Here is a 144,179-nt window from a genome sequence, read left to right as displayed (position 1 = left end):
TATACATTGTCATTACAGGCATGCATGCATGTGAATTTCTACCTTCCTAACCATTTTGTAGCAATCTCATTCACTACAAAAAAATGCCATAAACACCATATTGCAAAAAGACATATTATACACACCTCTAGTTCACTGATTAGGACACTGAGACACAGAGGGGATAAATCACTTCCCAATGTCACACAGCTAGTCCCTGCCCAAGCAGAAAATATAATTTAGATTTGCTGAGAATCTAATCTTCTATGGTTCACTGAAGTGATATCCAAAAAGAGGATGAAGTGTTCCATAAAGAATTTGAAAGGAAGATTATGAAGAGCAAGAAATGATGTTAGATAAGCCCTGAATACAGAGCAAGAGTCCAGCACAGGGACCATCAGAGCCTTAATGACAAAATAGAATATCTAGTGTGCTATCTGTGGCTGAGATGGCCAGGCTCGGTCTGGCCCTGGGAGAGGTGAACCAGTGGATGCTTCCAGACTGGAAAAGTGGAGGCTGACTTCTGAAGCCCATTCCTGGAACAGGCACTCTCTGATGTTGCTGAGAACCTTCCTGGAAAGCACCTTGGCAATCAAAAGTTTGTACACTTCATGTTTTAAGTAAAATTGAAATGTGGGCAAAAACTTATCTTCAAAAGTTAACTATAGACTTATATGGTGAAAAATTAACATTAAGGAATAACTTAAATGTCCAACAAATGGAGAACAGTTAGGTAAATGATGGTATAGTTATGAGACAAAATATTATATGTCATGAGCAAGTGCGTTCTCTATAATGTGTATTGAGTCAAAACAAAATACATAAACTTATCTGATAAAATGATTCCCAATAAAAGGACATTAAAATGTTAGTGATTTTATCTCTGATTGGAAGGGCTTTGACATTTTTGATGGTTTCCAAATTCTCCTAAAAGATGATGCTGTTAAAGTTTTACACTCAATATGCCAGCAAATTTGGAAAACTCAGCAGTGGCCACAGGACTGGAAAGGGTCAGTATTCATTTCAATACCAAAGAAGGGCAATGCCAAAGAATGTTCAAACTACCACACAATTGCACTCATTTCACATGTTAGTAAGGTCATGCTCAAAATCCTTCAAGCTAGGTTTCAACAGTATGTGAACTGAGAACTTCCAGATGTACAAGCTGGATTTAGAAGAGGCAGAGGAACCAGAGATCAAATTGCCAACATCCATTGGATCATAGAAAAAACAAGAGAATTCCAGAAAAACATCTACTTCTGCTTCATTGACTACTCTAAAGCCTTTGACTGTGTGGATCACAACAAACTGTGGAAAATTCTTAAGAGATGGGAATACCAGACCACATTACCTGTCTCCTGAGAAATCTGTATGTAGGTCAAGAAGCAACAGTTAGAACCAGACATGAAACAATGGACTGATTCAAAATTGGGAAAGGAGTGCATCAAAATTGGGAAAGTTCTAAATTGGGAAAATTGGGAAAGGCTGTATATTGTCATCCTGATTATTTAACTTATATGCCAAAAACATCATGCGAAATGCCAGGATGGATGAAATACAAGCTGGAATCAAGATTGCTGGGAGAAATATCAATAACCTCAGATACCCAGATGACACTACCCTTACGGTAGAAAGCGAAGAGGAACTGAAGAGCCTATTGATGAATGTGAAAGAGGAGAGTGAAAAAGCTGGCTTAAAACTCAACATTCAAAAAACTGAGATCATGGCATCCCTTCCCATCACTTCCTGGCATATAGATATGGAAACAAGGGAAACAGTGAGAGACTTGATTTTCTTGGGCTCCAAAATCATTGCAGATGGTGACTGCAACCATGAAATTACAAGACGCTTGCACCTTGGAAGAAAAGTTATGACAAACCTATACAGCATGTTGAAAAGCAGAGACATTACTTTGCTTACAAAGGTCTGTCTAGTCAAAGCTATGGCTTTTTCAGTAGACATGTATATATATGAGAGTTGGACCATAAAGAGGGCTGAGCACCAAAGAATTGATGCTTTTGAACTGTGGTATTGGAGAAGACTCTTGAGAATCCCTTGAACTGCAAGGGGATTAAACCGGTCAATCCTAAAGGAAATCAGTCCTGAATATTTGTTGGAAGGACTGGTACTGAAGCTGAAGCTCCAATACTTTGGCCACCTGATGCAAAGAGCCGAGTCATTGGAAAAGACCCTGATGCTGGGAAAGATAAGTGGCAGGAGGCAAAGGAGATGACAAAGGATGAGATAGTTGGATGGCATCACCAAGTCAATGGACATGAGTTTGAACAAGCTCTGGGAGACCGTGAAGGACAGGGAAGCCTGGCAAGCAGCAGTCCATGAGGTCACAGAGTTGAACAGGACTGAATGACTGAACAACAACAAAAAAAAGTCTCTTCAAGGAGCATGTGTTACCTTTATAATCAGAAATAAAACAAACATTTAAAAATTGCCATACTGGATTCTTATCTTCTATTGATGAAAAGAATTAGCAGTGTTTAGTGTGCAGGGATATATGTAAGGATGTTCATTTAGAAATTATTTGCAAGAGTAAAAAAATCAGAAGAAACAAAAGTATTTCAGCAGAAAATGGGCAAATAAATTAATAATAGTATTAAATCTATTTTTATTATTTTTTTATTATTAAAAAGGTAACATGTATTTATCCCTATCATGTGCTAGACACAGTTCAAAGTACTTCAAATGTCTTAACATTTTTAATCCCCACCACAGCTCTTTGAAAGACATACTACTCTTATCCTTATTACAGTTGGAATTTTATATTCATATAATATTCATTATATGCAGCTTTTAAAGAATGTGATAGTCCGATGTTCTGGCACATAAAGTTATCCATGATACAGTGTTATGCAAATAAAGACATCATAGAAGAATATTTAAGGTGATTGGGGCTTCCCTGGTGGCTCAGATGGTACAGAATCTGCATGCAATGCAGGAGACCTAGGTTTGATCGCTGGGTAGGGAAGATCCCCTGGAGGAGGGAATGGCAACCCACTCCCGTATTCTTGCCTGGAGAATTCCATGGACAAAGGAACCTGGTGGACTACAGTCCATAGGGTCGCAAAGAGTCGGACACAACTGAGTGACTAATACACACACATACCTTCTTTGCTTTTATAAAAGTGAAAGTGAACTTGCTCAGTCGTGTCCGACTCTTTGCGACCCCATGGACTGTAGCCTACCAGGATCCTCTGTCCATGGGATTTTCCAGGCAAGAATACTGGAGTGGGTTGCCACTTCCTTCTCCAGGGGATCTTCCCTACCCAGGGATCGAATCCAGGTCTCTCACATTTTAGGCAGACGCTTTACCGTCTGAGCCGCCAGGGAAGTCCACTTTTAAAAAATGTATACACAAAAATGCATGTAAGCATTTGTACGTGAAGCAGTCTGCAACAACAAACTGAACTACTGATAGGGCTTTCTCCTGGGGAATGAGAGTGGAATGGTGAAGAGAGTGACATTTCTCTTCACATACTCCTAAATTTGTATTTAAAACATAAATACTTTTGAAATAGAAATATGATTACAGTCTTAAAAGAACAAAAAATAAAATAAAATTACCCTACTTTCATACAACAAATACTTAGGAAGACAAAATATAATAAAGCTGGAAAAAATCCACAAGTCACCTAACAGAAGCTGATGGATATAAGCCAAAAGATAGTTACTATTATCTTAGCCAAGAGGGAATGCTTATGAGCAAATTACTTAAAGAATGATAACTACAAGTTTAGTGTGAGTCAGGAGAGAAAAGGGTTAAGCAAAGGGTATTTATCAGTAAACAGAGAAAATTAACTGATGAGGTGAGATAGTTTTATTATTTAGCATTGAATCCAGCAGGCATCAGGGTTTCCCTGGTGGCTCAGATAGCATCCGGTAACTACTGTAACTTCTACAGTAAGAAATGACATGGTAGGTCACAGAATTTAAGAAAAATTCATCTTATAGATGATTCAGATGACTTGACAGAAGAAAAATGCATAGGTGGCTAGAGCTATTTCAGTATCAGTATACAAGACAACTCGAAGCAGTACTAAGAAATGGAGAGGAAGAGACATATCAGGACAGTTCCATCCTTACAGCCAGGCAAGAGAGTTGGGATCCCAAGCTTTAGAGGGCTCTATCAATAACCTCAGATATGCAGGTGACACCACCCTTATGGCAGAAAGTGAAGAGGAACTAAAAAGCCTCTTGATGAAGGTGAAAGTTGAGAGTGAAAAAGTTGGCTTAAAGCTCAACATTCAGAAAACAAAGATCATGGCATCCGGTCCCATCACTTCATGGGAAATAGATGGGGAAACATTGGAAACAGTGTCAGACTTTATTTTTCTGGGCTCCAAAATCACTGCAGATGGTGACTGCAGCCATGAAATTAAAAGACACTTACTCCTTGGAAGGAAAGTTATGACCAACCTAGATAGCATATTCAAAAGCAGAGACATTACTTTGCCAACAAAGTTTCGTCTAGTCAAGGCTATGGTTTTTCCTGTGGTCATGTATGGATGTGAGAGTTGGACTGTGAAGAAGGCTGAGCGCTGAAGAATTGATGCTTTTGAACTGTGGTGTTGAAGAAGACTCTTGAGAGTCCCTTGGACTGCAAGGAGATCCAACCAGTCCATTCTGAAGGAGATCAGCCCTGGGATTTCTTTGGAAGGAATGATGCTAAAGCTGAAACTCCAGTGCTTTGGCCACCTCATGCGAAGAGTTGACTCATTGGAAAAGACTCTGGTGCTGGGAGAGATTGGGGGCAAGAGGAGAAGGGGATGACAGAGGATGAGATGGCTGGATGGCATCACTGACTCGATGGACATGAGTCTGAGTGAACTCTGGGAGATGGTGATGGACAGGGAGGCCTGGTGTGCTGCGATTCATGGGGTCACAAAGAGTCGGACACGAATGAGCGACTGATCTGATCTGATCTGATGTACCACAAAATTTAAAAAAATTAGTTAGTAAAAAGCACATGAAGGGTTTCCCTGGTGGTCCAGTGGTTAAGAGTCTGCCCTGTAATGCAGGGGACACAGGTTCGATCACTGGTCCAAGAAGATCCCACATGCTTAAGGGCAACTAAGCCTGAGTGTCACAGCTACTGAGCCCATTGGCCCACATCTACTGAAGCCCAAAGGTCATAAAGCCCATGCTTCACAAAAAGATAAGCCACAGCAATGAGAAGCCCACATACCACAACAAAGAGTAGCCTCCACTTCTCTCAACTAGAGGAAGCCCTTGCAACAGAGACCTCGCACATCAAAAACAACTAGATAAATAAATAAAACATTTTTAAAGCACATGGACAAGTCTTTCTGGACCCAATGTTTTGCACCAGCATGGCACGACCTATATCTCTAAACATTCACTCTCCCAGCTAACACCTCTCAGGCCTGAGGGAAATGCTTTTCCACCTTCTTCGCCCTATACCCTTAAAACAGAATGCAGTGGGGTTCAGGCACCTGTGTCCAGTACCATGAAGTGTGGGCTGTGCTGCTGCTTGCATTGGAGGCAGACACTGCCTGGAGTACAGGAGGGCTTCAGCAGCAGGAGTGCTTAGATTCAAGAAAAGATAATAATTTATAAAGCCTTCCTCCCAGCATGAATGCAATAGATTCTTGCATAAAAAATATCATTTCCTAGTAGAGTTGAGCATCCATTTTCTTGCTTCTCTTTGTGTCCCAGTTTGTGGTTTCAGAGTCCTCATAAATAAAGGAATATTTAAAACAATTGCACATGGAAGCTGAAGAACATTTTGCTATGTTAAACAATTCATTTACTGTTAAATTTGAGTATCTAGATACCACATGTACATAAAAAAAATCTTTCACTGTTGCTAATAGTTCCATTTTTTATAACAATAGTTAATGAAATTGAATTCATTTTTAAATTAAAAAGATTAGCTTTATCTAAATATGCTTTAAAACATTGAAATTCATTATTATTTGTATTTACCTTTTAAACTTTCATATGTAAATTTTAATATTTTAGAAGAAAATAACTTTTTGGAAAGCTTATTAAAATAATTTTAATTTTTCATATTAATGTTTCAACACTTATTTTTACTTTATATTTTTGGTGAAAATATATTCAAAATTTGTACACTTGAATTGTTTTGTTTTTCAAGCCTTTACATCATCCCAATTAATAGAAGACAAATTATGTGAAAATTTTCATTATAAAAACATAATTGGTGATTTTGCTGAAAAGAAGACAAAAATTTTAATAACACATACGCAGTAACTTATGAAATATGTATATCTTTTTTATCACTCATTTAAACATTGTCAGACCATCAGCAATACACCCAGACATGTGCAATTATATTTAAATTCAGTTGTTTTTGACATTTTGCCAAATTTCAGTCACTTATAAACCATAGCTTCACTCACACTTTTCTATTGTGTCATTATGAAGGTATTATTTGTCCAGACAAAAGAGAACATTTTGGTTGTTAGTTGTGAGCTTGATTTTTTTATAACTTTCAAGTATCTAGGCACAGGGCATATGGGCCACTGTTATTTTACTCTTGCTCTGGGCCCCTCAAATAGCAGAGGCAGTCCTGGATTCCAGAGACATCAGAAAGAAAGACACAGGGAACTTGTAGGATGTAGGTTATGGGGAGCAAAGGAAATAAGGACATTAAAGATGAAAAAGATTATGAATCTGGTGGTCCCACTGATAAGAAAAGGGAAGCTGAAGGGGTAATTTGTATCTATCTGTCCTTTCATGAAGCCTGGCGAGAATGAGTAATTGCAATCAGTCATAAATGTGCAGTTGTAAACTGAGGCACTACAAATTCAGAATGAGCAGCATTAGTCAGGATAACAGGAGCATACCCTCATGGCATCAGCTTCATCAGGACACCTCTTGTACAGCAGCCCCTGATGGGCAATGACTAAATGAACAGAATCTGTTGGGTGAAATTAGATTTAGGTATTTCTATTGTGGATAATTTCAGAGTAGCTCTTTAATTAGAATTCCAGAAACATAGGCATTATGTCAGAATTTCTGAATCTACCATGGGGTTTTTAGAAGCAAATTTTAGTAAATAAAACATATAGAACTTTCTTGTTACTGTACTCTGAGTACAGTATAGTACTTTTTCTCTTAAGTAGCCTAAGCATCTAAGCATTGACTGATATTATGTGGGCGCCACTGCTCTTATCTTCATGTTTCTCTATCTTACACCAATCTCTTAGATTGTTTAACACTTTAGAAAAAGGGACTAACCACCCTCTACTTGGCCTCAGGTCTAGGACTTGACTGGTCACTTTTTTTTTTTCTCATAACACTCACCACCCAGGTGGTCACAGCCAATGGCTGTTCCACTCAGATTTCAGTGGAGGAAAAAAAGAGGATCTCTGCAAAGAACCTTGAGGAAGACTATCCCCACCCAAACACAGAACTTAGCCTTTTCCCTCCTTTCTCCCCATCCCACCCCTAACTATCATCTTCCAGGTCTTCAGGAATCTCCCAGGATCAAAGAAGTGCTTTTGGCAGCTCTGACTTACAGGAGGCAATCTTTCAACACTTTTAACGCTTTAATAGACTGTCCTACTCATTTTTTGAGGTTAAAATGTAGCATACCTAACCTCTGCCCACATTCAATTTATGTTTTTTTTTTTTAATCAGTTCAAGTCAATTAATTATTTCCAGGATAAGCCTTATTAATGTGAATATTCTCAGTTTGTACCCTACTCTCCCACCCACTCACACACATACATTCCCCCCTTACCAGCTAAGAGAATGTTATCCACACTGCCCACTCCCTCATACTCTAAGCATATTAGGCATTTGCCAAACCAATCTGGGCTCTTCTCGAGACAGAATTTGAGGAAAGAGTAGACAGAAAAAGGACCCGAAAGAAAGGAAAATGGGGGAAGAATCTTGCTAGTAGGGCCACTTTAATTGCTCTCCTTTGTTGTAAAAAATCTGCTGCTGCTGCTAAGTCGCTTCAGTCGTGTCCGACTCTGTGCGACCCCATAGACGGCAGCCCACCAGGCTCCACCGTCCCTAGGATTCTCCAGGCATGAACACTGGAATAGGTTGCCATTTCCTTCTCCAATGCATGAAAGTGAAAAGTGAAAGTGAAGTCGCTCAGTAGGGGATGGGAAAAACAGAAAGGATTTCAAAAAAAGAATATAAACAGTTTAATTGGGCTACACAATTAAGAACAGAGGGAAAAAAAGAGGTACAGAGAAAAAAAATATTACAGGATGGGGTGTCTAGAAAATACTACAGGATGGGGTGTTGTTTCTGGGGTAGGGTTTATAAGAAACTGCCACAGGATATGGGAGAAGGGGAGAGTGGATTTTTTGTCACCATGAGATATGAAATATGCCTCCTAAAATGTTTTTAAGTGATTTAGGTAAGAATTAGACTTTTTTTAGTTTCTTGTGGTTGCTGGGCTTCTCAGAATATAATGCCTCACAGAGACTAGGTTACGTGTGCCTAAGTTAACATTTAAGTTACATAATTATAAGCTTCTGGTTAGAAAGGTATTATCGACTCCTTTTTACAATCCATGGGGTGAAGGCTCTCCACACACAAGGAAGAGAAGGGGCAAAGGCACAGAAATATGAGAAATGTTCAAGCAACAGGAAAGTTCTAGCTGGCATGGAGATGAACTCAGCATTTCCCATTGACATACTTTCCTTTGTTTCCCCCCTTAGGAATCTTTCAAAAATCAGCTTCAAATGTTATTTTCCTAGGAAGAAGAAAGAGTTTAAAAATGATGGCCTTTTTCTACCTAAGAAAATTTGCTATAGGTGGGCTTGCCACACTCTATTCCTTGGCCTGGTGGTGGATCCACAAACATTAATTGTGATAGGTCACTGGGCTACACATTATTTACTTTTGCAACTTTCTTATGTGTGTGTGTTTAACAACAAAAAGGCTAAAAATTAAAAGCATTTCTTGCTACTGTGTTGGTCACTAATAATTGAGATAACTCAAAATGCTGGGAGAAAAATGAAAGAGCACTTTGATCATCTGAGAGTTGAGGGAATTACTCCTAAATTGGAAAACAGATTTTCACTTTCACTGTTCTTCTCTCACCCAGCTGAAAACATCAGAAAAAGATGGATTCATGTTAAACCCTTCACAGGCTTCCCTGGTGGCTCAGTGGTGAAGAAGCTGCCTGCCAATGCCCGGGATGTGGGTTTGATCCCCGATCCAGGAAGATACCACACGCAGGGGAGCAACTAAGCCTATGCACCACAACTGTTTGAGCCCTTACGCTAGAAACCCACACATCGCAACCAGAGAGTAGCCACCATCTGCTGCAACCAAAGAAAAGCCTGCAGCAGCGAAGACGCCAAAAATAAATAAATCAATAAAATCACCAAAAAAAAAAAATCCTACTTTTTACATATTTAAAATAGAAGAAAATCCTGGAAATCCTTTACCAAAATACCACACAGTCCCGTTATTGTCACTTCACTACTGAAATGCATAGTTTTTTTTTTAACTTAACAAGGTGATCTAGATTTTTGCTTATAACTCTGCCATGTGTATTATTTCAAGAAGCATGGATTTTCACCTGTCCGAGTTTGAAATCGGATTTCAAAACAGGCCCAATTCCTGAACAAGAATCTGTAGAAATTAAGACCCATTTCCATGAGGACATAATCCAGCTCTAGAAGCAGCCACAGTCTAAGTATGCCAGATTTGAGAATAAAATCCCTTTTGGTCTGTGAAGAGGGTTGAAATTTTAATCAATTATTTTCTAGCTCACAGGATCCCATATGGTGTTGGGTCATTTTGAACACGGGGAACACTTTGACACTGCATGGCACTTTGGTTTCTCCCCCTACAGGAAAGCTGCAGCACCGACCTCTATGTGAGCAGCTGCACTGCTCCTCCCAAGCGCCGGTCGCTATCTGCTGGCAAAGTCACTAGAGCAAGTCACGCATCAGTGGTTTCCTTGTTGATGTTTTGGTTTGCCATGCTTATGCACTGCTAAGTCTTTGTCAGGAATGGACCTGTTGCCCATGTTTGTTGTTCATCCCTATTGTTATTAACTTTCTTTCTTGCCCTCCCCTACAGCAATCACACTCCGTTGTAAATGGGAAGAACCAATAAGGAAGCTGAAGGTTGCTGTCCTTCCATTGGCTTGCAAGAGCAAAAGGAGAAGAGATGTATTGCAAGAGAGAGGAAAGAGGAGTGTATCAAACAACCTCAAGAAAGGAAGTTCACTGGTATGAATTCCTAGGTCTAAAGCAGTTGTACTCTACTTTGGCTGCATATTATAATCACTGAGGGAGACCTGAAAAGACATCTGTACCCCTTCCCCATGATTTAATGTGTCTGGGGATAGACATAAGTACTAGCAGTTTATTTATTTTTTTTTAAGTTCATGAGATGATGCTGATGTGAAGTCAAGATTGAGATCCACTCTTCTAGACTCAGTGAGTCATCACAATGATGATTATTCTTGAATCCCTTCTATCTTTTACTCAGACTCATTGACTTGTACCCTCTCCATCATCATGGGACCATTATGTTAGTCATCCAGGACCTGCAAGATCAGCTAGGCATGCCCTCTTTTGAGGCAGTTACGATGTAACAGGAAGAGCACTGGATCTAGGTTCAGGTGTTAGACTCTTCTGTTCATAGTTTAACTACAGAAATCTTGAAGAACAAGTCATGGCATCTCTCTGAGTTTCCCTTTTCTAAGCTACTGGACTCTGGGAAATCCAGTGACCATTATGAATATGCCTGACTCAGTTTCAGGCATATGGTAATGTACAGAAGGAAATGGAAACCCACTCTAATACTGCTGCCTGGGAAATCACATGGAAGAGAAGCCTGGCAGGCTGCAGTCTGTGGAGTCACAGAGCAGTTGGACATGACTTAGCGACAGAACAACAACAACAATGCACAACTGCCCAGTAAATATTTTGTCTTTGTTTCTGTTTTTATAGAGGAGGGCAAACTGAAGCCCAAATAGATGAAGTAACTGCTCAGAGATCTTTCTATTATATCTAAGGCCATCAACAGTTTTCTTGTTTGAGTGTATTTTTTTTTTTAATAATCAAACCAATTGAAAACATGCCATTTAACTCAATGCACGGGTCACCCCTCACCCACTTCCTCTATCAACATACAAACACATATACTCACAAATATGGTTCAAGAGGATCTACAGTCCAGGAGCAAAAAGATATTTAAAGCTACCTCAGGATTTCTAGGGCTTGGACTGCTAACCAAATCCCAGCTCTGAAAACATTCCACTTTGAAGTCCCAGACAATCTATCTATATCTCCTCTGCTATCTCCTCCATCTACAAAATGGAAAAATTCCACCAGAGATTAATTCTTGCCTGCATAGCACTTTAAAGATTAAAATGCACTTCATAAAAAAAGCAAAGCATTAACCATAGGGCGGAATAGGAAAATCACCAAGGGAAGAGGTAATGGCAAGTGAATCAACCAGAAGGAAAGCTACTGCTGATAGTGAGCTATGCAATTGATTTGAACTTAAATTTCAAGTATCTGAAATTTGGAGTACCTGAGGTATTCCTGATTGAGACGTAACTAAAATCACATTTCCAGGCAAAGCTTCTGTGTTTATACAAAGTGCAAGCCCATTTTTTAAATTAGAAAAAATTCAGGGTAAGTTAATTCTTAGATGAGCATTTGGACACTTTTCCTCTTTTCCTCCATCTCTCTTTCTCCCATGTGTTATCTTTACATTCAAACCTGTCACAGATGATGGTGTTTAAAGCAATGCATTGGCACAGCTAAATATCTATCTGTAAAAAAGTCCTTTACTCTAGTGCCAAAAGTGCTTAGAGGTCATCAAATATTTTGAAAACAGCAAGCACCATCAGGTACCGATACAGACTCTTGTCCCTTACTATTACCTCAAAAGATCCCAAAGTTCCCTCAATATATCTCACTTGGTCAAATACATACTAAATCAGGTACATGTTTCCCAGAAAACTGCAAAATAAGCTTAGGAGAATATTCTCTACTTGATATTGTAAAGCTTGTCTTTTCTGACATACTATATTTTACATTTCAAGAGATCTTTGTTGCTACAATATACATTGGAATAACTACTCTCCAGGTTTGTTAAATAAAAGAATAACAAAAGATGTTTAAAAGACAGTAAAAGGTAAATTTGAATATGACAAAATTAATGATTGGCTGCCATTGCCTTCTAGCCCTGTTCTCAAAGATGCTGGTGGATGGGAAGACAAGCAACTTGGAAGGGAAAGAGGAACCTTTGCAGGTAACCCCATCAGGAAGCAGGGAAGCCAAGGGTGGGCTCCATGTCCCCAGTTTCCCTGGATTGAGCTAATGAAATGGGTGCCAACTTTCTGGGAGATTCCTGGAATCGCTGCCTCTTTGCTGGAAGTCCTGTCAACCACAGGGCCCAGAATCTTTCCAGGTACATTTAAGCTGGAGTGGACTACTGCCACCAGGTGGGACCAAACTGAGGCCAGGACCAGGGCAAATTTAGATGGCAAAGACCCCTGAACTCCCAGATGGCTTGTTGGACAACCTCACTCTGCTCATTTCATTAATCTTGCAATTTGATGCCAGGTTTTAAGCAAATGAATTTGTTGGAGCATGCTTCTCTTGTCATGAAGAGAGTTCTACTCAACTTATTATTGTACTCAATTTTATTATCCAGTTATCTTTGACTTTGTGTATTTGAACCCCCAGGCAAGTCCAAGCTCACTGAGAAAAAGAATCATGTTTTCTATCACTCTTAAATATACCACAACATCTAGCATGGTATGGATGAGGGGGAGACACTCAACAACTGATAATTTTTACATTGCTGAAGCTTTAGTACAGCATGAACAGTCTCCATATAGACTTCTTTCACTGCCATAGATACTCTTCCTGAAAATACATCTCCCCCTACACAAAAGGCCCTGGCACTTGACTCTATCATTAGCCAGACTTTCAGGATACAAGCAGTTTATTCCTTTGTCAGGGAAGTTAACAAGGAATGAAACATCTTTATTCAAAATATCTTTGGATTCCATTGCTCATTTATAAGCACAACTTTCTACTTTTTCTGGTTTTGCACAGAGCTGCTTATCAGATGGCTATTTATTTTTTCCTATCTATGCTTAGTGATCAAGGAAAATAGAAAACACACGCACACAGACACACACAGTGTCCTTCTCAGAAGGAGTCACCAGCACAAAAGTTTGGAATGTGCTTGGCTTTGCACCCATCACAGCAAGGCATTAGAAAGATTGGATTTAGTGTTGTGTGTCCACAGATATAAAATTAGGCCGACAGAAGTCTGGATCTGGGCCTCACTCCACACCACTAACTTGTAGAGCACTGGTCGCCAAAAGGGTTTGGAACGGTTGTCTCTCTACAGATGCTGCCACTCATTTCTGTGGGAACAGACCACTTACATCTAATTACAGTTTCTGCTTAAATTAACAGGACAGATATGACAGCGAAAACTTCTTCAGACTAACTGGTGGGGAGACCTTTAGCTGACACAGCTTATGAAGTAGTTGGCTTGCAGCAAAGTAATGTCAATTTTAAAAAGTAATTTAGAATTCATATGATTCCATCCAGCAATTTGCGGCAGCCCGAGAAAAATATGTGGGGTGGGGTGGGGGAGAGGACAGGGCAGCAGAGAAGGCAGGCAGAAGCTCACATCATTTCAGAAAGAAAAATAGATTATCTTACAGAGTCAACAATTTTAGACAGATTAGGTTATTTTACACAGCACCATTACCAACTAATAAGTGGTGAAGCTGACGTTTGAAACCTGACAGTTGAACTTCAGAGCCCTCGTTTTTAACCTTGACTGCCTCTGATGATATCTAAAGCTCTAACTCATGTTGAAAACGCCACTAACAATGAAAGGGGATTCTGTGCCTAACGCTATTTGATGACAGTTTCACTGGTCTTCTTTCTGACTGGCCAACTTTATGCTGTGGGAGTCAAGGTGAACTGACCCTTCAGGACTCTACAAATCCCTTAGAATGGGTCACCAAGTAGCCTACAGAGTCCATTCGCTGTTAAAATTGGCCTCCAGCCAGCAAAAGCTACCAGGCTGCCCTTGAGAAGGGACATCTCTGTCCCAGGGTTCAGAGAATTTGCCTCCAAACTGCTTTCTTGCTTATTTGACACCATCTCTTTCAATGCTCTAAATCTATCCTATCTACCTAATCTGCCAATTCCTGCCTTTGAGACCTGGGATATGATTACCATCCTTCTTTACCTTAATCAAAGCTGACCAACAGTGGCTTTGGCACAGGGCAGCCAGAGAGCCACAGATTCCCACGTGCTGCCCCTGGGGCAGCTCTCACCTAGAATAGAACAACCCTGGAACTACTGACAAACATATGATGGATCAGGATGCTTGTTTCCCTTGGAGTCTAGCCAGAAGGAACCCAATCTTGTTCTTTGTGAAAGCAACTACTAAAAAAAAGTTTGAAAAAGATGTTGCAGAGTTTCACAGCATGCTAGATATAGTATAGATATATTAGATATGTAGTACAATATATGAATACATATGCAAACACACACATTTAGATTTTCTCTTTTTATATTTATTTTTATGTATTTATTTATTTGCCTGAACCAGTAGTGGCACATGGGATCTTTAGTTGTGGCATGTGAGATTTAGTTTTCTGACCAGGGATTGAACCCAGGCCCCCTGAATTGGGAGTGTGAATTCTTAGCCACTGGACCACATGGGAAGTCCTGCACATATATATTTTCATGGGGAATATGCCTTATTTAAAAGTTGTATTTTAAAAGGAAGCACTTAAATTATCTTAATTGCTCACCCTAATTCCTGATGTGAGGACTGGAAATCCCTCACTTAAAGGTACAGTTCTGGAGTCTAAATCATAGGAGTCAGAATCATAAAGATTCTTGCTTACTACTAACTGATCCTTTTATTTTTTATCTGGTTTAATTGTCTACAGTTTAAAATAGCAAATTTATTCCAAGAAGCCCCCAGATCAGAGGTTAGCAAACCACAGTCCATGGGCCAAATTCTGGCCCACTACCTATTTTTGTAAATAAAGTTTTATTGGAATACAGCCACACCCATTTGCTTACATACTGTCTACATCTACTCCCACTCTACAATGACTGAGTTAAGTACTTGTGACAGAAATCATATGACCCACTAAAGGAAAAACTGTTTCCCTTTTCTATTCATAACAATCTAACACTAAACGATGTTTGGGTATTCCCCTCAACACCAACCAATTCTCCAACTCTGCAAACACCAACGGGGTGTCCCACAATTCAGTTCTATCACTCACTACCCAGAGTTAGTACAGACCCCCAGATTAAGGTCACAGTCTCATGAGACTTCCCTCACTTCAGATGCCAATTGCAAGTCTCAGGTTGCTACCTATGCTTCTGACCAACAGGTTATAAATTGGGGGTTCCTGCAAACCCTCCCTCAAGCTCAATAACTTGCTATAATGGCTCATATGAATTCAGAGAAACACTTAGATCTACTAGTTTATATGTAATAAAAATACAGATAGCAGCCAGATGAAGAGGTACACAGGGTGACGTCTGAAGGGTCTAATGCACAGGAGCTTCTGTCCTCATGAAGTTGAAGTATACCGTCCTCCCAGCATGTGCGTGTGCTTACCAACACAGAAACTCTCCAAACACTGTAATTTAGAGATCTTTATGGAGTTTTCATCATGTAGGCATGACTAACTCCATTTCCAGCCCCAGAAGATGGAAGGTGTAGCTGAAGTTCCAAGCTTCGAATCATGGCTTGATCTTTCTGGTGATAGCTCCCATCCTGAAGCTATCAAGAGGCCCCCAGTCACTGGCCGTCTCATTAGCATACAAAAAGACACTCACTCCCAGGAATCCAAGGTTCTTGGAAGTGCTGGTATCAGGAACTTGAACCAAAAACCAAATATTAGAACAAAGGATGCTCCTAGCACCCCTATCATTCAGGAAATTACAAAGATTTTAGGAGCTCTCTTGCAGAGAGCTGGTACAAAGATCAAATATATTTCTTATTATACAGCACGGCAAGATCTGAGATAATTACTATCTGATCCTTTACAGAAAGGTTGATGACCCCCTGACCTAGATGAATAACTCAGGACAGCTTTTATGAAGAGCTTTTGCAACAACTAAAATGAAGCCTCTGGATAGCTCTAAGACTAACAATAATATCATATCTGATGTCTGAATTCAGAACAGACTGCTCCAAAGAGCTGATTTTTTAACTCATATGCTTCACACTCAAATCGCTAAAAACCCAACCTTGAACTTAAATACCAAGACATTTTGGCCAGCTACTTTCTCCAGGGGGTACTCAAGTTATAAAATCAAATCATCGTTCTTTATTCACATCATCTCAGATTACTAAGAGTACATATTTGCCTGGTCGATTTAAATAATGAAGAATAACTGAAACAACAAAAAAAGCAGTTTACGGGGTTAATACAAGATCTCCATTTATTTGGAGGTAAAGAAAAAAGAGTTGGGGCAACAATGATAAACCTTTATTTCTTGTTAGAGGTGGGAAAAATACTGCTTCCAAGTAATTTAAATAATTATTTAAGCAGCATTTGACTGCATAATGGGCTTCCCTGATAGCTCAGTTGGTAAAGAATCCTCCTGCAATGCAGGAGACCCCAGTTGGATTCCCGGGTCGGGAAGATTCCCTGCAGAAGGTATAGTCTACCCACTCCAGTATTCTGACCTGGAGAATTCCATGGACTGCATAGTCTATGGGGTCACAGAGTCGGACGCAACTTTCACTTTCACTTTGACTGCATAATAATGAGATCGATCTATAAGTTTGTGGTTTCTGACCTTCTAAAATCTCTCCTAAACACAGAAAATAATTCTAAAACATGCACAATGAGCCAAATAAACACACTTTTACCTGTGAACTTCAGAAGTATGTGAATGGAGCTTCCCAAGTTCACATTGCACCAGAGTCAAAGGAACAGAGCATGGGAAGTTAGGAAAGCACGCGCTGGGTTCAGGACTATGAATGAAACCATCTCTGAAACCTTGGGCATGTGTATTAAAACTGTCCTCTTTTGAGGAAAAAAAAAAGGCATTCTATTTTGAGTCTGATTCTCATTTTGTTCATTTTAGTCTCTTTTCAAAAGATGTTTCTGTTTAATTGATGCTAAACTATTGTGCAGATTACTCTTTTGGTTGAGGGGAAGGAGAACAAAGTTTGCAGTATCTTCGGTATATAATTGCCACACTAACACTTATTGTTCAAGGGAGGTAGAAAAGGGTTTGGGCTGAATATCCAATCATAGATTTGGGTCTCAGCCCATTTCTGTTCAGCTGTGTGATTTTAGATCATTTTCCTTGCAATGGATTCCTATCTTCTCCTAGCTGTCATTCTCAATTGGGGCTGGTCAAAATTCTAACCTTTTGAGGGGAGAGGGTGAGGCTTCAGGGAAAAACACTGGGAAGCTGGGAAGCAGAGACCTCACAATGCTATATCCTCCCACCCCATGTCCCACTACTGGGTGGATGCAAAGAAAGGCAATTATCTGGGAGATTTTGGGAACTGTCATTATAGTCTGTCAGTTTCAGAGAGCTCTAAGACCTGGAATGATCTCCATTGATATGTAAGCCAGAGTGAAATATCGCCACACATGGTGCCAAAAAAAGTTGAGAAAGGGATGGATTTGGATCGTTCATTTTCACCCAGAACCCAGCAGCTAGTTGAGCAGGCTTGTCCTGGCCACTGGACAATTGGTAATAATCTGGTCATATTCTGATTCACATTTAAGCCAGGTGATTTTTTCAGTCCTCACTTGTCACCTTAGGATGAGTAAGGATAACAAAAATTAGCTTACTCAAATGGGAGTGAAAGTCAAAGATCACTAGCTCTCCTGTGAAGTATTTGGTGGTCAGAATATGAGATAATCTAGCATACTGGCTTTAATGGTAAAGTTTTGGTGAACTGTTCATTGCCACACCGTAGAATCTTGAATTTGTGGTCAACTGAAGAGGCGAGTAAGAGTGTTAATTGCTCAGTCGTGTCCAACTCTTTGCAATCATATGGAATGTAGCCCACAAGGCTCTTCTGTCCATGAAATTCTCCAGGCAAGAATATTGGAGTGGATTGCCATTCCCTTCTCCATGGGACCTTCCCGACCCAGGGATTGAACCTGCATCTCCCACATTGAGATTCTTTACCATCTGAATCACAAGGAAAGCCAACTGAAGAGGGGATCTTATTTAATATGGAACCTATTTCAGTGAATCCTAGAGTTGAATAACAGTCAGAAACTACCATTAAATTTGTAGGTCCTGAATAGGCCTTTTCAATTAGAACCTTCTGAGAAACAAACTTTTAGGGCTCAAAACCCCAAAGAAGGCAAGGAAAATATTTTTTCTTTATATTTACCTAATATTACTATTCAGATATTAATATCATAGAGGTGATCATATGCAAAACAAGAAAACATATGATACTAGCTATTGGTTAAAAATTTACTCAGATCTCCAGCACATTTTGAAAGTGAAAATTGACACAGAACCCTACTTAGAGAGTGAGTATGACCAACAGTCCCTCAGATAGCCACTCCAGTGGGTAAAGAAAAAGTGATAGAAATGGAAATTTTAGCCTTTAGCACACTGGTACTATCCTCCTTCAGGCCACCAATATGTGTTATGATCAAAGGAAAGGCAATTTAAATTTGTTGGGCAGAATTTTTTTCCCCCAGCCTATGGGCAAGCCTGTTTTATTTGCTTGACCCTCTCTAGTCCTAAAACTATTTATGGTCAGATATTACCAAACGTGTGAAGAGCCACAGAACAAAATTACATTTCTTTTAACCAAGGGTAGGGGAAATAAGTTAATTTCATGCTATTTCTTGAGGTCAGATAACAAAATGCACATTTACCCAGGAAGAGAAATCATATGCTTTTCTTCCCAAAATTGTTAAGCCTAAAAGTAAAGGCAGCTGAATTCAGGAAGTTGATGAAGCAAAGCTCTGAGAGAGCAGTTAGCTGGATGGAGAATCCAATGCCACCCAGCCAGGCTGCTTTCAGAGCACAGGGCCACTGATAATGGCTTCTTCATTGGGTGACTACAATAGGGTACCTAAGAGAAGCATCCAAGGATTGTCATTTCTACTTTCAATGAACCCGGCAGAGAACACAGGTGGTCACAGTTTCCTACATCAGTAGTTCTCACACTTTAATGAATCAAAATCATCTGGAGGGCTTTTAATAACAGATTGTGGGGCCCCACTCCCAGAGTTTCTAATTCAGAAGCTCTGGGGGGTAGAGCTGATGCATTATTTGCATTTTTAACAAGTTCCCTTTGTGATGCTGCTTCTGGGAATCACACTTTGAGAACCACTGTCCTAAATCAAGACAAAAATAGCCTAATACAGAAACGGACAAACAAGCCCCAGTATTTTCTATTGAATCATAGCAGATTCTACCATACAACACTGATGAAGAACCACAAGTCCTATCAATAAAGCTCTTACTCAGAGAGTGTCTTGGGTTGATGTCATGGGAAACTCTCACATCCCCGAGGAATTGCAGACCACAAAGGGGCCCTTTAAGGGCTTAGAGATTGGTGGACCCAAAGCTAAGATGGTGATCTTGAGAGGAAACTGTTTCTGTATCTTCACATGGCTCACTCTGAGTATCACAAACTGAAGAGCCCTGTCTAAGGTCGGATCTGCCAACCCTCACAGTCCATAAAAATCTCTCTCCCGTCAGATTTTGGGGCAGAGCACCCAATGAGTAATGTGCTCAGAGTCTGGTGATTGTGACTCTTGAACTGTGGCTACAGGAAGGCCAGAGAATGATCAGCAGATTTGTTCTGAAATGAGCCATAGACCAAGAGAAAATATCTTAAAAATATTCCCAAATAATCCAGTCCCTTTCATCCTATCCTGGTGGGCCTCCCTGTTGGCTCAGATGGTGAAGAATCTGCCTGCAATGCAGGAGACCCAGGTTTGATCCCCAGGTTGGGAAGATCACTTGGAGAAGGGAATGGCTACCCACTCCAGTATTCTTGCCTGGAGAATGCCATGGACAGAGGAGCCTGGTGGGCTACAGTCCATGTGGTCGCAAAAAGTTGGACACGACGGAGTGACTGAACGACTAATGCTTTCACTTTCAACACTTTCACTTTCATTGTATCCTGAAGAGCTTTAGCAGGCTTTCCCTGTGGGAAAGCCATAGAAGGGGGAAAAAATCCTTTGCACAGCATGGTACATAGTTTATAAAGCAATTTTCACATATATTGTCATTCAATTCTCATAATTTGGCAGTGTATTAACATCATTCCCATTTTGCAGATGAGGAAACAGAAATCAATCAGGTTTGTCCAAGGACAAAGACTTGAGATTCAAATCCAGGAAGCACAAACTCAGTGCATGATGCCACACTGCCTCTCAGAGGCTGTGGATCAGATGTACCACAGAAGCCCCGGAAAGTGTTCTAAACAAAAGTTAGGGCAACCAACAAAACCAATTAATATTCTTCATGTCAAGTAAAGTGACAAGTGAACAGGGCGAGGGGCAAGCTGTTTAGCTAGCAAATGATGAAGAAGCTAACTAAAGCAAGATAAAATTGGATTGGTGGTTTTTTTTTTTAAGATATTTACACAGTGAATTCACAATAAAAAAATACGACTTATTTGTCTAAGGGCACACTTTAAGGTTGTTACAGAAACTGTCCTAAGGGATCTTTAAGCAAACACCTCACTCACCACTACTCCTATAGACATTTTAATACTAAATTTTGCACTAATTTTTATTTTATGATTTTCCAGGAAGAATCAGTACTACAGGAATTAAAAGTGCTTTGTTAGAGGTGGTCAATTTCCAAAGCCCAGTGGCATTGAGAATGCTTGGTGAGACAGTTTTTAAATATGTATTCATGAAGATGCACTTCTCTCATAAGCTCATTCTCCTCCTCGCCTCTTATCTCTCTTATGTCCTGGGTCAGAGCCAGCCCTAGGCAAAACTGACAAATAGAAGTTTATTTTCAGCACTACCTCCTTATTCCTAATCTCCACTCTCCCCATCTTCCTTTAAAAACCCCAGGTACTTCTTCCTACCTCCCTCTGCCCAAGGATTCAGTTTTCTTTCCTTTCCAATCAAAATCTGCCCTCCAGAAAGGATATGATCAAATTTTTCACACTCTAGACCAGTGAGTCCCAACTTTGGCTGCACGTTAAAATCACCTTTCATTTTTTAAAATATATACTAATGCCAAGGCCCTACCCTTGACCAACTGAATCAGAATCTCTGACATGAAACCCTGGCTTCAGTATTTTAAAAACAAAACAAAAATCCCTCCAAGTGATTCTAACATGTAGCCAGGGTTGAGAATCACTGTAAAGACATTAATGGGAAGGCTTGTTACCCTCTATGGAAATAGTAGTTGTATTTTATATCAAATAACAAAGCCTAAATTATGAGATTTGCAGGCAGACCACAAGATTGATGCAGAGTAGAGGGAGAATCGGAAAGAGATCTCTGTGTTGAAATTGCCCCCCAGTATCCTATAGTTCCCATCTCCATTAGTGAACCTCATGGAACTGGACATTGGAGGCTTCTTTAAACACGTGCATTTGGCCTAGGATTGTTCTATCTCATGCTCTACTTCTCAGAGACACTGCCCTTTGAGTGGTGTTCATGCCTGCACTGAGACCCTCCAGTTATCTTTATTTTGTCAGATATTTTCCTTCTTAGGTCTAAGTCAAATACCTGCCCATGATTTCCAGCCCTCAGCTAAGGGAGCAAGAAGCTCCAATTTATTTAACATGGTAAATCCTGTCAGATGGTCCCTGGGTCTTCCTATAAAGAGATGGATTTAAAATGAAAGAGATGTTTCTTTCTGCACAAGTCTCATGGGGTGGCAGTTTGTTACGATCATCAAGAAAGCTGGGTCTGGGTCTCAGCTTGGTGGGCTCTGCACCAATTCTATCATTGCACCTGAGAGTGATCAGGCCTTCATGAGGTGGCTCATACACAAGTCATAATACCAACATATTCATTTTTAGTGGGATCTTTGGTTGCCAAATGGACTATTCCTGTTAGCTAGTGTACACCTTAACTTAGGAAGTTTAATTAAAGTCAAGAGCTTCCTCAGAGAGAATAAAGGTAGAGCAAAATACATTACAAAAAATTGCTTCTACAAAATGCTTCCTGAGATTCTGAAATTCTAGAAAACTACAGATTCCTATGTTTTAGCCCTACTCACTGCCCCTCCTTCTCCTTGCCTTTGAAACAGAGACCTGCTTTCTGAGATTTAGGCTTTGGGAGTGGCAGAAGTATCAATCCATGAGAATATCTTATTTTAGAGATATTATAAAGAGTCAATTATCCAATATCCAATGTAGTGTCCTCAACTAGACCAGTAGTTCCCAAGCTCTTCTGCGTACTAGAATTACCTGCTAACTTTAAAAAATCCTGATACCTACATCAACCCCCAGACCAATTAGATCAGGGACCCTATGGGGAGGGGGGGAAGTCCATGGCATCAGTATATTAGGAGTTCAAAAACTACAAAACAAATGTGTTGCCAGTGAACTCAGGTTATTTTTTGAAACAACCCTGGGGTGAATCCAAAGAAAAGTCAACTTTGTGAACCAATGAACTATAACTGTTAATCCAATTAGCATATCCACAGTCAGAGTCGCTTCTCCTCGGACAGGGCTGAAAATAAATCCTTACTCCCTTTTTGTCTGCCATTCTGCTTAGGAGGGTTCAGGGTAAGGAAAGTTTATATTTTTATGACAAAGTCTTTATGTACTTTGTTCCATCAGTTCTGGACATGGGTTGCACATCCCAATCCACAGTGCTGAGCTTCCTAAAATCACATATGTCAACCACAACTCTCCCTGGGTCCTCTTAAACAGAAACTCTGAGACTGGGTGCTAGGAAACTGAAGATTTTTAAAACTCCTAAAATGAATTGATTCAAAAGTAGGGTTGAGAGTTGTTGAGCCATGGAGACCACCTGGGACTTGTGATATCTGTTGGCACTTTTCATAATGATATCCCTCTTTATGCAGAGCCAGATTATACAGTGGACCCAACCAGACCAATTGGTAGTACCAATACATTCAGTTCAGTTCAGTCGCTCAGTCGTGTCCGACTCTTTGTGACCCCATGAATCACAGCACACCAGGCCTCCCTGTCCATCACCAACTCCTGGAGTTCATTCAGACTCACGTCCATCGAGTCCGTGATGCCATCCAGCCATCTCATCCTCTGTCTGTCCCCTTCTCCTCCTGCCCCCAATCCCTCCCAGCATCAGAGTCTTTTCCAATGAGTCAACTCTTCGCATCAGGTGGCCAAAGTACTGGAGTTTCAGCTTTATCATCATTCCTTCCAAAGAAATCCCAGGGCTGATCTCCTTCAGAATGAACTGGTTGGATCTCCTTGCAGTCCAAGGGACTCTCAAGAGTCTTCTCCAACACCACAGTTCAAAAGCATCAATTCTTCGGTACTCAGCTTTCTTCACAGTCCAACTCTCACATCCATGCATGACCACTGGAAAAACCATAGCCTTGACTAGACGGACCTTTGTTGGCAAAGTAATGTCTCTGCTTTTCAATATGCTATCTAGGTTGGTCATAACTTTTCTTCCAAGGAGTAAGCATCTTTTAAAACCAATATGTTAGAAGTGCTAAAAATACCAAAGTGTGTTGCCTCCTAACATAAAGGGCAAAATGGAACATGGTCCCATTTCTATTAAAGTACATACCCTTTTGGAGAAAGAAATGGCAACCCACTCCAGTGTTCTCGCCTGGAGAATCCCAGGGACGGGGGAGCCTGGTGGGCTGCAGTCTATGGGGTCGCACAGAGTCGGACATGGCTGAAGCAACTTAGGAGCAGCAGCAGCAGCAGCACATACACTTTTAGAAGAAACTTAAAGGGAGAAAAAAAAGCATTCTTGCCTTCCCACTAAACAAATGTTGAACAAGTATATTTGACATACATGGTGTTCACACATATCAGTCTAGCCCTAATTTCAAGTCAGGCTTTCATTGATGCTATTTGTGTTGTTCACTTCATAGAACAGATGATTAAATAAAGCCAGTGGCCATTTCTTATGCCTTACTATATGACTGATGATGCTAAGTCTTACTTCAGCTTCTTACTTGCTTCTTACCAAAAGTTCTCACATATAGGGAGAGTACACATTCACTTATTGATTTATTCAACAAGTATTGACTGCCTTCTGCAGGAAAAGGTAGTGTTTGATATTTGTAAGTACACAGGCTTTGGAAAGAGACAGCATGAATTTGAGTCCCTTCCCTGTGAGCTATTTGTTGTATGACTTTTGATAAGCGATTTATTCCTGCTAAGACTCAAGGGTTTCCTTCTGTGTATGTGTGTTAGTCACTCAGTTGTATCTGACTCTTTGTGACTCCATGGACTGTAGCCCGCCAGACTCTCTGTCCATGGAATTCTCTAGGCAAGAATACTGGAGTGGGTTGCCATTCCCTTCTCCAGGGGATCTTCCCAACCCAGGGATCGAACGCAGGTCTCCTGTACTACAACGCGGATTCTTTACCATCTGTACCACCAGGGAAGCCCTTCAGTCTCTGTAGGATAGGGTTAATAATATTACCATAAAAGAGTAATGCATTAAAGCACTGGACACAGTATCTAGTAACTATTCAGTAAGAGTCACAGCATCCGAAACCATTATCACCACGATGCATGCTAACTAACTGTGCTGCTAGGCTGGGTGCTAGACACCTTTATCATAAGAGTAAATTCACTCATCTGTTTGTTTATTCATCTATTTAGTAAGTCAATCAGTCAACAAATCATTTTTTAATGCTGTGCTAGGCTGTGGAAGCTCACAAGTAAGGAAGAGACAGATAGTAAATAAATGGTGGAAACCGGAGTTGGTGAGAGCCGCAGAGGAGGTGTGTATGTGTGTGTGTGTGTGTGCGAAGAACCCTGGCATTGTGGAGGGAGGTGTCAGAAACCTTGCCGGGGCAAGAGGCAAAGGTTTCATGGCACAGGAGACAAATGAGCAGCATCTCCAAGGAAGAGTACAGCCAGTGACATGAGGGTGTGAGGGAGAGGCAAAGAGCACTCCAGGGAGAGGGAAAACCATGTGACAGGAATAGGTTTCTGGGATGATGGCCATCGCTGACTGGAAAGGAAGGTCCTTGACTTTTCCCCGGATTTGGCATTCTGAGGGCCTGGGATTTAATTTTTGAGCCTGTAGACTTAGGTCTACCTTCTCATAAAATTCTCATAAAGATTTGATGAGTTAACCTATGCAATTCTTATGAATAAATTGAGCAAAGCTGTAGGCAAGTAGTGTTTTCATTTTTGCAATCACTCAATTACTTACTGGCAAGAAACTGAAGGTCCAAAGGCAAAAAGGAAATTTGGGTTTAATAACTGTTTGCAATGGATATTCTAATATGATTTTCATACTATTTTTCTATCACTTGGATTTATTTTATTAGCCTTTAAATATCAAATACATGATTCTGCTGCAAAAATGTGCTTTTGAAATGTTAACAGAAAGTATTATCAACATTCACTTATTAGGTTAGAATATATTCTAAACACAAAGGTTCCCATCACTGGGGCTTCTATGGGAAGAAAGCTCTGCTTACTGCAGTACAAAACACACCCAAACCTATAGCACTTCGTGTTACTTACCCTGGCTCCTGGCTGCCCGGGACCCTTTCTGAACACTTCTGCACACTCCCAGCAGCCAGAATGTCTCCTGGGAGGTATATTTTAGCCCTTAAATCTGGATTAAAGCAAGATAAGGGGAAAAAAATTGGGATTGAGGGTAACATTTATTTTCTGTTTACACTTTTCTGTATTTTCCAAATTTTTCTATAATGAATGTGTTTTACTTCTTACAAATTTCCCCCAAATTACATAATTAAAAACATAATAATGGGAACACAAGTTAAACACTAAATCATTTGGGTTTCACATAATAGCTTCCTTTCCCTTCTCATAAGCCCGTCTTGCTTTGTTTAATGCATTGTGACAGAGACATTAACAGTAGTGATTAAACCTCAATGAAAACCACATTTGTTGTTACTATTGTCAAATTCATCTGTTAAATTTCATGTCTGTGAATTTCCTTTCCTTAGCTATATCACGTTTTAGAATTTATAACTTAATTCTATTTTAATACTGTGTTTTTAAATCAATTTATTGTCACAAATGATAAAACAATAGGAATACAATGGCTGAACATTGATCTTTTTCTTACAAAAACTTCCCTAGAAACCTTGTAATAGGAGCAGGAGAATTGGAGGTAATTCTCTAAATTTTTCCCAAGGACTTAATAACAAACCACACGAAGCCAGTAATGAAAACATTTTAATCATCTGGAAATACCAATGGCTAATATTATATTTTAAGAATCAAATCAGGATTATAATATAACCTTATAGACTGCTTCTTTTCTCAAGAAATTAAATCATAGGGGAAAAACGTCATCTCCTGGTCATAGTCTAACACAGCAAGACACATTTTAATTGTAAATGTGTCTTTTAGAGCCTTTAAATTTCAAAAAGATGATGAGGAGGATGGATCCTGTGTACTTACTAATCTGTAAATAGAGTACCAGGCCAGGAATCAATTCTGAAATGCGGCATCAATTGCACAGGCTTCCACTTAGTTTTAGTTGAATAAAAGCCCTACTAGATACGCAAATAACATCAAACTTGCCAGATTAAAGAGAGGCCCCTCATACTCTAAATCATGATTGTCAATCATCACCCAGGATTAAGGGATATATTTTAAAAACCTAAAAGCAAGCGCTTCCTTTTAACTTCTGCCTACTGCGCATTTTGGATTATCGCCCAGAAATAGTATTACTTGAAACAAGACTGCCTCCCTCCTACCATCTATGAGAAGTGCATTGTTACCATCTGCTGTTGTCTATTTGGAATAAAACTCAGCAAGGCATGCAGCTTAATGTTCAGAGCCCTTCAGCAGACTCTGCTTGTGTTTAGAACGCAGCTTCACATTTAAATGGAGCTGATTTTTGGTTTAGTCAGTGTTTTCTCAACATTGCTATCCTCCCCACCAGAAAGAAGCAAATTAGTCTAAAGACTAAGACAACCACAACATATTCATGTTGTAAAGTGGAAACTTCCTTTAAACCCTGCAGTGGCCAGTGAAGCCTTACTTGTAAACTCTCCAGGTTTTTTCAAGTGAATAATTTTTCCCATTTTGTATTTTCTCATTAGCATTACCCTCTCCAGACATCCATATTACTTTCACTATTACAAAATATTTTCTTATAAAAAGGCATGTGTTCTTAATAAATAATACCCCAAAGATGTGATTATCAAAGGGCCTTGAATATAAATAGGGAACTTATAAAAAGAGTTATAATCTATCTAACAGAGAACAGATTTTGTGAATTTGTATGAAAGAGATGTGCAAATAATATCTCTAAAGTATATACAGGAAACTAATGACAGATTTCTTTAGGGGTGGAGGGATACAGAATCTAAAGTGGGAAAGATTTACTTGTCTGTATTATTTTATGCTTTTTATTTTAAACATGTAAATATATTAAGTATTTTTATAAATAACCAATAATTTTAAATTGTGAAAAATACATACTGATTCTTTACATTTAAAACAAAGTCATATTTTAGAAACTTATCAAGAAACAGCCTTTTAATAAGGTTATTAAAACAAAGTGTTAATTTATGAAAAGTTCAGCATTCTATTAAATTGCTAACAAAACACTGAATTACAACCCAACAGGTTGCTTCATTGAATTCATTCATCCACTCCTGGCAAAGACATTCCAAATTTGAAGTTAATTAATATTCCTTCTTCTGGTTTCCATAGTTTCTTTTTAAACATGAGTACCAGTAGAAACTGGCAGTAACTTCACCCATATTCTCAATAATAACCCCCTCTGGCTGTCAATATGTATGAAAAGGACATTTTTTTTCCATACTCAGAAGAGCTGGCATTTTCATGTCTATTGTTTAAAAATATGCTGGTAACATTTCTTTCTCCCTCTTTTTTCACTTTGTGTATGTAGTCTGACATACTTAACTCTTTCCCTGCCTGTGGTTCTCACAATGCTCAGTTGAAAAGGGAATGCTCCAGAGTAGTGTTGCCATTCTGGATCGAAATAATCAGTCTTCCATTCTACTTTCCCAGAACCTCAAAACAGTAGTGGTTGATGAACTGGGGTCTGACAAGTGTTCTGATAGAAACCAGTATCATGGCTTAAAATTTACATGGGTGCAAGATTCTTTTGTTTCTCTTCTAACACCTGAATGAAGATCTCTCTTGTCTACTGTAAATTACAAGTTGGCTCCTTACCAATTCCTTTTTTTTTTTTTTTTTTGGCAGCAACTCAAAGCAGGCGGAACTTTCCCAACGTGGGATGGGACCTGCGCAACCACTGAACCACCAGGGAAGTCCCTGTCCCTGCTTCCTTATTGGTAAGAAAATACATCCATATGAGTAAATGACACGGGGGTCCACTAAAATGCTTCATTTGGGTACAACTAATTTGTTACATTCCACACATTTATCCTTAGGCTAGGCATTTTCCCATGGCCCACAGCAGAAAGAAGCTGTCTCAGAGTGGTGGTACCTCTTCTCTCTGCCTCATTTCCTCTCGGATCTGTGTTTGTCTTGCAGGGCTGATGCCCTCTGGGAGTCAGTGTCTCCAGCAGTATGCTCCTGGGTTGTAGCTGCCTACCAAAACATCTCTGTGTCCACTCAATTTTAGTCTAGAATGTTCACCTCTTTCTGCCATAACGCTGTTGCTACTTTTCAGATTTTGCTTTTCTTTTTCAACCGTTTCCATCTCTGTGCATTTGCACATCCAACACTGCTAGTGAAAATATTTCTGCTGACTAAATGTGTCCATTGACATTTATAACATTTACAGACTTCTTGATCTGGAATGAGATTCATTTTCCTAGGTTTGCACAAATCAGGCCTGGGCCACACATCCCATCAGCCCCTGTGGTCTCTGCTTGTGCTGCTCTTCACATTCGGTCCTCAGTGGCCACTGGTGTCAAAGGTACATATGTGGACCCCACCCAAAGGCGTGCGGTCAGTCACCTCTCCGGCTACTTCCCTTTGACCTTGCTGACAGCCACGGTTATCCCAACAAGTAACCACACAGAGCAGTTTGCTCTCACGGCTTTGTCTTATCCATGTCTCTGAGATTCACTGATCCCTGTGTTTTTCCCCTGAAAGGGATTATTTATCCAATTCCAATGGGTCTGACGGAGAAGGCAATGGCACCCCACTCCAGTACTCTTGCCTGGAGGATCCCATGGACGGAGGAGCCTGGTGGGCTGCAGTCCATGGGGTCGCTAAGAGTCGGACACGACTGAGCGACTTCCCTTTCACTTTTCACTTTCATGCATTGGAGAAGGCAATGGCACCCCACTCCAGTGTTCTTGCCTGGAGGATCCCATGGACGGAGGAGCCTGGTGGGCTGCTGTCTCTGGGGTCGAAGAGTCGGACACGACTGAAGCGACTTAGCAGCAGCAGCAGCAGCAATGGGTCTAAATGAGAATAATAAACTTGTAAACAAAGGATGGCCAGAAATACAACATGCCAGGGAACAAAAGACTATTTTGTTCCTAGTTGTGTGTTTTTCCAGAACTTTCTCCCTTCTCCCATGATTTTAAGTCAAAAGACAAAATGCTATTTTTTAATATGAAAAAGATGTCCCTTGCATTGAAACTGCTGTTTCCCCAGAAAAGTCCTAGGAATAAATTAAAATAGAATTTAAATTTAAATAAATTAGAAATGTGCTGACCCTATATAGAAAACATCTATATAATATCACCAGAGCACATTAAAACAGATAGAAAAGCACACCATTTGCTTTAATTGGAAGAACTTAATAATCTAAAAATGCCAATTTCCCCCAAATATACCAATGTAATGCAGTCTCAATTGGAATCTCAACAGACATGGCAGGCATGCACAATGTACATACAGTATCTCCTCTGCTTATACACATATTCCATTGTCCCATCAAACTTCACTTAAAAAAAGTCAAGAGCAAAGATAAAATTATTAAGAATTTCAAGATGATGTGAATAGAACCTCAAACCTTCTGAGCCTGGGCCTTGCATAACTGCACAGATGGCACACATATAAACCTGACCCTGCCATATTTAAAAGAGAAACTCTTCCCTACCAACTCTTCTTTCTCTTTGTACTCTATTTTTCCCCCAAAGCACTTATTACCTTCTAATGTACAGTAGAATTTACTTATTAATTGTATTGATTGGTTTCTGCTGCTAGAAGCTCACATCTGGGACTTTGTTCACTGATAAATCCCATGTACCTAGACCAATGCCTAGCACATAGGTGTTCAGTAAATATTGAATTGAGTGAATGAAAAATAAACCGTTGAGTGAAGATAGAGTCTTTATCCTAGGCTAGTAAGACTCTATGAAGTAGAGCTGTGTGGTGATTCATTACTGGAAATATGTCACGTTGACTTCTGAACATTGGGCATCCTTCCATGAAGACCAAAGGAGACACTAAGACCTCTCCATTCACATCTCATATTGCTGCTCTTTTGCAGGTTTGTCAATTGGGTTAGAACCTTAAAATTAGTTCAAGTCATCTTTATTGACCATCTTTAAACCTGCAGCAGGCTTTGGGTCTGGCCTAGCCAAACACTGGACATGAACTTGGGCAAACTCTGGGAGATAGGGAGGGATGGGGAGGCCTTGCATGCTGCAGTCCATGGGATCACAAACAGTCAGACATGACTTAGTGACTGAACAACAATTACCAACTGGCCTATGAATTCTTACTCACTGGCTCTAAATAACAAAGGAAAGGCTCACTCCTTAAACTCTTCAGGGTGGTTCAGGTATTTTCATCCTCTGCCCATGCTCTGTTCAGGGTCACATCAATGCTTAACTTGCATATTTAAGGTGAAAAGTATAGATTTCTTTAAGAAAGAACAATAAGCTCTCGAACTACCTCCTCAGATACTACCTATCTAGTGTGAGAAGCTACCCCAGTCAAAACTCATGACATGACTACTAACAGAGTTGAGTGCTGAGCAGGATTCTTAGAATTTTTCACTTTTTCAATGTACTAGTTTTGTGACATGATATGGGCTTTGGGGGTTGCTGGATAGTTTGGGTTTCTGATAGTAGATAAATCCATTATATTCTGAGATGTACTCTATGTTTGGGGGAAATTATCCAGGGTAGTCTGTTACAAGAAAGTAACAGTTTTTCAGGTGATCTTGGAGATACACATGAAGCCCTCAGAAGTCCAAATCCAGATGATATTATCTGAGCAGCTTATTTTCCAAGAAACGAAACACAGTGGTTAGGAATACATATACCAATGGCTGATTACCCATGTTCAATCCTGGTTCTACCTTCCCCTACCTGAGTGAATTTGCTTTGGGTTTCTCCACATCTCTTTTATCCATAAGATAATAATGACAATATTAGTATCTACCTCATGGAGCTTTTATGTAGACTTAATTTAAATTCACTAAAACAACATCTGGCATAAAGTAAATGTTCCATGAGCAGTAGCTATTATGAGGAGTTCTGTCTGGCAACCAGATACAGTGTTGCTGGTGCTGAGCACTTGAAGCACTGGAGAGATGCTTTCCTATATGTATATTTAGATAAGACTCTCAGTGTTCCTCTGTAGTGTTATTAAAATGAACCTACTTGGGCTTTGAGAAATCCACTCTACTGTGACTGACCATCTAGTCCCTCTGTCAATCATTTTAAAGCAGAAAAATGAACGGGCCTCGGACCAGGAGTGTGGGGGTGGGGCAGAGAGAGATTCTTTGAATCTGGATTTGGAGCCTGAAAGCTCTTGGGTTTTGTTGATGGGCGTTAAATTAGCCTCAACATCTGGGAGCCAGAGAGAAACTCCACAGGGTCCCTGATACTGAATTATGGGCACATGAACCTGAGAAAAATCACTGCCAATGGCAGAGTAAAATCACTTTTGGGGCTGTTCTTTGGTTACCCCCCAAGCATGCAGTGAAGCTTTATTAACCACTACAACCTTAGGTTTGAGGGAATTCAAGGTGTTGGATTTACATCTTCAAATTTTAGCACTTTTAAAAAATTGACCTTTTGCAATCCAAGTCAATAAAGCAAGGGTACACCGCCTGTATATTTCTGGTTATATTACACTGTGTATTTCTGTAATGTCTGGGGTATTTGTAATGTGTATATATTACTTTATTAAAGAGGAAAGAGAAAAAATATTGTATATATATGCATGTGTTTTAATCCACTTACACAGGTGGATTGAATCCATCTACTGGTATTAGTAGATTAATCTACTACTAGATGTAGCAGATTAATCCATCTACTACTCTAGTAAGTCTTATCCTCTGAGGTCATATAAATTATTCAACAAACAGCACAAGCAAGGAGCTGTATAATATCCAGGAAGTTCTAGAAAATGTGCCTCTAGATTTTATATTATTTTTAATAGCACTATTAATGGCTATTAATATAAAACCAGAGTAGTTCTGTTTCAATTATTTAAGCAACCTCTTAAATAGAATGTAACTTAAATTCAGAAAAGTGTACGCTCTGTAAATGTACTTCTCTGTGAATTATTTAAAAAGTGAACACACTCATGTAACTGTGCCCTGGATCAAGAAATAAAACACTCTAGAACCTAAGCTCTTGAACTACCTCCTCAGATACTACCTATCTTTCCCCTCAAAGGAAACAGTGGAGTTGCTGGGTATGTACATTCAGTAGAACATAGCAAATAGCCACCCAAAGAGCAATACATCTGTTCCTACCAGAAACAAATACTAATCCCTCTTGCTTCGTATTTGCCAATACTTGGAATTCTCAAGTCCTCTTAATTCGTACCATTCTGGGGAATGCATTAATAGTACTTCAATGTGGTTTTAATTTACAATTTCCTGATAACCAATGAGGCTGAGTATCTTTTTATCTATCTGTTGGGCACTGAATATCCGACTTTGTAGACTGTGGTTCAAAATCTTTTGCCAGTTTTTCTACTGAAATATCCTTAATGATTTATAGAAGTTTATTCCTGTTTTGGATACTAGTCTTTTTTCAATTATGTATACTTCAAATATTTTCCTTACTCTTAAGAGTTCCTAATTTAAATGTAATTTAAAGATAACATAGAGCTAATTCTTTTTGTTACCTGCAAAGATTTTTTTTCCTATACCATCACACAGATACTTGCCTGGTATCTTCTAGAAGATTTATTGTTTTATCTTTCATACTTGGGTACATAAATCACCAAGAATTCCTTTTTGTGTATGGTATTAAGCAGGGAAGAGGGATCAAAATTCATAAATATACTACTCCTCAGCACCAACTTCATCGTAAATGGAAGTATCCATGTATGTATCAGTCCAATCTATTTCTGTGCCCTTTATTCTGCTCTGCTGCTCTATTTTTCATCAATATCACACTGTCTTAACTACTGTAACTTTTAGTGCTGAAAGTTCTCCAAGTTTTTCTTCTCTAAGAAATTTTGGCTATTGTTGGACCTTTGTACTTTCATATGAATTTTGTTGTTCAGTCACTAGGTTGTGTCCAACTCTTTGTGAGTCCATGAACTGCAGCACACCAGGCTTCCCTGTCCTTCACTATCTCCCAGAATTTGCTCAAACCTAAGTCAATTGAATGGGTGATGTCATCCAACCATTTTATCCTCTGTCGCCCCTTCTCCTCATGCCATCAATCTTTCCCAGCATCAGGGTCTTTTCCAATGAGTTAGGAGTTTGCATCAGATGGCCAAAATATTGGAGCTTCAGCTTCAGTTCTTCCAATGAATGTTCAGGGTTGATTTCCTTTAGGATTGATTGGTTTGATCTTCATGCTGTCCAAGGAACTCTCAAGAGTCTTTTCCAGCACCACAATTCGAAAGCATCAGTTCTTCAGTGCTTAGCCTTCTTTATAGTCTAACTCTCACATCCAAACATGACTACTGCAAAAACCATAGTTTTGACTATATTGACCTTTAGCAGCAAAGGTCTCTGCTTTTCTTTAAGGTGGTCCCATCTCTTCAAGAATGTTCCATAGTTTGCTGTGATTAGAGTCAGTCAATTTTTACAACAGATGAGCTGAAATTTGGATTAAGTCTACAGATCACTTTGTGGAGGACTGATTTATAATGCTGAGTCTCCTGAGCTATAAATATGGCTTTCCACCTCCTTTAAATTGTTTTATAATGCTATGCATAGAGGTCTTACATATCTTTCACTAGTTTCATTCTAAGATATTTGACGTTTTTGTAATTTATTTTAAAATTGTTTTAAAATTTTTATCTTAAAATTGTTTATTGGTATAAAGAATAATTTCTGATCTGTAGTATACAGAGTTTGTAACCTTGCTAATTTCACTTATAACTTATTTGTAGACCTTCTATGTACATAATCACAATATTTGCAAATAATAAGTTTTATTTCTTCCTGCTTTTTTTTTTTTTTTGCATTATTGTGTTGGCTAGGATCTCCATTACAATATTAAATGTAAGCGGTGGTAGCAAGAATTTACTGATCTCAGGAAGACAGTTTCCATTCCTACCATTACTAACCAAGGAAGTCATCCGAGCCTGTTTCCTTCACAGCAAAGTCTTTAACGAAGTAACTATTTTTAATAGATATAGAATTAGTATTTGCTAATTTATATCAGCATAAAGTTTTTAAAAAGTTTTTGAAGCATAACCTTTATCTATTTTTTAAAGTTTATTGGCAAAGAGTTGGTAATATTAATCTTTGGTTTACTTTATATTATCTGCAGAATATGTACAGAACTAGAACTTCATTCTTCTTTCCTCAGATAAATTTGTGCTTTTTCACTTGTTCAATCTTGCAGAGGTTTATCAGTTTCATTAATCTTTACAAAACACCAGATTTTGTTTTTACTGATCCTCTCTTCTATATGTTTTAATATTTTGTTATTTTCTTTCCTTCTTTCCTATGTGTTTAATCTGATGCTTTATTCTAACTTTTTGAAATAGATTTAAATGTTCTCTTCTTCTCTAATATATTCACATTAAAGGCTTCAAATGTTTCTCTATGCACTGCTTTAGCTGCATCCCCCAAGTTTTGGTGAGTTGCATTTTTACCACTCAGTTCAAATATTTTTTAATTTCCAGTGTAATTTTTCTGACTCCTGAGTTATTCAGAAATTTTATTTTTTTCCAAATCAATTCATTTCTAACTTTATCCCACCAAAGTCACAGAACATACTCTGAATGTAACATTTTTGAAATTGTTAGGACATTATAGCCCTCAGTTCAGTTCAGTCACTCAGTTGTGTCCGACTCTTTGCGACCCCATGAACTGCAGCACACCAGGCCTCCCTGTCCATCACCAACTCCCGGAGTTCACTCAAACTCACGTCCATCGAGTCGGTGATGCCATCTCATCATGTCGTCCTCTTCTCCTCCTGCCCCCAATCCCTCCCAGCATCAGAGTCTTTTCCAATGAGTCAACTCTTTGCATGAGGTGGCCAAAGTATTGGAGTTTCAGCTTTAGCATCATTCCTTCCAAAGAAATCCCAGAACTGATCTCCTTTAGAATGGACTGGCTGGATCTCCTTGCAGTCCAAGGGACTCTCAAGAGTCTTCTCCAACACCACAGTTCAAAAGCATCAATTCTTTGGCGCTCAGCTTTCTTTACAGTCCAACTCTCACATCCATACATGACCACTGGAAAAACAATAGCCTTGACTAGATGGACCTCTGTTGGCAAACTAATGTTTTTACTTTTGAATATGCTACCTAGGTTGGTCATAACTTTCCTTCTAAGGAGTGTCTTTTAATTTCATGGCTGCAATCACCATCTGCAGTGATTTTGAAGCCCCCAAAAATAAAGTCTGACACTGTTTCCCATCTATTTCCCATGAAGTGATGGGACCAGATGCCATGATCTTAAGTTTTCTGAATATTGAGCTTTAAGCCAACATTTTCACTCTCCTCTTTCACTTTCATCAAGAGGCTTTTTAGTTCCTCTTCACTTTCTGCCATAAGGGTGGTGTCATCTGCTTATCTGAGGTTATTGATATTTCTCCCAGCAATCTTGATTCCAGCTTGTGCTTCTTCCAGCCCAGCATTTCTCATGATTTACTCTGCATATAAGTTAAATAAGCAGGGTGACAATATGCAGCCTTGATGTACTCCTTTTCCTATTTGGAACCAGTCTGTTGTTCCATGTCCAGTTCTAACTGTTACTTCCTGACCTGCATATAGATAGGTTTCTCAAGAGGCAGGTCAGGTGGTCTGGTATTCCCATCTCTTTCAAAACTTTCCACAGTTTATTGTGATCCACAAGGCTTTGGCATAGTCAATAAAGCAGAAATAGATATTTTTCTGGAACTCTCTTGATTTTTCCATGATCCAGCTGATGTTGGCAATTTGATCTCTGGTTCCTCTGCCTTTTCTAAAACCAGCTTGAACATCTGGAAGTTCACGGTTCATGTACTGCTGAAGCTTGGCTAGGAGAATTTTGAGCATTACTTTACTAGCGTGTGAAGTGAGTGCAATTGTGCGGTAGTTTGAGCATTCTTTGGCATTGCCTTTCTTTGGGATTGGAATGAAAACTGACCTTTTCCAGTCCTGTGGCCACTGCTGAGTTTTCCAAATTTGCTGGCATACTGAGTGCAGCATTTTCACAGCATCATCTTTCAGGATTTGGAATAGCTCAACTGGAATTCCATCACCTCCACTAGCACTGTTCGTAGTGATGCTTTCTAAGGCCCACTTGACTTTACATTCCAGGATGTTTGGCTCTAGGTGAGTGATCACCCTAGCACAGTCAATTCTGTAAATTTCCATGTGCACTTAAAATGAATATGTATTCTGTAGTTATATGTGATTATCATTTACTTTATAATCAATCTCCTTTACAGAAAAATCAAAATATTAAAATCTACTTTAAAAACGCCTTTCTCTTTACTAATGAAAGTTAAATATGTATATTAAAATATTTACAAAATTACAAAATTTTAAAGTGTATCCATAATTTTCTTAGGTAGTAAAAGTAATCAATATTCTGTATATCTCTTCTGATCAAATCCATTAGTAATCACAATGAAAATAATTTTATTTCATTGTGTTAATAAAATTGCTAAAGCAGACATAAAGGCATCTGAAGGGACTTTCTAAGCAGTCCAGTGGTTAAGACTTCACCTTGCAATGCTGAGGGGTGTGGGTTTGGTCCCTGGACAGGGAGCTAAGATCTTACATGTCTCATGGGCAAAAATCCAAAACATTAAACAGAAACAATATTGTAAAAAATTTAGTCAGGACTTTAAAAATGATCATCAAAAAAATAAATAAATAAATAAACTTTTAAAAAGAAAGGCATCTGTAGTATAAGAATGACAATGTGTGTTTTTTCTAATCAAATTCAGAAATAAATTACTTCTACAAGATTTTGCTAATCCTTTGGTTAACTAGTAGCCTGCTTCAGACAACTCAGTTATGTAAAATTTCCAAAAGATCCAAAATTATACCTTCAAAATGTGTCTAAAATCCATCAAATACAATTAATTTGTAATATATCCATAATTTGTATTCATGCTTTGCACACTGTTTCTAAGGAGTATTGTTAACCTTATTGAGATAAACATGCATCTTTGGGATTACAGTTAAATATGATGGCTGAGAACTGTTACAGATCTGCAGTGTCTTCCCAGAAGACACTTGATATCCCCCAGGTTAAAGATAAAAATTCTGGTTCAGAATTAGGAAGTCGGTCCTGAATATTCATTGGAAGGACTGATGCTAAAGCTGAAACTTCAATATTTTGGCCACCTGATGCAAAGAACTGACTCATTGGAAAAGAACCTGATGCTGGTAAAGATTGAAGGCAGGAGGAGAAGGGGACGACAGAGGATGAGATGGTTGGACGGCATCACCGACTCGACAGACGTGAGTTTGAGTAGGCTCCAGGGGTTGGTGATGGACATGGAAGCCTGGCATGCTGCAGTCCATGGGGTCACAAAGAGTCGGACATGACTGAGCAACTGAACCGAACTTACAGTTCAACTATAGGAAGTCATACTTCCCAACTTAAATTTTCTAGGACTGGTGTCATTTGAGTCTACCCATTATATCCATATACTGAAATGCTATAAAGCTTTTTTTAAAAAAACAAAAATACAACAACTATACATTTATCAAATATTATTCAATTTTCAAAATCATTCGTGTTTCAAAGCCATAAAAAAATAGATGTTTTTCTTTTGCCACAATAATTTCTAGTATTTTTGAAAAAATGATTAAAAAAGTGTACTTTTGCTAATGTATATAATGTAAGTCAGTAATGTTAATCTTCAAGAAGTTATTTAAGAATCTTGGAATCATTTTGATTCCTTCTTCCTTGCCCTCCATATTCAATAATCAATAATATATGTCCCCCTGGTTTAATCTTCCAACTGTTTCCTGAATCCACCACTTCCTCTGCATTCCTGTTCTACTCCCCTAGTTCAGGCCTTCACCATCCAGATTAAGGCAGTAGCCTAGCTTCAGCTCTCTTTTGCCCCTTCAATCATGTTACATATTCCTATCAGCCATCTTTTCACAGTGTTCATGTTCTTCACCTACTTAATCATTAATGGTTGGTTCTTTATTATTTTTATGTAAAGCCTACACAATTTGCATAGCACTTAAGATTCTTAAGAAACTAACCTTGATCCAAATATTCCAGCTTTACTTGCTTTTTTGATAGACCACGTACCCTAAGATCTGCTCACAGTGAATACACCAGGGACTCATGCACCACACTTTTGCAAGTATGAGTCACCTCTACATGGAATGCCCTCTACCTGTTCCATTTTCTGAAATACTGTCTTTTAAAAGCCTAGCTGAAATCTAACCTTCTTTTGTGAAATCTTTTTGGAGGTAGAGGTAATAGAACAAAGTGGTTAAAGCACTGGCTCTGGCAACCCATGGTTATAGTTTGAATTTTGACTCTGTTACTTTTAAGAAATGTAACTTCAGTCAAGTTAGCTATCTTCACTATGCCTCATTTACTTCATTTGTAAAATGGGGGTAACAACAGTACTTAGCCCCCATTGTATTTAAGTGCAGTAACAAATGTATTATTAGTAAGGTGTCTCACATATAATAGTGACTCACTCAGTTGAGTCTGACTCTTTGTGACCCCAAGGACTGTAGACCGCCAGATCCTCTGTCCATGGAATTCTCCAGACCAGAATATTGGAATGGGTAGCCATTTTCTTCTGCAGGGGATCTTTCCAACCCAGGGATCCAACTCAGGTCTCCTGGATTACAGGCAGATTCTCTACCGTCTGAGCCACCAGGGAAGTCAGCCTGACACATAATAGGTGTTTAATAAAAGGCATTCTGTTAAGCACTTATAGTGATGTCAGAAATAAATTAGCTTAAGACGTCATGTCTTAACCCAAATAAGGATATCTGAGAGTATCTTACAGTACTACCAGCTTGCAGTGACCATATACCACTTTGATTAAGAGCTAAGGCTTTTAAATCAGCCCAACGACAGATGTGCATCGTGACTTCGTCACTATGTGACCTTGTGCAAGTGTTACAAAGTGCAGAGAAAAGACACTTGTGATTGTTTTTCATCATCTCTTCTGTCAGCTTTTTAAAGGTATTTCTAGTCCTATGTGGGATCATCTCATTCACTTATTTTTCATCTAACAAACATTTATTGAAATGCTGTCTTTTGTTCAGTACAGTATTAGAAGTTAGGGATATTAAGTAAAAAGATACTGCCCTCAAAAGTTTAGCCTACTGAGAAAGTTAAAGTATGCAGCTAATAATAAGCCAGTAATAAGTGTTATAATGGGAGCATGAAACTAAGTGCTGTAGAAGCCCACAGCAAGCTGTTATTACATTTGTTAGCTGGTGGGGATGGTACGTAATTAAAACTATTAAAGTTGCCTTTTATTAAACACCTTTTACCTAAAAGGTAAAAGTAAAAAGGTAAAAGTGTCTTTTCTCCACACTTTATAACACTTGCACAAGGTCACACAATTAGTGACAAGGTCACAATGCACATCTGCCATTGGGCTGATTTAAAAGCCTTAGCTCTTAATCAAAGTGGTATATGGTCACTGCAAGTGGTAGTATTGTAGGAGGATCTAGTTCTCAGATATCATCTGGGTTCAGACATGACTTCTTAAGCTAATCTATTTCTGATATCACTATAGGTTCTTAACAGTATGTCTACATTTGGAATTACAGAATTTTAGCTTGCTATAGCAGTGATCACAGAGCACTAACAAGGAAACTGAGGGCTGAACAATTTGCCCCGATATAGACTATTTCAAATGAAATTTAACATGTATTAAATCCAGTCTAGATACAGACTTTCTCATATAAAATTGATCTTACTTAAATGTATTTTTATCAGCCTACACAATAATTTTATGATTATTTTCTTTTGAATTTTATTAGTAAAAATATCCTATTGGTATTTAGTCCTTAATGGTCAGATTTCCATTCTCAGAATTGGTTTCACTGATGTACTTTATCATTAATTAACAACTACTCACAATAGCAAGGACATGTATTATAGAAAAACATATGACATGATTTCAGTTCAATTCCTTCGAAATAAATACAAGTCTCATGTTTTTGGCATAAACACTTTACCCTTCTCAATTCAGTGTTACTAATTTGATCACTACAATAAAAGACAACACACCAAAAATTTGTTGTTTCTGAATAAAGCGATTATGAGTAATTTTTATTTAGAATTTTTAAATCTTTACATGTTTTCTGTAATAACTGTTTTCATCCCCCCTACCTGGTTCTACGGCTAAAGCCTCAGAGGCTGAGTGAAGTGAGGAAGCCCCCCTCTTGCATGGGGGAGGAAACACAACATGGGTACCGGAGCTCAAATGAGGTAAAAAGGGTATCACATAGGAGAGTGTATGTGTATGTAAATTTAAAACATACATGTATATACACACACAAAGCCCCACAGCACCATCCACTGAAGAGTGGTGGCACAGACATCTCAATTATAAGCATATCTCATGTACAAACTGTAGTTTCTAAATACCAATTTCCACTAAAAAGATGAAGAAACAGCTGATTCAAACTATAGGGCAGGCAAATACAAGATGAGTTTGGAGAAAGCTGTGTGCCCAATGTAAGAAAGCACTTAAAAAATGATGACAACATGCCTAAAGGACATAGGAGCCAACTTGAAGGGGATCCCATTAACCAAATGTGAGACAATTTGAGATTCAAAATAAGCAACAGGTTATAATCCTTTGACCAGAAAACCATTAATTCAAACTGAAATTTTGATTAGGAGCAGGCTATATACATAGTTTCAAACTACCTTCTCACAAAATTATTACAAAGGGAAAAAGTAACTTTATAGTAGAGAACCCTGATAGGTAGCAACGTAAGCAAGTGATTAAAATGAGTATTATCAGAAATGGTGCACTGAGATTGTGTACTACCTTATAGGCTGCAATGAGAACACAGACTTGCTTTTGTAATATCCCTGCCAAAAAAGCACAACTGGAATCGATTCACGAGGAAATAAATTCAAATTTAGGAACATTTTACATAACTGGCTTATAATCTACAAAAGTGTCAAGGGTAGCAAAAGTCAAGGAAAGACTAAGAAACCATTCCAGAGTGGAAGAAAGTAGAGATACTACAACCTAAAACACCACATGATTTTAAAGTGGATCCTTATAAATCATTATTGGGACATTCAGTGAAACTCGAAAGGGGTCTCAGGATTAGATGGGAGTAATATATCAGTGTTAATTTCCTGATTTTGATAATTGTATTATGACTATATAGGAGAATTTCTTCTTGTTGGAAATACAAAAGTATTACAGGGTAATGGGGCATCATGACAGTAACTTACTCTCAAAGTGGAAAATTTTTATTTGTACAATATTTAAAACCTTTCTGTAAGTCAGAGATTGTTTCAAAAATTTTTTTTACTTAAAAACCAAAAAATTAATCAATAGATTCCTATTAAAGAGTTGATAAAGGAATTCTATGAGATATGTAGCCCTAAAAAACAATTTTAATTATGATGAACTCTTCTGTCCAGCTCCTGGGTCCACTGTGAACATACATGTTCTTCAAAACTGTTTTAGTTTTATGTCATTAATTCACTCAGATAATTCTTTTCACACGGGATTTTCAGAATCTTAAAGACACACACATACTCACACCCTCTTCCTGTTAGGATAGTGACATGTTCATAGGTGCTGTGAGAGAGAGAAGCTAGGTGAGCTCTATTTTTTAATGGAACAAAATGTTTGTATTACTATAAAAATAACTCCTCCCCCTTGTGGCAAAAACTGAAAATACATTCTACTGAAGAATCCTAATATAGAGGCACTTAGTATTATTCCTTATAAAGTATTTTCACATATTTTTATGTGAATCCTCTAAATAGCACACAGCATTTGCAAACAATATACTTAAGAGGTAGTGTCACAGTTTTCTTTAGTTCAGCACTGCCCAGATTCTACCTGGATAATTATAGCAAAAAGCTGAAGGTTTGATAGATTGCCACACAAAATGCCAGAGTTCAAACAAACCAAATTTTTATCCACAGTATAAAGATTAAAATAACATGTAGGTAAAAAGGGGTGGCCCCATTCCAAGGCACCTGTCTATTTAAGATTACAAGGGAATCAAGAAGGCTTCCCACCTCTCAAAATTTAAAAAATCTGAAAGTCCACCACTGAAGATTAATTCCTTGGAGTTGGTTCCATCCAATCTTCAGAGTTAGTTTATTAACGTGAGGATGCTCTGGGAAAAAGACATTTTCCTTCATTTAATATTGCCAATGGTGAAAACAAAAGGAGGTAACTCATCTGAGCTATAAATGAAATTTAACTTATTCCAGATTCTTATCCCTATTCTTAACTTGCTATACTTCTTCCTATTAAGTGACCAGTCATTGATAATTCTATGTTTTATTGACCTTCCAGTGACTATAAAGTAATTTAAGTGGTTTTTGAAAGTAAACTTAATTACAGTTTTAGACTTTTAAATTAAAAGTAGCTCAGGTGGATACTGTCTCTTCAACACAGTAATATAAATATTAGTATCTCAGCTAAAATGAATTATTGACAATTTTAATACATGTTGCACAGTACATATTAATATAGAAAAATACATGTTATCAGCAGCATAATGTTGACCATGTTCTAATCCATTCCACCTGCTCAAATATTAGTGAAAATAATTATATATTTGTAATGCATCACTGCTGTCTAGCACAAATCTATGCCTTCTGAATAAATGACTTTCCTCTGAGCTTGTTTGCTGTTTGGAGTATGACTGTGATATATTCATATTTCAATTGGCTTCGTATGTACGGTGAGGCAGATAGCAACCTTCTAAACCACTTAGGAAATGAGCAAGTATGGTTAATTACTTGTCTCTCCCCCACAAAAGTGTTATTAATTATAAGAACTGAAGTTTAGCATTACCTCCCAGATAACAATGTTCAAGTATACAGAGAAAAAAGTGTTCGTCGCTTAGTCATGTCTGACTCTTTGAGACCCCATCGACTGCTACCTGTCAGGGCCCTCTGTCCTTGGGATTCTCTAGGCAAGAATACTGGAGTAAGTTGCCATTTCCTTCTCCAGGGGATCTTTCTAAACCAGGGATCAAACCCAGGTCTTCTACATTACAGGCAGTTTCTTCACTGTCTGAGCCACCAGGGTAAGCCCAAAAATATAGAGTGAAAGTGCCAATCACTCAATCAAGTCTGACTCTTTGCAACCCCATGGACTACACAGTCCATGTAATTCTCCAGGCCAGAATACTGGAGTGGGTAACTTTTCCCTTCTCCAGGGGATATTCTCAACCCAGGGATCGAACCCAGGTCTCCTGCATTTCAGGCAGATTCTTTACCAGATGAGCCACAAGGGAAGCCCCGAAAGTGTACAGGGCCTCGTTTAAAAATATCAGTCTTTTTAAGCCCAGGGTTACCAACCTAGCTGCTTCAAATCACCAATTAAAATTCTTATTTTCTAATGTGTCAGATTTCTCTTCTACATACACTTGAGGGTTGTTTCTCCCATTAAATTAGAAAAGAGAAAGACGGATCAGTAGTGAGAATAAAAGTTAAGAGTTAAGGCAATTTTAAAAAGATTAAATATGCAATATTTGATTACATGAAAATGATAGCCTATTGCTAATACACTGCTAGTACATTTTTCTCTTATGTTTTCACTCTAGCATTAGCTATTTTAAGACTACCAGTGCACTAAATGATCAACAGAACTGGCAAACTTACGACATTAAAATAGTTTGTTTCTGAAGGCAGAAATACTGATTTCTTCATATCTTTAAAGGTGGAATTGTCGTTCACCCCTGTTACAAAATATGGCACAAAATATCTGAATTCTATTGCAAAAATTATAACTCAAGTAGCACTATGATTACACAAAATAATACTAAAGAACTTTTTGAAGAAAAGATTTCTAGTAGGCACAAACTTAATATTCAATTAAATTGCATGACCACTTATAAAATTTTAAAACCAAATTTTAAAAGTATGACCACACAATGGACACATTAAAAACAAGTCTAACAGTAAATTAGTTATTACCTCTGTATCTCAATTTCATAATCTAAACACTATAATGAGAACCAAATATTGGATGAAAGGAAAGATTAAGCAAAACTAATGAGCCCATCAAACTAAAGGACCCAGGGTCGCATAGAGTCGGACACGACTGAAGTGACTCAGCAGTAGCAAGGAGAAAAGTGTACAGAACACAAAGAGCGAGAATGATTCGGGTTTCAATCTGAGCCTTTTACTTAGCTACAGACCTTGAGCAGATCTACTTAAAACTTTCTGGGGAATGGGTAACTTCAAATGGAGATAACAGTACTCTGCTCTTAGGGCTGCTTTGAAACCAAATGAAATAACGTATGCAAAGGACTTAGCACAATGCACAGGACTTGAGTCAATAAATATAGCTATAATTACCTTTATTATGCATCAAAATTTTTTAAAGGCTGTTTTTAGTTTATGTAGAATTACTTAAAGTAACAATATGGACTGGTTCTTTTCCTCCAAAGTACACAATGTATTTCAGGACAGACTTTCTCAAGCAAAGAGAAGTACCAGAGAACTGAATACAGCTAAACTAACTGGATGAAAACACACAATGCTTTGTATGTCAAATTCTCCACTAGAAATTATGCTTCTAGAAAACATCTCACACTTCTGAGTCAAAGGGCAAATAAGAGTAATACACAGAATATCTCTGCATTAAAAAAAAAAAAGCATTTCAAACTCCAAGATGTGAGTTTTTGAAGTCACTAACAAATCACACACCCAGGAAACCTGACTCTCACATGCAGTTCAAGCATGCCTTAGGAAATATATAAACATGACCACCTTAACAGGTTTTCTGGCATTTCAGGAACAAAAATCTCTTTATCTTGCTAGATGTAAATACTCATCATCATAGATGAGCAAAAGGCATTTTAAGGAAGCAGCAAATTCTCCACTTTGAATCTATCTACTGGGTGATAATTAAATTATTTTATGATGTGAAATATTTCAAGTGAAAGAGAAAAGAGATAGTCTAAACTATACCATAAATTAACTTACTTAGAAGCTCTCTTTAAAAGAAGAAAGGTGCTAGGGATTTGCAACAATGGTGGTACTCAAAATGAGGCTACTAATAATTGTCTTAGAATAGCCAGATAGCCAACTGTCTAAGGATGCATCCAGCCATTATGTAATAATTCCTCATAAGAAGTATTCATCTACTTTGGTTAGCTGTCATTTTCAATATCACCTGCATTCTGTATTTCACTTTCTGTATCATTTTATGAAAACATAATACACGCAAGCTTTTTCTTGAGTGTTTCTGCATATTCTAAAAATGCAGTGTTTAAGAGCATATTTTTAACTTCAAAATATTATATAAACATTGCATGTTAGCTCATGTGAAACTGGAAAATTATGAAGATTCTCCTTATTCAAATGCTGGCTAAAGTTACTAATGTACAAAGCTCCTTTATCACTACCTAAAATTTTACCATATGCATATGAAGACATTTTACTTATCTATCATCTCTTTTGAGTCATATATATTTGGGGCAAAATTTCATACTGTCCACTAATATGAAAACTACTTTAAAAATCAAATATAACAAATCCAAAGAATGCACACTGTTTTATACAATCAATTTTTTTCTTAGAGAAATTTTTTGTTCCTAATTTTGATTATATAGTCAAGTATTTTTCCGCTTAAAAAGGAAATGAGAAAACCAATGCATGAAAAATAAGGAACATCTTAAAAATTCAATAAAAAATAATTTATAAAATTCAGTATGATGTCTTCAAAATGTAAAAATGGAGTGAAATAAAAAAACAACTACAGGGAATTTGTTTATTGAGCAATAATGTTAACACTTCTAAATTAAGTATTCACTTATGAGTTTTCTTTGTTAGTGTCCTGTCAATGGTCATAATGGAAAATACTGCACAGAACTCAAATATAAAAATAAAAATTAACAAAAGAGCTAAGCAACAAATATATGCTTTACATTTAAAAAATTAATCCAAACAAAATAATTTGAAACACTTCTCTGATGTGGAAGTCTTATAATGTTCTCTCATGTTTTATTTGATATTTTTTCCCTTTTTTTTTAAAAACAAATTGACACTGTACAAAGAGTTCAAATGGCCAGTAAAACTACTGCTTTAAAACTGTTGGCTTTAAGTAACAGAGGTATAATCTGAATTCACATCAGAGCTCTCTAAAATGGCAACAGTACAGCACATGACTTTCTCTAACATCCAAACCTGTTCTGGCTTTCCTTTGGCTAAGGAATAGAAAACTAGACAGCCTTCCAAAGCTGCCACAATTTCCTAAAATGCTTTGATAAATGTTGGCATACTTTATTTCTCTTGCTTACCTTGATAACACTGGGCTAAACAGAAAATGAGGAAAATTCAGTTAAAAGTAACTTAAACAGTAGCTAGCTCACTCTGGACCTGGAAGTTTCAGTAAAGTTGAACATTCAGAAACATATTCTTAAATGTAGTTTTCCAAAATTAGGCCAAAAAGCCTATATTAGAGGAAAAAGAAAAGCCAAAAATGAGTCAAACATTGAAGTTTATCTGTTCCTGGAAGACTATGAATAATACAATGGAAGCTGAAACACTACATACAGCTAAGAACGCATTCTTGCAGAGAAAGTTTATAGTTAACAATTTTTTAAAATTTCCACTTGATATTTAAAATTTTATAAGTGATGTATTATGTCACCATATTAAGCCAATTCAATTAACTACACTCAGTAGGAATCACTTCAGAAATGCCTTGAAAAAGATAATGACAGACACTATATATTTAAAAACTACTAGTCCTTACAAAGTTCATCTCTGGACTAGAATATAATGCTGACTATCAATTTCCAATTCCTCTTAGAATAGAAGACTACCTGCATGTTTAGCCATTCCATCTTATTTCAGTTTAGCATAAGGATAAAAATCTTAAAGGATTGCATTGCTGCTAAACACTGCCAATAATTCTCATATGCACCATTTAGTCTATACCTCACTTTTTTACTTCCCTTATAATATTAAAATAATGAATAAATATGGTCCTTTAGTTAACTCCCTCTACTTTATCTTAAGTGAAATATAAAATAAGGTAGCTTTATTAATTTCTTGCTAGCATTGGCTTAAATTCTGTTTACCAAATAAGAAACTGTAAACTTTTATTTTTCCTTTTACCCAGAAAGCAGATGTATTTCGATCCACCACTAATACCTACATAAAATGTATTTCATTTTAGTTTTATTTATAACATTTTTTTTGGAATAGTATTACTGTTGTACCTCAGAAAAAATTCAATGAACCAACTACAGAAATTATGCCCAATTTTCAACCTTTGAAATAGGTAAAAAGTTCTCCAGGAAAACTTAAAAATAATCTGATTAACAATTACCAGTGCTGAAAAGGTCATTGAAAATTGATAAATAATAAATGAGTCTTGCTGTATTTTACCCAACATTAGTGCAAAACAGGAAGCTGAAATTTCCCAATGGACTATGTTAAAGAACATGAACTGGAATACTGGTAACAATCTCATTTACCTTCTGACATCAACATTTTCCAGGATGAAAACAATGACATACAGCTTTACAGAGTTTGAAATTTATATAAGTTCAGAAATGGAAGTAAAACTTAAGGAAAAAGCAAAATATTCTTAGTATTGTCCAAATTTCAAATAAAACCTCAAGGGTAAGTATGGCTGCTGTTTTTCCAAACAGTCATTTTTCAATAAAATGTTGGCTGTGTCATAAGAAACCTTCTGTGCTTTCTATCAACCAAGGCTTGCTGGAGTACAACACATTTCCCTTGTAAATTCAACCTCAGCTGAAATGTCGAGCAAGGCGGGCAGATCTATAGTCAGCACGAAGTTGTACGAAGGAGTGAAGAATGTTCTTGTCCAGATTAGCAAGTTGTTCTCCTGAGCAGACTTGCTTTAAATTATCTGGGTTTACTACCAGAAGATTGCAAAGTGCATGCAGAGTATCAAAAAGCTGTAATACCAGAGGAATCTGAATTGAGGTAAGAGAAGGAAAAAAATATTTCTAGTTTTATAATCAGTTTGTAAATTCTTCTCACTTATGTACTATCAGGACTTAACTAATGTTAAAGAGTTCAATGTTAGAATTTTTAAAAGCTACCAAAGTGTTAAAAAATTCAAATATTTCAGACATTATATAAACTCAACATAATCTTTTTGAAAAGATTCATACTGTGCCTATTTACTCAAACAGTAATAATCATTTATACTTTTGTAAAGCAGAACTAATTATCATTAATTTACAGCTTTTTTAAATAATTTAAACATTGGGTGGAAACTAATTTCAGAGAGATATACACGAAGAAAGAACATATTTTCTTGATATATGATATACAGCATTAGTTATGGGCATTAATAAGGTCATCTGGACTATGGAACTAAAATACAGCATTTTCTAAAAGCTCAAAGCAAAAATGTGTTAATACTGACTGGAATAATACTTTTTCACTTAGGAAATATCAGATCTGTCTCGTTACAGTATCGACAAAAGTTATAAACTTTCCGCTAATGATTATGTCAGTATACATTTTTATGATCTGACTTATGTTCTTGAACTTATTTACAAGTTTGATATTTGTGAATACATACCTTGAAGTCTTTGGCACACTTCCTATACTCAGCTACATCACAAATTGCTAACATGCCACCCATACAGCTATAGGAATATTGTTGAAGATGCTCATAAATAAGTCGATGAAAACGTACTCCAAGTTCCATCAAAACTGTATCCACATTCTTCCCATCCATGGAATTTTTAATCTTCTCCACTTGTTTTCTTACGTAAGCACAGACTTTAACACAGGCCTGTAAAATTTTTTCTACACTTATTACACAGAAATATGTATCAGCTTAGCTAAGGAGAAAATACATATAATTTCTCATTAATCTCTAAGAATTAAAAAAAAAACACTTGGAGCATAATAAGATACATCAATGAAATGTTAATAAGAGTACAAATAAGGCAGATATTCTTACTAGCATATTAAATCATTTTACTCACATTAGTATACTGAATCAAAACATTGTTTTCATCTTCTGGCTTAAAATCTGTTTTCTTTTGTTCTGCAGCCAAGATATGCTTCATTTGTCCAATCATACAATTTAATGTCCTAGAGAATTGAGAATACCATGTATTTGATCCATTTAATTTACTTTAATTTATATTATTTATTCTAAATTAAATTTAAATTATTTAATTTCATGTCACCATAAAACTATTTTACTATTGGTATACTTCAGATTTTAAAACAAGTAAATTCTAGATCTTGATAGCAAAGAAATCTTAGTTTTATTAGCTTCCTGCTCAAAACACAGGGCAAAGATTCATTTGTCCATTACTTTATTTAAAGAAATCTTAAAGATCTTAGAAGACTGTCACTAATTCATTTCCTTCACAAGTATATTTGGAGAATGCTTAGGAAGGGAGTAAGATAGAACAACTTATAAGGAATGGCCAAAGTTTGGAAGAACAGGTGAGAAGAACCCAAGTTTCACAGTCTAAGGATAAGCAGGAGGCTGAATAAGTGGTACTGAAGGCCCAGTTGAGAAATGAAGTATGAGTCTGTAATGCAACGAACAATGTCTGAGTTTTGTGACATTTTCCAACAGCAATAAGCCATCCAGTTATCAGAATAACAGAATCTGCATTAATCCAGAGTTTAGGATCTGTAAGATAGTTATGATCAAAGGAAATAAATTTTAGGGTAATTATGAGGGAGTAATTAAAGATACAGAACAAGCAATCTAAGCATTAACAGTGAATAAAACAAAGCTGGGAAAGGACAGATTGGCAAGAATAAACAAAGCTGTAAAGGATAGATTGGCAAAAGGCAAAGATATTTAGAGCTAGAGTTCCTATAAGTAACTTATATTCGTTTATGTCTTCTTGAATGGAAGAGAAAAGACAATTACAGGAAGTAAAAATATGCCCAAACCTGGTAGCATGGGCTTTAGAATTTGAGTTCCAGTTCTACCAGCATTAACTGTATGATCTCTAGCAAACTACTTCATTTCTTTAAGCCTTCACTTCCTCATCTGTAAAATGCAAATGGTATTTCTTACTTAAATGAAATTATACAAGTAAAGATCCTTGTACTGTGCCAGTGAAAGAAAGTGAAAGTAATAATCACCCAGTCGTGTCCAACTCTTTGCAAACCATGGACTGCAGCTCTCCAGGCTCCTAGTCCATAGGATTTCTCAGGCAAGTATACTGGAGTGGTTTGCCATTTCCTTCTCCAGGGGATCTTCCTAAACCAGGGACCAAACCTGGGTTTCCTGCATTGCAGGCTAATGAAATTATACAGGTAAAGATCCTTGTATTGTGCCAAGCATATAGCAAATGCCTGATAAATGCTTGATAAATAGATGACTATCATCAGCAACATATGTCCACTATCATCTCAAAAGACAGAATCCACCACTCCATATTATGAACAGGTAATTAAAATAAACATCAAAAAAATTTTCAAATGTAGAGTTTTCACTCAATGGAAGTTACTTTTAAAAACTGGTATATTAATTCAATGCATTTCAGATATAAGCCTGAAATCTTCTGGGTTACATACTATTTTTAAGGAGTCTGGAGAGAGGAAGAGGAAGAGGGAAAGGGAAGGGAGGGAGGCAGGGAGAGATGGGGAGAGAGAGGGAGGATGGGGACAGAGAGAGACAGTGTCTACAGCAGCATTTACAAAAAAAAAAAAAAGATTTTCAAATTGAATTGGTCTAAAGTTAATCTAAACCTGCTGACTTCCATAAATAATAAATCTGGAATCCAATAAAATGACATTATTAGGATGAAATAAATATGTAAAAATAAAATCAAACATTATAGCAGGATAGTGGAATTCAAATAGACTTTTTTCTTGTCTGAAAATATTTTTCATGTTGTTATAATGGTGTTTTTACAAATAAAAGCAAGAGAAATAGTAAAACTAAAAACTTGCCTATCAATGCCAGTATCCAATTTCATCTCCATCTGTTCAATTATTTCTTTTTTTTTCTGAAGGCATTCAGATAATTTAGGAGAAGAGCTATTGAATGTTTAAAGGGGGAATAAAAATCATATTAGTAACCTTAGAATTCTAAAAGTTTTCACAATTCCTGCTTATTGTTACATACCTAGACACACATACACACACTTAATTTTAATTTGCTTCCAAATCCAAGCAGCATATGAACAGTAATTATTTAGTATTCACTACACTCAATTCATTACAATAGTCATGATAGGAAAAATTTATCATTTAAAACAGGAGGATTTAGATTTATTATTTTCATCTCTGAGGAGCTATCCCTTTAGAATATAAACATGATTTTGGAATTATTTGGTTTCCTTTTTAATTACATTTCTGGTGTACTAGTAAGAAAAATAACAGGCTCTTGAAACTATAGTAAATTACATTAATTAAAATTTGTAGACTAACACTCAATCCAGTTGTATTTAGCTTTCCTATATTAAAAACCAACCCCATGAATCGCAGCACACCAGACCTCCCTGTCCATCACCAACTCCCGGAGTTCACTCAAACTCACGTCCATTGAGTCAGTGATGCCATCCAGCCATTTCATCCTCTGTCATCCCCTTCTCCTCTTGCCCCCAATCCCTCCCAGCATCAGAGTCTTTTCCAATGAGTCACCTCTTCGCATGAGGTAGCCAAAGTATTGGAGTTTCAGCTTTAGCATCATTCCTTTCAAAGAACACCCAGGACTGATGTCCTTTAGAATGGACTGGTTGGGTCTCCTTGCAGTCCAAGGGACTCTCAAGAGTCTTCTTCAACACCACAGTTCAAAAGCACCAATTCTGTGGCGCTCAGCTTTCTTCACAGTCCAACTCTCACATCCAAACATGACCACTGGAAAAACCATAGTCTAGTGACTAGATGGATCTCTGTTGGCAAAGTAATGTCTCTGCTTTTGAATATGCTATCTAGGTTGGTCATAACTTTCCTTCCAAGGAGTAAGCGTCTTTTAATTTCATGGTTGCAATCACCATCTGCAGTGATTTTGGAGCCCAAAAAAATAATGTCTGACACTGCTTCCACTGTTTCCCCATCTATTTCCCATGAAGTGATGGGACCGGATGCCATAATCTTCGTTTTCTGAATGTTGAGCTTTAAGCCAGCTTTTTCACTCTCCACTTACACTTTCATCAAGAGGCTCTTTAGCTCCTCTTCACTTTCTGCCATAAGGGTGGTGTCATCTGCTTATCTGAGGTTATTGATATTTCTCCTGGCAATCTTGATTCCAGCTTGTGCTTCATCCAGTCCAGTGTTTCTCATGATGTACTCTGCATATAAGTTAAATAAGCAGGGTGACAATATACAGCCTTGATGTACTCCTTTTCCTATTTGGAACCAGTCTGTTGTTCCATGTCCAGTTCTAACTGTTGCTTCCTGACCTGCATACAGATTTCTCAAGAGGCAGGTCAGGTGGTCTGGTATTCCCATCTCTTTCAGAATTTTCCACAGTTTATTGTGATCCACACAGTCAAAGGCTTTGGCATAGTCAATAAAGCAGAAATAGAGTTTTTCTGGAACTCTCTTGCTTTTTTGATGATCCAGCAGATGTTGGCATTAGACCTCGTTAAAAAGTAAATTTCCTTTCAAAATGTGATTCAGAGATCACAAGTAATCTTTATCTTTGAGATCAATTCTAGACTAATAATTACTTGGTATATCAATGTTTATAAAAAATGTCTAGAATTTTATCTTTTATATGAATATTTTTCCTCTTATGACAGTACTACACATACAATTTTATAAAGCATGCTCACATACACACTACTTCACATAATTCTCATATGCTTCAAAAGTTCACATAATTGACAGGAAGATATAAACCAAATCTTATTTAATATCTCATCAAAACTTGTCCTACTGATGGCATAAAATTGTTACTGCACGTCTTCATTATAACAAGTGGGAACAAGCTAGAAGTCACCTTTCATACAGATTTAGGTTTATGACACAGTGTTTTCAAATAAAACAAAATTAATACCACAGAAGGAAGAGAATACAGAAGGCAAGGAAGAGTTTATGTTACTTTTTAAAATTTTTCTTTAAACTTCACATCTTTGAGATAGATATTATTATTTCCATACAAATTACCACACTACATTATTTGCAAATGGTAAATGTTAAATACTTGATGTCAAATTTCTGCTGTCAGAGATGAAGGGGAGGAAAGAAGCAGGTTACAAATGCTTACATACACCCTGAGGGCAACTAGGTTGCTTATTTCACACCCTCCTGCCCTGTTTGATGTTTCAGTGAACAGATATTACCTTTAAAATTTAACATAAAGTAGAATATTATAGTATTCTTTGAAATACCAATGAAAATCAGACAATTTGACTAACCTTATTAGTGGCATAAGGTGATCATTAAACTGCTTGTCAAAAAGATGAAAAATAGTATTGGCCTGGTGCACAACATCCAAAAAATAGAGATTTGCATTCTTAGAATCTGAAGAAGGAATTCCTAAAGTTGGAAGGCATGTATATGTTAGAATCATATTAAAGAAATTCATCTAGGCAACAGAAAAAAGAATGTGGATAACATGCATAAAAAAGAACTGCTGTTTCAATAAGTCAGCAATAATTTTTGTGGACAAAAAATAAAATTAAGCTCGTTAATACCAAAGTTTTAATGCCAAATTTTCACCATATACTCAAGTCTTCATTGTTTGCTGAGATAAATCAAAGACTAAACTTGTAAGTGAATCATCTTGGACTATACCTTCTCCTTCCCCACCTTCTTGTGCCTAAAGATTCACATGAACCATGAACACACTTCTATTAATACCATTTTTCTTATAACCAGGCCTCATTGTTGGAGAAGGAAATGGCAACCTACTCCAGTATTCTTGCCTGGAGAATCCCAGGGATGGGGGAGCCTGGTGGGCTACCGTCTATGGGGTCGCACAGAGTCGGACACGACTGAAGTGACTTAGCAGCAGGCCTCATTACCTCTGATAACAGGTAAAATAATTTTCTTATTAGTTCAAATTTCCTAATCTTTTATGCTGTATCTTGTGGCCAGAGTAAGGTACTTAACATATTTCACTATGTTCTCTATCTATCATTTCCTCAAAAATATTCAAAGACTCCTCACTGTCAACAAAATAAATTCCTGATTTTCACCATTGTATTCAAGCCACTTCACATTCTGACCGCAAAACAAACAGCTGACCTCTTCAGATTTCAGTTTCCTCTTTTGCAAAAGAGTAATAGTTAAATTCCAAGGTGCCTACTAACCATAGACATTTATGTTCCTAGCTAAAATTAAAAGGCATAAAGGACCAGGAGAAATATTGAGAGAAAATGAGAATTAAAAGTTTAATACCTAGAGTTCTTTACAGAAGGATGATTTTTTTCCCCAAAGTTTTAAAACAATGTTTTTATTTTCCCACAAATGACAAAATCACAACTGGCAAGAAAACTAAAGTCTCCAACACAAACTTACAAGAGAAAAAAGTAGTCAATACACCCGTATGTATTAAATACTAATCCCAGCTATTAATGAAAGACATGATAAGGCAATAGTTATGTATGTCTTTAAATTACTAAATTATTAAAGTTCTTATAGAAAATTCAGTGAGGGTAGAAAAATGGGTATAAGCATATACACCAGTAACAGTATAGATTAGTGGGGGAAAAAATCCTTAGGAAAACAGTTTGTTTATATGCACCGAAATTTTTAAAATTTGCAACACACTTTGATCCGGTAATTTTAGTTCCAGAATTTTATCCAGAGAAAATAATTCAAAAGAAAGAAAACACGGTAAGTTCTACAGAGTTCACTACAGCCGCGTAGAAAATGCATAGGAACAGAAGGCATATTCTCATCCTACCAGAAAATTTCCTAATCCCTTCCAAATTATGAATACTGCTATTAAAATGAAGATGCTAGGCTTCCATACTAAAGAACAAATCCTTCATACCATATGGAATCAAATTTGTTACTTTTTTATTATCTTCATTAATCTTCATATCTTTGAGGGAGATATTATCTCAATATAAATGACCACATTAGGTTATTTGCAAACTGCAAATGTTAAATACTTGATGTCAAGTTTCTGCTATAAGGGGGAAGGGGAGGCAAGCCGGCTACAAACGTTTATGCACATCCTGAGAGCAACTAGGTTAAAATAATAATAATAATAAAGCGGGGGAGGGGGAATATAAACCACAAGGTTATTGGATTATAGGTAATTTTGCTTCAACCTTAGAAACTTTAAAGAAAGATGTTACACACAAACATTTTTGAGCATGTGCTATGTGCTTTCTAGTAGCTTCAGTTCAATTTAATTCAGTTGCCCAGTCATGTCCAACTCTTTGTGACTCCATGGACTGCAGCACACCAGGATTCCCTGTCCATCACGAACTCCCGGAGCTTGCTCAAACTCATGTCCATCAAGTCGGTGTTGCCATCCAACCATCTCATCCTGTCATCCCCTTCTCCTCCTGGCTTCAATCCTTCCCACCATCAAGGACATTTTCGATGAGTCAGTTCTTTGCATCTGGTGGTCAAGTATTGGAGCTTCAGCTACAGCATCGTCCTTCCAATGAATACTCAGAACTGATTTTCTTTAGGATTGACTGGTTGGATCTCCTTGCAGTCCAAGGGACCCTCAAGAGTCTTCTCCAACACCACGGTTCAAAAGCATCAATTCTTCGGCGCTCAGCTTTCTTTATAGTCCAACTCTCACCTTCATACATGACTACTGAAAAAACCATAGTTTTGACTAGATGGCTCTTTGTCGGTAAAGCAATGTCTCTGCTTTTTAATATGCTGTCTAGGTTGGTCATAGCTTTTCTTCCAAGGAACAAGTGTCCTTTAATTTCATAGCTGCAGTCACCATCTGCAGTGATTTTGGAGCCCAAGAAAATAAAGTCTGTCACTGTTTTCATTGTTTCCCTATCTATGACCCATGAAGTGATGGGACCGGATGCCATGATCTTGGTTTTTTGAATGTTGAGTTTTAAGCCAGCTTTTTCACTCTTTCACTTTCATCATGAGGCTCTTTAGTTTCTCTTCGTTTTCTGCCATAAGGGTGGTGTCATCTGTATATCTGAGGTTATTGATATTTCTCTTTGCAATCTTGATTTCAGCTTCTGTTTCATCCAGCCCGTCATTTCGCATAATGTACTCTGTATGTAAGTTAAATAAGCAAGGTGACAACATACAGCCTTGACACACTCCTTTCCCAATTTTGAACCAGTCCACTGTTCCATGTTCAGTTCTAACTGTTGCTTCTTGACCTGCATACAGATTCCTCAGGAGGCAGGTAAGGTGGTCCTGTATTCCGACTTAAGAATTTTCCAGTTTGTTGTGGAACAAACACAGTCAAAGGCTTTAATATAGTCAATGAAGCAGAAGTAGATGTTTTTCTGGAATTCTCTTGCTTTTTCTATGATCCAACAGATGTTGGCAATTTGATCTCTGGTTCCTCTGCCTTTTCTAAATCCAGCTTGTACATCTGGAATTTCTTGGTTCACGTACTGCTTATGCCTCCCTTGGAGAATTTTTTAGCATTACTTTGCTAGCGTGTGAGATGAGTGCAATTGTGTAGTAGTTTACATTCTTTGGCATTGCCTTTCTTTGGGATTGGGATGAAAACTGACCTGAATTTTCAAAAATTGCTGAATTTTCCAAATTTGCTGCCATATTGAGTACAGCACTTTATCAGCATCATCTTTTAGGATCTGAACTAGCTCAGCTGGAATTCCATCACCTCCACTAGCTTTCTAGGTGCTAGACTATAATGCAATTAAGACAAATAAGATTCCTAACCACGAGAACTTACATGCTATTCTCTCTGCTTAACATACTCTTTCTCCAAATATTCAATTTATTCCTTCACTTCATTCAGCTGATTCATGTCTCCTCAGAGGCCTTCTTTGACCATCCTTTTTAAAAAAGCCCTCTTCCCCCTGAATTCCCCATTCTACCTCCCATTACTATTCTCTATTTCTTACTCAATTTTATTTTTATTCACTGTACTTACTAGTCATTTGTCAATCTTTTCCATAAGAATGTAAGTTCATAAGAATAAGCACTTAAGTATATGTTCAATGAATGAGGCGAATACCAATGCATGAAAATTTTATTGTAACAAGTGCTATGAAAAAAGTTAATTCAATGATGAAATAATGAGTAACTAGGCTGGGAGAAGTGGGTCACTTTAGCTAGGTCCATCACCAAAAGACTCTCTAAAAATGTGGTACCTTAGTTAAGATCAGAAGCCTGAAAAGCCAGACATGAAAAGAGCTGAAGAAAAAGAAATGGGGGTTGGGAGGGGGGGACACCAAGTGCAAAGAACCTGAGTGAGGAAAAAGAATAAAGGCCAGAGTGGCTGGGGTAGTGAAGGGAAATGCAGATGAGATGAGGATGAATATATAAGAGGAGGCCAGATCAAAACTATGCTTTTGTAAAGAGTTTGTTGCTGTTTTCCCCCTAAGTGTAATAGGAAACCACTAAAATGTCTTAAACAAAAAAAATTTAAGACCCTTAAATTTATACCATGACTGTTACATGGAGTCAGTTATTTGGAAAGGTAAGAACATACAGAGAGATCAGTTAGGAGCAGATGGAGATCATGATGTTTAAATCAGTTGGTATCAATGGAGATGGAGAAAAGTAGGAGAATTTGAGTTATGTTTGACAGTATATAGACAGGATTTGCTGACAGACTGGTTTTCAGGTTTGATGAAAAGAACAATTATGGCAACTCCTGGGTTTGGGGCTTCAGTAAATAGTAAATAGCAATGCCTTTTAAAGACATGAGAAATAATGGGAAAGGAAGAAGTTTAGATGGAAGATAAAGAGTTTCATTTTGAATACATTAAATTTGAGATGTACACAGAACAGATGAGAGAAGTCAAGGAGGCAACTGAACTAATGGGACTAGAATTTAGGGAAGAGGTCATTATTATCTTATTAATATCAGTAAACTCAAAAGGCCAAAAACAAAAGAAAAAATTTCATATGAATCTATTCCTTTCCAGGCTTATTGATAAGGCTTATTTTCCTTTCCAAACTTTACATTACTCAACTGTCTCAAGCAGAATTGCTATCATTTCCATTTCTGCCCCCTTGGCATTTAATAACTTACAGCATTGTATTACAGTCTGCCACACACTGCTGTGACTTATATAGTTTATCCTGCCCTGCTCAATGTAAGCAACATGAGAACTGTGTCTTTGTATAGCTTTTAGCATCTGACAAATCCTTGCACTACAGGAAGTTCAAAAAGCATTTTGCTGCATTGACTGAGATGAATATATATAAAATAACAGTATGCATACAGTTTAACCAAACAGGATCAAAGGAATTTAAGATGAAGTATAATATAAATAAATTTTCTTACCAGCAAGTCCTGTTTCCAAGGCATAATCAATATGTTCAATACATAAAAATTCCACAAGAATGGTAAAAATTCTAAAGGCATTCCTTGGTAAATCAGAAGGATCAGAGAGCTTTAAAAAGAAAAACCAAATACATCAATCCTCAGGTTTACCCTTAAAAAAAAAAAAAAAAAAAAAAACTTTTTTTTTAAAAGCAATCTACTTTGTATAAGATATAGTGCTCTGGTGTCAAATGGTAACTTAAATCTCTTCCACCCACCCAAAACGCCTTTCTTATATACATATAGTTACAGTGCTCCATATTTGTCTACAATTCTCCCAGCTTAAATAAGATTACTGTTTTCTGACCTGGATTGCAATCCATGTTAACCGTGACAGGAAAGAAAGAAAAGGAGAGAGAACCAATAGAAAAGAAAATCTAAGGTGCACATTAAAGCCAAGTATGTTTTAAAGAAATACACACAAACATAACATACACATAAGTACATATAATAAAGTACACCCAACTGCCATGTAAAATGCCTTTCTTAATGTCATAGTAAAAGAAGTCTGAGAGTCACCTATTGAATAAAAGCTATTCTGGTAAAACTCAGAACCAGAAAGGATTCTTCATTTTATTGGAGGGTGGGGACAGGAAAATCAATAACAGACACTATAAAATAGGTCAGGTTCAATCCCACCTTCCTCACTTCCCATTGAGTGAACCCTTGAGATGTTATTTAACCCCACCAAATCTCAATTTCTTCATCTGTAAGGTAGGAATAGTACTAATGGTACTTATATCCTAGCCTTGAGATGAAAATAAAGTATGAAAATACATATAAGATATTTTGAGCTTAGTGTCTGGCACATAAGTTCACAACAATAAATGTTCATTTTGATGTTGATGTTGCTGCTGATTAACTACTTAGTAAAAGAATCATTAGTAGTTATGCTGAGAAAATTAAATCCCTCTTAAAATGTTGGAAAATAACCTCTCAACTTCTTGTAACTGCTGCCTACATTATTAATCAATTGACTGTTGCCTATTTGTTGTCTCTATTCACGCTCCCTCTGAGAGTAATGCTTGTTATCTGATATATACAGCTGGGTGTTTAAAAGTGCATAACCCACTTTAAATTCTCTAAATCTCTACTGCTTATAGTTATGACTTTGGTATTACTTGATTCCCTTGTTGGTCTTAATACTACCCCAACTTTTACCCTTCTCTACCACAACTCTCACCTCCCTTCTTTGTTCAATGCTTTACAAATGTCTTTAGCAAGCCATTTTCCACATTCCTCCTCTCTACATCCATATATTCACGCATAATTGAAAGAAGAAGTAGACTGAAAAAGTTGTAAGGATATACAAGACAAAAATAACTGTTAACCAATTGGACCTAAATGACATTCATAGAACATGCTATCCAACATTAGGATATACATTTTCTTTAGGTATTCAGAAAACATTTACCAAGATGGATCATATTCTGGGCTAAAAAACAAGTCTCAATAAATTTAAAATGGATTCACATCACACAAAATACATCCTCTATCCACAACAGAATCAAACTGAAATCATTAACAGAAGATATCTAAAAAATCCTCTAATATCTGGAAATGATATAACATACTTCTAAGCTACTCTTCAGTCAACAGAAATCAAAAAGGAAATTTAAAAGTATTTTGAACTGAATGAAAATAAACACAACAAATAAAAATTTATTGTATGAAGCTAAAGCAGTATCTTAAAGAGAGAGTTAGAAGATTAAATCCTTATATCAGAAAATAAGAAGGGTCTCTAATCACTGATCTCACCTTCCACCTTAAAAACTAGATAAAGAAGATCAAATGAAGCCCAGGTAAGCAGAAGGAAAAGAAATAATAAAGAGTGGACATCCATGAAATACAAAACAGGAAAATCAATGATACCAAAGCTGATTCTCCAGGGAAACTAATAAACTGATAAACCTATATCACACACACAAGACACAAATCATCAAAAATGAATAGGTGACATCACTATAGATTCAACAGGTTTTAAAAAGATAATAAGCTACTATATATGTAATAAACAAGAAAGTCATAGTGTAAAGTACAGCAAACTATATTCAATACCTTATAATGACCTATAATGAAAAGAATATACATATTATATATAATATATATAATATATACATAATTGGATCACTTTGCTATACACCAGAAATTAACACAAAACTTTAAACAATTTTTTTCAATTAAAAAACACATACACACACACAAAAATCAACTGAACATTAAAAAAAAGGATAAGACAATAACATGAACAACTTAATCCCCCAAAATTCAACAATCTGTGTGAAATATACAAATCTTAAAGGACACAAACTACCAAAGCTCACTTTAAAAGAAATAGGTAACTAAAATAGTTCCATATCTACTAAAGAAGTTGAATTTGTAGCTAAAAATACTCACAAATTTAAAAACTACAGGCACAAAAGACTTCACTAAGTTCTACCAAATATTTAAGGAAGATATAACACTGATTTTACACAAACTCTTCTAGAAAATTAAAGAGGAAGGAATATTTCCAACTCATTCTATGAGGCCAACATTACCTTGATACCAAAGCTACAAAGACATTATGAGAAAAAAATATGTATAAATCAATATCCTTTGTGAACACAAACACAAAAACAGAAACAAAAGTTTAGTAAACCTAATCCAACAATACATAAATAGGACAATACATGATGACCAAGGGGAGTTTATTAAAAGAATGCAAGGTTAACATTTGGAAATGTATCAACGTAATTCACATTAACAGAATAACAACAACAAAAAAGCATTTGACAAAGCCTAATATCCATCCCTATAAAAACACCTAGAAAATTATGAATAAAAGAATTTCCTTAATCTGATAAAGAGCATCTATGAAAAACAAATGGGTCCTAATCAAACAGGGTTTCTCTGGTGGCTAAGTGGTAAAGACTCCGCCTGCAATGCAAGAGACTCAGGTTCCATCTCTGGTCAGGAAGATCCCCTGGAGTAGGAAATGGCAACCCACTCCAGTATTCTTGCGGAGGAGCCTGGTAGGCTACAGTTCGTGGGACTGCAAAGAATCGGACCCAACTAAGCACACGCACACACATATATGTATACGAGTGTATGTATATGTATGTGTGTGTGTATGGAACTAGAGGTTATCATACTAAGTGAAGTAAGTCAGATAAAGACAAACATCACACAATATAGCTTATTTGCAGAATCTAAAAGAAAAAGAAGACACAAATGAACTTATTTTCAAAACAGAAAGAGACTCACAGACACAGAAAACAAACATATGGTTACCAAAGGGAAAAAGGGGATGGGGAGGGATAAATTGTGAGGCTGGGATTAACATATACACACAACTATGTATAAAACAGACAACCAACAATGACCTACTATATAGCACAGGGAACTATACTCAATATTGTATAACAATCTATAAAGGAAAATATATATACACACACATATATATACACACATAAATATACGTATAGCTGAACTGCTATGCTGTACACCTAAAACTTAGGCTTCTCTGGTGGCTCAGACAGTCAAGTCTGCCTGCAGTGCAGGGGACCTGGGTTCAATTCCTAGGTTGGGAAGATACCCGAGAAGGTAATGGCTAGCCACTCCAGTATTTGTGCCTGGAAAATCCCATGGACAGAGGAGTCTGGTGGACGACAGTCCATGGGGTTACAAAGAGTCAGATGTGACAGAGCTACTAACACACACACACACACGCGCACACACATTCTTAAACTTACATGATATTATAAATCAACTATATTTCAATAAAAAATTATTTAAAAAAGGAAAACCTACAGTTGGAATCATATTAATGATAAAAGACAATACTTTGAGAATAATGCAAGGTGTATGCTCTTGCCATTTATATTCAGCATTATAGTAGAAGCTCTGACCAGTGCAACAAAGCAAGAGAACAAAGCAGGCATCTATATTGAAAAGAATAAGTTAAAACTGACTTTATTGGCAGAAAACATAATACTCTATACAGAAAATCCTATTGAATCTACAAGAAACATTATTAGAATAAGTGAGTTAGGTCAGGTTGAAGGTATAAAATCAACATATAAAAATCAACTGTATCTGAAAACTCAGTTTTGCTAAAATGTCACTTCTCCATAAATAGAACTATAGATTCAAAGTAACTTCAGTCAAAATACCAAACTTCTTTCCCCCCAGAAACTGACAAATTGATCATGTGAATTATATGAAAATGCCTCCTATGGAAATGTTAGAGGATTTTCACTACTTGATGCAAGATTTATAGTTATAGTGATCAAAAATGTGTAGTATTAAATTCTCAGAAGAAAACACAGGCAGCATGCTCTTTGACATAAGTCTTAGTGATATTTTTCCAATCTGTCTCCTAAAGCAAGAGAAGAGAAACAAAAGCAAAAATAAAATGGCACACAATCAAACTTAAAAGCTTAGCACAGCAAAGGAAACCATCAGCAAAACAAAAAGGCAACACACTGAATGGGAAAAGATATTTGCAAATGATATGCAAGGTAAGAGGTTATTAATATCCAGAAATATTAAAAAGTCATATAATTCAATATTTTTTTTAAAAACTGATTAAAACTTGGGCAGAGAATCTGAATAGACATTTTTCCAAAGGTGACACACAGATGGCCAGCAGGCAGAAGAAAAGATCCTCAACATCATTAATCATCAGAGAAATGCAAATCAAACACACACCTCATACAGAATGGCTATCAAGTCTACAAACAACAAGTGTTGGCAAGGATGTGGAGAAAAGGGAACCCTAGTAAAATGTTAGTAGGAACGTAAATTGGTATAGCCACTATGAAAAACAGTATGGAGGTTCCTCAAACAACTGACAGTAGAATTATCATAAGATCCAACAATTCCACACCTGGGTACACAGCAAAAAACAAAAACACTAACCCAAAAAGATACATTCATCCCAGTGTTCACAGCAGCATTATTTACAATTGCCAAGATAGGGAAGCAACCTAAGTGCCATTACCAGATGAATGGATAAGAATATGTGGTAATATATACAGAATGGAGTACTACTCAGCCATAAAAAATTGAAATTTTGCCATTTACAGCAACATGGAAGGACCTGCACAGCACTATGCTAAGTGAAATAAATCAGAGGAATAGTGTATGATATCACATATGTGGAATCTAAAAAATACAACAAACTAGTGAATTTAACAAAGAAGAAGCAGACTCATAGAGACAGAGAACAAACTAGTGGTTACCACTGTAGGGGGATATATGGATATGGTGTAGGAGACACAAACTATTGGGCATAAGACAGGCTCAAGGTATTGTACGACGTGGAGAATATAGCCAATATTTTGTAGTAACTATAAATAGAGAGTAACCTTTCAAAATCATATAAAAATTAAAAAAAAAAATTTTTAAAGAAAGAAAACTTAAAGGAAACAAATACAATAAAAGAAAATATAAAAGGAAATCTTTGTGACCTTAGGTTAGGCAAGGATTCCTTATATATGATATCAAAAATACCTCCCATAACAGAAAAGTGTCAAAGTTAATAACTTCTATTCTTTGAAATACTGTTTAGATATGAAAAAGACAAACCACAGACTGAAAAAAAAAATCTGCACATTAGGTATTTGATAAATGAGTTTTTCCCTGGTGGCTCAGACAGTAAAGCGTCTGCCTGCAGTGCAGGAGACCCAGGTTCGATTCCTGGATTGGGAAGATCCCCTGAAGAAGGCAATGGCAACCCACTCCAGTACTCTTGCCTGGAAAATTCCATGGATGGAGGAGCCTGGTAGGCTACAGTCCATAGGGTTGCAAAGAGCTGGACACGACTGAGCAACTTCACTTTAAATTAAAAAAAAAAAAAATGAGTCTTAACTACATATACAACTGTCAAGAAATAAGAACCCAATTTTTAAAAATGTTACTAAGGAGAAATGAAAGCATATGTCTGCATAAAGATACATAATGAATGTTCAAAGCAGCTTCATTTTTAACCAAACACTGGAGCCAATCTAAACTGCCATCAATAGGTAAGTGGATAAGCAAAACAGTGAAGAATCTGCCTTTAATGCAGGAGACCACGGTTCAATCCCTGGGTCGAGAAGATCCCCGAGTGAAGAAAACAGCTACCCACTCTAGTATTCTTGCCTGGAGAATGCCATGGATGGAGAAGCCCATGGGTCACAAAGAGTCAGACATGACTGAGCAACTAACACTTTCACTTCTTTTCCATGCAATAAAATACTATTCAGCAATAAAAGAACGTACTAATACACACAACATGAATGAATTTCAAAACATTTATGCTGGGTTAAAGAATCCAGAAACACATGTATATACTACATTATAATCCCATTTATTAAAAATTCTAGAAAATTAATCAACTTCTTGAAAAATCCTATTTAGTTTTCAAGACTCAGTCCTGAATCTTGACAACTTCTTTTTGACAACTAATCTACAGTGAAGGAGGTCACGGTTGCCTGAGGACAGAAACAAGGGAGGAGAAAAGGAGAATTTACAAGTAGAAAAGGAAACTTTGGGGGTGATGATCTGTTCATTACTTTGATTGCACTATAGCTTCATAAATGTACACATAATTTACCAAAGTTACCAAACTGTATAGTTCAAATACATGCAGTCTACTGAATGTCAATTATATCTCGACATTACTAAGCTTTTTAAAAAAGAAAAATACACCCAATCTTCTCATTACACTGCCCTGTTTTATATCCTTTAATATTTCCATCAACATCTAACAGGGTCAAGGCCAAATTTCTAAGTATGGTATAGAAAGAATTTTTGTCTACATTTTCAAATTCCCGTCTCATTATTCTCCCCATATCCTTTTACAGTTCAAGCATTTCATGCTGCATGATTGTTCTCTGTATATGTCTTTGTGCATGTAATATTCTCTTTTCCTGAAACCGCCTGCCAGAATCTTGAAGATACCCTATTTATCTTTCAAGACCCAGACCTCAAATGTCCTCTCCTTTTTGAAATCTTCCCTGAAAAATACTCGTCCTTAATTCCTTAACCAGTCAGAGCCAGCTGCTTCCTCTTTAAGTCTCAACAGTGTGTATCTGTTGTTGTGCTGTTCAGTCACCCAGTCCTGTTCAACTCTGCAACCCCATGGACTGCAGCACGCCAGGCCTCCCTGTCCCTCACCATCTCCAGTTTGCCCAAGTTCATGTCCATCACATCGGTGATGCCATCCAGCCATTTCGTCCTCTGATGCTCTCTTTTCCTTCTGCCCTCAATCTTTTCCAGTAACAGGGACTTTTCCAATGAGTCAGCTGTTCACATCAGATGACCAAAATACTGGAGCTTTAGCTTTAGCATCAGTCTTTCCAAAGAGTATTCGGGGTTGATTTCCTTTAAGATTGACTGGTTTGATCTCTTTGCTGTCCAAGGTATTCTCAGGAGTCTTCTCCAGCACCACAGTTCGAAGGCATAAATTCTTAGTGCTCTGCCTTCTTTACAGTCCAGCTCTCCCAACGGTACATGACCAATGGGAAGACCACAGCCTTGACTATACGGACCTTTGTCAGCAGAGTATATACTGTCTAGGTCTGTTCACAGCTTTCCTGCCAAGAAGCAATTGTCTTCTGATTTCATGGCTACAGTCACCATCCGCAGTGATTTTAGAGCCCAAGAAGAGGAAATCTGTCACTATATACATAGTGTATATCTACTTGCACTAATTCTTTATATATCTACCTCTTTTCTCACTATTCAAAAGTAATGTGTATGTTTTGTACTTATAACCTTAATGCCTAACATGTCAGGTGGTACAAAGTAAACAGAAAATAATGTTTTGTTAGATCAGACTGCAATGAATTAAACTGATTTTCAATTTTGTCTTTATCCAGACAGAAGGTTGTGATTTAGATCTAGTTACTGAGTGTGACTCAAGAGCTTCCCAGGTGGTGCTAGTGGTAAAGAACTTGCCTGCCAATGCTGGAGATACAAGAGACCTAGCTTCAATCCCTGGGTTGGAAAGATCCCCTGGAGAAGGGCATGGCAACCCACTCCAGTATTCTTGCCTAGAGAATCCCTTGGACAGAGGAGACTGGTGGGCTACACCCAGGGTTGCAAAGAGTTGGACACGACTACAGTGACTAAGCACACACTGTGACTCAAAACAATAAATATGTTGACAGCTTCAGGTTTGATGATCTGATGGTATAGAAATATTTTAACATATTTCCAGTATTCAGAAGAGTAGAGCTATTACTGTATCAAATACAGCCATCACATACCCTGAGGTGTCATATCTTAACATTTTCCAAATGTACTTCAGATTTTTTTCTTCTGTGGTGGCAGGGGCAGTCCAACATTATAAAGTGCCTTACGTATTCCTCCCAAGACAACCACTACTCTCAAACTGTTTATCACACCCATGTTGTGCATGCTCCTGAACAAACTATTTTTACTTTTTAGAACTTTATATTGTGGTATAATACATATATCTTTCCCCATCTTGCTCTTTCCACTAAACATTATATTTTTGAGATTTACTCATGCTGACACATGTAACTCTAGTTTAGTCATTTAAATTGGTATATTAGCTTTCCAGTATATGAACAATGTCACTTTATCAATTCTTTCTACAGCACACTTAGTTTGGTTCTAATTTTTCACCATGACAAACAATGTAGCTTATGATGTTAGACATGTCCTGTGAACTTACAAATTCTTTAAGAAATTAACAAATTACTCTCCAAAGTATACCGATTATTACTTCCACTGGCAGTGTATAAGAACTTCTATTGCTCCATATCCTTACCAAGAGTATCAACAAAATTTTTGCCAACCTATTGATAATTAGTATTTTCCCTGTCTTAAGTTTCATTTCCCACCACTGAGACTAAATATCTTATTGATAACTCACATTTTCTGTATTTATGTATAGCCTTTGACTTGTTTTCTATCGATTTATATTTATATTTAGTCTATATTGATCCATCAATATATACAGACCACATACATCATACAAATAAAAAATTATGACTACCTCAACTCTCAATTTCATACTTAAGAAATATGTAGTTCAGCTTCTTCCTCTGTAAAACAGAGATAACAACCTCACAGAAATGTTACAATGACTAAATGAGTTAATGCATACTTAAAGTGCTTGGAATAGTGCCTGGAACATAGTATGTGCTATACAATTACTAACAAGTATTATTTGTTTTATAAATCTTCTGCTAGTAAAACTGGTTAAAGCCTTCTTTTCACACCCTGGCTTAATTGTTTACTTTGTTGAAGTGTGTTTGTTGAAGGCAATCTAAATTTTTAATGGAGTCAGTTTTTCCTTTCCTTTGATATCTGTTCTTAAAACATCTTTCTCTCCCTAATGCTGTATTTCTTTATGATATGGTTCTAACCCTCACTTTCATATTTTAATATCTCACTGAAGAAAATTTGGAATCTTCATTTAAAATCACATTAAAATATACTTCTAAACAATTTAAAAATAATTCTGTTCCCTAAACAAAAATCCTACTTTTTTATTACGATAAACAGGTGTTCATAACCATCTTAGTATAGACAAGCAAAACTTAAAATACATAGCTATATATAAATTAAATACATGTACAATTCTTACCCTATGACATCTTTCAAAGGCTTGTTTGGTTTCTTGCAAAAGATTAACCACCACTTCCTGGGACAGGAAAGTCTCTCCATGAGTATCAATACTCGGCCCCAGTGGTAAGTTAGTGCGTTGTCTAATTCTCTCTTTCAGATCTTGAATACTAGTGCACAATAGAAACAAATGAAAAAAGAAAACTAATATACATAGATTTCAATGTCAAGTACTCTCAAACTTAGTATACATGAACTAATAAAAAGAAAAATGGACCAATAGCAGGAGACCTAAAACTTCTAATTTCAATAAGTAATTCTGTAAAGTGAAGCAAGCATTAATCTCTAAATAGAAGACTATCATATGAAAAGTGAGTAGATTTGCAGTTATTATCTCTAAAGTCTCTTTTAGGTCTACAATTCTGACTCAATATTTAGCTCTATAATTCTGACTCATTAGCCAAAAACTTCTTGTTTGGTTTCCTAAGGAAGTAGGCTTTTCGAAGTAAGCTAATATTTCAGAAAATTAAATGGCCCTGCTTAAAACAAACTTTAAAATTTTAAAGCTTTTTAAATATACTACTTAAGCATATTGTACACTTCTTTATTACTATTAAACATAATTTAGCTTTTCTAAATGACTAAGGGTTATTAAGAACATTTATTATAGTTATAGAAGGCTAGATTACTTTTGTTCCTATTTATAGAATATATAGCTCCAGATTGTGAACTTTAAAAAAAAATTCTTATGGTTGTTTTTTAGCTTTTCTCTTTTACTTGCTGCCTTTCAGATGTCACTTCTTATTCCTAGTTATAATCTCTCCATGATCATTATTTAATATATAACAAGCTGGGAAATAAGAAGCTGATTTAGCTATGAATATTATATGAACCATCAACTCTGATGGTTCACAAAAGTCATTTTGATTCATCCTAGAATCAACTAAATTCCAGATAGGTAAGATCTAGATTACTGAGCTGCCAATGAATTCTTATAGCAAATCATTTTATTTTCTCCTAGGATATGAGTAAATTCAAGTTTTAATGTATTAAACAAGTTCATGCCCAAGTCATTTAAAAAGCTCAGGGTATCAATTTGCAGGGGTTTTTATTCTTTTTAACCACACCTGCAACAGCAGCAATGAAACAATTTACTTCCTAATAGCCTGGAATAATTAACTCAGTCTGAAAAAAGGAAAGGGGGGAGGATGGGAGGAACTCTTTATGGCACTGGTATTCTGTTTTATATTTTAATAATGTTAAAATATTTCAACATGTGGCTAAAAAGACAGGATTTGATGAATGGTATAAAAAAACTGATAATTCTTCAAAGAAAATTCTAATGACTATCAATATTTCACAAGTTGCCCAAATATAAAAATGTTTTTAATATCTTTAGTTTTAACTATAACATTTAACAAAAACACTTACCCTCCTGTGCCAATGGATCTCTTTTGATGGTTTTTTGAATCATAATAGCGCTGTAGGATCATAGCACTTCTGCTTTTCAAATAGCCAGTCTCTATTTCAATGTAGCTCTCCAAATAGGAAATGAAAATGGACTTGATAAGCTTAGACAAGAAAGTCTGTTTATCAGTACCTAAGTTAAACTCCATCAACTTGCTGGAAAGATTTGTGGTTCTTTTCATGGAAAAGAGGGGGAAAAGATAAATGTATATTTTAGGTATGGTAATAATATTAAAAAATACATATTTTTCCAATGTGACTTTTGAAAAACTTACATTAAACCACCATTTCTTAAACCCTGGGAAATTACTTAGGATGGAGAGAGCAATTGCATAAGGTTATATAAATACATTAAGTAGAATGTATATTACAAATATCATGGTTTTGAAAACTGCCATAAACTCCTAGAGATAACTCAACAAGAGGAAACTGAGGCAACCAACCAGTCTAGAAATGGCAACAATGCCAGAATGGCTTCAAGTATGCCATTCATGACATGGTACCAAGTCAAAATACTTCCTCTGTTCATTCTCTTCTCTGGACTTGCCTCTAATTTTCTGTTTCTCACTGCTGAAGATAGACTCACAACAGTGCTGCTGTTGAAACAGACTTCCTGATTATAGCTACTTTTGAAAACCCTCTTCTCAAAATGACAATGAAGAAAAGCAACAGGACTGGAAAAAAACTCCACATGAAGCTTCTACACAGTGTAACATTGCCATTTACAAAATACAAGACAAATTTTCACATCAGAGTTAAGTCTGAAACCATCATTGGTTAAGAATTTGTCACTCCTTTTCTCAACTTCTAAAGCGTTAATGAAAATAAATGTAATTATTACTCATTCTTAAAAAAATTAAACAATAATGAACTAGTTTACAATTAAGATCAAAAACATAATTCTCAGGTCTTAGTTTAAACAAGACTTAGTCATAGTCAGGTCTTAGTTTATACTTCATTAAAGTATATTAACATAAAGCATAATATCTAATAGTTAACATGCTAAGAAAGATACTCATACAATACTAGTCTATACAGCCAAGTATTTAATGCTAAAAGCTACATTGCTATCTGACAAACTGTTATTCAAAAACACCTGAATATTTCCCAATTTTCTATTTGAAGAAAAGTAAAGGTGAGATATTACTATTTTCTAATAATTAAAAATATACCTTGTGTATAAATCATAGAGACTTTTGAGATACTGCTCTGCATCAGACTTCCAACATTCTTGTAACTGGTCTTTCACAAAGCTCTAAAAAGAAAAGTCAACATTCTGTTAATTAAATAAATATTAAATTATATAGTCAACATTTTTTTCCTCTAGAATTACTCCATTTTCTTGATCTGTTCTGACTTAAAATCCAGCGGCAAAGGCAATGCATAGGAAATAGACCAATATAAAAAAAATTAAAAAACAGGTTTTTAGTTTACTGCTTCTCATATTTACTTGTACATTTATATCAGTGTTGGGACTAAACATTAAGAATCTCAAATATCTTGTCTTTTGAAAAAAATACCAAAAAACAACACTTTAAGCTATATCAATATGGTCAATTCTTTAAAGTAGCATTTCCCAAACTGTAAATAACACTACTGTCCTTTGAGACACTAAGAGACATTACTATAAAATTGGGAAAGGCAGTACATTACATTTCCACTTCTAGAGGATCACAATATATATTAGTACCTCTAAAGGATATTAAAAGTTGTGTTTTTAAAACAATATTTATTTAACACTGCTGAATCTATTGGTAAACAGTTTAGGAAATGTTGCCTTAAAATACAGAGCTATGGAAGTAAAGGCTGTAAACGAAACATTCAGAGTTTTTTCTTTTCATGTCAGTGCCATATGACAAAAAATTCTACAGATCTTGTAATTCTTGTTCAAATTTACTTTACTAAGGTAAAATAAGGTAAGCAATGTCAATGCTAAGTATCATTCTTAGCATTTCAAAATGCTATCGATTGGTCAAGGTGAGAGCCCAGTGAATATTAAAATCTGAGGCTAATCTTTCACACCTGTTAACACTACTACTGATACACATGTAATTTCAAACACATGCTCTGATGACCGTGAGTGGCACCTTTTAACACTTTGTTTTAAAGCTCAACACTGTCACTCCTTTCCCCTATACTTAATAAGTGAATTGCTGTTCCTAAGGATATTACACAAATAAACTCAATTTTTAAAAACTTTTAAAACAGAGGGAAAAAAACACATACAGTCTTAAGAACTACTTAGTCACTGTTTAAAATTACCTGTAGTTTGATTTCAAATACATTTTGAATAAGTTTAGCCAGTACTGTTTCTGGATTACTAAAGATATCTCCAACTTGTTTGTTTACCCGTTGACAGAGTACTGCTGCATCTTCAAATATATCGTTTCTCAAGTAAGCACCCTAAAGAGCAGAGGAATTTTATATAATGAATATATAATTTAAAATGCTTTTTAAAACACAAATTAGCATAAAATCAAATCAAATGAAGTGTACTGTTATGTTACCTCCTGGCACTGCTTTATATAAACATCAACACAATGAGAATAACCCTAAGAAGAAGAGAGAAATACACATCACTTTTTTGGTTAGTTATAACAACAATAACAACGTCAATAAAAGAGGTATTATATATAATAAAGCTATCTCTATGCCTCAATAAATGGTCAGCAGTAACAGCTACTCTCTGGTTTCTGTATTCCAGTGGACACTTAAGGTCAAGCCTTCTTGCTTTTGAATTATTTCATAAAATGTTTGACTAAAAAAAACAATAAACAGCCAGAAGGGAGACAATTTTCTACATCAAACTATATAAAAATTCAGTGATAGTTTTATTAATAGTATTAATATTAATTAATAATAAGTATTAATAGTACTGAATATAAGATCTTTAAGACCTAGGATTTAGTATCATTTCTGGAGAAACATAAAAAATATACATTCAAATTATTCCAAACAATGAAAATTAACACTGTGATACACTAAAACAACAGGGCAAAATCACAGACCGTAAAACACCCTGGTGGTTCAGTGGTAAAAATGTGCCTGCCAATGCAGGAGACACGGGTTCAGTCCCTGGGTGGGGAAGATCCTCCAGAGAAAGAAACAGCAACCCACTCTAACATTATTGGCCTGGGAAATTCCATGGATAGAGGAGTCTGGCGGGTTACAGTCCATGGGGTCACAAAGAATCACAACTTAGTGACAAAACAACAACATACAGAATTCACATTATCTCTACATTCTTTAAGACTAATCTGCACTTTAAATTTTTTCTATGTACCTTAAAATGAAGTAAAACAGCTGCTACTTCTCTCATTCTGGAGATTTCACCTCTTCTTTGAGCACCAGTAAACTCCTGAATCAACTGGCATTCTAAATCATGGTATTTACCTAAAAATAGAAAGTCATTCAGCTACAATGAGACAAAGTACACAGGTTATTTGTAAGTATACGGTTTCTTTATAAATATAATGACTATGAACCTAGCTTTCTTTTAAAAGAATTGTGAAAACCATTAGATTATAGGTAGTAGATCAAAACTCTTATTATAATATACTAAGGTATATAAATCTATATTTTCAACACACACACAAAATCTTCCCAATTGGCAAAACAGATCAGCTCCTATAGTCTGACTTCCATTTACGACTATGGGAAAAACCTGGATGTCATTTCTGAAAGCAAGAGATAGGAAAAGTCTTAAACCTGACTTTAGAGAAAGAGTAAAGAGAACTATCAAACTCTTTACTAGAGTTCAAATATCTTTACCATGAACAAAGGCAGATTCAATACCAGATTATAAGACAACATGTGGTATTTGATTCACTACATTCTTGGGGCTATTACGGTACACTTTTGGCAAAACAGATGATTTTTGAACTTCAGCGAGTTCCTGAATAGTGACTTAGAGCCTAGAAATATAGTGACTATTAAAGAAATCTGGAATGATCTGCCTAAAATACAATCTAAAGAACAAGTTTCAAGCTACCATGTACGGAGTTAAATAGGTACTAAAATGGTCATATGAGCTTTTTTTTAAAAAAAAGAGAGAGACAGGTTATGTATGGATACAAAAACAATGTCTAAGATATGCTGTTAAAAACACAAGGTATCAAGCTATTTGTATAGAATGCCACCAATTTTAAAATACCTGGAGACCATATTAAAAAATTCTACATATTATATACATCATTTATGTTCTATGCTTATATCAAGATATCCATAGAGTACTATGGAAGAATACACAAGAAACAGATAATATTTAGTAGCTGTTTCAAGGAAGAGGAATCAAATTCACGGATTGGGTGGGAGGATGACATTGTTCCCACTCTCTTCCTTTACGATTTTCTTTTATAAAAGTAGTTTGATCACCTATCCAAAACAATTAAATAAATAGAACCCCACTTACTTGCAATTTTAGATTTAACTTCTGAAAATCTGAAAGATAGAAACCAATGATGAAGTTCATTATTTGTGACAAATGTACCATAGTAATGTAAGGTATTAATAAAAGGGAGAATGGGGATACATTGGAATTCTCCATACTAAATGTCTTCATAAAGGATAGGAGGGAGGGGAGGGAGGAAGGGAGGGGAGGGAGGAAGGGAGGGAGAGGGAGGGTGTGGCCGAGGAAGGAGGCCAAAGACAAGGCCAGAGGGGAGAGAGTGCTGACAGGAAGCACACAATTTAACAAAGCTGAAACCCGGCAATTCAGATGAGTAGTATCTTGTTCTCACTGAGGAAATTCACACAGAATAACCAAATCCCTTTTAAAGAGGGAGGAATTCTGAACCAGACATTAATTAACTGAACCAGTCCTAACAACTGATTTATTGTCCCTACTCATATTCATTGGCATTTTAAATTCACTTGATATTTGTCTCTTTTGCCTTCTGTTGGGATTTTCTCATATGAAGTTTCATTACTGTCACTTAAAAGAAAATAAACAATAAGTATATATAAACGAAGCTGAAGCTGAAACTCCAGTACTTTGGCCACCTCATGCGAAGAGTTGACCCACTGGAAAAGACTGATGCTGGGAGGGATTGGGGGCAGGAGGAGAAGGGGACGACAGAGGATGAGATGGCTGGATGGCATCACTGACTCGATGGACGTGAGTTTGAATGAACTCCGGGAGTTGGTGATGGACAGAGAGGCCTGGCGTGCTGTGATTCATGGGGTTGCAAAGAGTTGGACACGACTGAGCGACTGAACTGAACTGATATATAAACGAGTTATTTTAAAACTGGAAAAATAAAATAGAAGCCATAAAAAGGACCCCATGTGTGTGCCTAGCATTCAACCTCTGCAAATTCAGAAACTAAAATATCAATTAAAATACACTAGAACTTTTTCAAATTATAAATATCAAAGGGGAATGCTGCTGCTGCTAAGTCACTTCAGTCATGTCCGACTCTGTGTAACTCCATAGACGGCAGCCCACCAGGCTCCCCCGTCCCTGGGATTCTCCAGGCAAGAACACTGGAGTGGGTTGCCATTTCCTTCTCCAATTCAAGAAAGTGAAAAGTAAAAGTGAAGTCGCTCAGTCGTGTCCAACTCTTAGTGACCCCATGGACTGCAGCCTACCAGGCTCCTCCATCCATGGGATTTTCCAGGCAAGAGTACTGGAGTGGGGTGCCATTGCCTTCACCGAGGGGAATGCACAACATGGAAAATTAAGGCTGAAAGATCTCACATAATTAAAGTGATAGGTGAGGGGATGGCAAAAAAGATGCCAAAGATAGATAAAGAGGCTAATAATTCAAAGAACTATACAAAATTGATATGGGCTTCCCAGGTGGCTCAGTGGTAAAGAATCTGCCTGTCAAGCAGGAGACGTGGGTTTGAATGAACCCTGGGTTGGTAAAACCCCTGGAGATGAAAATGGTAACTCGCTCCAGTATTTGTGCCTGGGAAATCCCATGGACAGAGGAGCCTGGCAGGCTATAGTCCTCGGAGTCACAGAGAGTCAAACACAACTTAGCAACTGAGCACACAGACAACAAAATTGATATATCAAAGTTGGGGTGGATCACAGAGTACAGAATACATTAGGTTATATTGATCTCTGTGAGAAAATTAAATTTGATTAGGATGTAAATTCAATTCTAAGGCTTGGGAGAGAGGTTAAAACAAAACTGTAAGAGAAGTATGTAACTGAGAAGTGGGAGAAGATGAGTATATACGTCTGATGTTTGTATGGGTGGGAGAAAATTATCATATACCCATTGTGAGCCATACATTTTATCCATTTAAGTAAATGGTTTAACTCTGAAATAAAAGCTTTTTTGTGGGTGACATTAAAAATCATTGCTTATAATGTTGGACAAGCATAAGAGTATCAATAATAGCTAAATGATTATTACTGCTAACTCTTTATGATGACACAAAGTTCCAAGTAAAATAAAATATATTTATGGGTAGGGAATATTGGGACATAATGGGCAAACTTTAAGTACAGTAATACATTTACATTCTACTTATACTCGAGGATCTTCAAGTACCACAAAAGGATACATTATCTGTTTTAAGAGAAGATATGTTTTTCCAGATATTTAAATGGGAGAACCACTATTAATAAAATTAGAGTCTGACATTCCATGGACTAAAGGAAACCATGAAAGAATTTTCTTCTCAGTGAAGCTTCTTTAAGGTTGAAACCATTAATACCTGACTTAGCAATAGTCCTAAGGCCTGGCATCTAAAACAGGACTTTGTAACCTTAAGGTCCCTAGGAAGGAGCCTTCAGATAGGTTAAATGGTCTAAAACACCAAGAAATTGTATACAACAGTCTGTTTATCTGAACTTTTTAAAGGCAATTTCATAGCTTTCACCAGCTTTTCAGAGGTGTCCAACACTCCCAAAAGCTTAAGAACTCTCATCTAGAGGAAAAAGCAGCTCAAGAAACCATGTTTAATCTTTCTGTGCCCTTCTACACTGTTATCACAGTCCAAAAAAAAAAAGAAAATTCAAAATGTCACTTGTCAATTTCAAAATTCTCCATCAATTTTTTTTCAAAAGAAAAAGGATTGAGATTATTTCAACATATATCATTAAATTTAGTTGCTAAGAGACCATATTTTTTCAATCAACTATTGCATACTGTATCTTTTAAAGGCAGTCCTCAGTAAGTTCTTGTTGAATTAATGAGTAACACAGGTAAAAGTACAATTTTATTCCATACATTACACACCATAAAGACAAATTAACTCTTGAGAAATAAACTTGCCTATCAAAAGGTAACTCTTGGGCGATTAGGTGCAACTTCTGAATGATGTCTGCTGCCTCCTTTATCTATTAAAAAATAAAAGCAATAATTAAAAAAAAACCTTTATATGTATCAAAAAATAATTTTGTATTTAAAAATAGTAATATTCTCATATGTATGTCCACAGACTCTCACCCAAACAATTTTCTTTTAAAATACACAATAAAATCTTGTGAGCAACAGGAATACATCTGGGGTATCACCAATAATGAGTCATTGAAACATAAACATTTGTCATTATGGTATCGAAATCTTGTGATTTTATAATGCCACAATCCCTTCCCAATGAAACCTGCAGTTCAAATCTACTCTGAAAAAATTCAAATAATTGACTGCTGAAAGCGAGTTTAAGTATCTTGTGAGTTTATGAACAGGGAAACAAGATTTATGAAAATAATTCAGACCATACTGGTGCATATAGCCCACTTTAGGTGAAGAAAATAATAAAATGCTTGTCATTTAATGAACATATAAAGTTTTAAAACTTGTTAACATGAAGTCTTCTGAATAGAATATGACAAAAATGTTTGTACTTATTCAAACTGTGTAACTAAAGGATTTAGACAAGGAGTCTAAAATTTTTTAAATGTAGAAATTTGTGCTTATTCATATTAATGTATAGAGAGTTATATATGCTAACTTTTGAAAACAAATTTCAAATAAGCATTGAGTTTAATTTTGGCACACTTTTAGTAACTGATTTTATCATTCACTTTCTTTAACACTAAGAAAAAAAAAGAAAAAAAGAAAGAGACTCCTACAAACGTTGACAGAAGAGCTGAGAACCTTCAAACAGAGCTTTCTAAGTGAGTACTCATGTGAAGTCTGGCAAACAACAGTGGGAAAAAAAGAGCAAGGCCAAATGATACTGCTGATGCCAAACAAGAATGAATATAGACAGCATTTCTGCTTCAGCTACTTCTCTCCTAGTCAGCATGTCACTGCCATTTTCAGTTACCAGACGCTCAGTTTAATTCTGCTGCACAGGAGCATAAATTAACACTGCAAGGTCACTTTTCAACATGCCATTTAGTGGTACTAGCAAGGTCCACCATTTTCTCCTTACCAATACTCCCTTCAGAAGGAACCTGCCAGGTACATGCTTTATGTTTCCATCAGGAGTGTGTTCTTGTTAGGAGATGGAAGTCCCCATTATGCAGTGTTTGCAAACTTCACTTAATATAGGAAGAAGTACAGCAGAGTAAATAACATATGATTTTATCGAATTACCAAATTATTTTACAAAAACTATTTTCAGCGCAGTAGTTCTTAAAGTCATCTGTCAGTTAAAATACACTCTAGGCACAGAAGTTTTCAAAACCACAATCTAATAACCTGCTTACATCTGCTACTGATGTCAGCGTGAGGTGACAGACCACCCAAAGCTAACATGTTAAAGATAATCAGGGCCACCAGGCATTATCTACATGGAGAACATTAAGTCATGATTCTAAAAAGAAAAACAACTAACATACTTTGTAAAGATGAAGGTAAAAGGGAATACATACTATGGACATAAAATTGTTTTTTTTCCCCGAGAAGAAAATTAGAAGATTCTGAAAAGCAAAGATTAAAAAAAAAACAGCAAAAATGACTATGGAGCAGGAAGAAAAAGGACTAAGATGTGTTATCTTTTCCCATTCTAATTCCTTCCACAATCACACACCGACATGGGTGATTTTCCTTTCCACTGGCAAGGTGGCTGGTACACAGTGCAGAAACTGAAACAGCCAGAAGTTTACCTAATAATTAGCAATCTAGTACCATATATGAGGTTCCTGAGTGTAGTTAACTGTGACAGCACCAGGCCAAAAATAATGACTCAACAGTAACCCAAAATCTATGGGAGACATGAGAGAAAAACAAGACAATTGTGAAAAGAGGACTAAAGTATAAGAAAAAAAGAAACAAGATGAAACAAAATGAGATATGGGAGAGAGTGACATAAAGGAAAGAAAATAAGAGGACTTAGCTTAAACGCTGTTAAGTCTGTACTTATTCCTCAAAAATTAGACAGCTAGTGACCAAGTGACAGAGCAGGCAATGGCACCCCATTCTAGTACTCTTGCCTGGAAAATCCGATGGACGGAGGAGCCTGGTAGGCTCCAGTCCATGGGGTCGCTAGAAGTCGGACACGACTGAGCGACTTCACTTTCACTTTTCACTTCCATGCACTGGAGAAGGAAATGGCAACCCACTCCAGTGTTCTTGCCTGGAGAATCCCATGGACAGAGGAGTCTGGTGGGCTACAGTCCATAGCAGAAGAGTAGGATACAACTGAGCATACACACACACAAACACACACACACGTAATCATTCAATTTTAAAATATTTACTTTTCTCTAGATTCTAAATGGCTGCCTTGAGCTGCATGAAATAAACAGACCAACTCGCACTGGGTAAAATATCTGCATTTTGTTTATAACAAAGCATAAATATACTTTACAATCCAACAGGTATAATCCAAGGTAACCCAAGGTATAAGACTTGAATTACATACAATTTTATATATATATATAAAACAATTAAAAATATATATATAAGTATTAATATATACTTGTATAATACATTAGAAATATGTATGTTTCATGTAGGAAACAAAACAAAAACATTCAAACAAAACAAAACTGTACCCTGAAAAACAGTTTGGTATTCAAGCCCTATGTGTATGTGTGCGTGTGAGAATCACATGAATGTATAAAAGCTATATATTGCCAGCGTTTTATAAGAGTTTAGGTATGATTATGTTCTTGATATTAATCTTATCAGCTCTACTTTATATTATAAACATAATTCCTGGAACTCATTATTTAAAATACTGTCTTTTCTATAGAGGAATTTTCTCTACACATATAAACATTTCTTTCAAAGATCTCTAAAAATTATAAACTCCATAAATCCACATATTTCCTACTCACAAAACAATGTGTTGCTTAATTCAAAGTGAACTTCAAAACAACTTAGCTTTTAACATTCCACTACCTGAGATATCCCGTGGAGTAAGCCTGGAAAATATTCTGGAAGACTGTATTCAACATATTAATAGACAATGTTATTACTATGTGCATATACTATCCATAAGAATGTCTATTTTTTCATGCACTCTTAATTTTTCCCCCCCTGAGGGGAAGAAAATGAGCTGAATAACCTTCTCCCAAGATTGTAGAGTAACCAACACCATACAACCTTAGACCAGGATTAAGTGACTAGTGCTATGAAAAAGATTAACATGAATAATTAATTTGGATTTTTCAATTCTTTTTGATCCAAACTATGCTTTAATTTTTATAAAAGAACTTTATTCAAGTAACAAAAACCAGAAGCTCTGAATTTCTTTCACAGAAATATAGTTCAGTTTGTAAATGATTTAGGGTCATACCACCCCCTCACCCAGGGGAATATGACTATTAAATTCTTTTAATATTAAAAGTCAATTATGAAAAAGAAATACTTATTAACATAATTAAATATTTCTAAACCATACACATTTCATAAACAAAATACCAGGCAATCCAACTAAAAATTTGAATATAAATTTTGTTGGCAAGTGTATTTTTCAGAATAAAGACTTTTAATAAGTCAGCTACTCAGTGACTGGAAGTCTGACTCTGGAAAGCAGCAATTGTAGTTCATAATTAGAGCATTATTAGTAATGTTTTTACATGCTTTTATCCTTCTGACAGTGCTCACCTTTTCAGAATTTGTAAAAACATCAGATTTCAGTTCTCCATCTAGAAACTCATTGAAGTATTTCATCAACTTCTGAGCCTCTACTGCCCGTTGTCTGGGTGTGTTTACCCCCTCCAACTGGTCTCCAAGGTGACAGACTTTGGTTGCTACATAGCTGATGTGCTCATCTAGTTCTTGGAAATGTTGGAAGGCAACCTAGGAGAAACATGCACAAGCATAAAATACAATCAGAGAACCCAGATTAACTATTAATACTATTGTTATTACCAAGGGGAATTTGCATTAGAAGTATTTTGAATCTATTACTTTAACTACTTAAAAATACATTATCTTATGTAAATATTGTTTTATTATTTTATTAAATATTAATATTTATTAATTTATTAATAAATGTTTATTAAATATTTTCTAACAGTTATACAGGCTTAAGTGAAGGAATCTAAACATATGAAAACTGAGTAGAAATCAGCCAGCTAATCCTTAATACTAAAGAACAAACAACCCCTACAAGGCAGCAATGCTAAACATGCTCTTCTAACTACACTTCTAACTAAAGGTCAATCAAGTTCCACATCAGGCTCAGGATGTGAAAGAGGTTCAGAGGTTCCTGATTAAGTCTAGGGCCTAAGAAGTAAGAATGGCTAAGAAGCTTGGCCTATGTACCCTAGAGTCACCCTAATGCTAATGGTCTAGTTTTTCTCCAAAATAGACTGAGGAAGAGTTCTGCATCTGCTTTTCCCAGTTACACTAGCATTCTCATTAGGGTATCTGCCTCACAACTTCTGTGAAACTTCCCAGACTAGGTTTCCTTTAGGGAAAAATCTGATCCAGACAATAGTTGGTCTGGTGTTATTATTTCGCTTTATGATTAAATGAGAATGCAAATAAATACCTAAATATCCAAGCTAGTCATGACTCCCTAAAAATACAGGTCTGCCGAGGTATCATTCTTAAAAATTTGCATTGTTAAGAGAGGAAGCAAGGACCACACTGTACTGAATACCATCCCATCCTAAGAAGGGAGTACTCTAACCCCAAACCATCACTCAGTAACAAACAAGTGCACCAAGAGTGCCTGGTAACAATTAATTAACATTTTATGACATGAGATGCGAGCAGTATAAAGAAACCTCAACAATTACTATTTGACTAGACTTTTTAAAAAAAAACTTAAAACTGAAAGGATATAAACATATTAAAGTCTGTATATTCATTATTCAATTAACAGTTTACCTGATTGCTTTTCTGGAGTTCTTGTACCTTCCTGGCAAATTCCTTAGCTTCTTTCTGACACTGTTGCTCTAGTTTCTCTACTTTCCTTTGAATCCTTTCATCCATTATCTGGAGCTCCTGAATATGATTTACAAATTCTTCTAATAATCTAACAAAAGAAAATTAGAATATGTATCAATCCATCTATAATTGATCACTAGGAACTGATCAGTTCACTTATAATTGTAAATAAAGTATTAGTGAGCATTCCTTGAGTTAGGGATGAACATGTTAATTTTCTCTCTAGCATTATGTTAGGGATTATCTCTGATATAAATGAAAACCTCATAGGAAATCTCCAGATTAACCCCCAGAAATGAAACCAATTTTACAGAAATAGTCAAAAGGGTAAAATGTACTATATAAACATAATACTGTGTATTCGAGGTATGGTGAATTTTGTTCCCCCAATTTACAACAATACTTAAAACGGCATACTCAACATGTTTTATTTTAGAGGTATAACCAGTAATTTCTAATTTATTATTAATTGGAGAAAAGATTAAATTCTCATAATGCAATAAAATCCTTTCCCCCATGTCACTTAAAGTCCTTTTCTAAAATAAAAGAAACATAAAAGGAAAAATAAATAAAGCTCAAGCTTCTAATGCTTCTTCCTTTTATTGGCCAGTTGTTAACTCCCTTTTCATGAATATTGAAAGGAATTCCAACAGTCACCTCTGTTCCAGACACAAACTTGTACTAGATTGGGTCTATGAAAAAAAAATTTTACTTCACCTTTTAGGATCAAAAGCTTCAGGTCCCCCTCTAGAGCCTCCTCCTGGGGTTCTCCATACAAGACGTTCAATATACTCATCTGCCACAAAAGGCTCCTAGTTTACAAAATAAATGTTCTTTTAAAAGTTTCATACATAACTTACTACTACTTACAAAAATGAAATAGGTAATACTATGTGAGAACTGAAATTAAACTACTAATTAAATATATCTAATTATTAAAATATACAAGCTTCTTCTATTTAAAAAGTCTTCAATAAACAAATCATTTAATGAAAATTAGGATATTAAAGAGTTTGATAAGCAGGAACAAACTAATGGAAAAGTGAGCAAAGAAAACAATTTATAGAAGAAATAAAAATGGCCAAGAAACATGAAACCTATAAAGCTTCACTAGAAATCAAATAAGGTCAAGTTATTACTTTTTGGGGGGCCTCACTGACAACGTTTTTTCTTTTTCCTTAATTACAGTATTTAAATACAATATTTCCTTAATTACAATATGCAATACAGGAGCAGGTAGGCTGAAATTCACACTCTCTTTATTGCTAAGTCACTTCAGTCGTGTCCGACTCTGTGCGACCCCATAGGCGGCAGCCCACCAGGCTCCCCCATCCCTGGGATTCTCCAAGGCAATAACACTGGAGTGGGCTCATTATTGTTAGAAAAGTTAAAATGTACAATATTTTTAGAGGGCAATAAGCAACATTTTGGTAACATCAACAGGTCTACAAATACTCACACCATTTAACCCAGTAATTCTACTTTTAAAACTCTAAGGGAAAAAGTAGGTATGAATGCAAAATTTCTGTAATATGTATAATGCTGAAAAGTTACTTACAGAAATATCAACAGAATCATTATTGAAAAATTATACTCAATTTACAGGATAAAAAATTATGTTCCTATTAAAATCATGTTGTAAAAAAATTTAATGAAATGATAAAAAATGCTCACATATATCTAATATTAAAATAGCAAGACAAAATTTTCTAAACTTTATAGAAAAAAAGAATTAAAAAAAATATCAGAATAGAAGGCCCAATTAAGAAAATTATCATTCAAATGTTCACCATCAGCTGATAATGTGTTTTTTAAACATAATATTAACACATGAATTTACATAGTTTCCATATTACCCTATTTCATATAAACAGGTATCATATATATTGCCTCACACTTAGCATGTAACTTAAACTGATAGCATTTGTTGGTGATTTCAGTTTGAATTCTTGTATCTGTAAAACTTTCCATTCTTAATCATACTTTAAAAACATATTTTCATTGATGAACATTCACTGAACAATAAAATTTCCACTGCCAAGCAGTCTGTTAGGCTTTGGAATAAAAAGATGTATATAACACAAATGGCACCCTTCAGAAACTTACAACATGAACAGGGAAAAAGTATAAAGAATACAGTAATAGTATGTGACAAGTAAAATTTAAAATTTGTACACAAACTTCAGTACTAACATTGCTGAGTGAGTTGTTAACTCAATAGGTAGTTGAGTGATGGAAAAAGGATATTTCTTAATTCAGCAAATGTTTAGTAAACAGCTACTCTTGTGTTGAGCACTGTGGCAGGCACTAAGAATACAGATGTGAATTCAATACACAAGTCTCTGCAAGTTCTCACAGAAATGATCTTCTACAAAGGATACAAACCTTAAACAGTAATTACAGAAATAACTAATCACAATTGTGATAAATGTGGGGGAAAGAAATTCCTGAATGCTCTAAAAAACAGCAACAGAGATGAAGGGAAGATGGAAATGAAAGAAGACTGGTATAAAAAGTGAGTATTGCAACAGTCTTACTTTCTGAGAGCATGACACTTTAGCTGAGACCAGAGGAAAGAAGAAAAATCAGCCAGAAAAAAAATGGAACAGTTTTCCAGACCATTAGGAAAAGAGAAGATAGAGCTTAACCCATTAAAGGAAAATGGACTAGATCACAAATACCACATATGGAAGGATGTAGACAGAACTGACAGTTAAAACCCATAGATGATAACCTGTCTTTTTATCATCATCACATCACACTGGAATTTGAGAGAATGGCTTACCAGTCTGATATGCGAGGAGGACTGAGAGGATAAGCTTCAGTCAGAACAACAACCATCAGAAAAAGAGGAGAAACACCAACGAGAATAACGGCTCACATAATCATTTAACATTCACTGTGTGCAGTTAAGACCAGAGGTCCTATTTTATCCCCAGTTTATAATGAGGAAGCTGAGACTTAGAGAGGACACTTGCCCAAGATAACGAAAGCTGTATACTGCAGAGTTGAGATTTAAATTGCTGTTTCCACTGCTTTGGGAAATTACAAATAGCTCCTTGTGCCTAAAGTTTAGGTGGTGAGAATAAGAGGTGAAGCTAAAAAGGTGAAAACTGCCACATGAAGGCACATGCACATCACTGATTCTGTCTTTTAACATTAAAATACAAGCCAATAATTTTATTGATAAATTGATAAACTGTCACATGCCTTGTATACATAAAATCCATGATCAACTTTCAAACTGTACATATTTTAAAAGAAAACCATAATTTTTATTAGTGTTAATATCAGTTATTGCTAAAAAATAAACATCAAGTAGCAAGAACACCGGAGAAGGCAATGGCACCCCACTCCAGTACTCTTGCCTGGAAAATCCCATGGACAGAGGAGCCTGGTAGGCTGCAGTCCATGAGGTCGCTAAGAGTCGGACACGACTGAGTGAGTTCGCTTTCACTTTTCACTTTTATGCATTGGAGAAGGAAATGGCAACCCACTCCAGTGTTCTTGCCTGGAGAATCCCAGAGACAGACGAGCCTGGTAGGAGGCCATCTATGAGGTCGCACAGAGTCGGACACGACTGAAGCGACTTAGCAGCAGTAGCAGCAAGAACACATAACAATATAAATAGGTTTTTAAAAAATTTTAAAGACTCTTTTTAAAAGGTTCTTTCATAGTGGTCAAAATAACTGAAAAATAGCAGCCAGAGTAATACAGTTCTAGGAAATATAAACATACGATATGATCAAGGCATTAAAAGCAAACAAAACTGCTAGCTACTTTTAAAAAATTCAGTTCAAACTAGATTTTAAAATGGGCAGAAGAAATGAATAGCCATTTTCCCAAAGAAGACATATAGATGGCCAAAAAGCACATGAAAAGATGCTCAACATGGCTACTGCTACTGCTAAGTCACTTCAGTCGTGTCCGACTCCATGCGACCCCATAGACGGCAGCCCACCAAGCTCCTCCGTCCCTGGGATTCTCCAGGCAAGAACACTGGAGTGGGTTGCCATTTCCTTCTCCAATGCGTGAAAGTGAAAAGTGAAAGTGAAGTCGCTCAGTCGTGTCTGACCCCCAGCGACCCCATGGACTGCAGCCTACCAGGCTCCTCCATCCACGGGATTTTCCAGGCAAGAGTACTGGAGTGGGTTGCCATTGCCTTCTCCTCTATCATCAAAAAGAACACAAGTAACAAATGATGGCCAGGATGTGGAGAAAGGGAACCCTTGTTACACTGTTGGTGGGAATAAAAATTGGTGCAGCCACTGTGGAAAACAGTATGGAGATTTCTCAAAAAACAAAAAATAGAACTACCAAGTATATTAGCTGTTCAGTCATGTCCTGACTCTTTGCAACCCCATGGACTGCAGCCCACCAGGCTCCTCTGTCCATGGAATTCTCCAGGCAAGAATAATGGAGTGGGTTGCCATTTCCTTCTCCAAGGGAACTTCCCGACCCAGGGATCGAACCCAAGTCTCTCTCACTGCAGGCAGATTCTTTACCATTTGAGCCACCAGGGAAGCCAAGGACTACCATATGACCCAGAAATTCCATACTTGGGTATATATCTGAAAAGACAATAACAACAACAGCAATTTGTGAAGATATATGCACCTCAATGTTCATAGCAGCATTATTTACAATTGCCAAGATATGAAAGCAATGTAAGTATCCATCAACAGGTGAACTGATAAAGAAGGTGCAGTATATAGATACAATGAAACACTACTCAACACATAAGAAAGGATGAAATTTTGCCATTTGCAGCACACAGATGAACTTGAAGGGCATTATGCTGAAAGTGAAATATATCAGACAGAAAAAGACAAATACTGTACAAAATCATTTATAATGGGGAATCTAAAAAATACAACAAACTAGTGAATATAACAAAAAAGAAGTGGACTCACAGATATAGAGAACAAACTAGTGGTTACCAATGGTAGGGAAGAGGACAGTATCAGGGTGGGGTAATGGGAAGTACAAACTATTGGATGTAAGATATGTTACAAGGATGTATTATATAACATGGGGAATATGCCAATATTTTGGAATAACTGCAAATAAATAAATAAATTCAGTTTACCCAGGTGCTGACATGATTGATGATTAAATCATAAGGATGAGTTAGATATTCTGCAAAGTAAATATTCTGATCCTCTAAAATACAATTTACTCATTTAGCTGCTGCTGCTGCTGCTAAATCACTTCAGTCCTGTCCGACTCTTCACGACCCCATACCTACCAGACTCCTCCACCCATGGGATTCTCCAGGCAAGAACACTGGAGTGGGTTGCCATTGCCTTCTCCAATGCATGAAAGGGAAAAGGGAAAGTGAAGTCGCTCAGTCATGTCTGACTCTTAGCGACCCATGGACTGCAGCCTACCAGGCTCCTCTTTCCATGGGATTTTCCAGGCAAGAGTACTGGAGTGGGGTGCCATTGCCTTCTCCAACTCTTAGCAAACATATTTATATAATCATACCTGAGTCTACCTCACTTGAGACAAAAGAGTTGACATGTTTAACAAATCTTAATTTACAAGCACAAATTGAGAAACAATGACTCAAAGGAATTTATGCTTAGAGCTACTCAGAACTTTAGAAAGTCTGACAAACACATGAAAGACTTCTAAATAAGACGGTAATGACCAATTTTTAAAAGTGTTTACTATGTGCCAAATATGTGCCTAGCACTTACAATCTTATTTAACACATACTTAACAAGTCTATGAGGTAGGTTCTATTAATATAGCCTAGTTTTATACCTGAGAAATTGTAATACAAGGGGGTATTTAATCCAAGGCCACATTGGTGAGGTATAATCCATGGGGTCATAAGATTTCGTTGGAGGTCTAGGTTTCAATGGACTCAAGAAATCATGATGTTAAGTATTAAGTAGATCCAGAAACTATTCATCATTAAGATGGAAGTAGTAGCCCCAGAATCAAACAAGAACAGAGCCAGAAAGCAAACGAATACGCAGGTAGCCCATGTTTTTCACTACTATTGCACTAGCATGCTTCCCTTAATTCATACGTATGGCCTTATGGGAATCACTTGAAACCAGATGACAGAGAAGGAAAAGCATGAGCTTAATTCATTAAGAGTTGGCTAAGCATGTTGGTGTCAAATAAAAATGAACAGCAGCTGCAATCACAACTTCCCTCAGCAGTGGCCTTGAAACTCGGTGACAAGAAAAATATCCTCCCAAAAGGCAATGACTGTTCATCCTCATGGGTGGTCAGAAAACTGACCTAGTTAGAATATACATGGACTCATGGATAGTGGCCAAGGACCTAGCTATCAGAGGAGAAAGACTGGAAGAAAGAGAACAGGGAAATCTGGGGTTGACACACAAGAACGGACACGTGAGACTGGGCATGAAGTATGAAGATCTTAGTATCACATGTTAACATCCACAAGGAGACATTTACTATGGAAGAAGAATAAATAACCAGGTAGACAAGATGACTCTGCCACTCATTCCACTTCTAATTTTCCTCCAGGGTAAGAACCCCAAATGGAGTGCTAGAAGAGCTACCTGTCTCCTCCCCCCACCAATGTATATGAAAACATGGAGCTTAGTGGCACAGGAGTGTTCTGCAGGGAACACAGATGTGTAGTCCAGATATTCCTTCAAGAAGGGTCTTGCTCTAGCTGCCAGCAGTGCTGCCAGCAGAGCATTCACCTGGCAGTATTTTCAGGGATCCTTCAGCTGCACAGAGCTCCTTCACTCAATGCCATACTTTTCCCAATGTTGTCTGTGTCTGCTCAGTAGCATCCAACTCTTTGCGACCCCATGGACTGTCTCCTCTCTCCATGGAATTTCCCAGGCAAGAATACTGGGGCAGATTGTCATTTCCCACTCCAGGGGATCTTTCCAACAAAGGGATCAAACAAGGTCTCTTGCGTCTCCTGCACTGGCAGGCAGATTCTTTACCACTGCACCACCTGGGAAAGCCAATGTGGTCTCTATCTAATTACTAAGACAAGGATATAAAGGCCTGACCACTTGAGTAAAAATCAGGGCAACTCTGACAGGTAATTTTAGTTTCAGAACTTCCCATAGGAATCATCACCACTGTTGCTGGGTCAGCACTGTACTGCTACTTCTCCTAAGACCCAGTTTTGCTTATCTACCCTGTCCTTTCACATATACTCACCCCAAGGGTACTTTCTAATAAATATTCTGCACACGGCTACTGTCGTGTTTGACTCTGTGCGACCCCACAGACGGCAGCCCACCAGGCTCCCCCGTCCCTGGGATTCTCCAGGCAAGAACACTGGAGTGGGTTGCCATTGCCTTCTCCAATGCATGAAAGTGAAAAGTGAAAGGGAAGTCGCTCAGTCGTGTCTGACTCTTAGCGACCCCATGGACTGCAGCCCACCAGGCTCCTCCGTCCATGGGACTAAACTGTCTTAAAGTCAGCTTCTCTGAGAAAACCTACAACATTGTAGTAGTCTAGTCAAGAGATGCTAATGACTCAGATCAAAGTAGCAATGTAAGGGATACTGTCAAATCGCCAGGTTCATGACCTTTTAAAGGATCTGTTCATATGGATGTGAGAGTTGGACTGTAAAGAAAGCTGAGCGCCAAAGAATTGATGCTTTCAAACTGTGGTGTTGGAGAAGACTCTTGAGAGTTCCTTGGAATACAAGGAGATCAAACCAGTCTATCCTAAAGCAAATCAGTCCTGAATATTCATTGGAAGGACTGATTCTGAAGTTGAAACTCCAATACTTTGGCCACCTGATGTGAATAACTGACTCAATGGAAAAGACCCTGATGCTGGGAAAGATTGAAGGCAGGAGGAGAAGGGGACAACAGAGGATGAGATGGTTGGATGGCATCACTGACTCAACGGATATGAGTTTGAGCAACCTCCAGCAGTTGGTGATGGACAGGGAAGCCTGGCATGCTGCAGTCCATGGGGTCGCAAAGAGTCAGACACAACTGAGCGACTGAACTGAACTGATACAGTGAGTGAACTGAATGCTGATAAACTGGATATGGCAAGAAATTTTAAAAGGGAATCATCATTGCAACCAGAACAACTGTATGAACAGTGAGTGGTACCATTTACTGAGACTGGGAAGGAGATGGAAAAGGGAGTGGGGAAACAAGAGCTCTATTCTGCATATTATATGCGGAAGATGCCAATCTGATATACATGTGAAAATGTAAAGCACATAGAAAAATAAGCTGTATGACAGGGAAGAAACTGGTGCTAGATATAATTTTAAAGTTATTTAAAACCTCAGAACTGGATTAGATCACCCAGGAAGAAGGGCATGCCAACATGTGGAAATAGGAAGAGGAAAGGAAACCATCAAGAGACAAAATAAGAGGGACCAGTAAAGGAGGAGGAACTACTAGGAGAGAACAGTATCCTGGAAGTGAAGTGCAGGTTTTATCTTGAGGCAATCAAATTATCACAAGAGTTAAAGATAAATCAGTTGCTGATTTTAAAAAAATGGAAGTTTTGAAAAACAAAAAACAAAAAATCTTTTCTGCTTATAAAACTAAATAAATCCCAGTAACTTATTAATACTTAGCACTGCAAAGGCAAATTAACAAATTCTTCAAGACCTCTAAATGACCAACTCCTCCTGAGGATTCTCAAAGATACCTGTAAACAATTCCCCCCAAAATCTTCTAGAATTTCATGAATCTAACAAAAGTATATCTTAATCTCTATTTTTCTATAGTAATTAAAAGCAAAATCAGCCAAAACGATCTAAGTATGTACTACAAAGATACTATCATGTTAAATTCAACTTTGCATGCATGCTCAGTCACTTAAATTGTGACTGATTCTTTGCCACCCCATACATTGTAGCTCGCTAGGCTCCTCTGTCCATGGGATTTCCCAGGCAAGAAAAAAGGAGTGGGTTGCCATTTCCTCTCCAAAGGACCTTCAGATCCAGAGATCAAACCAGCATCTCCTGCACTGGCAGGTAGGTTCTTTACCACTAAGCCACCAGGGAAGACAAACTTCACATAATTTATTAGTATGTTTATCTGTTAAACTGATTTCATATTCTTATAAGTTTCATATTCTTTATTACCAATTGTAATAAAAATATGGGGTTTGTAGTCATTTCTATTAAAAATTAAGACCTCAAGCCCTTGAACAGGAACATAAATCCCTAATTTAACACTTTCTCCTTGAGAAAATCCAACTAAACTTTCTCAAAAATATTCAATAAAATATGTTACAGTTCAGTTCAGTCGCTCAGTCGTGTCCGACTTTTTGCGACCCCATGAACCACAGTACACCAGGCCTCCCTGTCCATCACCAACTGCTGGAGTCTACCCAAACCCGTGTCCATTGTTACAGCCACCTACAAACTCAAAGAACCTATAATATTTTCACTTACCAAGGTGAAAAAAAAAAAAAAAAGGCTCAGAGGATTTCAGGAAGAAGTATTTCTGGGTCCTATTAAAGCAACTAACAAGTGGGTTCAGGTACTTCCTGTAGAAAGTACTTTTCTTAAATTCACTATGTAACAGACCACTGTCAAACTAATCTTTAAAACACTATTCACTTTTAGTCAGAAACTTCCCTATGCAATTTCAAAACTATGATGTTCACGCTCTTAAATCTACCCTTTTAAGTTCTTATTTTACTGAAGCTAAGTCACTCAGTGTCCGACTCTATGCAACCCCATAGACGGCAGCCCACCAGGCTCCCCTGTCCCTGGGATTCTCCAGGCAAGAACACTGGAGTGGGTTGCCATTTCCTTATCCAGAACTACCTAACCTGATTTCTTTGCACCCCAAAATGAACAGGCACACTACCACGAGCCTACTCTCATCTTCTCTTCAAACTCATGTTACTTCTGCTTCCTTACCTGTGACCAAGTTACTCAATCCACAAGGATACTTTTGGGAAAAGGATTTTTTCCCTAGATTATCTCAACTGATGTCTTCACTCTTAAACAATCCCCATGAAGCTGATAGGGCTCCCCTGGTGGCCCACTTCATTAAGAATCTGCCTGCAATGCAGGAGACCAGGGTTCAATTCCTGGGTCAGGAAAATCCCCTGGAGAAGGAAATGGCAACTCACTCCAGTATTCTTGCCTGGAAACCCATGGACCGCAAGAGCCTGGCAGGGTACAGTCCATGGGGTTGCAAAGAGTTGGCTACAACTAAGCACACGCACACACGTGCACACGAGGCTTAAAAATTCAAATCCCAACACAGAATAATATTTGATACCAGTAACACTTCCATTTTGTCATTTATTGCTTTATACTAACATCTGTGGGAGAAGGCAATGGCAACCCACTCGAGTACTCTTGCCTGGAAAATCCCATGGACAGAGGAGCCTGGTAGGATGAAGTCCAAGGGGTCACTAAGAGTCGGACACGACTGAGCGACTTCACTTTCACTTTTCACTTTCAGGCACTGGAGAAGGAAATGGCAACCCACTCCAGTGTTCTTGCCTGGAGAATCCCAGGGACAGGGGAGCCCGGTGGGCTGCTGTCTGTGGGGGTAGCACAGAGTCGGACACGACTGAAGTGACTTTAGCAGCAGAAGCAGTAACATCTGTAAGTTTCTCTCTTCTTACACTTAAATTGAAAGCAAGGGCAGGTTTTGTCATCTATTTCTCTTACTTTCCAGCTGTGGTCAACAGAATAACGTTGAGCACATTGCAGATGCACAATAATTCAAGATACTTGCTTGCCCATAGCTAAATCCCCTGCTGAGGACCTTGAAAATCAAGATTTGCCCCTTATATCCAAAACCAAAAAAAGACAGGACCACCATGCTCCACTCTAGAAATAAAAAATAGGCATTCTAATGGTGCTGTAAATCCAAGACTCTACTAGAAACCAAACACGAGCTTTACGTGATTCCAGCACTGGAACTCAATGAATTGTACCCACTTGGCTTCTCCTTTTAACCACATTTGATTTTATTTTCATGAGACTGTGTTTTGCGGTGGATTTAATTACATTTATTGAACACTAATTCTTTTGAAAAGCACTACAAATGTTTTGTTTCAGGCTAGCAAAATGGGATTCATCCTACCCAAGGAAAGGCTAAAAGAAAGCACACACAAGACAACTACGAGGCTAAGTGATAAGCATGCCAGGAGAGCTTTTGTTCCAGCGGTCTTTGGTCCTGGTTCCTGACACAGTCCTCCTAAAACTCTTCTAATCTGCTGAGTGACAAAGTTGATAGGAGTGGTTTACACAGAACTCCTAAATCTCTTGGAATCTCCTGGGAGCACCTTTGGCTCCACTGAAGCAACTCTTGATGGGTTCCTGGATGGTGGCTGGTCACCAGAAAGATAGAGCATGATTAGAAGCCCAGAACTTTCAGCCTCATCCTCTATACTCTGTGAAGAGGAGAAGGGTTAGAGATTGAGTGAATAATTGATTCTCTACATGATGAAATCTCCATAAAAATCCCTTAAGTGTGGGGTAACCAGGGAAATTCCTGGTTGTGGAGCATATCACGTTGCTCGAAGGGTGGCACACCCAAGGAGAGAATGGCAGCGTGGTACTCCTCCATACTCTGCCTTATGCGCCTATTCCCTCTGGTTGTTCCTGAGCTTTTAATAAACCAGTAATCTAGTCACTAAATTGTTCTCCTGAGTTCTGTGAGCCATTCTAGCAAACTACTGAACCCAAAGAGGAGGTCATGAGAACCTCCAATTTATGGCTGGCCAATCAGAAAGAGATGACAACACTGATATCCAGAGTAGGGTCATTTTTGTGAGACTGAGCCCTTAACTTCGAGCCCTTTGTGGGACTTAAGCTAACTCCAGGTAAACAGTATCAGAATTAGAGTGAATTGTAGAAAACCCAGTCAGTGTCTGTTGGAAAACTGAATTGTTGTGGGAAAAAAACCTCCATCCCCATACATCTGGTGTCAGAAGTAAAGCAATACTGAGAGTACTGGTAAAGTGTTGAGAGAAGAAATGTTTTTGTTTTTGTTTTTCTTTCACTCCCTCAACTAGATTTTTAACTCAAACCATCTTTTAATGCCAGTACCTGGAAGGATTTCTGGCCTAGGGTAGGTGAGGTAAGGAAAGCTAAATGTTTACTGAATGAATCCATTTTATACACGATACTATAATCGATGGCCAAGTTCCATAAATACGTATTTAATAGCTAATATGACTCAATGGACATGAGTCTGAGTGAACTTCGGGAGTTGATGGACAGGGAGGCCTGGCGTGCTGCGATTCATGGGGTCGCAAAGAGTCCGGCACGACTGAGGGACTGATCTGATCTGATCTGATGGCTAAAACAAGTAGCATATCAACATCTTGAAAGTAAAGGAGTGGTCCTTACTTGTATATTTCATGTTCATTACTAACTAGTTAATTGAACAACAGAATCTTTTTGAATAAGTCTTCAGTCTGTGTAACTTATTTTGAAATCTAAGAGACATAAATATGTTTTTATACAAAGGTGTTCTTCACTGTTCAAATTCTAATCTGGAAGTCAAAGAGTCATTGTCACCACAGTCCAATTACCTGACTTCAAGCACTATTATTAATGCATCCACATTTACAAAAAAGAAAAAAAAATCAAATTCTTAATTCTCAGTGATTAAAAACTCTTACCTTACATGCCACTCCTCGTCTTCATGCATGCTATACTTCATGAACTAAGATGAACTCTTCCCTTGTTTTGGGGGTCTACACTTGTATGGTCTGCTTTATTGGAATGTCCCTCCACCCAGTTTCACAAACTCAAATTTAATTTATCCTTTGTATTTCATTCAAATGCCACTTTCTAATCCTTTCCCACTTCTAGAGGTAATCTTCCTATCCTTTCCACTTATATAGCACTTTACCTAGACCCCTGACACCATTTATAACTTTATTTCAAAAGTATGTAGCTATATATCTATCTTCTCTCCCCTCTATTTAACATTAAGGGCAAGTTCCATTTATAATTCAACATTTTCCAATGTTCCATGGAATTCACAAAATTAATAGTAGAAAATAAAACATTGTCATGGTCAAAGAAGTTTGGGAAATGAACTTCTTAAAATCTTTAACATACCAAGGAATATTGTAAATCTCTAATGAAATAAAGCATGCCCATATCCAAAACTTTTTTGGGCTCTAAACCAGTTGTGTTTTTTCTTCACATCTCATAGGATTAATATGTCTATAGCAAATTCTTTGAGACATGAAGCCTCATTAACTTAGTAGGTACTCAACAGACTCTGCTTAACAAAGAATCCTCCCGTAAAGGTAACTTGCCCAAGCAGAAGAATGACAGGAGAGAAAAACAGCAAGCGAGAAGGGAGTACAGAGTTCTCAGCAGTGCAGTGAAAAGAGAAGAATACTTATGACAACAGAGAAAAAATTTACTATCCCAGCCACTTTTTATATGTAGAAGACATAACACAAACCACATATGAACTCTTTTTAGAATGTCCATCCTGAGGTGATCATTTAGAAACACTGCAGACAGAACTTTTAAATCTTTTCTGTCAACTGAGGAAATATCGTGTAGTTCACTTTTGTTGTATGAAAATGTTTATGTTAAAAAGGAAGTCTCACAGGATCAACAAGATTTTAAAAGAAACAGGGTTAACACTTAAGACATTTCACAGATGCAAAGCATAATTTTGCTTTAACTTCTTTTTCAGTGTGAAAAAATTAAGGCACAATCCAATTTATTGGTACATTAAAGCCAGGATGCATAAAAACTAAATATCCTTGACTACATCCTAACCTGTTTTCCATAGTTCTCCAGCTGTGACTAAGGAAGGAAAATAAGAGAAAAAAAGGCACTCCCTGACTTGTCCTACAAGCTATCTTCTAAAGGCAATAGCAACAGGAAATGGCAGCGATAGCTAAAGTTTGGTTCTTTTCTTTTTTCCTTCTCCCTGTAAAGCAAACAGACCAACTTTTCACTTAGCAGTGAAAACTTATTCAAGGGTAGAATCCACTGTAGGGCTGAAAAGATAAATAAACTTATCATTCCTATTAACATTTAATTGTAACTATTAATGTAATACACTTTTAATTTTGATGAAGCAACAAGTTACACATGGTCAGCAAAGAGAAAGTCACATGTGTTAAGATCCACAAGCATGTTCAATCAAGGGCACTCTATAAACCCTGTGGACACAGGACTAGTTGTTTGTATTATCACTGTTAAGTATTACGTGCTCTCATAACTGATGTCATTGCATTAACTCAGACCCTAATTTAGTTTAACTACCTTAGTAAATGGCAAGACATGAGAAAGCAAAATAAACTACACATATTTCTCTATTTCCTCTCCTTCCCCCATGCAGAACAGAAATCAAATACATTTTCAAGGAAGTATATGCGGACTCATATGATCAAACATTTAAAGAAAAAAAGACAACTGGGAATTCATAAGCCCAAAGGGTAATATCTTATGAACGGTATGACAAAGTTAACAGTTTTCTGTATATTAACAGCTGGCTGGTTCCCTATTTCATGAAAGATTTCAACTTCATAAATTAGTATCTGGCTCAGGAACACACAGTAAAAGCTTTTAGCAAGAAGGTCTCCCTGCTCCTGTCAATCAATAAACAAATGGCACAATTTTGGAGTTAGAGAAATTAATGCAATAAACATATGTCCCTACACTTAAATCTGAGGAAATATAATTAATATTTCCCAATTCTTTCTAATAATTATACTCCTTCACTCACAAATTACTATTTTATTACAATTTATTATAACAATAGCATACACTATTCCTCAACAAATGCATTATCTATCCAAAAGCCGACAGAATTCCAAAACATAGTTAAATTAACAGCAACAAATGAAAAGTTCCCAGTTGTTACAAAAGCTGTGGCATTCAAATTTTAAGCCAAAAAAAAAAAAAAACCACCCAAAATAACAAAACAAAGCCTGCTGAATCTTACACAGAAAAAAGAATACAATTTTCACCTATGGAGAAATTATCTACTGTCAACTTATTGTCTTCTTAATTATTACCTACACTTTTGTTACTCAGTATGAAACATAAGCACACACAAAAAGGGTCCATCCTTCTCTCTCCTTCACATCTCAGCTTTCATTTCTTTCACAAAAGGAGATAGCCTGTTGTTAGGTGGTCCAATTAAAATTTTCCTCTTCTATTATCTCAAGCATCACAGCTTCTCACACTGGATTCCCCTTAGCTCAGTTGTAAGTTTTAGAGACTGAAAACGGTCCAGGAAACACATTAGAATGTCAATGTCTCACGCGTTACACTTCAACTCCTCAAGACCCGAACACAAATGTTAGTTTTAGTTTTGACTTTCTTCAGTGGGAAGGGTTTAGTAGGCCTCTATTGTCCTAAAAAGAGACTACAGCCTTCTCAAATGAAAGGGTAAACTGGTAAAGCGGCGCTTCCAACACTGGCTAACGGAGTCATTACTCAATCACGAGAAGCCCCCTGTCGTCCCAATCTCAAGGGCCGCCCCAGAATACCAGCGGGGATCCAGGCGACAAGACGGAACTCGCCAGACCTGGGTCAGCCTCCTCTTTCCGCGCCCTAAGTCAGCCCGTCCCATCCCGAGCTCATCTTCCAAAGCCCAAACCCCGAGGCTCCCTTCCAGCCGACGCTGCTCTGCTAGGACTCCTGGCTCGCACCCCTGCCCACCTCCCCACCCGGGGCCCCAAGCTACCCCTCCCCCCTTTCACGCTCCGCCTGCGCCGACACCCGAGCCACCACCCCACTCCTTCGCCGTCGCACCTTCCTTCCGTCGGGCTGCTCTCGGGCAGCGGCGAACGCCCACTCCTCTGCCCGCAGCCCGGGCCTGCCACTCCCTGAAGAGCCGCGGGGACCCACCTCGAACAGCTCGGCCGTCGTGGCCATCCCGGCCGGCTGAGAGGCACGCCTCGCACTGGATGCCGTCTCCGCTTCACATGCTGCGCCTCAGCGGCGCGGTACACAGGTCCCCGCTCGGCTCGCCAGCTCCGGCTCCCGGCCGCTGCGGGCCGCCCCGCTCCCCACAGAGCCCAGGCGGGGCGGGAGAACGGCCATGAAGCGAAGCTGCAGACGCCTGTCAGCTGCCTCCCAGCGCCGCCCGCGCCGCTCCCATTGTCACCGCCTCGTACGCCGGAAGTGGAGCTGCGCGCGCCCGGGTAGCTGTTGGGAGGGGCCGGCGAGGAGGCGAGCAGCGGACGAACTACAGAAAAGCTCCCCGCGCGAGCGAGTGAGGAATTATGATCCTTGCGGGCCACCGTCCCGGAAGTGGACTCGGGAGAAAGAAGGTAGTTGGGCTGATGGAGATAAGTTTATGAGGACTTAAAGTGGGGATTCACGGAACTTTTTGTGGCGTGCGTTGTCCCGGACAGACCCAAAGGTTTTAGTCACTTCACCTGAAGGAGTTAGCTTCTCTGCTGAGCCCAATCTGTTTGCGGTGGAGCAGAAGGTGGCTCTGAAGACGCCTGAGAAAGCCAGTCTGCGCTCTGCCTCCGTGGCCACCTTAGTGATAAGCTGATGCCTTAGTGGCTTATCATGGCCCAGCGGGCAGTGTGGCTTATAAGCCACGAATCAGGAACTCCACTTTGTGGCATTGTCAAATTCTCCAGGTAAATGCAAATCTGTATCCTTAGGCGTGATGGATAGGATGGATGGATAGTGTAGCATAATTTTGTGGTGCTGTGCATCCCTGGTCCAACACCTGGGCAAGTTACTTAACCCTTATAACACCTGTTATTAATAAGTGGAGACTGTGATAATTAAATGAGAAATGAGTTGATGCCTGGCACATTTTCTCCTGAATAAAGTGAAGTGAAAATAGCTCAGTCGTGTCCGAGTCTTTGCGAGCCCATGGACTGTAGCCCGCCAGGCCCCTCTGTCCATGGGATTCTCCAGGCAAGAATACTGGAGTGGGTAGCCCGTTCCCTTGTCCAGGGGATCTTCCCAACCCAGGGGTCAAACCCAGGTCTCCGTCTTGCGGGCGGATTCTTTACCAGCTGAGCTACCAGCTAAGCCCTACCATCTTACCAGCCTTACCACCTGCGTAAGATTGGTACCGAGGTGACTTAAAAGGAAAGGAAACTTTCTGAGCAGTAAATGTTTCAGATTTTTCTACTTTTGTTAATAAAAATCATGTAAGGACATTTTAATTCATTCTTCTGGAAAGTCCCTGCTGAGCAGTATCAGACTGTTACTTTCAGCTTCTTATGTTTAATTCCTAGAAATTCTGTTTACTTCTAAAGTTCCTAATTGTTGAAAATTGAAAAAATACCAAAAAAAAATTAAACTGAATTACTTTTTAAAAATGGTGTGAGCCGATCTAGTGCCACTTATATAAAATTTGCCACGTTTTATCAAAATAACTCTGTGAAGAGAGTTACACATACAGTAACTCATTGTAAAGTATGGGCGGCAATTGAGTAACTTGTTTCACCTTTTATTCTTGTAAACATTCATTCTTCTCTGAGACAAGCTCTATAGTGAAGTATTCATAGCTAGCTCTGAATCTAGATTGAGGCTGATAAAGATGAGTGTATTTTAAGTGAAAAGTAGTAGGCAACGTGAATATGAATAATTCCCTTTCCTTCCTAAACAATTTCTGTTATTGGAGACATAGAGACTTGAAGTTTACCATTTTCTCAGGGACACTTGGCTTACATTTGTTGTTGTAGTACCTCAGGAGGTTATTTATAATCTTTAATATGGTTCATCAGCCTTTTTGGTCCATCCTTCCCAGATACTCCTGCTTTATTTATTTATATATTCCCCTTGGTATCTTTATTTCTGCCATTTGCCTACCTCATATGATTGGTGTTATGCTTTTGTGTGTTCATATATATATATTTTTTTAAATGATATAATTTAACAATACAGGTGTCATTCCCATTTCTTAACATTTGTCAGATTTCTCAGCATGTTTTTTTTTTTGGCTGCACTGCATCTTCCTTGCTGTGTGGGCTTTCTTTAGTCACAGTGAGTGGTAACTACTCTCTAGTTGTGGTGCGAGGGCTTCTCGTTCCGGTAGCTTCTCTTGTTACAGAGCATAGGCTTTAGTAGTTGTGGCTTGCAGGTTCTAGGGCACAGAAGTTGTGGCCCACGGGCTTACTCACTCCACCGCATGTGGGATCTTCCCAGACCAGGAACTGAACCTGTGTCCCCTGCGTTGGCAGGCAGATTCTTAACCACTGGACCAGCAGGGAAGTCCTCTCTGCCCTATTTTTAAGAAATATCCAGGTTACTTTGTGTTCATCTCAAGCATCACTGTCCACCATTTCAGTGATGGAAATGGGATGATTTGGGAGAATGGCATTGAAATATGTATAATATCATATATGAAACGAGTCACCAGTCCAGGTTCGATGCACGATACTGGATGCTTGGGGCTGGTACGCTGGGAGGACCCAGAGGGATGGTATGGGGAGGGAGGAGGGAGGAGGGTTCAGGATGGGGAACACATGTATACCTGTGGCGGATTCATTTCGATATATGGCAAAACCAATACAATATTGTAAAGTTAAAAAAATAAAGTTTAAAAAAAAAAGTGTTGAACATAAAAAAAAAATGTTCTAAACTGTCTAAATTGTAGCCACTGGCCACAGGTAGTTGTTGAATTTTTGAAATGTGGTTATTCTAACTAAGGAACTCAGTTTTTAATTTTGTTTCATTTTAAGTTTAAAAAGCCATGTAAGGCTGGCAGCTACTATACTGGATAGTGCAGATCTAGGCCATTGTTTCTACTTGCTCTGTAGTACTCCATGGTTTCCATCTGCCACATTTTACATATCCCCTTCTCCTGCTGCTGATCTCCCAAATTGCCTCCAACTCAGCTATCAAAACCATGCTGCAGTAAATAACCTCAAACAGTTACATGAGACATACCTATACTGGTTTTGACTACTACCAAATAATTAGCTCCTCAGAATACTTTGACCAGTCTACACTCTCACCATCACTCTCTTTTCTTTTCTAACACTTACTGCACTTTTTGCCAGTATTGGTGTAAAGAATATCTTACTTTCATTTGCATTTCTCTATGGTAGCAATGTGGAGAAGGCAATGGCACCCCACTCCAGTACTCTTGCCTGGAAAATCCCATGGACGGAGGAGCCTGGTAGGCTGCAGTCCATGGGGTCGCTAGAGTCAGACAGACTGAGCGACTCTCACTTTCACTTTTCACTTTCATGCATTGGAGAAGGAAATGGCAACCCACTCCAGTGTTCTTGCCTGGAGAATCCCAGGGACGGGAAGCCTGGTGGGCTGCTGTCTATGGGGTCGCACAGAGTCAGACACGACTGAAGCGACTTAGCAGCAGCAGCAGCAGCATGGTAGCAATGACGATAGTCCTTGGGCTTTCCTTTTCTGTGAATTGCCTATACATATTCTTTGTTTTTTCTTTGAGATTTGCTGGCTTTTTCCTGGTAACTTGTGGGAGTTTTTTGTGTAATCTTGATATTAGTCCTGTCATTTTTAGCTATTACAGACACTTGATCTTAACTTATTATCATTGTCAATGAACTTTTCATTACTTTGGTTAAACAGAAACCCTTAGTTTTGTTACATAGTAGTTAGCCCTTTAGGGGATTTGTTGTAGTCTTTCCCTACCCTTATTGCCCAAATATGTCTTTCTACATTATTTTCTCTTGACTTTGTCATTTTATTTATTATATTTAGGCCTTTAATCCATCTATATAGTCCATCTTTGGATGTGACATTAAGTAGGAATCTTATTTTGTTTTTCTCTGTACTATGGGCCAGTTTTTCTGAATCATCTTCCAAACAATATGTATTTTCTTCGTTGATTTGTGTGCTGTTTTGAGTTTTTTATGTCTTCCATTGGTTTGTCTCAGTTCTATTACTTTCTCTGTTCTTCTGCCAGCACCATACTGTTTTTATATCTGTGGCTTTGTAGCTTATTTTTATATCTTATAGAGATAAGATTTTTGTACTGCATACAATAACTAGTTTCTTGAAGAAGTTGTGCTTGTTTCAGAGTTTTTTCCCACCATTCTCAGAATATTTCAGAACAAAACTTAAGATACGTTTGGGTGGACTTTTCAGCATCTCTATGAAGGCAGCAAGTTCAGTTCAGATAATTCATCTGTCACTTGTTTATCTTGTATCACTGAACAAATTAATTAGGTTTTATTTTTTTCTGTTTTCTGACCTCTTGGGCCTAGAGTTAGAGTGAAACAGGTATGTGTATTATCCACATATTTGCCAAAGGATAAAGGCCATCACTTAAGATTTGAGAATCCAAATGATTTTTCCTCTAACTACTATTTTCCCCACAACAAAACTTGATTTAGATTCTGGTTTAGAGATTTGCTGTCTGGATAGACAGTAACAGCACCAACTCAAGTCTAGCTTAGGTTGGTATTTTTCCCTATAGTTGTGGGGCCATTTAAAGTTCAAGTCCTACTTTACAAAAACCCTAGAATAAATCTGAAAAGACAGATTGAGTCATCCAACAAAGTATTTATTGAGCACATATTGAGGTATCATATAAGGACCCAGAGTCCCTTGGACTGCAAGGAGATCCAACCAGTCCATTCTGAGGGAGATCAGCCCTGGGATTTCTTTGGAAGGAATGATACTGAAGCTGAAACTCCAGTACTTTGGCCACCTCATGCAAAGAGTTGACTCATTAGAAAAACTCTGATGCTGGGAGGGATTGGGGGCAGGAGGAGAAGGGGACGACAGAGGATGAGATGGCTGGATGGCATCACTGTCTCGATGGACGTGAGTCTCAGTGAACTCCGGGAGTTGGTGATGGACAGGGAGGCCTGGTATGCTGCAGCTCATGGGGTCGCAAAGAGTCAGATACGACTGAGCGACTGATCTGATCTGATCTGATCTGATAAGGACCCAGGGAGCTTCCCAGGAAGCACTAGTGGTAAAAGAAACCACCTGCCAATGCAGGAGACCTGGGTTCAGTCCCTGGGTGGGTAAGATCCCCTGGAAGAGGGTATGGCAGTTCACTCCAGTATTCTTGCCTGGAGAATCCCATGGACAAAGGAACCTGGTGGCTGCAGTCTGTAGGGTCGCAAAGAGTCGGACACAACTGAAGCGATTTAGCACTACGCATAAGGTCCCAGATTGACTTATTTTTACAATTTCAGTCATGAAATTCTTGCACTTTGAATTTTAAGAGAACACTTAAGAGCTAAAATTACCCTTTCCTCAATCAAGATAGCACATCAAAATGTAAATGAATGAGGTTCACTAATACATGAATAACTTTAAATACATTCTCATTTTTCTTTTTTAAAATTATTTAAACAGCAATTTGTCTCAGTTCTGTTACTTTATCTGTTCTTATGCCAACAACATATTGTATTTATATCTGTGGCTTTGTAGCTTATTTTACTATCTTGAAGAGGTAAGGTTTTTATACTGTGTAGAATAATTAGTTTCTTGAAGAAGTTGTTCTTGTTTTCTTGTTTTCAGAGTTTTTTCCCACCATGCTCAGAATATTTCAAAACTTCAGATATGTTTGGGTGGACATTTCAACATCTCTATGAAGGCCATAAGCTGGATCCAGATAATTCATCTGTCACTTATTTATCCTATACTAATAAAATATTAGTAGTATTAGAGAATTAGTAGAAAAACATTTTGGCTAGGTGTGTTCTTGATCCTTGATCAGAATTGCCTGTATGTTCTTTAGCCATACCTTATTTTACAAATAAGAAAATAGACTTTGGGAAGTTAGGCAATTTATACAAAAGCTGTGCTGTGCTTAGTCTCTTAGTCATGTCCGACTCTGCAACCCCATGGACTGTAGCCTGCTTCTCTCTTCATGGGGATTCTCCAGGCAAGAACACAAGTGGGTTGCCATGCCTCCTCCAGGGGATCTTTCCAACTCAGAGATTTAACCAGGTCTCTCACATTGCAGCCAGAGTCTTTACCATCTAAGCCACCAAGGAAGCCCTATACAGAAACCAATAGCAAATAATTGATTTTGTTGTGGACTTTGGAGTGGAGAAATAAGGAATAGGGAAAGTACTTTTTTTTAATTAAGAAAATGTGATCTAACATTTTTGTAAATAAGCAAAAAGTATCTCCTGTTTCTCCCAAAAAGGGATGAATTAGTAACTTATTGTTCAGCATAGAGCTTGCAAACCATAAAAGGTTATTCTTATTTTATTCTTTTTGTTACCTCATAGTATCTTCCAAGGCCATATAGATAAACCACTATTACTGAAATGCCCTTACATATTTTTGTACGGCTTGGCAAGAAGACTCAGGGTACTAGTGAATTCCTAATGTGGAGGATTAAATTAAACCACTTTTTTCGATCCTGCTCTACTAAGATGGAATCAGAAAAAATATCCTGTGGTGGGGTGGGAAAAATTTATGAAGGGAATCAAAAGGTACAAACATGGCTATAAAATAAGTAAGTCATAGGGTTGTAATGTACAGCATGGTGACTATAGTTGAATTATACTGCATTGCATATTTGGAAGTTGCTAAGACAGAAAGTCTTAAAAGTTTTCATTATAAGAAAAAATATGTGTAACTATATAAGGTGACAGATGTTAACTAGACTTACTGCAGTGATTATTTTGCAACATATACAAATATCAAATCATTATGTTGCTTCCCTGAAACTAATATAATATCATATGTAAATTATACCTCAATTGGAAAAAGAAGGACGGAGGAAGGAAAGATAAAGGGAAGGAAAAACAAGACAAGAAAATCTTCTTTGCAGTCTTATCTGTAACAACAGAAGTGATGTTTCTACCAATGGGAATCCAGATAGATTGTAGTTCCTTAACCCAAGGGAATACTATGCAGCTGTAGCTTCATGAATACTAACTTGGAAAAAAGTAAGTTTCACTGCAAAATGTATCATTGTTTTTTAAAAATGGCAGTGTGTTTATGTTTTAAACATACACATGCCTTGCTTACCAAGTGGGAATCTGAATAGCCAAGAGTCTAGGATTTTGAATTAGAAACAGATATCCTACCTATTTAAAAAGTGAACTAAATTCAATTTTTAAAAATAAAATAGCATTTATCATTTGAGATATATCAAGTACATAAGAGTTTAACATTAATATAATATTTTTTTATTGTGATTTTCATGTGTCAGCGTATGTATTTGTTTATTATTGTGTGTTTTGTTAGTATTTTCCTTGTATTGGTTTTGGACTTCCAGTTTTTGCAGGAATTAATTATGTTTTTATTTCCATTGAGGCAGACGGTATCCAACTGTTGAAAAAAGAGCTAAAGTCTTCAATGGAGCAAGTTATGTGCCTGTTCCTGAAGATGGTCCCTTCCTGAAAGCACTGCTTTTTGAACTGAGATTGTTGGATGACGAGAAGGACTTTTTGGAGAGTCGTGATAGCTGCTCACACATCAATAAAACATCCATTTACGGAGTCCCAGTAGGAGGTGAAGAACTCTGGCCAGTTGTTGCTTTTCTGAAGAATGGCATGATATATGCTTGTGTTCCACTGGTTGAACAAACTTTATCCCCTCGTCCACCATTAATTAGCATTAGTGGAATTTCACAAGGCTTTGAACTTCTTTTTGGGGTTCAGGATTTTCTTTCCTCAGGTCAAAAAACTGACAGTGAGCTAAATACCAAATTGAGCCAGTTGTCTGACTTGCTTTTACAAACGTGTCCCTTTGGCACTTTGTTAGATGCCAACTTACAGAATTCATTGGACAGTATTAATTTTGCTTCTGTTACTCACCTACAAAAACAGCCAGCCTGGAAAACTGGAACATACAAAGGAAAACCACAAGTTTCTATTTCTGTCACTGAAAAGGTAAACTCCATGCAATATGATAAACAGGAGATAGCAGATACATGGCAGGTCGTTGGAGTTGTCACTTGCAAGGTAAGATTTTCTCTGATACTTGTTTTATCATACCACTGAATATTTATGGAGAAAAGTAAATTTTGCTGACTTTATTTTACATCATAATGTGACATTCTTGATTCTTACCATAAACAGCAGTCATTAGATATTATATTCAAGTGAAATTTTCTAATGTTATCTTTTTGCATTCTTTACTAAATATACTATCCATATGCAGTTGACCCTTGAACAGCATGAGATTGAACTGCATGGGTCCACTTATATACAGATTTTTTTCTTTGAATACGTACTACATTCAGTCCCATACTATCTGCGATTGGCTGAATGTACAGTTAAATTCAGAGATGCAGAACCTGGGATACAGACTGCTGACTGTAAAGTTATACATGGATTTTTGACTGCACAGAGGGTCAGCTGCATTGCTGTGTGATGAATTAACCTGTCATCACAACCAATAAACATCTACTATACTTGTAGTTTTTGTAGGTCAGGACTTTAGGGGCAACTTAGCTGGGAACTTCTAATGTGGATGTCTGTCACAGTCAGTATTTCAGCTGGGGCTGCAGTCACCTGAAGGTTTGAGTGGGACTGGAAGTTCTACTTGTGAGGTGACTCAGTCACATGGCTAGCAAGTTGGCCCTTATTGGTAGGAAACCTCAGTTCGTTTCCACATGGACGTCTCAACAGGCTGCTTAAGATTCTCACAACTTAGTGACTTCCCTTTGACCAAACAGACAATTGAGCAGGCAGCCAGCCAGCCACCTGAGGCACAAGTGAAAGCTATTCTTCTTATTACCTAGACTGAAAGGTCACGTAGCATCACCTCTACCACTTTCTGTTCACCAGAAGCAGATCACTTTGTCAGCCCACATTCAAGGGAAGTGGAATTAGGCTCCATCTTTTGAAACAGTAATATCAAAGAACTTGTGAAATTATTTTAAAGTCACTATACTTATTTTCCATTTTTTTTAGAGAGAGTGAAATTGATAAATCTTTGACTTAATATCTGAAATCATTTTCAGGGACTCATTTTATTTTTTTTAACCTTTTTATTTAAACAAGTCACTAGGTAAATATAGGGTTCTCTTGTTTAAGGTTAAGTAATAGGAAAAGACAATGAAAATAACAATACAGTTAGCACTGATAATTGCCACATTCAATAATGATCAAAAATAGAAACCCTCCAAAAAATGCATATACATGTATATTAATATTCTGAGGTGTCTTTCTGTTTTCTCCCTTTATTTTCTGCACTAATAAACTTTTTATATATCATATTAATGTTGAGTGAGTGAAAGTCACTCAGTTGTATCTGACTCTTTGTGACCCTATGGACTATACAGTCCATGAAATTTTCCAGGCCAGAATACTGGAGTGGGTAGCCTTTTCCTTCTCCAGGGTATCTTCCCAACCCAGGGAGTGAACCCAGGTCTCCTGCATTGCAAGCAGGTTCTTTACCAGCTGAATCACAAGGGAAGCCGAAGAATACTGGAGTGGGTAGCCTATTCCCTCTCCAGTGGCTCTTCCCAACCCAGGAATCTAACCAGGGACTCCTGCATTGCAGGCAGATTCTCTACCAACTAACTGTCCGGGAAGCCCGTATTAATGTTGAGTAGCTATGTAAAAATCTAATAGATTAAAAGTAGATTTCAGGAACAGAGAATTAAAATGGTCCTGGCAGACAAATTGAGTCTTTATTTTTCTTTTTAACCTTGTGTGCAAGCAAAGTCATTTCAGTTGTGTCCAACTCTGACTCTTTGAGATCCTATGGACCGTAGCCCACCAGGCTCCTCTGTCCATGGGATTCTCCAAACAAGAATACTAGGATGGGTTTCCATGCCCTCTTTCAGGGGATCTTCCCGACCCAGGGATTGAACCTGTGTCTCTTACTTTCCCTGCATTGACAAATGAGTTCTTTACCACTAGCACCACGTTGGAAGCCCCTTTTAACCTTAAAGTGATCTAAAAATGTATGTGTTTCCTTTACACTGTCTTCTATTATGGTCAAAAATACATTCCAGTTACTACTTTTAATGGAAATAATTACCGTAAATGTCTCCAACTTAAGGTGTTTGCAGATTATGTCATTCACACCTCTTAAAGTTGTTGAATGCACTTTTCTCTTAAGTTCTGTAAAATAAAAGTAGGGAAATTCACTATGTGTTTTTTCATTCTGTGGTAATGAACAGGGAATATGTTATATATAATTTAATATTAATTCATATCATGGTATTTAAATAGGTCTTTGGTAGACTGACCCTAGTTTTTTGCTTCTGGGAATTTTGAACTGGCTTCTATTCTTGGTCTAATACAGATAGATGATCATGATGTTTAGTGTAGGAATGAAGGTTTGTTTACTCAAGTATAAGAGGAACTGAGAGAGTAAGTCTCTGATCCTCTGACAGTCACTAATGACTCTAGCCTAGAGACTAGGATACACAGAGAAGCCAGCGTTAACAGAAAAGCAGCCACATCTGTGTTACAACCCCAAAGCAGGAGTTCATGGAAAAGTCTGAGAAAGTGCTGTGTCTGGCCACCAGTGCCTTAAAACAGAGCTCAGAGTGAGGTCTGTGAAGCTATCATATCTGGTTTCTATGACTTTCCTACTATAATGACTTCCCTTTCCCTTCTATCTCCTAAATCTCTCATGAGTACCTCTCACTAGCAAACTAACCCAGACCACATAGGGAAGAAGATCCTGGGCTTCTCTGCATAACAAAGGTAGGCCACAGAGGTGACAATACAGAATATAAGGCTTCACACAACACATGTAATGAATTGACTAAGAAGAAAAGAGCATTGTTGCTGGCGGGAATAGCACATACAAAAGCGTAGATATAAGATATGGTTTATTCAGGTAAATTCAAGAATCCAGTAAGTCTAGAGCATTACTTGTGGGGTAGAAAATGGTTAAAGAAATAGGTGGGAACCAAACAGCAAAGGCTTTAAAAGTAATATAAAACTGAGGGACAACTATTGAGAGGTTTTGGCATGGGTACAATAGAATTAGAATTATTTTATTAAGATAGCTCTGGCATTGATGGAGAATCTATTGATTAGAGGAAAGTGAGTCTAGATACACTTAGAGGGCTGTGACAGAAATATTTTTTGTAACAGGAATAGAGAAAAGTAGTTTTTTAAGGATTTTAAATGTAAGCAGAGCATTCTAGGAAGGCTCTCCTGGTCTCTGGCTTGGGTTTCTGAGAGCCGTAATAGAATCATTATCCAGAACACAGAAAGCAATGAGAATAATTCCTTGAAAGAAAAGTGAGTTAAGCTGTGAAAAGTGCCTCAGATAAATTAAGAAAAGCCTCATCCAGAAGAAGACTTCTTCAAAGCTCTTGGTGATATCTGTTTGTGTTGCAGTGTGATCTAGAGGGAAGCATGCCAAATGTTACCATTAGTTTGAGTCTCCCTACCAATGGATCTCCACTTCAGGATATTCTGGTTCATCCTTGTGTGACATCTCTTGACTCTGCCATTCTGACCTCTAGTAGCATTGATGCAATGGATGATTCTGCATTTAGTGGACCGTACAAATTTCCGCTCACTCCACCGTTAGAGTCATTCAACTTATGCTACTACACTTCCCAGGTAAGCAACCTTGGAGAAGTTGGTACTTTGCTAATCTTTACATCTATGAATTGTGTTGTTAGGAAATCACCATACTTTTGGTCGAAACAAAACCTTTTCATGAGTTACTTACCAGAAGATTCAGATTGTTTCCCCTTAATCAGCTTTTTCATGACTAATTTAAGTGACTGCTGACCTGGGAGGGTGGGGGAGTGAAGATACAAGCAGAGCAGCAGGAACTGTGGGTGTGTGTCAGGGATCAGTATGGCTAGTGCATGTTCTGTGTTGTACGTCATAGAGAACCTGGAGGAGGAGAATCTGGACAAGCAAGAGGAGGAAGAAGAATGTATTACACACCTTTGTAAGGTACCTTTCTGGAAATGGAAAGAGATGGAAGAATCCCTGTCCTTAGAAGGACTGTAGCTCCATCATCTGTAGTCAGAATGACTTAGAGTAACCTAATAGTCATTAAAGACATACGTGTATATAATGACTATATTACTGCACAGCTCTTTCCTCAGTCACTATTGGCATTTTAGACCCATTAACTTGAGAATCATGTAGAAAATGTGTTTGTTTTGTTTCCAGGTCCCTGTTCCACCAATTTTGGGTTTTTATCAAGTGAAAGAGGAAGAAGTACAACTAAAAATAACAGTTAATTTAAAACTTCATGAAAGTGTGAAAAATAGTTTTGAATTCTGTGAAGCTCATATACCTTTTTACAACAGGTAGGAATAAAATTACCTGATGCCATGATTTCTGCCTTCCTCAGTACATTGGCACTGCCCTATAATAAAGTTGTCTTGGTTTTTACCTTATTTTTAAGATCTAAAAATTTTGTGTGATTCAAATGTATGTTGATTCTGAACCAAAATAGTTGTAAAAATAATCTCTTTGTTTTTAAATGTCACCATTTTTCTGGTTAAATTTGCTAGTAAATTATAAGCTCCAGCCAGTATAGCTTCCTCGGGGATTATTTTTCTACTGGCTTTATTTCTAGCAATTTCTCTGCACTGTACCTATATTAATAAGTTAAGCCAACGATAAAACCTGGTGAATTAAGTCAATTATAAGATTTTTCCTTACCAGTTCTACTTTTAAATTTGTTCTACAGCATAGTTCTTTTCAAAGGCTACATACTATATAGTAAAAATCATAGTTTTAATGTTATGTAATTCATGTGCCTGTATTAATACATTCTGTATGACTTTGTGGTCATCTTTAGAATTAATAATGAAATGTGTAGCATCACCAAAAAGGTTTATTGTGTTTCCGTGTTTTTTGAGATATGATATTCATTATTTATTCTGCTCTATTCTGCAAACTTAAATGCAGATCTGCTTTATGTTGTCCTTGTATTAAGTGACAGTAGCAAGATTTGACGTATATCTCTTCAAACTTAAATCTGTGATTTTTTGTTTCTATTATCTCCATTTTTTTTTTTAAAGAGGTCCCATCACGCATGTGGAGTACAAAGCTAGTTTTGGCCAGCTTGAAGTATTTCGAGAGAAAAGCTTATTGGTCTGGATTATTGGTAAACTAGGTTTTGTTTTTTTTTCTTTCATTCATTTGCAGTAGAACCTATTTAATTAAAAATAGTTGATTGGTATATTTCTGTTTCTAGGACAGAAGTTTCCCAAATCAATGGAAATTAGTCTTTCTGGAACTATAACTTTTGGAGCCAAGAACCATGAAAAGCAGCCATTTGACCAGATTTGCATCGGAGGTACAGCATATTTAAAGGTAAATATATTTATATGGCTCACTACATTAGAGATCTTGCCTTTGTTTCTGAAATACATGTATCTAATTGATTTTTTTTCGGAGAAGGCGATGGCAACCCACTCCAGTACTCTTGCCTGGAAAATCCCATGGACGGAGGGGCCTGGTGAGCTGCAGTCCATGGGGTCGCTAGGAGTCGGACACGACTGAGTGACTTCACTTTCACTTTTCACTTTCATGCATTGGAGAAGGAAATGGCAACCCACTCCAGTGTTCTTGCCTGGAGAATCCCAGGGACGGGGGAGCCTGGTGGGCTGCCGTCTATGGGATCGCACAGAGTCGGACATGACTGAAGCGACTTAGTAGCAGCAATTGATTTTTAATGTTTTGTAATCCTTTTGGGGGATAGAAATTCTTTTTGTCTAAGTCCTCTTCTAGATTTTAGTAAAATTCTATTTATTAGTCACTTTCTATTTCATGTAATACTTAAATATTTTAAGAGGAAAGAATTATGTAAAATTTAGTACACTTCAATTTAACCTCTTTCTACTCAGCTCTTAAGATACCACACTTGAGATTTGTATACAAAGAATATAAGATACAGTCTTTGTGCTCTATGGATTTTTCAGTAATGCTTGTCAGTAATTAATCAGGACTACCTGCTTTTGGACTTTCAAAAAAAGACTAAGCTCTTCCAACCAAAGTGGTCAAGGAAAGCTTTGTAGTAGTGATGAACTGTAAGGAAAACGCTGAGGCCCAGATAAGCATGAATATGAAGCCTTGAAGATGGAACTAACATTTGTATAGGTAAAGACATGGTTTAATCATGGGAATGAAGGATAACTAGGCATATTTAGGAACCCGCGCTAGAAACAGTAGTTACACAGAAAGCTAGATAAGTGATTTAGGTCTGGACTGTAGAGGGTTTGAATCTGGCTTTCACTGTTTGTTAGAAAATGTTATACTTTTTTTGAGTATGGGAGTGCTCCTTCAGAAAGTGGTACTTTATGAGGATCAGCCTGAAATGGATGTGAAGAAGATGAGAGAGGATAAAAGCTAGAGACAAAGAAACTTTTTTAGTATTTCAGATGAAAGTTGATAAATAAATGATGCTGAGCTAGTATAGTGTCACAGAAAGAGAAAAAAAGGGAAAAAAAAGAATAGAGCTGTGATAAGGGTAAATCCTTTAATCTCACTAATTAAGTAGAAAGATAAGAAATAGTTTTAAGTCAAAGATGGTGTCATTAAAAACAATTATGACTTAAACTAGGGGCTTCCCAAGTGGCTCAAAGGTAAAGGATCTGTCTGACTAGTGCAGGAGACACAAGAGACATGTGTTTGATCCCTGGGTCGAGAAGCACCCCTGGAAGAGGAAATGGCAACATACTCCAGTATTCTTGCCTGGGAAATCCCATGGACAAAGGAGCCTGGCAGGCTACAGTCCATGAGGTCACAAAAGAGTCGGACACAACTGAGTGACTAAACAAAAACAAACCAGACTTGAAGCTCCCAGAAAGCAGAGACCATGTGAATCTCATGCATTATTTTATTCTGAGCATCTAGTTCAGTACCTCACACATAAATATTTGAAGAATGGATAAACGTACTTAGAAGAAAGCTCTATTTCTTAGAAGAAATACAGAGAAAGTTGAGAGGGAGTGGGCTTCATATCACATTGTTGCAGGTAATAGCAATTTATACCAAGGTGGGTGTCTAATAGGGGCTAAAAAATCTGAAGTTGATTCTTAAAAGAAAGCTCAGCTGTTCATAGGATCTAGGAGTTATCCACGGAAAAGAAATAGTTGAGGCAGTAGAAATGAATAAGGTCAGAAAAAGATAAGAGAAAATAAGAAGATTCAGGAGAATTAGTGAAGGAAAGTGAAAAGGTGATCAGAAAGGTAGTGGGAAAATCTAAATAGAATAGTATCAAAGAAGATAGACTGGAATCTATACATAAAAGTGACTAGGGGAAATAGTAGTGAAATCAGAAGTACACTGATGGTATTTCTTCTGTATTGACTTCAACTGTATCCACAAGGTTTGTTTCAATGATTATTAAAAAAATTCCCACTTCTGTATGTTTTTCAGAAAAAAGTGGGATGTTAACTATGTTATATGTTTTTTCAAAGGTAGGGACTATAACTTTTCTATTCATTTTCATCACCTAACCAGTTACAGTGTCATAGAAAGCATGTAATAGATATTTGTGTTCACTGAATAGATTTATTTTTTATAATATCTAGTTTTGTGGAAATCTGCCTTGTCATAACTTCCAGCATCCAGAATTTTGCCAAACAAGGAAGCCATAGCTCTTTACTGTTAGATAATTTGAGTGGCAATAGGGAAAAAAATTGCTGAGGAGACCTGAAAATTACATCTCTGCATGTGATCAGTTAGTTTGACAATCAAAAGAAGAAAGACAGGAAATGAGAGAAATATTCAGGAAAAGAAGAAGAAAGAAAAAAGTATAGAAAAATTATCGGGCTATTGCAAATTCAAAAGCTTTTAGCAGCAAAGATGAGGAGAATCACAACAAAAGGAGGCTGGTCTGTGATAGACCTTTCGTAGTTTATGTGGCTATGACTATGCCTTCAGCGAAGGTACTAATGGCCCTCTCTGTTATAGCACAATATATTAACTGGCATTTATACTAATGACACTACATGATCAATTAAATTCAGGAATTTACATTCATTCATTACATTCGTTGATTACATTTTAGAAAAGTTCTACATAAGTTAAATCTTAGTTTTCTGAAAAATTAAGTAGAGCATTTTATTCCCTCCAAAACCAGATAAACTGGTGTTCCCTTTTTAGTAATTACATGCTTGTGTTTTGCTAAAAGGTGTGTAAAAGTATTATGGTCTGAACTATATCACAATCACCTAGTCTTAGAGACAGAAGAGAACGTACAGAACAGCAGACCGCAGGGAGGGGCCAGCAACATCTGTAATCAGTCAGCTCTGAGCACAAATGTCCGTTCTACTACCTGTTTCCACCTCTGAACCTCGGTTCCCTTGTTTGCAGAATACAGATAACTTGCCGTGTAGATTAGACTGTACATTAGTGACGGGCCTGGTATGTGTTAAGCACTTTGTAACGGCAGCCTTACAAAGAAATGACTCTAATGCTAAAGGGAAAGATTAGTGCATATGTGTCCATGTGTACACTTGTGTACACATGCACACATTAACAATATTATTTGTGATTTTTGTGAATTGTGTGAAATAAATTCCTAAAATTGTGTCAAGGGAAAAAAATGTGACCATCATTTTTACCAAATAATCACCTTAACTTGGTACATTTCTCTTCTGGTTCTAGCTTCATTTTAGGATCTTAGATTACACACTCACTGGATGTTATGTGGATCAGCATTCAGTTCAAGTTTTTGCATCAGGAAAACCAAAAATAAGTACATGTAAGTTGCACAGCTTCAAGCCAACTTGAGGGAATTAAAATGGTGTTATGTTATTATTAACTAAGATAAAATTAAAATGTGAAAGAAAAAGATAAAATAATCCCAATTTATAAGAATTCTGGCCTAATCCATCCTGTGTTAATCGGTTATGTACATTGCCCTCTGCCTTCTCCTATTTATAAAGTGGTCTGAATGAGCAAGGATTGACATAGAGGTGGGCTCTAGTCTAAAGTTGAATTTGCTTTGCTCAGTTTATAATATACTCTTTGACTCTTCGGCAAGTTAGTGAACTTCTTAAAGTTATAATTTCCTCATGTATAAATTGGAAGTAGTAGTAGTATTTATTTCAGGATTGTTATGAGATGTAAATAAAATTTATTTATATTGATCAAGCACTCAACATAATATTTAGCATGTAGCATGGATTCAATAAATGTTAAGTGTGAATATTAAAATTTAAAATATTTTTAGCCAGTGCCACAGTCAGTGACCATTACTTAGTACCCTGCTTTACCAAAAGGAGACCAATAGAAAGTTTCCTGCCTTTAGTGAGTTTGTTAGTGTTTCATATATATATGTATGTGTTTCATATGTATACAGTGTTTTATGTATATAAACACATATGTGAAAATATAGGTAGAGGAAACAGCAATTTAATTAAAATTATTGAATTAAAACTTTAATTCGGATCAAATACAGACATATGGCATAAAACAAACAAGTAGTTAGAATGAGGGTAGAGTTAGCTGAACATAAGTAGAAACCTTTTTGCCTCATATGTTAAGAATAAAACTATCATATTTAGATACTGCTAAGTCACTTCAGTCGTGTCCGACTCTGCAACCCCATAGACGGCAGCCCACCAGGCTCCCCTGTCCCTGGGATTCTCCAGGCAAGAACACTGGAGTGGTTTGCCATTTCCTTCTCCAATGCATGAAAGTGAAAAGTGAAAGTGAAGTCACTCAGTCGTGTCCAACTCCTAGGGACCCCATGGACTGCAGCCTACCAGGCTCCTGCATCCATGGGATTTTCCGGGCAAGAGTCCTGGAGTGGGGTGCCATTGCCTTCTCCAATATTTAGATAAGTATATCTAAATCATCAGGGCTTCTCTGGTGATTCAGTGGTAAATAGTCTACCTGCCAATGCAGGAGATGCGGGTTCAATCCCTGGGTTCAAATGATAGCCTGGAGAAGGGAATGGCATCCCACTCTAGTATTCTTGTCTGGAAAACCACATGGACAGAGGAACCTGGCGGGCTACAGTCCATGGGGTCACAAAGAGTTGGACCCAACTTAGCAGCTGAAAAACAACAATCTTAAACTAAGGGTTAGGGTCCTTAAAGTAGGAAAGATAGGACAAGATTTGTAATTTGAAAGTTTCAAAAGATTATAGAACTCAGAACTACTGAATTCTAGGAAATTACTTTTGAATGGCAGTAATAGATTCTATGAGGTATAACCAGAATAAGCCATATTCTTTACTGCCATAGGTTTTCCCTATGCTTTCTCCTATATCATTTTTTTTTTAAGAAATTCATACATATGAAAGAATCTTCATAATGCTTTTTAAAAAACTTTTTATGAAGGCACAGTATAGTTGTTAGCTTGGACAAACCAGAAGTATTGTATAAATGTCAATAGATGAGTGTTTCTGTGGGAAATATGTTGTCTCTTTAGATAAAATCTAAAATATTGTAAGTATATTGTTAATATTACTAAACATTGTAGTAATTTTCAGAGAGCATAATACAGAATGGAATGTTTCAGTAATATACCTGCTTCTTAATATATGAATGAAAGAGGTCATTTTAAATGGATAATTATAACCAATCTCTTATTTCCTTCTTCTTTTAGTTTCAAAATATAGCTATCACTTTGTGCAACTATGTGGAAAACTTTATTTTGCCATCATCTTGACAAGAAAATCTATATTCATAATATACAACTTAGTTCTGATAATAGTTTAATAATGCTAATGATGGCAATTTAAATAATAATAACTAATCTTTATTGCTTACTATGTGCCAGGCACAGTTCTGAATACAGGCTGACTCATTAAATCCTTAGAATGCCCTATGTAAGTGTTATCTCCATTTGATAGATGAGGATGCTGATGGAACAGAGAGATTAGGATCACATAGCTAGTAAGTGGCGGAACTGGAACTCAAATCCAAGCAGTCGGTCATTGGAGCCTGACCACCTAACCAATATGCTGTTGCCTCTCAGTGTTACTAGATTCTCAAACTGAAGTAACAGTGAAAAAAGGCAACAAGGTAATGATCGTTGTTGTTGTTCGGTCACCCAGTTGTATCCAACTCTTTGTGACCCCATGGACAGCAGCACGCCAGTATTATACACCTATCCTTTTCATTATGAAGAAGATGCATGAAGAGGTATTGTAGAAAAGGCAGGATTGGATAAATAGAGATGTATGGAATAAGAATTTACATGTGTCTAGCTCCAAACGAGCATTATCTCAGTTTTATGTGTCAAAAAACTTTAATTCAGAGTTGTCATTTGTTCAAAACTATTAAAACAGAAACCTTAAATCTGATTAGAACTATAAGAAACCACTAAAGCAACCTTTTTAAAACATTACTAGAAAGTTGAGTATGTATTTCTATCTATGAAACTTTGAATGCATAAAGAATAGCAAGAACAGAATCAGAACTGTGATGAAGAGGTGACAGAAGGGAAACCAATGAACGTATTTTTACTGTTTTTGTAGCTGAAGTAATGGTCTATGAGAAACAGAATTTAGGGAAGATGTGAGAAAAAAATTAGCAGGTTTAGCATGAAGGATATTGGCATAAATTTGGCATATATAGGCTAAAAGATGGATTATTCATGTATTTAATAAACCCATACTTTTAAAGTGGTAGAAGTTATAATAATGCCTTGATGAAAATCGAATTGAAATGACTGTCTCAAAGAATTTCCTCCCTTGAAATAATTGTGTTCCAAAATTTTAAATACCATGACTTTGCTTTCTCATTGAATTTTTGTTAATATAATCTTATCTTTTTTTTTTAGACCGGAAGCTAATTTCTTCTGACTATTACATCTGGAATTCTAAAGCTCCTGCTCCAGTAACATATGGATCATTATTATTGTAATTGTCTCATGTTTAAATGGGATTTATACACTAGTAACAATTTAAATCATAGTCTTTTATTTTTAATGTATATACACATAACCTGTAATTGAAAATCATTTATTTAATGATAAAATATTCTTGTTCAATGTTTTTAGTTTGATTTAGTTTGAAAGAACATTTTAAAAACTAATGTATCCAGTTTTTTTACCCTTGATTTTACTTAAGTATGATTCAGAGCATAAAATCTAGTGATTGACTTCTAGCTTATTTTAGACTAGTCTTGACTTTCCTTGCTATACATGCTTCTTCCTGCCCTTCCTGCCACGTGCGTCTTCCTGTGGCAGACATGGCTAATCAATCACAGCCATCTTTCTCCATTGGGATTCCTGGATTTGGAATCAGGCTCCTTCACAATCCAGAGCTGCAGGCTGCCACTCCCAATGGATTGTAGATGACATGTAAAATAAAACTATTTGCTCTTGCAAACCTGAGTACTAAGTGCTAGTACAATGCTTTGTTACAGAATACCAGAGACCAATTAGAAACAACTGTAAATCTCTTGAGAAAATAGCCAGTGAAAATGAAGGAAAATCGTTTAAATAGTAACATGTTTTTTAATAAGAACTATCCTACTGACTAATAAAGAATCTGCATAATTCTATTTACAGTGCTTATCTCTGTTCTAGAGTTACTTTTCAAGCAAACTTATTAAGCTGCAACAGTAACATTTTGTTTAGGATGTCAGTAAACACATTAAGAGCGGTGGGATACCTTCTGAAGATGAGCATAGTATTTTGTGATTACTGAATATCTGCAGCCAAATTTGTAAAGATAAATTTAGATATAGTATTGGTTTTTTTCTGTTTTATTATAATTCATTAATGGATGCATTCAGGTTAAAATTCAAAAGCTATTTTATGGGTGTAGAGTATCACTTAATCTTATTTCAGTTTCATGTAGCACATTTTCTTTACATTTGTCACTCTTGTTTCCTTATTGGCATGCTCTGGGTTTCTTTAGGAGCCATCCAGTCATACTCTATTCTCTATCTATTTTTACAATTATATATCACATTCTGTTTTCATAGTAGCTCACTGTCAAGTTGGACTTTAAAGGAAAGATGAAATGCAAGAAAAGATGAAATCTCAAGTTCCTCAAAACTTATTCCATGTCAAGTTTCTTTTTACAGAAGAGTTATAAAAAATATGCATCACAAATTAATATTCAGTTAAATTGTATCTTGGTTTCTTTTTTATGAGTCTCTTAAAGAAAAGCTTAGAAAAAGCGGCGAACTTCGTGAAAGAAAGCTATGATACTTTGAAATGAGATTGCATATTAATTTGGGATTTTAAATATGATTTTTAAAATTAAGGTCAGTCCTACTCATTATAAATTCCTTTTCTGCAAAGCATTATGGCATAATGTTCTATGTTCAGAATTATCCCAAGTAATGAAAATGGAGTAAATTCCAGACCAGGACTTTAGCTTGTTATTCTAGGCTCATCACAGATAATCAGTAGTAAAAAAACTTTCCTTTTGAAAGAAGAAATCATTCTCCTTAAGTTTTTTTTTACTCTCTTAAACTCAAGAGAAGTTTAACATTTCACTTATATTAATGGAGCTATTTGTACATCTTGATTGTATAAATATTTATCCAAGTACACTAAAACAGGGAAGAGGCATTTCTCTAGTGAGTGGGCTGGGATTCCATATAATAAACCCCTAGGTAAGCAGTCAGAAAAACCAGTGAATCTTTGCTCTGACATTTCTAGAAACCTGAGGAAAATCTAAGAAGTACTGGAGAAGTATAGGGACGATGGGGAACCTGATGCCATCTGTTGCCATTCCATTCTAACATACCGCTACAGAACTTAAACTAACTCATGTTTTCATCCTGTTGAGATCAGCTGGGCACACTGTGATGCTTTTGATTTTGTCTAGAAACCTGTCACTTCAGGATAATTTCTGAAGACAAAGTCTGTTTCCCGTTTGGTAGGTGACCTGTTTAATGTTTTCTCTGTGTCTGGGAACTCCTTAGTGTAATTAGCGACCTTTGAACTCCACAACTAATCCTGAGCTATTTTGTATTCCTTACTCATCTTTAAGGCTGGACCTTTCTTTTCTTCAGAGTCCGCTGCCACAATTAAAGAAGAAACAGCTGCATTTCAAAGGGATTCCGATTCCAGAAGCTTAATCGTGATTGACATGTTCTTATTCTAAGCTATAAGACACTCTTAAGAGTCCTTTCTTGGGTTAAAACTTCAATCATTTTCTAAAAAATTATCCCACTATGGATTTTATTCATTTTCTTTGATAACTATTCTTTGCATTTTTTAACTTGAAAGATGCTGTGCATTTGCACTGAATATGAGCACCTACTTCCAGTTAAAGATTTGGATGGTGTCAGACCTACTCCAGAGGCAGAATTGCTAAATTCCCTTTTAGTGCCAAAATATGATTATGAAATCTGATGTCTATCATATGGGTGATTATTCTTCAGTAGGCCCAAAATGTACAAAAAGTGTTAAATTTCTGAAAATGTATTCCAGAAAAGATAGTTCATGATTTTGATAAAACTCTTTATTTCTTTATTTTTTATAAACAGTATTTTTTAAACTTTTTAAAGTCAGCAGTACCCTTACAGTGTCAGTCCCCTTACAGTGGTGGGCAATTTTTACCTTTTACTTTTTAAATACTTAATTCAAATGTCAGGTTTGAAGAAAATAACCTGTCAGGAATTCTTAAATTATTTGTTTAAAAAAATTTTAATAAAACAGTCTTATAAAATTAATTTATTCACACTAACAGTATTTCTAGTGAGTTTAAACTAGTTTTATACATCATATGGTTTAAGGTGTTTCAAAGCACAATTTTATACATAGAACAACTGCTAGTATTTTTCTTCTAGTTTTTATTGTAGTATTTCAGAGTTCTTTATAGACATTCATGGACTCTGCACCACCCCTGGGAGGTAGGTAGGTCGAGTTATCATCCAGAGTCTCTGCTGGGACCGCTGCCACAGCACAATGGTTGTTTCTAAGACAAAGGTCAGAAAAGGGATGTTAATAAACAGTCCTCAGGTTTAAGGGACTTTTTTAGGATTACATCTTAAATTCCAACAAATCAGATTTAGGAGTTACTGAAAGTGAAATTGATCCATCCCTCATCCAAACTTTGCAATACTTTCCTGTTCTGACATCATTTAGATAGTTAGCTGTATTATCAGATTAGAAACCATTGTACCAGCCTGCTGAAAGGAAAAGGAGGCAAAAAGCTAAACATGGGATGAATTCTGAACCTTTTAACCTGGCTGAAGTACGTTGGTCCCTGTTATGCAAATACCTTCAATCCTCTGCTAAGTTCAGTGGAAATAATTTTCTTGAATGACAGGTTTATTCAGCAAGGATTCAGTTGGTGATTAATCCCCCTTTGATCTAGGGTATTTCACTTAACTACCAGTTACCTCGTTCTGACAAAGTGCAACTGAGATTAGGGAGATCACTAGAACACTACCAGGGTGTGCATTTATTCTCCATAACCTTTTAAAGCAAGGGCCAAGAATGCAATTTATTTTCAGTATTTGAAGATGTAAAAGTCCTGCCTGCTAAGTTAGAAAGTCAATTGAATACCAAATGAAGTTTATTTCTTACGTAATAGAACAAACGTTTCTTTTTACTTTGCCCAACAATGATTTTAGGAAACTTAGGCTTTGAAGTAACAAAGACTACATTCTAAGTATATCTTCTAGTTTTGTTTCATATACTAGAGTGTATATATATTGGCCCTGAGATAACCCAAAAATCAAAGCTGCAGCTTAGGCTGAGAGAAATGCTTCTATTTTATGAAACTGCACAGTTTCTCCCCATCCGCCCCCATTAAAAACTGTCATGGAATGTGGTAAATCCAACTGGGGAAAACACGTCACAATATACAATTACTCATCTTAAGACTTCTGATTTCAGAGCTTTATTTAACTTTGTCCTTTCTTGAGGAAAAAGCTTATTATGTTCCCATCATGAATCAGATCTTTCTCATTAAGATACCATTACAAAAATACTTCAAACTCATTATTTTAAATTTATCAAAATAACTATTTTCCACAGTATTGTTTACTATTTTACTAATTTTTCTGCCTTTTTCTTGCTTAACTGGGTACCCTTCTTCCATAACTCTAATCTTTGAAATATTCTATGAAAATGTGTACAATATTTGAAGGATAAACTTGTAAGATGTTTCATGCTAGATTTCTCAAGGAATTCACTTTGTAAAACTATTATCAATATCGGTGTCAATGTTTACCTTGCCAGATGTCAAATTTGGAGATTTATTTCTCGAGTATATTTTGAGAACCTTAAAAGTAGAAACACTGATGTATAACAAAATTTGTTTTTAAATAGTAAATTCTTAATGACTAGTGTTATTACTATAGACAAAGCTTTTTTAAATGCTTTATAGTTGTTCATTATTCTAGTATCAATTTGTAGGTTATATATTTGGATAATTTTCTTATACATCTTTTTGGCTCAGACTTTTATGATCCAATTTCTTTTTTTTTTTTATTTATTTTAATTGGAAGCTAATTACTTTACACTGTTGTAGTGGTTTTGCCATACATTGACATGAATCAGCCATGGGTGTACATGTGTTCCCCATCCTGAACCCCCTTCCCACCTCCCTCCCTATCCCATCCCTCAGGGTCATCCCAGTGCACCAGCCCTGAGCACCCTGTCTCATGCATCGAACCTGGACTGGCAATCTGTTTCACATATGATAATATACATGTTTTAATGATATTCTCTCGAATATAAGCAATATTGAAATGCTCTTTTCTATTTAAAATGAAAAAAGTACCCAAAGACTGAATAAGGTGATAGATAGAATCAGAAAATTGAAACTATATATCAGACAAGGGTGATCCAATTTCTAAATAGAAACAGTGACTCAAATAAGGGCATATCTAACTTATGTTGGTGCCAAATGAGCATCTCTAATTTGAATTTAATAACTAAACTTTCGGAATATCTTTTAATAGCAAGTTACTTAATCATGGTAAAACTGAGGATCATAAAAAATATAAGATAGAAGGTGGGATCCCTGACCATGTTGCTAAGAAACTACAATAGTATTTTTAATAATTATACAGTAAATTTTTAGTTAACATTGTAGTATATTTTGAAATATGCTATCAGAAAAAAATAAAAAAACATAGATGTTTATGTGCATGTGTTTATATAATTATATGTTAGTGTGTCCAACTTGGGAGGTTTCCCTATGAAATATTTCATTAACATGTCAGGAAGAAGAATATTCGAAGTCAAATATTCAAATATCTTGATCTAACCACACTTAGTAGTAATGAAGAGAAGCAGAAAATGAGTATTGCCAAAGAAACTCGTGAGGTTACTTTTATAAAATGGTTAAAACTAGTATGAGTTGAAAGTTTCTCAACCATTATTATCAACAGCTGTTTTATGGATATGATAACATTATTGTCTATATATAGCTTGGAGCAGTGGAATGCCTTATATGTATTACTAGTTTACTGCTTTGAAAGCAGATTATTCTGAGGTCCAGATTGACTTTTCTCAGGCCTTGGCCAATCTGTGTAATTGATGGCAGTATAGTGTTTAATATTTGATGCACAGCATTTATAGATGGACAGATGCTCTGGAATGGAAACCACCTGCTAAATTGTTTTTCCGGTAGGACATGTGAAAATTTGTATATCTTAATATTCCATTAAACATTTAAAATGAAGCTATGTTTTGTTTAAATGTCTTCTTTTTAAATGATGGTTTCTGTAGGAAAAAAACATTGTTTAGTTAACACACTACTAATAAATAAAAATGAAAACTCTTAAATTTTTTAGTTTTTCTTTCAAGGGACTTGAGTGCCCTCTACAGGTTGTAGAGATAACCAATGACTGTAATTTAAAAAAAAAAAAAAAAAAAGCTCCAACCAGTTTTACTAAAGGAAAACTGTTGATTTACTTTTCATCAATTTGTTCCAGTCTTCTAATGATATCAGAATCACCTAGAAAATAAAGCACAATAATTTTTCAATTCATTTAATGGTAACTGCTAATCATCAAAACTAGCAATGGTTATCTTCAAAAGCTATCACACTAGCTGTGCTGCCATTTCTCAATGTTGATCAGATACCTAGAGTCACAAACACTTCTCATACAAGATGCAACATATAAATTGGACTTGGTTTATCACCAGCATTTATAAAACGAGACCTAGGTAAAGAACTAGATCTGGGGACACATGCACGGTCCTAACATAGTGAACATTTGGCCTGCCCTAATTATCGCAAAATCAGAACAGTGAGAATATTTGCAGTGACTGTATTTTTAAACTCTGTGGTTTTTCCCTCTTAGAAGCAAAGCCTATGTGATCTATTTTATTCATATTGTTAACTTTGTTAATTTGCCAGTGATTGAAGTAAGGGTTTTTTTTCCCCCGGTTTTATAGTTCAGTGTGAAGAATATAATGTTAATACCATTGAATTTCCAAATCACTTAGATGGCTTTTTTTTTTTGGTGGAACTCTTTAAATGTTAGAACTATAGTAATACACTTTCTCTTATAGAAAGCAGATTGGGGAAATATTCAGCTATTTTGAAATTAATTGAAAATGTGGAGAAAAACTTGATTATTTCCAGTTACATTTTTAGAATATTATACATTGAAATAAATAAACCTTTTTGAATATACATCATGTAAATTTATTAAATTACGTGAGTTTTATTTCTTAATCTTGTTGGTGAGTGGTGATTGTGTTCAAGCTCAAAACATAAGGCCAAGTTAGAATTTCTTGATTTAAAAAAAGTTACGATTGAACAGATAATGCTTTGGTATTATTGTTGCATAGATCTACTAACTAGAAAGAGTATATTTACTTAAAATGCAAAGATTTCATATCTGAGTCACTCATTTCAAAGTACACATACTTTCTCAACAAGTGTAACAGATTTATTTCAAAAGGATATAGGAATTCATTTTTTATATGAAACTATAGGACTGGAGCACTGGTGGCACTTCTGATTCACTTAAAACTGCCAGGGAAACTAAATATGATGAGAACTAGAGGAATGACTGGATCAAGTTAACAGAAATAGATCCTTTTGCAAGCCACATAATGATCCTGATCATCAACCTTGAAAAGTAAATTAGAACAAGCAAATTGCTGTTGAAAAATTCTTTCAGCACTGTGCTGTTGCTACTCAGCTAGTCATGGTTCAGCCAGAGGCAAGGAAAAAATGCACTCGGTTTTACATTAACAAAGGAAACATTATTAAAGTGAATGTTTACATTCTGTTTATTGAAGTGTTCAAAGAATGTTTGTTGCATCTTCAGGCAACCTGCTGTTCTCTATTACAGTGCATGAGTGATAATAAAAGTGAGTCACTTGTACATTTTAGAAAAATAAGTAACATTTAACTGAAGTGTTCCTGACCCATCTTACTTCAAAATACTCAAGTATCAAAAAAAAAATATCGATACTTTCTCTTTTAAAGATTTTTTTGTCACTAGGAAAAGTATCCTATTTAAAAAAAAAAATCATTCACTGGAATACGAATACACATTCAAATTATTTCCAAATGCTTTACGTAACTTTCCTCCCAGACTCTGCAATGCATGAGACATAATAAAATAACAAATAAAAACAGTTATGAAATTACTTAAGTGAGTCTGTTACTGGATATATATGTATTGGAGAAATAGCTTGATAATTGTAAGAGCTTTTTTGAACTACCTCATAAAGACTAAGTTGAGAATTAAACAAGACATCAGTGAAAAGCAGGAATGCCAATCTCACATTAAAAAAGTTAGTATTATATGTATTGGTAAAATTGAGGAAAGCAATAATTAAAAATTCAAAATTTTAGCTTTCATTTATGGGAAATGAACAATGTGAATCACTTTTAGAAGTAGAAGTGTAGCATTTAATAGGGATCTAAGTACCATATTTTACTTGGTATCTTAGCAGATGTTATGGAATACAATTCAGTATTCTGTAGTCTGATGGATTGACTAATTTTTGAGGAACAATTTTCTTAGATTCACCAAGATAACAAGTTGTCAGTCTTCTGTATTTCAGCCTAAAAATCTTTCTGTTATACTTAGCAAAGATTATTAACATATGCTATAGGCTCTTGAGAACCTCTTTGCCAGATATTTTATTATTTACCATTTTCTATGGTATTTGCAGAACAGCATATATTTTTTAAAGTCTAGAAATGATTAAAATTACTTGAGTTAAACTGGATATTTTATATTTAAAATATCCTAAATATTTAAAATATTCTACGGAACTTCAATCTTTGACCATAATCTTTAAAAAAAAGTTTTGGATCTAAAATAAAGCAAATGTCAAGCTCCTAACTCTGCTTTTGCTAAAGAAATCACCAGGAGAAGTGGTTAGTAAATGCTTTGAGTTTCCTAACTGGTAGCAGCAAGAGGACTTTTTAATATAAGTTGGCTTCAGGCCCATAATGAACATATTTCCCTTAAAATAGTCATATAATTTAATGTCAAATTTAATGAACATTTAATTTTATAATTTAATGTTAAAGGCCTAAACAACACCAAAAAAAGTTGCTGAGTAGGCTTCCCTGTTAGTCTAGTGGTTAAGAATCCTGCCAGTGCAGGGGACACAAATGCAATCTGTGGTCTGGGAAAATCCCACATACTGTGGAGCAACTAAGCTCATGAGCCACAGCTATTGAGCCCGCACGCCCTATTACTCCGAATCTACAAGAGTAACCACTGCAACTAGAGTAGCCCCTGCTCACCACAACTAGAGAAAGCCCATGCACAGCAACAAAGACCTAGCACAGCCAAAAGTAAAATAAATTAAAAAAAAAAACTACCAAGTAATCCAGTTGAAATTGAGACATTAGTCAAGGAAAATGCATAATTAATATTAAACTTTTACTGTGCTCCTGTTATATGCCACTCCAGAACTAGACAGACAACAACTAGTACCTGATTTTGAATGGTACATGATAACTCCTGCAATTTAGCACTGTAATATGGAAGACTATACATTGTACATTGAAATTAAAAGACGCTTACTCCTTGGGAGAAAAGTTATGACCAACCTAGATAGCATATTGAAAAGCAGAGATGTTACTTTGCCAACAAAGGTCCGTCTAGTCAAGGCTATGGTTTTTCCAGTGGTCACGCATGGATGTGAGAGTTGGACTGTGAAGAAGGCTGAGCATCGAAGAATTGATGCTTTTGAACTGTGGTGTTGGAGAAGACTCTTGAGAGTCCCTTGGACTGCAAGGAGGTCCAATGAGTCCATTCTGAAGGAGATCAGCCCTGGGATTTCTTTGGAAGGAATGATGCTAAAGCTGAAACTCCAGTACTTTGGCCACCTCATGCAAAGAGTTGACTCATTGGAAAAGACTCTGATGCTGGGAGGGATTGGGGGCAGGAGGAGAAGGGGGCGACAGAGGATGAGATGGCTGGATGGCATCACTGACTCGATGGACGTGAGTCTGAGTGAACTCCGGGAGTTGGTGATAGACAGAGAGGCCTGGCATGCTGTGATTCATGGGGTCGCAAAGAGTCGGACACGACTGAGCGACTGAACTGATTGATACATTGTACGGAAATTATTCAAAGAGGTGGGATGGTTGAAGTTCACCAGGCATACAAAGGAAAGAAGGGCATCCCAGGGACAAGGTCATAAACCTGGATGTCTAGTTCTCTGAAAAGAACATCCCAGAAACCTGAGCGTCTACTACAGTAAGTATGTACATGTGCATACAAGGGAATATTTTTTCCTTCCAGATGTTCAATATTTTAATATTTAGATAGATATAAATTTCTAAGGAAAGCAATTACTATATTTAGTTTCCACCTGAATATTCAGGCATATGAACACATTCCTAAAGACAAATATACACTTCCACACTCTGTCTCCCCTCTCTGCCTTCCTTGCTAATTATTGAATGCATGTTCACATGTGCTCATATGAGACTTAGCTCTGCATTATCAATGAAGAAAATATAAATGTATAAATAGGACTATAGAGAAAATATATGTGAAGAACTGTTATATAATTTGATACGTTAATATACAGCATACTCAGTCAATTGATAAGCTAAATTTTTTAGTTCACATCCCGTAGAACTACCATGGAACACATTCTTAACCATGTTTCATTTGGATATATACACATGCATATACACATGAATGTGCATATGTGTGTAAGTAAAACAAAAATGCAGGCTCCAGAGCACTGCTCTTACATACTAGTTTGCAAATTTTACCCCACCTCTCATGCTAACATTTTGAACCTCTTGAGGACAATGACATTCATCTCTTTACATCTTTGTATTCCTAGTGCTACTAGAAACACAAAACAAGCTTAATATTGGTTCATTAAGTGAAATGTTAAAAATGAAGTAAAGCAGGTTGTTCTCCCACTTCACACAAATCAGTAATGTCTAGTGATTATGGTTTTGCATGTGTGTATTAAAAGTCCATTGTGTAAACTGTGATTCCATCCACATTCAGCACAGGTGATTTCTGCCCTGTGATCGTCATCCCTAACACTATTTGGAAGATTTATTGCTGTCCATGACACTACCCTTCAGACACACTCTGCAGAGTTTTGGCTCAACCTGTTAAACTTGCAACAGCTGAGGTCTGCATTTACTGCCCATCCTAGGACACATTCTTTGCAATTATGCTTCAGTGGACCCTAAAGCATTTGGCACTCTCATCTTAGGAATTCCCTTCTGGAGCTCACTCTCCAATGGCTTTGTGAGCTCCCCACTGTTTACCAGAGTTGATCCTGATTTTGTTCAGTATAATATGACCTGATATGCTAAGATTCCCCTCACCCCATAAAGCCACAGCTTTCAGTGAGTCCTGTGTACTGATGAAACAGAGTTGCCTGCATTCAAGAATTCCAAGTGATTATTTTGAAAATTTCCATTTATCATAAAGGCAGAATGGTAGAGAGGAAATATACAGTCTTTGAAGTCAAACGGGCCTGATTTCAAATCCCAGGCTCTGCCATTTACAAGCTGGGTGGTCCTGGATAAATTAACGTCTGAGGTCTTCACTTTTATCCAAGCTGCATAGGGCTATTGTAAGCATTGAATGATGCAAATTTCTAACTACATAGGTATTCAGTTAGTGTTCATTCCCTTCCATATCAAAGATTAAAAATGGCCTTTTCATGAAACTAGTTATTAGATAGTTATGCCTTCAGACTATCAAAATTATATGTATTGTCCATTTGCCCTTGGTTTTAAATGTTCAGCTGTATATTACATTGCAGGAATGCCTACTCCATTGCTTGAATGGGTCTTTGGGATTTAATAAAATGGCTATAGAACTGAGTAGGTGTAAGTGTTTAAGTTTGCTAAAGTTTAACAATTTATCATTATTCATGGAAAGACATTTACTCAAAATTCACATATTAAAGATGACTGAACAGCCATATTCTGCCAAAAGTGGGATTGAACAAAAATAAAATTAATCCACAGGAACATTAAACAAATGCAGTAATAACCCACAAAATATTAATGGAGCTCAATTAACTTCTGGAAGGCTTTTCTTTATGTTGTCCAAGATACAGTCTGTACCATTCATAACTAATTGCTACATGTGGAAGTCATTTCTTAAATTTTCTTGAGATTTTTTTCCTAAAAGTAGAAAAGTTATTTGACAGTGTAATTATTTTTTTAAATGTCAGATTGATTGATTTATTGATTTAATGAAACATTTAAATTGTCAAATTTAGCTTCCTAGAAATCTGAAGTTTTAGATCATGGCACTTAAATCTTAGTAATGCTAAAAAGAGTTGAAAATAATTTGTTCTCTTCTCACAGGATAGTAACATTTTGCTTTGTGTTATTGCACTAGCCCTTTCGCCCAAATTAGCTCTATGAATAAAGTACTGAGTTGCAGCTGCAGATTTCTAATACCAGTGGGCATACTCCTTCATCTTCCCTAGGCCTGAGTCTCTACCACCACGCCAGGCCTATCTTGATGTCTGAAAGTAGAAAAGTGAGTGACGTGATAACATTCTCCAGGCCTGGATGTGAGCCCCAGGAAACTCCTTCTGAAGACACTGCCCACAGCCAAGGGGGGAGGAGCTTCCTAACTCCCTAGTCCTTCAAGGAGGACACCCTTTGGATTCTCTGTCAGCAGTGCCTGAGAGCTTGCTAGAGGCATCTAAACTCATCTCTTAATAGTTATTTCTGTATGTTTTTGTTTCTAGCAAACATACTGGTTTTACATTTTTAATGGTAATAGAAAGTTTCTTCCTTAAAGCTAAATTTAAAATGAATATGTATAAAGAAAAATATTGTGTAAATAAGAGTTTAGGTGTTAAATGACAACAGAAAGGTTGAAACTCAAATGAATGCACAAAAGTTATCTTGGGGGGCTTTCTGAAAATAAAAGATTAGACGCTCAGGGAATCTAAAACTAGGAAGATTCTTCATTGTGCTGCTGCTACTGCTGCTACTGCTGCTGCTGCTTCTGCGTCGCTTCAGTCGTGTCTGACTCTGCGACCCCATAGCCGGCAGCCCACCAGGCTCCCTTGTCCCCGGGATTCTCCAGGCAAGAACACTGGAGTGGGTTGCCATTTCCTTCTCCAATGCAAGAAAGTGAAAAGTGAAAGTGAAGTCACTCAGTCGTGTCCAACTCTTAGCGACCCCATGGACTGCAGCCTACCAGGCTCCTCCATTCATGGAATTTTCCAGGCAAGAGTACTGGAGTGGGGTGCCATTGCCTTCTCTGTTCATTGTGCTGCTGAGCATGAAAAAAAAAGTAAAAGTATTGTTCAGTCCTGTCTGACTCGTGAGACCCCCTGAACTGTAGCCCACCAGGCTACTCTGTCCATGGAATTCTCCAGGCAAGAATACTAGTGTGTATGTACTTAGTTACTCAGTCATGTCCAACTCTGCAACCCAATGGACTGTAGCCCGCCAGGCTCCTTTGTGCATGGGGATTCTCCAGGCAAGAATATTGAAGTGGGTTGCCATGCCTTCCTCCAGGGGATCTTCCCAACCCAGGGATCAAACCAGGGACTCCTACATAGCAGGCAGATTTTTTACCATCTGAGCCATCAGCATAGTTTCCTAGGAAAGCCCTTGGAGGGGTTAGTAAACAGCGTGGTCAGTGGAATATATAGTGTGGCTTTCAGGTTAGGCAGACACAGTTCAAAAGCCATCTCTTTTTTAAGGAAACCTTGGCCCCAGCTTCCTCATTTGTGAAATAGGAATCTTCATAAGAATTTTATATCAATAAAACGACACAGCTCCTATAAAGTGAATGGTACATAGGTGATGGCATACATTCCCTTGACTCTCCCTCCAATAAAGATATCAACTGTTTTTTTTTTTTAATTTTATTTTTTAACTTTACAATATTGTATTGGTTTTGCCATATATCAACATGAATCCACCACAGGTATACACGTGTTCCCCATCCTGAACCATCCTCCCTCCTCCCTCCCCGTATCATCCCTCTGGGTCGTCCCAGTGCACCAGCCCCAAGCATCCAGTATCGTGCATCAAATCAACTGTTTTATTAATGACTTAGGAACTGGAAGTAGGTCACTATTATTTACAACCCAAGTATTTTTTTTTGTAATGTGATAGCACAATAGGGGAGAAGGCAATGGCACCCCACTCCAGTACTCTTGCCTGGAAAGTCCCATGGAGGGAGGAGCCTGGTAGGCTGCAGTCCATGGGGTCGCTAAGAGTCGGACACGACTGAGCAACTTCACTTTCATTTTCATGCATTGGAGAAGGCAATGACAACCCACTCCAGTGTTCTTGCCTGGAGAATCCCAGGGACGGCGGAGCCTGATGGGCTGCCATCTATGGGGTCACACAGAGTCGGACATGACTGATGCGACTTAGCAGCAGCAGCACAATAGGGAAAAGTAAAATATTAAATTCCCACATTTACTATACGACAGAGAAATTTAAAGTTTGTGTTAATAGCAAAGTTAGATTTAGATTTCCATGTAGTTAGACAACCAATCCCACTGCTTCTTCTTAAACACACACACACACACACACACATGGCGTCAGGGAGAGGGGGAAGTGGGGGGAGAGACAGTGAATTCATACACACACATATATGTTATTGTTCTTGTAACAGATCATTTTTCTCTGGTAACTAGGAAGCTGAGAGCTGAAATCTTGACCTTTTTTAAAGAGGTGCAGAATTTTTCATATATATTTTTGTCATCTTTGTATTGAATCATTTTACTACTCTAACTTTACTTTCCCTTTGCCTCAATTTCTCTATCTTTTTATCCTACTATATCATATTGTACTACCCTAGCCTTTTTATCAGAGAAGGAAATGGCAACCCACTCCAGTGTTCTTGCCTGGAGAATCCCCGGGACGGGGAAGCCTGGTGGGCTGCCGTCTATGGGGTCACACAGAGTCAGACATGACTGAAGTGACTTAGCATAGCATAGCATAGCCTTTATATTGGTCTTTACTAATTATACTGTTATATCCTTTATATTTAATTTCTTCAAATCATTTTTGGAATGAGGCCGAGAATAATTATATACGCAAAAGTGTGTCATTGATCCACCACCGATAATGTTCCTGGCAAAATTTAAGAGAAAAGGATTGGAGAAAATTTAATGTGATCCTGAAACTGATTGTGTCAGACAGTTTCCTGGTGACTTCTAACATGAAGTGTTTCACTTGCTCAAACACAGCTAACTTAGTTATGTCACTGTCTTTGTTTTACATCAAAAGCCATTAGAATCCATTCAGCCATCTTTTAAAAATGGGACTTGCTTGCATCATCAACACCACCACCAGTTCCAAGTATTCAAATATATACATGTTGTCTTTTAGATTAGTCTTCTCTATAAGTGATTCTAGTGAAGCTATCAGAAAGAAAAATATTTGGAGGAATTTCTTTGCAAAAGCCTTCAAAGCTAATTTAAACGCTGCAGACAGAAAATGGACCTTATGATTGCTGCTTTGTATTAAATACAGAAACCATTTTATCTGGCTTAATCAACCATCTTATAGTCATGGGGCTTAAATTTAAGAAATCAAATATTTGGAAGAATATGCCACATGGTTTAAAGGCTGTTCATGAAAAAAAAGGAATTCTCAGGAAAATTTGGCACAAAGACAGAATCGTGGAGTAAGTGTGTAGTTAACCAAAGACTACTTTGAAGCTCAATTGCAAATTCTGGTGTGTTTGTTTTTAAATGAGTCTCAATAATAAGCATACCCTGTACAGCATAATCCTGTGTACTTCTAGCAAGCCAAAATATTTTCAGTATCAGGGTTTATTTGGGTTCTGTTTGTATAAAGCATAAAGATAAATTTTTTAAATAAAAATAATAATTTGGGGGTCTTTTATGGCAAAGTTCTATTTTGACAGGAAAATTACAGCAATTGTACCTGTAGTGTAAGGGACTGGGACTGCTTAAAATGAAAGAAAAATTTAAAAAGAGTATTTGTGCATGTGTTTTCATATTCTAATGTGGCTACTCTATCAAGAGAAACTAAAAATTATGTTTGATAGGTCATTCTCATTTTTTATGACAACGTTTTGATTACTTGTATTTAAGGTTAAATATTTCCTGACATTTTTACTTCAATTATTTTTAGCTATTCACCCACAAATGCAGGAAGGCTGACATAATTACCCCTTTTAATTCACAAAAGACGTGTATTTACCTATTTGCTATAAGGCTTTTCAAGCTACCACGCTGTTACTGTGACAAGACTACTTTGAACACACAGTAGGTAAAATCATATCGTATATTGCACAGCAACCTCAATAGCTGAATGTTAATTTAACCAGTAAAGACAAAGTAATTACAATAATAAGAATTCTTGTCTTTTGATGGGGTTAAAAATGGAACTCAATTTGTTATATAGCCCATTGGCTTAGTAATCACTAGAAAAATTAACGAAAGGACAAAGTATTATTTGCAAAGTTACTGTTTGTTACTAGAGATGCCAGTAGAAGATCTCCGTGTAATGTCAGGTGTGAATATTTGTGGCATATCTGGAATATTTAATATATGGAGTGGATCATTTTTTAATACTTCTCACTACCAAATGACAAAATTATTTTCTGCAAGACCAAAGGGACAAGAATGATGGCCAAAAAAGGGGTGCAGATAGTAAAAATTGTCTTTCATTGAATATATATGTACGTATGTGTGTATCTTGTATATGTATCTATATGCCATGTATATAAAAATAATCATAAAAATACAAAATGAAATATTTATTACAGAACAAATTAAAATGTCCTTACTTTTAAATTTCATTAATGTATTTTTAAAGGGGGTTGAAATTATACATACATATCAGTCTGATACACAAATAATAACATTACAGTAATTGATAAGTGAATTTTAATAAAACCAAAATACATTAAAAAAGGTACAGCTGAGACAACTAAATCATACCACAGATGTAACATTCTATTTTCTTGGTATTCTTATTTAAAACAAATATTAACATGAAAATATTATTCTAATTAATAAAAGATTTGATGTTTGAAACAAAATTTACACTTCTCGAACATTATACCATACCTCAGAGTTAGCATGCTGTTTTACTATTGTAATAGAAGCTGCCCAGAAAGACTGAATCGAAGCAACCTCAGGTTCTATTTCTTCATCTTTCCAGTCATTGTGTAAACTATTAATTTCAAAAAAATTACTGCTTAAACACAGGATTATGTAGTGCTGCAAAGTTTAGACAGAGAACTGCTTTTGAAGGAAGCCTCAGCAATTTTCAATTGTTATTACTCTGGAAAGGAATGGCTGCAGCCAGCCCCACATGTGGAGCCAACAGCGTAATCGAGAATTGTCCAAATTAATCTACATGCAGGGTACAATGTTTATTAAAAGATAAGTTATCAAAATGTGTTCATTTAAAACTTTAATATATTCTATTTCAACTCAACAATAACCACGGCAATTTTTTGGTTTGAGTTGACTAATTCAGCCTTGACCTGAGAATGCCAAAGCAGTCCACCTGAGGACCTTGTTAAGACACGCCCTGGGTCCTGACACACTCTCTCTACCCACACCCTGACTCGACTTCTCCTCATGGACCCTTCCAGGGGGTCATATACCTCCCCCAGGACCTATGAGTAATAAGCTTCTCTATTTCACTGGTGATTTTCACTGAACCCCTCATGGCTCATCATCTGACACCCCGGGGCCCTGCTTAATAAATGTTAGCTAAGTCATAACAATAGGTAAAATATGGAGTCTGTTAGTAGTGATAAATTCTTTGAAATCAAAACAAGGCGGGTAGGGGGACTTCTTTGGTGGTCCAGTGGCTAAGACTTTGCACTCCCACTGCAGAGGGCCTGAGTTCAAGCCCTGGTCAGGGGACTAGATCCTTCATGTTGCAACCAAGAGTTCACATGCCGCAACTAAAGATGCCCCAACGAAGATCAAAGATCCCTATGTGCTGCAACTAAGACCCGGTGCATTCAAAGAAATTAATTAAAATAAATATATATTTTTTTTAAAAAAAGGGAAGGAAGAAGGATGCAGAGGTCCAGGGCTATAATTTTACAACATAATGCACAATGGCCACAGAAACTGAGGGTGCTGGTGGCGGGGACAAGAGTGAGCCCTCTGGTAATTAGGAAAAGAGCAGCAGATGTTGTGAAAAGCAGTAGCCACACGATTCAGGAAAGGACGTGATCATGCTGGTCACAAGGGCTGCTGAGGTGTCATTGAGCAGTACTTTTTCTCAAACTCAGTACCTTGTTACAACCTAAATGATTTGAAAACAATTGCAATAACTTCACCAAACATCTTAAGCCTAATTGCAGTCACAAACTACCTTCTGAAACAGGAGCAAAGTCCACAGACACTAAGGATAGTAATGTTGAAACACTCTCCTAGGCAATATTGTTTTTCAATAAGGTACAGTCTGCTACAGGACTTGCCCTGTTTCTTTTCAACTTTCTCTCAGTAACTATTATTGAAAGTCAGAGGTTGGAAATTTATAATCCAGGAGGCTACTCTGAGGGTATTTCAAGGGTTTAAACTGAGAAGTTGCCCAATTCCTGGATGTGTTAAATCCAGGGAAGGGTGGGGGAAAAGGGTTATGGGTTGAACCAGTCCTGACCCCCTGCTGAGGCTGACCAGTACTCTGCAGGACTCAGGGTGTAAAACAGAAATAGGCATACCCTGGTCAAAGCCAGCTGCAAGGAAGAGGAGTTAGCCTTCATCTAAGATGGGCTTTGTCCTACTCAGAGACGCCTCCTTGCAACTCGGATGTGTGGACATTTTTCAACAGCGACTCTGAGGGGCAGTAAGAAGCACAGCAGCTGTGGACTGGTGTGATCAAGGTCCGTATTCTGCTTCTTTGGGTGGAGCGGGTGAACCATGCAAAAGTCCCTTGTACTCTGAATAATTGGGCTTGGTAAACAACAAATAATCGGGCTATTTGCCTCTACTTATCCACGTTTTGGGGGGCTTCCCAGGTGGCACAGTGGTAAAGAATCCACCTGCCAATGAAGGAGATGCAGGTTCAATCCCTGGGTCTGGAAGATCCCCTGCAGCAGGAAATGGAAACCCACTCCAGTGTTCTTGCCTGGAAAACTCCATGGATAGAGGAGCCTGGCAGGCTACAGTACATGGGGTTGCAAAGAGTCGAACACAACTGAAGACATCCATATTTTTATGATTAGCTTATAGAGCAGTTCAGTCACAACTCCAGATCGCAAAAATATCCTTTTCTTTTCCTTAAACTGAGATGAAACCAAGTGAACTGTTCACTCTCTACCACCCAAGTTAAACTTTGATCTCTAGTAGGAAATTTTCAGTATTCATTATCACACAAATATTTACTCTTACCATACCCAAATGCATAATGTTTAGGCTGATTTTGAACGTGTGTGTGTGTGTTAGTCACTCAGTCGTGTCCAACTCTCTGTGACGCCATGGACTGCAGCCTGCCAGGCTCCCCAGTCCATGGAATTCTCCAGGCAGGAACATTGGAGTGGGTTGCCATTTCCTTCTCCAATGTGAATTTTAGTAATAGTAGTCGCTAAGTCATGTATGACTCTTGCGACCCCACAGACGGTACCCTGCCAGGTTCCTCTGTCCATGGGATTCTCCAGGCAAGAATACTGAAGTGGGTTGCCATTTCCTTCTCCAGATTTTGAACATAGATGATAACAAATAACATTTGTTAAGCACTTGAAAGAGAGTGAAAGTCTCTCAGTCTTGTCCGACTCTTTGGGACCCCAGGTACTTACTATACAGTCCATGGAATTCTCCAGGCCACAAACTGGAGTGGGGAGCCTTTCCATTCCCCTGGGGATCTTCTCAACACAGGGATCGAACCCAGGTCTCCCGCATTGCAGGGGGATTTTTTACCAGCTGAGTCACAAGGGAAGCCCAAGAATATTGGAGTGGGTAGCCTATTCCTTCTCCAGGGGATCTTCCTGACCCAGGAATCAAACCAGGGTCTCCTGCATTGCAGGCGGATTCTTTATCAACTGAGCTATCAGGGAAGCCTCTGTTAAGCGCTTACTGTTGATTAATTCCTAGGCGTTTTCTCTCTTAATCCTCCCAATAACCTATGGAGCTTTGATAGCTCCATCTTGCAGAGCAGGGAAACTGGTGAGGTTAAGTGTGGACCAGAGTCAGAGCATAGGGCAGCCAGTCTTGGAAGCACTCTCCTCTGTCTCATACAATGCCTTCTAGGAGGCAGATCTGATTTCTTTGGCAGTTGCAATCAAAGACTTCATATCTCTTCCCTCCCCCCACCACCCTCCACCCTTGTGGTCTTCTTAGCAGAGATAACAAGGAAGCTAAATTATTCACATTGAATGAATCCATCTTTTCTCTAATTTGGTTGTGTTTCCCTGCTCTGATCTCTCCTAACCTCCCCTTTTACAAAGGGCGCCTTTCAGTTGACATGTATTCTCCAGCAAGCCTGCCAATAATACTTGGTAGTCATCTCTGAACTAAACTTTCATTCTGACTCCCTCTGTTTCCACAAGCAAAATGACTCACTCAGACTTCATAGGCAAGAGGTGAGAAAAAATGTAAATATGATTCTTTAAATATCTCCTTTGGGTTCAGGGAATGCACTTTGTAGGGGCTAATTGTCAGAAAGTTTAATTGTTACCCTGAATCTCCAGCTTCCCTTGTGGAACACCACAGGTACTAATAGTGAGAAAATTTGCACCGAGCCTCCGCTGTGCTCTCTTCATTAAGCTAATGGAGCATTTTCCTCCCATTTTCTCCCTAGGATAGCTGTAGGAGTACAACCTTATAATTGTTGCTCTTAACTGTAATTGGGGGTAGTAGGAGTCTATATAATCATATTGTCTTTCCTATGTGGTGGTAGTTTATTTATGACCTATTGATAATAGGTCCTAGCCAGCAGCAGAAAACTGTATTACATTAGCATTCCCTTATAGAAGAGTGACTGCTAAACAAAAACTATTATTAATCAGAAAGAGCACATGCTAGGGATGGTCCATCGTACCAAATAGAAACTTCATTACTGCAAAGATTGGCTCCTCTGGATGTCATTGGTGTTTTTTTTTTTTTTTTTTACTAAAATTAGTGGAGAGCTCACTTTACTTCTTTTTAGATATGTGACTAAGCTTCATTAGTCTTTCAGAGAGGTTCCCGAAGCCTACTGCCAACCTTCTTCAAAGTGATGGGGAGTTTTGTTTGGTTACTGAAGTCCTTGGAGTATCATGCACCTGGAGAAAAACTCAACATTTAGCAACCATGAACCCAATACAGTATTCTTGCCTGGAGAATCCCATGGATAGAGGAGCCTGGTGGGGTCACAAAGAGCCAGACACAACTAAAGTGACTTAGCATGCACCCACCCACCCTGATTCAGTAGTGCACCACACTGAGTATAGTTTGGGGCCAGCAGGACCCTCCCCAAAACAGGGATGCCAAAATACCTTGGGAACTTGTTGATCCAAATACAAATGAGGAGTTCTGCTGCGGCACCAACTCTGTATTGCTACATTATGACCTCTTACAACATACTTTGATGAAATAGCCTTTTGACTATCTTTTCCAAGTTGTAGCATTCTTCAGGACATTAGGTATTCTTTGAAAGTTCTCCACAATTTGTGTGCTGCATTTGTTCTTCCTTAAAGAGTAACTAAAGAGAACTTGAATGTTTACCATTTGTTGTTTAAAATAGTTCCATTCAAGGACTGCCCTTTACTTTTGAATAGAAAGTATTTTCTAAGGTCAGTACATAGAGCTCATAAGTGTATAAAATTAGGTTGGCGTCCATGAGAACATGGCATTGTGTATTCTGCCTCTACAAAGATACCGAACATCTAAGAATTTATTGCTGGACAGAATACATAGTCAAATACCTGAATTATTAAAATTTACAAACTGCCAATTGGCATTGGTCAAATATCTGTTATGTGGAAACACAAGGCTAAGAATCATCACAGATATTGTTTCATTCTATACTGCTATAGCAGGCAGAATAGTTACCTCCAAAGATGTCTTTATTCTAATCCCTGAATTCTGTAAGTGTGTTACCTTATATGGCAAAAGTGAAAGTGTTAGTTGCTCAGTCATGTCTCTTTTCATTCCTATTGACTATAGTCTGCTAGGCCCCTCTGTCCATGGAATTCTCTAGGCAAGAATCCTGGAGTGGGTAGTTATTCCCTCCTCCAGGGATCTTCTTGACCCAGGAATCGAATCTGGCAGGCATTGTGGGCAGATTCTTTATTTACCATCTGAGCCACCAGCGAAGCCTTATATGGCAAAAGGGAACTTACAGATGTAATTGAGTTAAGGATCATGATACAGGAAGATTATCCTGGATTATCCAGTGGGCCACTGTAATCACAAGGATCATTGTAAGAGGGAGGCAGGAGGGTCAGCATCAGAAAACAAAATATGAGCACAGAAGCAGAAGCTGGAGGGATGTGGCCATGAGCTAAGGAATGTGGGTAGCCTGCAGAAGTCAGAAAAAGCAGGAAAATGGATTATCCCTCTAGAGACTCCAGAAAGAATACAGTCCTGTTGACTCATTTTGAACTCTGACTGCCAGAACTGTAGATAATAAGTTTTTGTTGTTTTAAGCCACTAAGTTTGTAGTAATTTGTTATAGCAGCAACAGGGCACAAATACAACCCCAATAGCTTTGCAAAAGAAACTAATCTCCATTTAGTTTGTTTTAGTTTTAGTCAGATGAGGAAACTGACATTTAAAGGGCTTCAAGAGGCTTAGTTCACCCTGCTTCCTCTCACAAAGCAGAGTGTGTAGATATTTTTGAGTGTACCAGCTTTCTCTCTTAAAGCAATTAAATCTCCTAATGAGCTGCAAAAGCTGCAAGATTCATGAGTCAGGTGACTCACTAACTGAACACCCACCCTTTTGTCATCAATCATCAGGTTAGATGACTTCTTAATGAGCTTAGCTGAGTTTTTTATTCTCTAAAATTATGGCAGTTATGAAGATTAATTCAGCAGTTATGGAGTCAGAGCTTCTTGCATTACTCCTTCCTTTGGCAAACATCTTCCTTTGTCTCATCATTTAAGTTTGGACTTGGAAAACTATTTATATCAGGAATGAATAAACAGCGAGTGAAGGGAAGGGACCTGATGTGTTTTCTAGTTTTGTTACAGCACCTTTAATCAAGGTCTCAGAGAAGGATATCATGTTATAGTTTAAAGTTCATAACCCACAGAAATGGAGAGCAAACTTTTATATGATTAATTGTCATTTTCCAAGTCCCTAGCATCTTGTGGCGGAAAAGGCAATGGCACCCCACTCCAGTACTCTTGCCTGGAAAATCCCATGGATGGAGGAGCCTGGTGGGCTAGAGTCCATGGGGTCACTAAGAGTCGGACACGACTGAGTGACTTCACTTTCACTTTTCACTTTCATGCATTGGAGAAGGAAATGGCAACCCACTCCAGTGTTCCTGCCTGGAGAATCCCAGGGACGGGGGAGCCTAGTGGGCTGCCGCCCATGGGGTCACACAGAGTCAGACACGACTGAAGCGACTTAGCAGCAGCAGCAGCAGCAGCTTGTGAATCCCTAAGTTCTGCAGTAAGTCTAGACAGGAAGGCTTGAGTCACAGGGATTTGGATTTATTTTGGTTTTAAGCATATTTGGCTCTTTAGTAAAGAATTTACCTGCAATGCAGAAGACACAGGAGACATGGTTCGAATCCTGGGTCAGGAAGATCTCCTGGAGAAGGAAATGGCAGCCCACTCCAGTATTCTTGCTTGAAAAATCCCAAGGACAGAGGCACCTGGCAGGCTTCAGTCCAAAGGATTGCAAAATCCTTTGCAATCAGACACAACTGAGCATACACACACTCTGGCTTTGACCATTATTACAACATTGGGTGAATATTCCTCCCCTTCCCATGTGGTACAAGTGAGAGCATCCTCACCTTCCCATGTGACCTGGGCCTGGGCAGTTGGAGTATTTTATCTCCTGACCATAAGGACTGGTTCAGGGATCAAGAAGGATATGTAACCCAAGATGGTCTAGACTTCTCTGTCAGAGAAGGAAAGATGTTTTCTCTTCCTCTTTGGCAAGCTCTCAGAATAATATAAGCTTATGACTCATGCATCTTGTGGCCATTTTTCCTGAACCTTGAGAGTCAGATATCTACTGGAAGGGAGAATACAGCCAACACCCAGGATCTGAGACCTGAAAGAGAACAAAAATAAGAAAGTTCTGATTCCTCCAGCCATGTCTTACCCCTGTCCTCGGAGTCTTCCAGTACATGAGCCGACAAAACACATTTTTTTAAAATTAAGTTAGTAGAATATGGATTTGTGATTAAAACAGAGTATATTTTAACTTTCATTTGTCAGAAAGGTGATAGTCTACCTGAGGAAAAAGGTATATAACAAAAGCCTCCTTTTCAGATTGTCCCATCTGCCCCGTTTCCACTCTATACGTTCACAGTCGTTCTTAATTTTTTATGTAAACTTACAGATTTATTTCATGCTTATACAAGCAGCTGTAAACATATATCTCTGTTTTCCTCTATTTTAACACAAAAAGTATTATATTAGACATTGTTCTCTACTTTGCATTTCACCTAACAATGTATCTTGTCAGTCTTTTCCTATCAAAGGTGAGGGACTTTCTCCACTCCTTTATGAGCCTAGATAGGATCCATTTTGATCAGAAGGACCTTAGAAAGCAGGTTGGTTTTGATGAGTGGGATCAACTCTATATGAGAAAATAGTGTAGCTCCTTGGCAAGGAGTGTACAGGATTTCTATGTCCATTTTTCTTATCTCCTTTTTTTCACATCTTAACAAGCTTACTATTCCCCAAAGATTAACATCAAACTTCAGGGTTACCCTGGTGGCTCAGCTGGTAAAGAATCTGCCCACAGTGTGGGAGACCTGGGTTCAATCCCTGGGTTGGGAAGATCCCCTGGAGAAGGGAACAGCTGCCCACTCCAGTATTCTGGCCTGAGAATTCCTGTATAGTCCATGGGGTTGCAAAGAGTCAGACATGACTGAGTGACTTTCACTCAGGTTTACAGTTGCCATGAAAATTTTGCATGACCCTATATATTCTTGAAAAATGAACCCAAAGCAAATAGAAGACTGCAACTCAGTTTGGTTCACAAATATATTTTCTTTGAACAGTATTTCAAAAAGATTTTTAACTACCTAGTAATGTTTAAAAGTTTTTAATCGTGCTATTTCATAGTAATATTTTAGTATTTCATTTTTTATATTTTATTGTTCAATTGTGGATTCAAGACTATTTTACACTGTGGGTCATACATCTAATACTACCTTATTTATTTGGTTGCCCACATTGTTCCAGGTTTGTCTGATAGTAAGTTCTTCCAGGTTGGCTTTTATTTCTCTTTAACTTGCCTCATTTTTGTTTGTTTGTTTGTTTCTTTTTGTTTTTTGAGCACTTCCTCACTAGCTGGCACTACAGGATATTCCTGGTTCATCTTGAATATTTTCTGCCTCAGTCCTATAATTAGCCATTTTTCCAAGGAAACTGATTCCTTTTACTAGAGAATGTCACATACCCCTAATTTATTGCTGTGCTCCACCCCACTGTCAACTTAAGAGCTATTTGAATACCAGGGAAAGAGAAAGATACTGATAATTTTCCTCAGGATTAATGTAAACTTTACTTTAACATCTGACTCTAGCTTCTTACAAGATGAAGACTATATTAGTTGTCCCTTATCTTAGAAAAACAGTACTAGAAATTGGAATTTTCACTCTTAACCTTGTACCCTTAGAAATATTATTTAACTAACATTTTAGAATCCATCTGAAGAATGCTAAACAGGTATTCCAAGAATTAGATCCAGTGATATTAAGTATTTTAAGAGCAGGAGGCCCACAAATATATAAGATAGTTAACATTCTTAGTCTTTGCATTTTTATTAGGGATAGCTAACAGATTTTCTAAATCCCATACTCTGAGTTATTCAGTGTGTGCACAGCTAGTGTCATTTTTTTTCAACTTAAAGGGGGGGAATAAAAGATGTTTTTACCCTACACATAAAATGAATAACCAACACTACAACTAAAAAAATTACTTCAGAAAGGGGCAGCTAAATTAGTCTGAAAGCTATACTATATAAATGTGAATGCAAAGTTAATTATATTTTTTTCCAGAAAACTACATTTGTATTTACAGATACAAGGCTCAACTCAAATGACATAATCTGGTTATTAGACTTATGATGGGATTTAAACATTTTAAAAAGGGGGAAAAAATATTCTTTTGTTTAAGTTAAGTTTTGCAATTCAAAGGATTTGTTCCTTTGGGTCTCCAAGTTCCTCTTTTCAACATTAGAGAGCCTTGAAGGTAGTATCTTGGCTTCAAAGGCTTTTGCTTTTGAATCTAACTTTTACTTTGAAACTAACCAAAAAGAAACTAAGTATATCAGAGCCATACTTAATCCCCTAGGAGTCAGCATTGCATCAAGTTTATTAAAATTAAAGACTTTTTTTTTTTCTCCTCCTGAAATAGGCATCTGGTAATAAAAGGCAAATCAGCTGGGTTAGGATAAAACAGGCAATGTTTTTCCTTCACTAGTTCATTTGGAAAAGTCGCTTTGCTAATTGAGAAAAATTTAATGAATTTTACTTGTATTAAAATAGAGGTGATTGCTTCATGGCAACAGTGTGCTCATTTGAGAAAGTCATTACATTTATGTATTGTGTTTTCATGTAAATACTTTTGCCAAAATGTATTAGCAAGGAATATAATATTATGGTTCATGGTTCGTGTAGTATCTGAAAAGAATAATTGTATAACTAATCAGTGAAAACAAAGTAAATGTTCCTCTTGGGTTTGTATAATAAAAATGGAATTAAAATTATTCAGGCTCAAAAATGCAA

General features: G+C 37.2%; 2 protein-coding genes and 1 non-coding gene across 4 annotated transcripts; 1 reads left to right on the top strand and 2 right to left on the bottom strand.

Moving 5' to 3' along the window:
* Positions 1-44,893: 44,893 nt before the first annotated feature.
* EXOC5 (exocyst complex component 5) lies at positions 44,894-98,276 on the bottom strand. 2 transcript variants are annotated; one of them, XM_070377782.1, is made up of 18 exons: positions 97,932-98,276; positions 82,946-83,040; positions 82,169-82,316; positions 80,936-81,130; positions 77,207-77,271; positions 74,386-74,414; positions 73,258-73,367; positions 72,482-72,526; positions 72,237-72,377; positions 71,147-71,229; positions 69,939-70,148; positions 68,530-68,677; positions 58,905-59,013; positions 53,893-54,013; positions 51,479-51,565; positions 49,537-49,645; positions 49,125-49,340; positions 44,894-48,507 (listed from the first exon to the last, which is right to left on the bottom strand). In XM_070377782.1, the coding sequence occupies exons 1-18, from the start codon at positions 98,052-98,054 to the stop codon at positions 48,319-48,321; spliced, it is 2,223 nt and encodes a 740-aa protein (XP_070233883.1). In that variant the 5' UTR covers positions 98,055-98,276; the 3' UTR covers positions 44,894-48,318. The 2 variants fall into 2 exon arrangements, with proteins under 2 accessions (XP_070233883.1, XP_070233884.1); XM_070377783.1 differs by having other exon boundaries at positions 98,028-98,274.
* A 162-nt stretch (positions 98,277-98,438) lies between these two features.
* On the top strand, positions 98,439-124,441 carry AP5M1 (adaptor related protein complex 5 subunit mu 1). The gene is made up of 8 exons (XM_005898778.3): positions 98,439-98,773; positions 105,370-106,015; positions 109,364-109,591; positions 110,159-110,298; positions 111,019-111,104; positions 111,195-111,313; positions 114,614-114,710; positions 117,743-124,441. The coding sequence occupies exons 1-8, from the start codon at positions 98,700-98,702 to the stop codon at positions 117,823-117,825; spliced, it is 1,473 nt and encodes a 490-aa protein (XP_005898840.1). The 5' UTR covers positions 98,439-98,699; the 3' UTR covers positions 117,826-124,441.
* On the bottom strand, positions 124,019-124,150 carry LOC138989615 (small nucleolar RNA SNORA72). The gene has a single exon (XR_011465873.1). It is a non-coding gene; the product is annotated as a small nucleolar RNA SNORA72 (small nucleolar RNA).
* Positions 124,442-144,179: the final 19,738 nt, after the last annotated feature.

Source organism: Bos mutus, chromosome 10 (assembly GCF_027580195.1).
Source record: "Bos mutus isolate GX-2022 chromosome 10, NWIPB_WYAK_1.1, whole genome shotgun sequence".
Lineage (NCBI taxonomy): Eukaryota > Metazoa > Chordata > Mammalia > Artiodactyla > Bovidae > Bos > Bos mutus.
This window is presented reverse-complemented; position numbering and strand designations above follow the sequence as displayed.

Excerpts from the sequence above, each read along its gene's own strand:
- EXOC5 (XM_070377782.1), bottom strand. The coding sequence starts at position 98,054 with ATGGCCACGACGGCCGAGCTGTTCGAGGTGGGTCCCCGCGGCTCTTCA. Across the intron at positions 68,678-69,938 it reads AGATCCATTGGCACAGGAGG|TATTCAAGATCTGAAAGAGA; the intron begins GTAAGTGTTTTT and ends ATTGTGCACTAG. Across the intron at positions 48,508-49,124 it reads AGTGTGCCAAAGACTTCAAG|ATTCCTCTGGTATTACAGCT; the intron begins GTATGTATTCAC and ends ACCTCAATTCAG.
- AP5M1 (XM_005898778.3), top strand. The coding sequence starts at position 98,700 with ATGGCCCAGCGGGCAGTGTGGCTTATAAGCCACGAATCAGGAACTCCA. Across the intron at positions 98,774-105,369 it reads GGCATTGTCAAATTCTCCAG|ACGGTATCCAACTGTTGAAA; the intron begins GTAAATGCAAAT and ends CCATTGAGGCAG. Across the intron at positions 111,105-111,194 it reads CTTATTGGTCTGGATTATTG|GACAGAAGTTTCCCAAATCA; the intron begins GTAAACTAGGTT and ends TTCTGTTTCTAG.